General features: G+C 44.6%; 2 protein-coding genes and 1 pseudogene across 6 annotated transcripts in view; 1 reads left to right on the top strand and 2 right to left on the bottom strand.

The window, feature by feature from the left end:
- Positions 1-47,248: 47,248 nt before the first annotated feature.
- Positions 47,249-113,831, bottom strand: LOC143963766 (uncharacterized). 5 transcript variants are annotated; one of them, XM_077473493.1, is made up of 18 exons: positions 113,699-113,831; positions 105,174-105,407; positions 98,558-98,821; positions 97,958-98,224; positions 97,448-97,711; positions 96,800-97,066; positions 89,275-89,508; positions 88,366-88,455; positions 87,910-87,962; positions 82,830-82,941; positions 80,280-80,387; positions 79,047-79,093; positions 74,399-74,552; positions 70,474-70,632; positions 60,342-60,559; positions 57,580-57,729; positions 51,501-51,554; positions 47,249-49,872 (listed from the first exon to the last, which is right to left on the bottom strand). In XM_077473493.1, the coding sequence occupies exons 1-18, from the start codon at positions 113,741-113,743 to the stop codon at positions 49,620-49,622; spliced, it is 2,973 nt and encodes a 990-aa protein (XP_077329619.1). In that variant the 5' UTR covers positions 113,744-113,831; the 3' UTR covers positions 47,249-49,619. The 5 variants fall into 5 exon arrangements, with proteins under 5 accessions (XP_077329619.1, XP_077329620.1, XP_077329621.1 ...); XM_077473494.1 differs by having other exon boundaries at positions 89,275-89,505; XM_077473495.1 differs by having other exon boundaries at positions 96,800-97,063.
- Positions 58,923-59,041, top strand: LOC143964656 (U2 spliceosomal RNA; annotated as a pseudogene).
- Positions 113,832-140,898: 27,067 nt separating the features above from the next.
- Positions 140,899-144,179, bottom strand: part of WDR76 (WD repeat domain 76) — a 21,698-nt gene continuing 18,417 nt past the window's right edge. The window contains exon 9 of the mRNA XM_077473498.1: positions 140,899-143,851. Within this exon, the coding sequence (XP_077329624.1) occupies positions 143,596-143,851 (256 nt within the window). The 3' untranslated portion in view covers positions 140,899-143,595. The remainder of the gene's footprint in view (positions 143,852-144,179) is intronic.

The raw sequence follows: 144,179 nt of genomic DNA, 5'->3' as shown, positions 1-144,179 counted from the left end.
GCCTGCTTTCCATACATGTTGCGGGTCAGTGACTTGCGCGCCTGCTTTCCATACATGTTGCGGGTCAGTGACTTGCGCGCCTGCTTTCCATACATGTTGCGGGTCAGTGACTTGCGCGCCTGCTTTCCATACATGTTGCGGGTCAGTGACTTGCGCGCCTGCTTTCCATACATGTTGCGGGTCAGTGACTTGCGCACCTGCTTTCCATACATGTTGCGGGTCAGTGACTTGCGTACCTGCTTTCCATACATGTTGCGGGTCAGTGACTTGCGCACCTGCTTTCCATACATGTTGCGGGTCAGTGACTTGCGCGCCTGCTTTCCATACATATGCGGGTCAGTGACCTGCGCGCCTGCTTTCCATACATGTTGCGGGTCAGTGACTTGCGCACCTGCTTTCCATACATGTTGCGGTTCAGTGCCTTGCGCTTCTGCTTTTCATACGCGTTGCGGGTCAGCGACTTGCTCTCCTGTTTTTCATACATGTTGGGGGTCAGTGACTTGCCCGCCTGCTTTCCATACATGTTGCGGGTCAGTGACTTGCGCGCCTGCTTTCCATACATGTTGCGGGTCAGTGATTTGCGCGCCTGCTTTCCATACATGTTGCGGGTCAGTGATTTGCGCGCCTGCTTTTCATACGCGTTGCGGGTCAGTGACTTGCGCGCCTGCTTTCCATACATATGCGGGTCAGTGACTTGCGCGCCTGCTTTCCATACATGTTGCGGGTCAGTGACTTGCCCGCCTGCTTTCCATACATGTTGCGGGTCAGTGACTTGCGCGCCTGCTTTCCATACATGTTGCGGGTCAGTGATTTGCGCGCCTGCTTTCCATACATGTTGCGGGTCAGTGATTTGCGCGCCTGCTTTTCATACGCGTTGCGGGTCAGTGACTTGTGCGCCTGCTTTCCATACATATGCGGGTCAGTGACTTGCGCGCCTGCTTTCCATACACGTTGCGGGTCAGTGACTTGCGCGCCTGCTTTCCATACATGTTGCGGGTCAGTGACTTGCGCGCCTGCTTTCCATACATGTTGCGGGTCAGTGACTTGCGCGCCTGCTTTCCATACATGTTGCGGGTCAGTGACTTGCGCACCTGCTTTCCATACATGTTGCGGGTCAGTGACTTGCGTACCTGCTTTCCATACATGTTGCGGGTCAGTGACTTGTGCGCCTGCTTTTCATACATGTTGCGGTTCAGTGCCTTGCTCTTCTGCTTTTCATACATGTTGCGGGTCAGTGACTTGCGCGCCTGCTTTCCATACATGTTGCGGGTCAGTGACTTGTGCGCCTGCTTTTCATACGTGTTGCGGGTCAGCGACTTCCACGCCTGCTTTCCATACGTGTTGTGGGTCAGCGACTTCCACGCCTGCTTTCCATACATGTTGCGGGTCGATGACTTGTGCGCCTGCTTTCCATACGTGTTGCGGGTCAGTGACTTGCGCACCTGCTTTCCATACATGTTGCGGGTCAGTGACTTGCGCGCCTGCTTTCCATACATGTTGCGGTTCAGTGCCTTGCGCTTCTGCTTTTCATACATGTTGCGGGTCAGTGACTTGCTCTCCTGTTTTTCATACATGTTGGGGGTCAGTGACTTGCCCGCCTGCTTTCCATACATGTTGCGGGTCAGTGATTTGCGCGCCTGCTTTCCATACATGTTGCGGGTCAGTGACTTGCGCGCCTGCTTTTCATACGCGTTGCGGGTCAGTGACTTGCGCACCTGCTTTCCATATATGTTGCGGGTCAGTGATTTGCGCGCCTGCTTTTCATACGCGTTGCGGGTCAGTGTCTTGCGCACCTGCTTTCCATACATGTTGCGGGTCAGTGACTTGCGCTTCTGCTTTTCATACATGTTGTGGGTCAGTGACTTGCTCTCCTGTTTTTCATACATGTTGCGGGTCAGTGTCATTACTGCTGCAGCAGCATTGCAGTCGGGCAATTAGCTTTAGCAGCTCACATCTCTCACAACAGGCAACAGGTTTTATTTAATCTGAATAGGAGACACTTATCTTGTACTGCTAAGTGCTTTAACCTCTCATTAGCATCTATCTTACTTTCAACACACTGAAATCAATACATCACATGCACTGGCAGACTGAGCGGGTCGTGGGAGCCCAGCTCACCCTTTGACTGCAAGAGGAGAAAATTGGCATCATTGAGGCACAGTAACTGTACCAAGCCGTGTGCGATCCACCTGAGCGGACTGAAGGATCACACTGACCACCAGGCAGGAAAAGGAGACGATGGAAGCGAGCTCACCGGCCCAGCGCATGCACACTGCTACTTCTAACATTCAGGTGAGGAACAATAAGCACTGTAAAAGTTAACATATTTAATAAATATATATTTTTTTTAATATACAATTTTTCCCACATGAAAAATACATACAAAAGACATAGCAAATCTAATAAAAAAAAAAATCTTGAAAACAGTTAATTTGTCCACAGCTGGAATCACACACACAATATCATTAAAAAATAAAGTTTTTAGATGCCCAAGATATATTGATAGCATTATTACAACTAAATCTTACATAACATGTAAAAAAATAAATAAGGACTGTATGATGGTGCGAAGTTTTGATTATTATCACGATAATCAAAACTTTGCACTTTTATGATCAACTCGCTTTTGCGTGTTGCAGATTTATTTTTCTCCCCTATTCTCCTGAGGAAGCAGGTTTTACCCCAGGAAAAGTGTTGAGGAAACAAAATCCCCTGATGAAATCTTGTGACGATACGCCTGGGGCGGAAACCAGACGACGGCAAAGTCCGAGGACCCGAAATGTGGCGGGAGCGAGTTGTATGTCCCCAGAGATTGTTGCACATTCAGTGCGGTTTTATTACCCTACAATAACATCCCCTGATGAGGTCTCGTCACTAGTGACAACACGGGTGGAGCGGAGCCATTTGAAGCTGAAGTTGGAGGCCCGGAAATGTGGCAAGAGTGAGTGCTATATCCCGAGAGATTGTTGCACAATATGATTTGTTTACCCCATGAAAATCTCCTGATGAAGTACACTATGTTAGCTTCTATGTAGCTCTGAGTTAATCTTACAGACACGCAGCGGAGCAGCCGAGCCCTGAAAAGCACAGTTACCCCTCAATATTAAAGTGGGCAGGTGGAGTATCTGTCAAAACTGAAGGGCAGTCTACAAAATCTCCAGAGTGGGGGCAGCAGATTTAGACCTATATTACAGCTAATAGCTTTATCATCTTGAAATATCATAAAAATCCAAACTTTGCACTATGATCAACTCTTTTGCATGTTGCACATTTATTGTTCTCCTTCATTCTTCTGAGGAAGTGGGTTCTACCCCACAAAAAGTGTTGAGGAAACAAGATCCCCTGATGAAATCTTGTGACTTAGTGACGATACGCGTGGGGCGAAGCCAGACAATGGCGAAGTCCGAGAACCTGAAATGTGGCGGGAGTGAGTCCCCAGAGATTGTTGCACATTCAATGCGGTTTTATTACCCTGCAAAAAGTGTTGAGGAAACAAGATCCCCTGATAAAGTCTCGTAACTAGCGATAAGCGCGGGGCGGAGCCAAGTGACGGTGAAGTCGGAGGACCGTAAATGTGCCGGGAGTGAGTCGTATTTGCCCGAAAGATGGTTGCACAATGCGGTTTTATTACCCTGCGAAAAGTGTCAAGGAAACAAGACCCCTGATGAAGTACACTATGGCAGCTTCTTAATTAGTTACAGTTAATCTTACAGAGACAGGCAGTGGAGCAGCTGAGCCCTTAAAGGCACAGTAACCCCCGAATATTAAAGTAGGCAAGCAGAGTACCTGTCAAAACTGAAGGGCAGGCTACACAATCGCCAGAGTGGGCGCAGCACATTTAGGTCTATATTACAGCCCTGGCCAAAAAGGTTTTGAGAATGACACAAATAGTAATGTTCACAAAGTCTGCTGCCTCAGTTTTATGATGACAGTTTGCATATACTCCAGAATGTTATGAAGAGTGATCAGATGAATTTCAAAGTCCCTCTTTGCCATGAAATTGAACTTAATCCCAAAATAAACATTTCCACTGCATTTTACCCCCTGCCACCAGGCCCGAACTGGGACAAAAAATAGGCCCGGGCAATTTAGACTGAGCAACCAATTTTGCAGCAACCGCCCAATCGCAAGGGCGGTTGGTGACGGGATAATCACAGAGTCGGTCCTCCGCACTGTAATGTAATGGGGCACTGTGATATAAAGGGGACTGCACTGTAAAAGAAACAAATGATTACAGTCCCCCTTTACAGTGCAGTTCCCTTTTCGTCACAATGCCCCTACCAATCACACCCCCCATTACAGTGCCTGTTGCAGTCATGCCCCCTCTTTCTCTCTAATCACAGTGGCCCCTTTTACTCTCTTCCCCCCCTGCACACTCCTACCTTTCGCAGGGCGTTTTTTTTATTCTTCGTGTTCTTTTTTCATTATTTTATATTTTTATTTATATTTTCACACTTTATTTTTTTCTTACTTTTTTTCTTTACTTGTTTTTTTTCAGTTTATTTTCCAACATGTTTCTCAGTTGCACCTTATCCTCTTAATTTGTCTCCTTTTCCCACTCATTTCTTCCTTTTTCCTATTCTTGTTTCTCGATCTTTATCCTTTTTTATTTTTCACTCGTATTTTTATCTTATTTTCCTCTCCTTTGTCTCTTTTTTTTCTGTTTCTTTTTTTTTTTCTCTTTGTTATATATCCCCCTTTTTATCTATCTGTTCTTCTTCCCTCCTTCACTTCTTCTCCCCCCTTCTTTATCTCCTTTTTTCTGCCATTCATCTTTATCCAATTTACACTTTCCTGTGTCTTATATTACTCTTTGGTCTGCCTTTTCTCGTTTACCTGTTTTCCTTCTGTGTCTCCTTTCCCTGTATGCACTCCTGATCTGATGGCTTCACTTCTCTCTATGCACTTGCACTTCTCACGTTTACTGTCGCCTTCACTCCCCTTGGTTTTTTTCAATGAACATAATTTGCCTAGGTGGGCAGGGTCTCCTAACGTCATACTTTTCCATGACATCAGCGGCCCCAGCCCTGGCGGCGCCTCCTCCCCGTTGCCTAGCTATCGCCGGCCACGGACAGCGATTGCTGTTTTAATTGGATCCGACTTGCTGCTTATCAATCACGGATCCCTGCACTCACGCTGTTCACTGTATAGATCTTCGGCTCCTCCTGCCCCTGCTTTGCTGATAGATGACATCGTTGGCAGGACAGGAGAGCCTGGAGAGGGGAGACACAGGTACAGCCACACAGCGGAAGGTGAGCGGCAACCGCGGCCTGTGTTAACCCTCTCCAGGCCGCGGTTGCCGCTTACCTCCCGCTGTGCGGCCTGGTCATCAACAGGCATCAGACTGCGGCCCAGAGGTTGAGCCCGGCAGCCCCAGCCCACCAGGAAAATGCCCGGTGTGCCTATGGCCAGTCCAGATCTGCCTGCCACCAAAGGACCAGCTGACATCAGGTCAGTGATTCTCTCGTTAACACAGGTGTCAATGTTGACGAGGACAAGGCTGGAAATCACTGTAATGATGATTGAGTTAGAATATCAGCTTTAAAAGGAGGGTGGTGCTTGAAATCATTTTTCTTCCTCTGTTAACCATGGTTACCTGCAAGGAAACATGTGCATTCATCATTGCTTTACACAAAAGGGATTCACAGGCAAGGATATTATTGCTACTAAGATTGCACCTAAATCAACCATTTATCGGATCATCAATAACTCCAAGGAGAGAGGCTCTAACATTGCGAAGAAGGCTTTAGGTTGCCCAAGATAGTCCAGCAAGCTCCAGGAGCGTCTCCTACAGTTGAACTGCAGGATCAGGGCATTAACAGTGCAGAGCTGACAGCAGGCAGGTGTGAGTACATCTGCATGCACAGTGAGAAGACGACTTTTGGAGGGTGGCCTGGTGTCAAGAAGGGCAGCAAAGAAACCACTTCTCTCTAGGATAAACATCAGGGACAGACTGATATTCTGCAAAAGGTACAGGAATTGGACTGCTGAGGGCTGAGGTAAAGTCATTTTCTCGGTTGACTTCCCTTTCCGATTGTTTGGGGCACTTGGAAAAAAAAAACCTTGTCCAGAGAAGAAAAGGTGAGAGCTACCATCAGTCCTGTTTCATGCCAACAGTAAAGCATCCTGAAACCATTCATGTATGGGGTTGCTTCTCAGCCAAGGGAGCGAGGACTCGCTAACAATTTTGCCTAAGAACACAACCATGAAGAATGGTACAAAAACATCCTCCGAGAGCAACTTCTCCCAACCATCAAAGAACAGTTTGGTGAGGAACAGCGCCTTTTCCAACAGGATGAAGCACCTTGCCATAAGGCAAAAGTGATAACTAATGCCGCGTACACACAAGCGGACAATCCGATGGACTTTGTAGCTGAGGTCCGCCGAACTTTCAAACGAACGGACTTGGCCACACACGATCACTTCAAAAGTCAGATGTATTCGAACGTGATGACGTAGAATAAGGAAGTTCATAGCCAGTAGCCAATAGCTGCCCTAGCGTCGGTTTTATTCCGTCGGACTAGCACATAGATGACTGGATTGTCCGCTAAAAGCCGAGTCCAGCGGAAAAATTTGAAGCCAGTCTTATTTCTAGGTCCACCGGACTTTTGGGAAGAAAAAAGTCCGCTGGAGCCTACACACGATCGAATTGTCCCATGGACTCTGGTCTGCGGGAAAGTCCAATCATGTGTACGCGGCATAAGTGGCTTGGGGAGAAAAACATGGACATTTGGGGTCCATGGCTAGGAAACACCCCAGACCTTAATCCCATTGAAAACAATCCTCAAGAGGAGGACAAACCCCCCCCTCCCTCCAAATTCTGACAAACTTCTTTGAGGCGCTTTAGGAGCGGTGTATACACCGCTCCTAAAGCGCCCCTGCCCATTGAAATCAATGGGCAGCACCTCCGAATCGCCTGCAAAGCGCTTCGGCAATGATGCTTTGCGGAAACTTTTAACCCTTTATTTGGCCGCTAGCGGGGTTTAAAAGCTCCCCGCTAATGGCCCGAAAAGCGCCTCTAAAATGACAGTAAAGTGGCACTAGTTTAACAGCGCGTTTTACCGCCGACGCCCCCCCCCCCCCCCCCCCCCCGTGCTGTCAGTGTGAAAGGGCTATAAAATTTGTGTTAATTTCAAAACTTTTGGCCACGGCTGTACATCTAAAAGCTTTATCATCTTGAATTATCATAATAATCCAAACTTTGCACTATGATCAACTCTTGGGTTTTGCACATTTATTGTTCTCTATTTATCTGAGAAAGTGGGTTCTACTGCCACAAAAAGCATCAAGGAAACAAGATGCCCACGTGACGATATGGACCCAAGTGACGCCAAAGTCAGAGAACCGGAAATGTGGCAGGAGCGGGTCATATGTCCCGGGAGATTGTTGCACATTCAATGCGGTTTTAGTACCCCGTGAAAAGTGTTGAGGAAGCAAGGATTCCCCCGATGAAGCCTTGTGACTTGTCAACAAGACAAAAATTATTGATAGATTACCGGTGTTCACCAAAATCTCCAACCACGTCCCTTTCAGTGATTCTGCAGCAGCAATAATTGGAGATTTGGAGGAGTTGGCCTTTTTCACAGAACAGCGGTAGCGTGTACAGTACAATACACAAGAAGTTCGCTATTTTGACATAACACAACAGTAAGGAGGAAGAATGTTGTTGCCGTCTTGGAGGCGGCCATCTTGTTGGTTATTAGCGGGCGGACTAACAATTTGCATTAATTTTATAGTGTACCGTAGTGTATGTGCTGCCGGTGTTCTGTGAAAACAACCAACTCGTCTAAACGTCCAATGATTGGTGCTGGAGAGGCACCAGAAGCGATGTGGTTGGAGATTTTGGCAGAACACTGGCAAAGCACGATATACAGTATTTATGCTGCAAGTGTTTGTAAGGAGAGACGTCCGGGAATCTCTAACTAGGAGGGAGTCACACATCCCTTATTGAGTTTTTTTTTTTTAAAACGTTATGTAGTATGTAAACAGTTTTTAATAATGCCATTGATAACATTTGTAAAAATTATTTTATGATAGTTTATGAGATTATTATCTAGGATAGTTTATTAGATATATTTTATGATGGTCTTTGGGCAGCTATAAAGTCCACTTTCAATAGGATTTTGTGTTCTTCAGAAAATGGGAATGTGGTGCCCCTGCAAATAACCCAATGCTCAAGCTTGGTTCACACTGCTGCGACGCCAAAGTCATGCGATTTCTAGTTCCAGACTTTGCACTGCCATTTTGAGGTTTTGTGACTTTGGCAAATCATAATACAGAGTGCGACGCATCACTGAACATTACAAAGCCCTCTGAAGTCACAGCCAAAGTCACAAAGAGAAGACAAAAAACACTTCCTTATGACTTTTGTGATTTATATCATTGCACTCGTGTCACAAGAAAGATGCAGAAAAGCAGTGCAGGAACTTTTTTATTTATTTATTTTTAGAGTTGCCGCAATCAAGATGGCACCCTTTGAAATGAAGGTGCTTAGAACATGTCATGCAACTTTCTGTGTTGCATGTCACATGAGAAGTCTCCGGGAACCGGCTCCTGGATTCATTTCACGACTGGAATCATTCAAGTAATAACTGCAGCAGATTTATCATGAACCTCCAGCTTCCATCGCTGGATTTCAGGACCTCGCAAAGCCTTCTGTATCGGGCGGATTGGTTTCCAGAAAACACGTGTAGCCTCCCGATGCAGATTGTCTAGAGGTGGTTTTTTTAACCCCTTCGATGTCTGTTAAAGTGTGATGTCCAATCCCCACACATGCCTGTGAGATTAGCCCACTGAGACAATGACACAAAACAACAAAGTCTCTCCGAGCAAATCTAATCTTTATTCTTTGGTGTGAATATTTAAAGGGGTCTTTCAGAAAGTACCGCCCTTTGAACGTGTCATACAGATTATCCAAACATATACAAGTACAGCCTACAACAAAAGTGAAACTAGTGTTTCCTTTAAAATCATGTGCTTTCCGAGAAACAAAACTAGATTAGCAAAACTTGAGCATATCTATTTGTGAAGTGAATGTTAGAGAGACACAAAATAGAAACCAAATTTCTTAAAGAATGAAAGCGGTTATGCTAAATATCCCTTCAGTTCCCACCCACTAAGATGCTCCTGGTGGGATGCATGATGTTGATGGCGCACACAGAGTTCAGGTTTACATGGCAGAAACTATCTACGAGGTTCCAGTCTTCATGATAAACCTCAATCTACCGAGGCAGACTCATACTGCCCACCATCAAACAGTCCTCTTGCTTCGGGTCCCACAACGCCTGGGAACGGCATTGACCAAACCAGTAGAGGTTACGCCTGCAATGGAGAGAGAAGATCTCACTCTGTCCTAAAGGGTCAGCAAGTAGATAAAGGGCAGTAATAGACTGGTGACAATACTATAGGGAGGTGGCCAATATCTAGCCCAGCATTTCTCAACAGGTTTTCATTCACAGCACCCTCTATCCACCCATGTTGCTGATGATCACTGCCCTGATTATCAGTGCAGGTGTCCCCTTTCACAATAACCAGTGACCGGCTCTCTCATCACTCTGACAGCACTTGAGGAAAGGAATGGCAATAACTGGCAGGCGTGTTTAAATCATGATCAGCTGTGGCCGGTTGTAAACAAGCACAGTATGTTAGTGTGAAACGCCATCAACAATGGGTCACCATTTGTTCCATTGATGCCAATGATGGGGCACTATTTCTCCCATTGACGCCAACAATAGGTCACTATTCCTCCCACTGACACCAATGATGGGGCACTGTTCCTTCCACTGATACCAATGATGGGGCACTATTTCTCCCACTGACACCAATGATGGAGCACTATTCCTCCCACTGACACCAGTTGTGATGGATTAGAACTATAAATTAGTGGATTAGAACTATAAATTAGTTCTTGGTTATCTGCTGCTATTTCTAATTAAAAAAGTATAAATGTGCAGCACATTAGAAGTAAACACTCTCTGAGATATGTTCAGCTCGGCTACTTCTAACTTCTAATTTATTGGTGGGCGGTGTTGATATTTTATACAGAAAGATACGTCATTGTTATGTCAGTCTAATAGGTACATCTCATTGGTTACAATACAAGAGAAATGAAGAAACTTGATGCTTGAAGTTTGGTTGAAGCTGGTTCCCTTATCACGAATGCATTCTTCTAACGTGTGGGATGTAGGGTATAGACGCCATCTTCCCGCAGAACAGGGTCAATCTGTATGCTACATAATAAGTAAGGAGCATGGGAACATGTATACACATAAGCAAATAGACATTTTCTGATTATCATTATGTACATTGGATTCCTTAACACAATGATGGGGCACTATTTATCCTACTGACACCAATGATGGGGCACTATTTATCCTACTGAAACCAATGATGGGGCACTATTCATGCCCACTGACACCAATGATGGGGCACTATTCCTCCCACTGACACCAATGATGGGGCACTATTTATCCTACTGAAACTAATGATGGGGCACTATTCCTCCCACTGACACCAATGATGGGGGCACCATTTATCCTACTGACAGCAGCATTAGGACACTATTCCTCCTCCTAATACCAAAGATGGATTGTTTAATGCCACTCACACCAGGATAATTTCTACTCCCGATGGCCACAGTCCAGCCCTTTGTTTAGAACGTTTGGAGACTCTGCTGTAATCGATCTGGTCCGGTGACAATAAAGAATCACTACAATCTTTCATCCTACCACGGTGTGCAGCCATTTCTTTCTCCTTTACATAAGCTGTGATTGGACACAGCTGACCATGTGGTAAAGAGCCACGGTGATTGGCTCTTTACCCAGATCATACGATGCCCTCGCGGGGAGCACCAGTTGGTGGCGCAATCCGTTACCAGCTGTGTCCACGAGACACAGCCAATGACCGATCAGAGTACCGGCTCGCTGTCAGTACCATGTGACCGCCGTGACGATTCACAGCAGGTCACATGACAGTTGTACAGAATGGATGACTTCCTTTCATGCCATCCAATGTATACAATTGTGTTGCTAGCTGTGATTGGTCACAGTGAAAATAAATAATACATATTTAAAAATGTCATACGGTCACCAGTGTCCCTGATCACCACCACATCAGTTATACAATGATGTTGTACTGCACTGGTGACAGTAAGGAAAAAAAAAAAAGGGGGGGGGGGTTTCTCTTAATTTTCCAAAAAACTTCAAGAAACTTGCCATGCCTCTTACTAAATACCTTGGACTGTCTGCTTTCCCAAAAAGGAGTCATTTGGGGGCCATTTGTACTGTCCTGGCATTTTAGGGCCTCAAGAATTGAGATTCGCCGTCAGTACTATAGATTGCAACTTTCCAACAGACTAAATAATAGAGATTTTTCTTTTTTTCACCAAAGAAATGTAGCAGAACACAGCGCGGCCTAAATTTAAGAAGAAAGATTTTTTATTTGCAAAATTGTAACAGAAATGAGGAAAAACACATTTTGCTTTTTTAATTTCAAAATGTACTTTATTTTGGTTTATTTAGCAAAAAATAAAAACCCCAATGGTGATTAAAAACCAACAGAAAGCTCTATTTGTTTTAACAAAATGTTAAAACTGTCCTATGCGTACAACCTTACATGGCCGCGCAATTGTTATTCAAAGTGTGACAGCGCTGAAAGCTGAAAATTGACCTGGGCAGGAAGTGCTCGGTATTGAAGCGGTTAAAAGCGGAGTTCCAGACATTTTTGTGTTTATTAAAAGTCAGCAGCTACAAAAAAAAAAAAAATGTAGCTGCTGACTTTTAAATAAAAAACACACTCGCCTGTCCCACGGTTCAGCGATGCGCCTGCCCGAACTCCGCAGCCCCTCCCCAATGGTCGGGCAATCTTCTGGGATCTGTGACGTGTCCCAGAAGATTGCAGGAAGGGAGGGGGAGAGGAGGCGTCGCCCGAGCAGAAGCGGGAGCAAGTACCTGTGAAAACGAGGTACTTGCTCCCCACCCCCAAAAAAAATAATAAAATGTCAGAGGGTAAGGGGTGCTTAAAGCGGAACTTGCACTTTTGGGGTGGAACTCCGCTTTAAAGAGGAAGTAAACCCTGATGGGTTTTACTTCCTCTTTTGTTCCCTGCAAAGTAGAAGCATAATGGGCTAGTATGCCATGCACACTAGCTAACTATGTGGCACTTGCCTCCAAACGAAGCCCGCACTGTCTCCGCATCTATGTTCGCCCCTCTTCCTTCCGGGGGCCGTGGACTCCGGCTGTGTGACTGTCCGTCATTCCCGCGCATGCATGCCTGCCAGAGCCGCCAGTCGCTGCCCGTTTCTTCACAGCTCATTCGTCGATGACATCATCGGCACACTACAAGGTAAATAGCTCCTAAACGGCGCACGTTTAGGAGATATTTCCACTACCTATAGGTAAGTCTTATTATAGGCCTACCTATAGGTACAAGTTCAAAAAAAAGGGGTGTACAACCACTTTAACCAGCCTACAGCTCTTCCACATTTTATACGTAGCTGCCAATGAAAAGCTACTTTACACCAAGACTTTTGAAACACTGCATCTCCTATAAAAGGTATATTTACAAAGCCATAAATATTTAAAGTGACAAGCGGATCCTGTTTATGCTGGAATATATTACGTGATTGAAGTGAGAATTGGAACGATGGAGCTCGGGCTGCTGCTATCGAACACTCTGCAAAAAGAAAATCAATGTCAATGCAAAATAATAATAAAAAAAAAAATTAAAAACAAAAAAAACACCCTCATCATCAGCAGTCATGCGTTGGGTTGTGCTGCCTGACGTTCGCAACAACAACTGCAGCAAATAGATTTTGCAGTAAATATCGAAAAACTGGAAAATGTCATCTTCCGATCAACCGCTTGCCGACCAGCCGCCGTCATTATACTGGGGCAGGACGGCACGATCCCGCGAGCCGCCATAGCTGTACGCCGGCTCCTTTAAGCGTTAGCAGGCGCGTGCACTCGCTGCACTGCGGGGGTGCCTATGCTTGTGACCCGCGGTCACGATGACACGCTTCCCTGTTCTGCCTCTCGTGCTTGCGGTGTGTGTGTAAACACACAAATCCCTGTTCTGTGATGAGAGGAAGATCGTGAGTTCCTAATAGCTAGTAACCATGATCTGTCATCTCTTACAGTCAGTCCCCTCCCCCCCCAGTTAGAACACACAGTGAGGAAACACAGTTAACCCCTTGATCGACCTCTTCCCTGCCAGTGACATTTACACAGTAATCAGTGCATTTTTATAGCACTGATCGCTGTATAATTTGTCAATCATCCCAAAAATAGGTCAAAAGTGTACGATGTGTCCACCATAATGTCGCAGTCCCGAGAAGAGAAAAAAAAAATAAAAAAATCGCAGATCGCCGCCGTTACTAGTAAAAAAAGAAATAAAAATCCTATAACTCTATCCCCTATTTTGTAGACTCTAACTTTTGCGCAAACCAATCAATATATGCTTATTGTGATTTTTATTACCAAAAATATGTAGAAGGATACATATCGGCCTAAACTGAGAAAAAAATTTGCTTTTAAAAATAATAAATTAAATAACGAGGATATTTATTATAGCAAAAAGTACAATAATAAAATAATAATAATAATAATAAATAATTATGTTTTTTTGTTCAAAATTGTCGTTCTTTTTTTTTTTTAATAGAGCAAAAAAAATAAATAAAAAAAAAATGCAGAGATGATCAAATACCACCAAAAGAAAGAATTTGCGGGGAAGAAACGGACGTCGATTTTGTTTGGGTACAGCGTCGCACGGCCGCGCAATTAAAGCGGTGCAGTGCCGCATCGCAAAAAATGGCTCGGTCATTGAGCAGCCAAATCTACCCCGGCTGAAGTGGTTAAAGTCCTGTGACAACACATGTGACGGTCAGCCCTGAGCATACAATGAGGTAACCGCCATTCATTCCCAGGCACAAGAATCTGGCCAATGAGATGTCCTTCTCTATTCCATTAGACTGTCCAGCGGCATTTCAGCTCCTCATCCCTTCCTGAAGTCCATCTGTTCACAGAAGCTTTTCACACTTTCTAATCCAACTCTCCCATCTCTCCTACAAAATTCCTTCCTATCGTCTCAATTCACAACCTTACATCACGCTCTTTATTTAGCCGGCTCTGTACATAGCGCTGTTTTACCTCCACCAGTGTGGACATTTTATTTTTATTTTTTTATTTATTACTGGTACTTATATAACGCCGTCAATTTATAAAGCTCTTTATATATACTGTATAACAGGTTTATTATTTAACCACTTCTATACTTGTAAAAATCATAATTATTTTTTTTGCTAGAAAATGACTCAAACATTATTATGTGTTTATTTAGCAGAGACCCTAGGGAATAAAACGGCGGTTGTTGCAATTTTTTGTGTCACGTGGTATGTGCACAGCAATTTTTCAAAACACAATTTTTTGGCAAAAGAAACATTTTCACTGAAAAAAAAAAAAAAAAACACAACATTAAAATGTTAGCCCAGATTTTTATATAATGTGAAAGATGATGTTACGCTGAGTAAATGGATACCCAACATGTTACACTTCTAAAAATTGCGCATGCCCATGGAACAGCGCCAAACTTCTGTACTTAAAACTCTCCAAAGGCGACGCGGTAAACATTTTTACAGGTTGCCAGTTTAGAGTTACAAAGAAGGTCTTGCGCTAGAATTGTTGCTCTCGCTCTAACTCTCGATGTGTGGTTTGAACGTCGTCGACATATATGTATGCGTTCGCTTCTGCGTGCGAGCGCCTTAAAGCTCCATGCACACTGAACGTTAAAATAACGTTATATAAATGCCAGTAGCTTTGCAGTGAGTCTTTCAACGTTTTTGCTATAGCGTTTTTTTAGCCGTTTTTCCATGTTAGCGTTTTTTTTTTTTTTTCAATGGATCAAAAAAAAACATAAAAAAAAATGCTGGTGGGCCATTTTGAGCATTTATCGGCGTTTATGAGCGTTTGGCATTTTTTTTGTGGTCAGAAAAACGACTCCTGAACGCGATTTTATGGCGTTCAGAAAAACGTATACACCCCAAAACTCTCCATAACCGCTTGCTGCCTGCCCACCGTCAAAATGACGGCAGGGCGGTGCAGCTCTTGTTCTGGACCGCCGTCATATGACGGTGGCACGGAACGGCCGCTCCCGCGGGGATGCTCAGCGTGGCGATCGTGGCCGCACCGTGTTGCTAGGACACTGTGCGACCCCAATCTGTGTAAATAGCCGTGTCAGCCAGTAATTGGCACTCCTCGCCTCACACTGAGGGAGTGTGAGGAGAGGAGAGCCGATCAGCGGCATCTCCCCACAGAGGACAGCTAGGGAAGTAATCAGGGCACTGATCATCAGTGCCCTTATTACATTAATATATATATATATAATAAAAATATAATAAAAAATGCAGTGCCCACCAATGCCAGTGATCAGAGCCCACCAGTGGCAATCAGTGCCCACACTGCCCCAATCAGTTCCCATTACCAATCCCAGTCATTGCCACCTATCAGTGCTGCCCATCAATGCCCATCAGTGTCACCCATCAATGCCGATCAGCGCCCATCTGTACTGCCTATCTGTGCCCACCAGTGCCGCCTATCAGTGCCCGCCACTGCAGTCTATCAGTGCCCACCAGTGCCGACTATCAGTGCCACATATTAGTGGCACCCATCAGTGCGACATATTAGTGCCTCATCAGTGCACATAAGTCCCACCTCATCAGTGCCCACCAGTTCAGCCTATCGGTGCCCACCGGTGCCACCTCATCAGCACACGTCAGTGAAGGTGAAAAATTACTTAGTTACAAAATTTACTGACAGAAAAAAAAGTAAAAAAAAATATTTTTTCCAAAATTTTAGTTTTGGGGGGGGGGGGGGGGGGAATAAAAAAAAAAACAGCAGCGATTAACCACTTAACAACCGCCCATTGCAGATTAACGGCTTCGGGGCGGTTGTTTAACTCTGAGAGGCCGTTAATTAACGGCCACCCAGAATTCTGCTCTCGCGCGTCCCCTGGGGCGCGCACACGAGATCATCCGTGACCGTCGCGGCCGTTTACCACGTGATCGCTCCGTCAAATGACGGAGTGATCACTTGTAAACAAGCCGGCGTCATGTTATGACGCCTGTTCCTCCCTCCCCCTCTCTGTACCGATCGGTACAGCGGAGGGGAAAGAGATCGTTGTTAGCAGCGCTGTGGGCTGCATCTGCAGTGCCCACATCGCTGCTCACCGAATTTAACCCCTCAATTCCCTGCCATTACTCTGCAATACCCTGCAATACTCTGCAGTACCCCGCCATTACTCTGCAGTACCCCGCCATTACTCTGCAGTACCCCGCCATTACTCTGCAGTACCCTGCCATTACTCTGCAATACCCCCCAATACTCTGCAATACCCCGCCAATACCCTGCCATAAATTGCTATACCCAGCCATACTCGGAGATACCCAGCCATAGACGCCCCCCACCCCTCACCGCCCTCCGGTGCTTCTACCAACTCGCCAGTATGATCAAAGCCAGAATCTTTTTTTTTTTTTATTTATTTTTTTTATTTCAGGCTTCCCAGCCTAGAGGTGAGATGTGGGGTCATATTGACCCCCAGATTTCACTGTAAAGAGGACTTGTCCCCCCATATTCCTATTACAAGGGATGTTTACATTCCTTGTAATAGGAATAAAAGTGATCAAAAATTTATTTTTGGGGAAAAAAAATGTCAAACTAAAATAAATAAAGTAAAATGAACAATAAAAAAAAAAAAAAAAAATTATTTAAAGCGCCCCTGTCCCCATGTGCTCGCATGCAGAAGCGAACGCATACGTAAGCCCCGCCCACATATGAAAACGGTGTCCAAACCACACATGTGAGGTATCGCCGCGAACGTTAGAGCGAGAGCAATAATTCTAGCCCTAGACCTCCTCTGTAACTCAAAACATATAACCAGTAAAAAAAAAAATTTAAAGCGTCGCCTTTGGGGATTTTTAAATAGCGACGTTTGGCGCCATTCCACGGGCATGTGCAATTTTGAAGAGTGACATGTTCGATAGCTATTTACTCAGCATAACTTCATCTTTCACTTTATGCAAAAATTGAGCTAACTTTACTGTTTTTTTTAAGCACAAAACTGTTTTTTCCCCAAAAAAAACGCGTTCGAAAAATTGCTGCGCAAATACCGTGTGAGATAAAAATTTGCAACGACCACCATTGTATTCTCCAGGGTCTTTGCTAAAAAAAAATATATAATGTTTTGGGGTTCTCTGTAATTTTCTAGCAAATAAATGATGATTTTTACATGTAGGAGAGAAATGTCAGAATTGTCCTGGTTGCTCCAGAACACCTGATGGCGCTCCCTACATGTTGGGCCTCTGTATGTGGCCACGCTGTGTAAAAGTCTCACACATGTGGTATCGCCGTACTCGGGAGTAATAGCAGAATGTGTTTTGGGGTGTAATTTGTGGTATGCATATGCTGTGTGTGAGAAATAACCTGATAATATGACAATTTTGTGAAAAAAGGAAAAAAAAATCTTGATTTTGCAAAGAATTGTGGGAAAAAATGACAACTTCAAAAAACTCATCATGCCTCTTACTAAATACCTTGGAATGTCTTCTTTCCAAAAAGGGGTCATTTGGGGGGTATTTGTACTTTTCTGGCATGTTAGGGTCTCAAGAATTGAAATAGGCCGTCAGTCCTTCAGGTGTGATCAATTTTCAGATATTGGCACCATAGCTTGTGGACTCTATAACTTTCACAAAGACCAAATAATATCCACCAATTTGTACTTATTTTTACCAAAGATATGTAGTAGTATACATTTTGGCCAAAATTTATGAAGAAAAAATTACTAATCTGCAAAATTTTATAACAGAAACGAAGAAAAATTAATTTTTTCGCAGAATTTTCGGTCTTTTTTCTTTTATAGCACAAAAAATAAAAAACTGAGAGGTGATTAAATACCACCAAAAGAAAGCTCTATTTGTGTGAAAAAAAGGACAACAATTTCATATAGGTCCAGTGTTGCATGACTGAGTAATTGTCATTCAAAATGTGAGAGCACCAAAAGCTGAAAATTGGTCTGGTTATTAAGGGTGTTTAAGTGCCCAGTGGTCAAGTGGTTAAACCACCAAAAGAAAGCTCTATTTGTGTGAAGAAAAGGATAAAAAATGTGTTTGGGTACAGTGTAGCACGACTGCACAATTGTCATTCAAAGTGCGACAGCGCTGAAAGCTGAAAAATAGCCTGGGCAGGAAGGGGGTGTAAGTGCCCGGTAGGCAAGTGGATAAAGAGGACCAGTCATCCATATTTCTATTACAAGAGATGTTTACATTCCCAATAATAGGAATAAAAATGATTTTAAAAACATTTAAGGGGAAAGTGTAAAATAAATAAATAAAAAAAAAAAAAAAAGATTTAGGCTCCATGCACACTGAAGCTCATAAAAACGGACGTCTTATGGAGTTTGGCCATTTATTTATTTTTTTAACCCCATAAACTCCACTGCTGATAAACATCCAAAAACCTCCATGTGTGGACACATAGGATAACAGAGGGGAGTTTATGGAATGCTAAACCCCCCCTCCCCCCCCAAAAAAAAACGCCCAAACTCTGAAAAATGGCCGTTTATGAGCTTCAGTGTGCACGGAACCTTTTTTATTTTTTTTGCTTTGCTCTTAAATTTTTATTTTTTTTATAATTTCTATTCCTATTATTAGGAATGTAAACATCCCTTGTAATAGAAATATGGATGACAGGTCCTCTTTATGTAGAGTTTTGGGGACTATAAGTCCTTCTAGGCTGGAAAGACCTGATAGATTTATATATATATCTATATATCTATATATAAAAAGGCGATCTCAGGCTTTTTTCAGTTAAAAACCCAAAAAAAAAAAAAAAAAAAAAAAAAAAACGGCAGTGCTTACACCTGCCGGCTCCACATGACGTCGCTCCCAGCCCCAGAAGGTCAGAGATGGCCGGGTACCACCTGGCCCTCAGTCATCTCTATGGTAAATGACCTCGGCTGGCCGATTCATTCTCCAGCTCGGCAGAAGCACCGGAGGGCAGAGGGAGGGGGGAGCACGTCTCTCCTGCCGCCTGTAAAAACAAACAATCAAGCGGCCACAGGCGTGCGCACAGGGTGTGCTGAGGGTGCCTAGGTACACCCTAAGCAAAACAGATTCCCCCTGCGGAACCCACCCGTGGCAGCTGAGGCTACAGAGAAAGGGCCTGGGGAATCCCTCAATGGGGCTCCTAACAAATTGTAAAAAAATATATATATATATATTATATATAATAATATTGTAAAAAAAAATAAAAAAAAAATTATAAAAACAAACTACTGACACCAATCTCGTCCCTACTGACACCATCCTCTGCTCTACTGTGCATGTGTGTTTGAACTTTGGGGTGCACACTCTAATGCAATAGGCTGCGCACATCTATGTTAGCGGCTAAACAGCCACTAGGATTCTTTTTTACATTGCAGAGAATGTCCCGCAGAAAAAAAAAAAAAAAAAAAACAATATCTGAATGATGCCTGCAGCTGCAACTATCATCATCACTTGAAGCCCAGGACGTCATAACAGCCTAAGGACGGAAGGTGGTTAAAAATAAAATAAAAAAATCCCTAAAAAAAAAAAAAAAAACATTATAATCACTTTATTATAGACATGTATTACACTTCAGCTTTAATTTTACAAAAATAAAACATTTGTTACCGTAGGCGATCGTCAGCGCAGGTGGTGAGGACACGATTGCCGGTGACGGGGGAGAAGTATGCAGAGGACACATTTTTCGTGTGTCCAGGTAAGGAGACCACGGGGTGAAGCTTCTTACTGGAGATCTGTCTGACGTCATAAATACAGACATCTCTGCAAGGAGAGAAAAACCCACAAAAATTAAAAGATTGTTGCAGTTTCCTCGTCTCTCATAAAGGCATGGTCAAATTTTGGCTGAAGTGTGATGAAGATTATTTAAAAAGGTAACTTTCCACAGATGTGGCCGAGCACGTTACCCGTCTCTAGTGACAGCAGACTGGAATCGCTGCACAGGGCACATCTCCAAATACTTCCTCACATGAATGTCTTCCCTCTGCTGACTCCGCGCTGCAAGCTTCTCTTACACAGGAGGTATTGATAGCTCCGGCACTATTCCTATACCATGCAGGCTGCTCGGGTTACTGGCAGACCATTTCCATACATTTCACACATGTATTAGGAACTCTATAAATCTGCATTTACACACCAGTTCTAAATAGCGCTCTGCATGTTCCTAAAGTGTAACTAAACCCACTTCATAAAGAAACGATCAATAAATAGTGTATTCCATGCTGTTCATACTCAGTCACTATGAGATTCCTTTTCCGTATTTTGCAAAAAAAAAAAAAAAAAACACCTGGTTGATCCTGCTGCCCTCCATCTCCCCCTTCTGTCCGTGTCCCCAAATCAGATAGGGATTTTGCAGTGTGAAGTACATGCTCAGTTTTCGGCGAGTTTCTATGCTGAGCATTTCCTCCCCATCACATCTGAGCGGCCCATGCAACTATAGAGTCACACATGATGGCATATACACAGTGGAAAATATTCCCTATATATATATATATATATATATATATATATATATATATATATATATATATATATATATATTATATAATTGTTTCTATTTTGGTAGCACAATGTATAAAGCAGCCAGCATCAACAATGATACAATTGCATAGAAAACAAAAAAAAAAAAAAAAAAAAAAATGCAGCGCTAAAAGTGAAAAAAAATCACCTACTTGTGTACTTGTGAAAAAGGTGAAAACATTTTTTGCACAGTGGCATAGCATAAGCCAAGCATAATAAAAATAACACAAATGCAATTTGTATAGATGAACAATACAGAGATCCACATGAACAACGTGTAAAGATCCCCACAAAATATGTGGATAAATAATAAAGAGATCCTCGTGAACCGTACCACGTAGATCAAACAAATAATGTGAAAAACAAAAAAATTATCCTATGACACGTAAGAAAATAATCGTCCCCTTAACCACTAGAGATACGCGCTATAGCCAAATGACGGCTACAGTGCGGACCTCCCTTGCCGGGACGACGTCAATAGTGCACGAGCGGCCTGCGCGCCCCCCTGAGGGGCGCGCTGTGTGATCGGCGAGTCTATGAGACTCGCCTGATCACGGATCCGAGCAAGGGGTCGATCCCGACCCCTTACCACGTGATCAGCTGTCAGCCAATGACAGCTGATCATGTGACACAACGGAGCCGGTAATCGGCTATTTTTCCTCCTCGCGCTGACAGCACGAGGAGAAAAAAAGAAAGAGCCGATCACCGGCGGCCGTGATCAGTCCTGATCACGGCCAGCTTACCAGTGCCCACCTGCCCCCTCAGTAATAAAAAAGTGCCCCCCGTCGGTGCCACCCATCAATGCCCATAGTGCCACCCAGCAGTGCCCACAGTGCCACACATCAGTGCCCACAATCTGCCTCAAAGGTGCTGCACCCCAGTGCCACATATCCGTGGCCATCAGTGTCATCTACCAGTGCCCATCAGTGCCACCTATCAGTGCCCATCAGTCCCATCTATCAGTGGTACCTATCAGTGCCCCTTAATGCCACCCATCCATGCCATCTTATCTGTGCCCATCGGTGCCGCCTTATCTGTGCCTATCGGTGCCACCTTATCTGTGCCTATCGGTGCCACCTTATCTGTGCCTATCAATGCCCACCAGTGCCCACAAGTGCAGCCTATCAGTGCCCACCAATGCCGCCTCATCAGCGCACTTCAATGAAGGAGAAAAATGACCTGTTTGCAAAATTTTATAACAAACTATTAAACATGATTATTTTTCTTTTTTTTTTGCATCTTTTTTTTTTTGTTTAGCAAAAAATAAAACTCCCAGCTGTGATTAAATACCACCAAAAGAAAGCTCCATTTGTGGGGAAAAAAATGATAAAAATTTCATTTGGGTACAGTGTTGTATGCCCGCGCAATTGTCATTCAAAGTGCATCAGCGCTGAAAGCTGAAAATCGGTCTGGGCAGGAGGGGGGTTTAAGTGGCCAATAAGCAAGTGGTTAAGCAACAAATAGTTCCTCTTCAGTAAGGAGTGATCCAAATTGACAGGAGTGCCCAACCTTAAGTAAATGTAAAATGGAACACTGAAGGTACCATCATAGCGACACCCTTCCAAAGCTCCTCATGCAGGTAATACAGGGTACTGGATAAACAGAGATGAGTAATGGGTACTCTTACCCGAAGGTGTGGACCTTAGTGGTGAGTCAGTCAGGCGTCAAGCTGTAATGAACAGCAATCCTCTCAAAGGGATGGTGTGAACCTCCACTTCGCCAAGCCGTCTTCCGTACTCTGTATAAAACGGGGTGTCCAATGTAGGCTATCCTCAGCTTAAACTCCAACGTAGGAAGTACTCACATCGTAGTAGGTGTATCAAAAATAAGAAAGGGGAAAAGAAAAAGGCCTCCTCATAGAGTAGATTAAATCCAGTAAAAAAAAAAATACGTGTATTAAAAAATATATAAAATTAGAAATACATGCATGTAGAAGCCCACAGTGAAGAGGAGTACGAAAATAGAAAAAAAACAAACAAACAACAAAGCTGTCCTCTGGAATGCGTGGAAAATCTCGCCAGCAGGCTAAGTACCCGACATGTTTTGCAATAACTTGCTTCAACTGGGGCAAATGACAGCCCACTCCCTCCCTCCACCATGCTAGGGTGGCCACCTGTCTGGGATTCACCCGGACAATCCGGGTTTTGAGTCATGTGTCCTGGTTTCAGTCCACCTGAAATAAAAATATTCATACAGGAATGTGGCTCAGAACGGGGGCCTGGTAGGAGGGTGAGGGGGCACTATGCAAGCCGCATTACTGTTGTCTTTGGAGCGCCCAAAGGTGCCCCAGCTGTTATATCTTATAAATGTATGCTTAAAAAAAATACATTTTTGCTGTCTGCCACTAAAGTGTTAGGGTTTGGCTTGAAGAAAAAGTGGCAACACTGCTCCACGCCCACTATCCAGCTTAACACAATGGGGACGGGATGTTACATGTAGATTGATGGAGGCTTCACCTCCCTCTTACTTTAAAGCAGACCTTCAGTCATTTTTTTCATCTTTCCATCTTTTAAATCTTCTGCTCTTGTTGTTTTAACTCTGGATAGTAAAACGTTTTTATTCTGCCAGTAAATCCCTTATACAGCCCACTTCCTGTTTGTCTGGTCATTAGCCTAGGTTTATGACATCATGCACAGCTCTCTCTGAGATTGCCAGGAAGGGATGGGGGGTGAGTCATAAGAGGGCCAATGAGAGCTGGAGGTGTGCTTCTGTGTAAATCCAGGAAGCGAACAGGCAGCAGCTTCAGCTGCCCACAGTTAAAATGGCTGCAGCCAGACTCAGTGGAGGGAGATTTCTGCACCATATATGGCAAGTACAGAATCACAGTATATATAAAATAATATGCAAAGTGGTTGGGAGGGAAGCTTCGGAATGGCAAAGATGTTTTTATTACAAATGATGTGAGCAGACTGCAGTTCCTCTTTAAGACACAGGCTGGAGGGGGCGTGACACAGCCTGTGACTGGCAGAAATCCACCTATGCCATGCTATTGCCAAAAAATAATAAAAGATTTGATTTCAAATATATATATTTGTATGGACAATTTAAAACAGTTTATTGATATTATTTAATATTTATTCTGCATCCCAAATACTGATTTTTTTTTTTTTTAAACATGTGACCAGCCGCAGAAGACTAGAAGCTCCTCCTGCTTATGTTTCGCTGCAGGCAGGCTGGGAGAGAGCCGGGTCATGTGACAGCTGGATATCCATTAGGAAAATGGTACAGTGCCGTCATCCATATACAGAAATAGAACGGATAATGTCAATTAAACAGTGTGTGTGTTTAGTTCACTTTAAGTGTTACTAGTTAATTCAACCCCACAATGAAATATACAGTTGTGCTCATAAGTTTACATACCCTGGGAGAATTTACGATTTCTTGGCCATTTTTCAGAGAACATGAATGATAACACAAAAAATTTTCTTTCACTCATGGTTAGTGTTTAGCTGAAGCCATTTATTTTGAAATCATCTGTGTTTACTCTTTTTTTTTTCATGAATGATTTATTGAGAAAAGAGGAGAGACAGAACAAAAATTTAAGGATACAGAACAAAAAAAAAAAAGGGGGGATAGGGGGGAACACAAAAAGAGAAATAATGTCCATTGTTACATAGCATAAGAATTGAGGACAAAGGACATAAGAGATACATCTTGTACAGGCTTATATTTCCATGTTCAGTAGCATGGTATCTAAACAAACATGTTCAGGGAACAACAAAACAAAGAATAATAAAAAAGAAAAAAAATGAATTGCATCAACATTAAGTATAACAGGAACAATATAACCGAACCCTTCCAGCCTGTCTTACACTTGACTTATTGTACTTGGCTTGTAGTCTATAAGCACATAAGATGTGGGCGACGTAGCCCTAAAATTGTGAGTTGGAGCGCTAATGAAAAGTAAATGGAGGCAATAGGCTATCCCCCTGTTGGCCAGGTCCTTACAAAGTATGACGGGTTGGGGATTTCACTAAGACTCTTCGGTGCACTCTTTTATAGACAAAAAATGTCTATACTCAGGGAGAGGACAGAGGAAAAAAAAAAAGGGGGGGGGGGGGGAGGGGTGGAAAAGGGTAGGGAGACTAGTGCTGAGGTAGTGGGGGGAGCTACCCTGATTGGGTCAGCGACCCAGGCATAAATAGCGGCCTATTTTCTGGGTTTTAGGACCTTCAGTCCGGGGTAGGGGGTGAGAACTTCACCATCTACCCTATCCCCTACCTGAAGGCCCTGCCCCACCTGCTTGCTAAGGTTGGACTACCAATAGATTTTTAGGGGTTCAGAGAGCTGTTAATTTCTGCTTGTATGGCTTCCCTGTATTGTGCAGAGTTTCTAAAGGATAACCAAGGTCCCCAAATATGTGCAAATTTATCTGCTCTGTCCGCGGAAATATGAATCAACTCCTCCATTTTCGCTATGCGGTCAATCCTCCGTAACCATTCCTTCACTGAAGGTGGCCGTGACGACCTCCAGTGTACAGGTACACACATGCTCGCTGCATTCACCATGTGCATCGCAACTGATTTGAAGTAGCGTTTCTTGGGGAGAGTAGACAAGTGCAATAAGTATTGTGCCGGTGAGAAATCCAGTTGGAGCGTAGAAACCTCCACTATTAGCTTGTGCACGCTCGTCCAGAATGCCCGCATGTCCCGACAGTACCACCATATTTGGGCTATTGAGCCCCTTTCCCTGCCACATCTCCAGCACTTCTCCGACACCTCCGGGTGAAATTTGTGTAGGAGATCGGGAGTCCTGTACCATCTTGTGCAAATTTTGTAGCCACTCTCTTGCACTGAAACGTTCAGCGACCCTTTGTGGTTGTATAAATGCACTCTTTCCCATGCCTCCTCCTCCACGTCTATTCCCAGGGCAGAACTCCAGTAAGTACGATCTGTCTGGGCTGTTTCCATAGTAGTCCCAAATAGAGAGGCATACAGAAATGAGAGGACCTGGGTCTGCGGCTCCGTCCGGGCGCAGAGGGCCTCCAAAGTAGTATCTGGTCTGGCAAACTTACGTCTCCTCCCGGGGTCATCAAGAAAATGTTTGAGCTGCATGTATGACCAGAATGGGAAGGATCCCGTTTCCGAGATCTCTGCCAGCTCCCTTTGCTTAAGAAATTGGCCTCTGCGGAAGAATTGTTTGGCCCTCATCTCCCCTGTGGGCCACTCGGCTCGGGCGAAGGCCCTGATAGACCCGGTGGAAAGTCTGGATTACCCCTTATAGGAGTACAGGGGCTTAGTGTGTCAGAGACCAAGTGAACTGCACACGTTCTTTCGAATGCCTTTAGAGTAGCACTTACCAGGGGGTGAGATAAAACCCGATCGGGCCTCTTAGTCCTCGCTATCCATGGCGCATCCCTCAAATTATAGTTTGTTATACGATTCTCCAAGGAAACCCATCCCTTGCTGGCACCATGAACATTCCAATCTACCACCCGTGCAAGATGGACAGCCCAGTAATATCGCTGTATATCGGGCAGACCAATGCCTCCTTTAAGCTTCGGCAAGACAAGTTTTGCCCATTTTATTCTAGCCGTTTTATTTCCCCAGAGAAATTCCCTGCATATAGCCCTGTATTGTGTAAAAAATTCAGATGGGAGTTTGATAGGTAGTGTTTGCAATTTGTATAAGGCGGCGCGGGAGAATTGACATCTTAAGGATGGCCGCCCTTCCAAACCATGAGATAGAGGCTCTATCCCACCGCTGGAGGTCTTGGCGTATAGCATTTAACTCAGTTTGGAAGTTTCTAGCATATAGTTCGGAAAGTTTAGTTTAGTTTTAGAATTTGAATTCCCAGGTATGTAAGCGCCTCATCTTTCCACTTGAATGGAAATTTTTCCTGGCACTGATGGACCATGTCTGCAGGAAGGGAAATGTTCATAGCAAAAGACTTAGTGTAATTCATTTGGAGATTCGACAACTTTTTGAACTGTTCCAAGACTTGCAGGAGGTTAGGCAAAGTCGTACGGGGCTCAGTCAGAATAACACGTCATCTGCAAACGCTGCTGTTTTGTATTCTCTCTCCTGTACCAGAATTCCCTTGATATTGGGGTTCATACGAATATTTCGTAAGAGGGGTTCTAGGGTGAGGATATAGAGTAGAGGGGAAAGGGGGCACCCCTGCCTTGTCCCATTATGGATGGAGAAGGTGTCCGACAGGTGTCCGTTAACACTGACTTTGGCAGTGGGATTGGCATACAAGGCCATAATGCATTTCCGCATGCGTGGTCCAAGCCCCAAGTGCCCAAGAACCGCCCCCATGTAATCCCATGCCACCCTGTCGAACGCCTTCTCCGCGTCCATTGACAAGAAAAACCCCTCTTGTTGGGACGTGGTTAGCCAGTGGTATAAGTTGAGAGCCTTAATCATGTTATCGCTGGCTTCTCGGCCAGGGACAAACCCCACCTGGTCTAGACCTACCCAAAAGGGCACGTGGAAAGCTAATCGCGATGCCAAGATTTTTGCGAACAGCTTCACGTCCACATTAAGTAATGAAATCGGGCGATAGCTGGTTACGTTCGAGGGATCTTTCCCCTTCTTCGGGATCACTGAGATATACACCTCCAGAAATCGCCCTGGTTCGTTGGGTTCTGAGGCCAGTTGATTAAAGGCTTTTAGAAATCGGGGCACCAGAAGGTCTGCAAAGCTTTTGTAATACTGGCCGGAGAAACCATCCGGCCCCGGGCATTTACCTGGCTTCATAGCTTTCAGAGCTGCTGTGAATTCCTCTAGCGTCAATGGGTCTTCTAGAAGTTGGGCATCCACCTCAGGTAAGGCTGGAGGGCCATATAGGGCTAAAAAGTCGGAGATCCGTACGTCCTGCAATGTGGGATCAGCAGGCTCCCCCTCCCCCCTTCGTAGGTTGTATAATTTTTTATAATAATTCTGGAATTGATGAGCTATACTTTCGTTGTTCTCGTGGACGTTGCCTAGAGCATCAGTCACGTGATGGACAGTAGAGCTTAGCACTCGCTGCTGGGTTGCCCTAGCCAACAGTCTGCCTGGTTTGTTACCCTGTTCATAAAATACGTTCTGAGAAAGGGTATTCCTTCGCGTGGCTGTTTTAAACATTTCTTCCGATAGTTGTAGCCATAGTTCCTGCAAGTCTTGGGAGGTCTCTACAGCTAATGAGCGTTTATGTTGAGTCTCTAAGTCACGGATTTTAGCGAAAAGGGAGATAATCAGTTTTTGTTGTTCTCTTTTCCTTCCCGCAGACATGGCCAGCAACTTGCCTCTGATGAAGCATTTATGTGCTTCCCACTTTAACATGGGCGAGACCTCTGGGGTATCATTAATCTGAAAGTACTCCTCAAGATCCTGAGCCAGGCTCGCGCGATTCCCTGGGTCTGTCAGGAGAGACGCGTCTAGTCTCCAGATCTTGGTGGAGGTAATCTGTATTGGGAAAGCTAGTGTGGCCGTAATCGGGTAGTGATCTGAGAGGACCATGTTTTCTATCGCTGCATTTTGGAGATGGTGCAAATCCGGCTGAGAAATAAAGATATAGTCAATTCGAGTATAGCGGGCACGTGGGGAAGAATAAAAAGGTATAATCCCTATCGCGGGGATGTAGCGTTCTCCATGAGTCATGTAGGGTAAGAGAAGCTAGCTGTAGTTTAATCTGGCGCAGTGCAGAGTAAGGCATGGAAGACGTCCCGGAGGAAGTATCCAGTAGCGGGTCAAGAGGCAAGTTTAGGTCTCCACCTAGAATTAAGAGTCCTGACTGAAACAGTGTGAGCTTCGTGACTATGTCTCTCAAAAAGGGTACCTGTTTAATATTGGGGCAATATATGTTCGCTAAAGTGATGGGTTTGTTACCTTTTAGGAAAATATATCTCCCTGCCGGGTCGGTCAATTGATCCGTAATTTCAAGGCCTACATTTTTTGCAAATAGAATTGAGACGCCTTTTGTTTTAGCGCCCGGACAGGTGGCATGGTAGCCCGTTGGGTAGCGGGCATTCTGGAATCGTGGGTGCGCACCGGTTTTAAAATGTGTTTCTTGAAAGAACAATATTTGAGCTCTTTGCCTATGTGCTTCCATCAAAACGCTGCTCCGTTTCTCCGGGACGTTCAGGCCCCTTGTATTCAATGAGTAAATTTTTAGGGACAGAGGGGAAGAGCGTGGAGTAACCTGCGACATTGTCGGGTTCTTGGCTACAAACCGAGAGGTAAAGAATTCTACAAGTGATGCACAGGTCGTTAGTTGATGATGTGCTTCTTACAGTCTTCCTAACCTCCTAGCTGTAGGATCTATTATAGGGAAGAGTAATTGCGCACCAGACAACAATACAAACCCAATATAGGGAGACAAGGAGGGGGGGGGGGGGGGAAGAGGACTATGAGAGGTGACGGAAGGAGAGAGAAAGGGGGCAAAAAAAAAATAAAAAATAAAAAAGGGGGGGGGCTGCCTAAAGCTCTCTATGCCCCAGATAGTGTGTGGGTAAGGCAAGCTATTAGGGTAGAGATCAGAAAACCGAAGATGAGCCTAGACCCGCTGACTCACCTAATATATAGGGTAGTGCGGGGAGAAAAAAGGGGTGCCGGAAATATTCCAGAGGGGACCCGCCTCTCTAGTGTGGGAACGGAGTAGAGCGGACGAACCAATAAGAAAAAAGGGGGAAAAAAAAAAACCTCTATGTGTCCGGACCAGGACCGCTGTCAGAATTACCATGAGGGCAGAGGTTAAGGAAACCGGTGGTGTAGACAGGTGCCTGGTACTGCCCCTGCCTTAATCGTGCAAGGTGCATACGGCACCCCACACCACCTGGAGATCATGGGTGTGGGAGTTATATATTTAAACTACATCTAGGACCCTGAGAGGCCTCAGGTCCTCCTCCCTCTAGTGGTGGAGTGGTAACTTGTTCAGGCTTCTCCAGCGGCTGGTGTGTGCCAGGCCGCGTATTTTAACCCAGTATATAAGTCAACACACTTGTTATTTAGCCAAAATTTCACATTGTTTTAAACTAAACAAAAACCAAAAAGCAAACATTAGCCTCAGCTAAACCATAACCAAGTCAAAAAGAGTTTGGAGATCCTCCCCCTCAGCAGACCTCCAAACCTTTTCGCCAACACTCTACAATCTCATAAAACTATGAAATATCTAACAAAAACCCAAGGCTTGCAGCTGCATGGCCTAATAAACTGATAGAACTTTAGGTAAGAGAGTTCGGTCGAGGCCTGGAGATCTACCGTGGGGTCCCCCCTATAACGGTAAACATAGCAGTCCTGACACAGTGTAGATACCTTCTTTCCATGGTACCGCTAGACCTGTAGGAAAAGGCCCCTTACCAAGGTAGCCAGCTGCAGAAGTCCGCTATCTTAGAAGTCACAGCAAAAGGTGGTACTTATCTGGTAGAGTTCCTGTGTCAGTCCCCTGTGCGAGATCCAGGCGCTTGGAGCCCCAGCAAATTGCGTCTTTTGCAAACGGAAACCCAGCCTAAGGTAGTAGATCAGAATTGGGTAAAGCACAAGGTCCCCAATACAGTCTTGGGCAGTTTCCATCCAATCGGGGGGACTGTGGGCCCTCGTCAGGGGGTAGTGTACTCAAGAGAGGGGCACGTCTCCTAGTTCAACGAGTGCCCACCTCGGACTGACAACAGATCATAGGAAAAGGTAGCTCAGTAGAATGGTCTCTATCAGGTTGAATTTGACACCCCTCCTAACGGTAGGGAGTCATACTGTGGAAGGTTCCAAGTTTAGGGGGAAATAGCGAAGCCGTCTGATGGTCTAGGGGCATGAAAAGTAAGGGGATGGGAGGACCGGTGGTCCTTCTGTTGAGTACGTGGGCTTCGCATGTAGCGTGGAGAAATCCTTTCTGGGGTGAGTTGTGGGATAATTGTCCTGCTGTGGTGGTCAGGTAGTTTACAGCCAGCTCGAGCTATCTAGGTATCGGTTTTACGCCGTGAGGCATTAGGTGAAGACCTCGGCCCTGGTTCATTGCATCAGGGCCTCTCTGTGAGGAATCAGATGAGGAACGACGTCTGCGTTGTCTGTGTCTCCTGGAGCGTGGGGTAACATCCTGGTGCACAGGTACCCATGATTCTGACATCATGAAGGGGCTAAACCAGTCCGGTACCCGAACAAAGGGGATACCCAGGGTGTCACAAAATTCTGGTAGGTCAGCCGGTAGCCGCAGGGAGGCTGTGCGGTTGCCTATGGTAGCCATCAAACAGAAAGGGAACTTCCAGCGGTACATTATACGCCTATCCCTGAGGACAGTAAGTAGCGGGCGAAGCGCCCTTCTGTGTTTCAACGTGATGGCGGAAAGGTTCTGGTATATCTGGACAGAGTGGCCATTGTGTTGTAGCTGCCCGTGGGTGTGTGCTTGGCGCAGGATGTCCTCTTTGTGTAAAGCTGACCAGGCAGCAAACTACATCCCTGGGGGGCTCTGTGTCCCTTCCCCTAGGTCTCAGGGCTCTGTGACATAGTTCCATTTTGACCGGTGCATCTGGAGGCCTGCCCAGCAATGTGTTGCAAAGGGCCCAGACAACCTGCTGTAGCTGGGGGCCTTCCACCGACTCAGGGATTCCTCTGAATCTCAGATTCCTCCTCCTCCCCCTATTATCTAAATCTTCGATATGCCGCTGCATGTCAATTAGATGTTGGTTATGGGTATCAGAGACTTGCTGAATTCGTTCAATCGCCCTGCTGTGTGTCATGGCGGAGGCCTCCACCTGCTCTAAGCGGGAAACCACTGCTTTGATATCGGATCTGACATCTGCTATTGCTGCAGCTAGGGCACTTTTAATGTCAATGGCTACTGCCTGCAGGTCTGCAAGGCTGAGAAAGGGGGCTGTCACAGTACCTGGGCACGCCGGGCTCATCTGTTCTGGACGGCCTGTAGGCCGATTTCCTGCATCTCCACCACGTGGGTTCCTTGGAGGCCTGTGCATCTGCCTGCTGGGAGCGGAACAGCTCCGGGATCGTGCAGCCGAGTTGCGATGCCGGATCCGCTGGCGAGCTGGTGAGAGAGGAGTTCCTGGAAGCCCTCCCAGCTGCGTGTGCTGTATCTGCCCGCTGATTATAGCTATAATGCAGTCCTAGTCACCGGAGTGCTCCTTCTATGCGTCCATCTTGGTCCGCCGCTAGGCCACGCCCCCTCATGTTTACTCTTTTTATATCATAATGACAGCCTTAACTACCAAAATGACCCTGATCAAAAGTTTACATACCCCTGGTGATTTTGGCCCGATAACATGCACACAAGTTGACACAAAGAGGTTTGAATGGATCTGTGATCTGTTCGCTTTTAATTAGTGTGTGTATAAAAAGTCATTGAGTTTCTGGACGCCTGACAGACCCTTGCATCTTTCATCCAGTGCTGCACTGACGTTTCTGGATTCTGAGTCATGGGGAAAGCAAAAGAATTGTCAAAGGATCAGTGGGAAAAGGTAGTTGGACTGTATCAAACAGGAAAGGGATATAAAAAGATATCTAAGGAATTAGTAATGCCAATCAGCAGTGTTCAAACTCTAATCAAGAAGTGGAAAATGAGGCGTTCTGTTGAAACCAAACCACGGTCAGGTAGACTAACTAAAATTTCAGCCACAACTGCCATGAAAATTGTTCGGGATGCAAAGAAAAACCCACAAATAACTTCAGGTGAAATACAGGACTCTCTGAAAACATGTGGTGTGGCTGTTTCAAGATGCACAATAAGGAGGCACTTGAAGAAAGCCATTACTACGCAAATGCCACAAAGTATCCCGCTTACAATACACAAAACAGGACAGAGACAAGCCTCACACTTTCTGGCACAAAGTCACTTGGACTGATGAGACCAAAATTGATCTTTTTTGGCCACAACCATAAATGCTACATTTGGAAAGGAGTCAACAAGGCCTATGATGAAAGGTCCACCATCCCTACTGTGAACAAAATTGATGGCAAGAGGAAAGAAGCATATTATCAAAAAAAATACTGGAGGAACATTTGTATTCCTCAGCCAGGAAGCTGAACATGGGAGGTACTTGGACATTCCAACATGACAATGATCCAAAACACAAGGCCAAGTCCACCTGTCATTGGCTACAGCAGAATAAAGTGAAGGTTCTGCAGAGGAAATCTCCGTCTCCTGACCTCAATATCATCATTGAGCCACTCTGGGGAGATCTCAAAACATGCCGTTCATGCAAGACAGCCCAAGAATTTACAGGAACTGGAGGCTTTTTGCCAAGAATGACCACAAAAGACTTCAAGCTGTCATTGATGTTAAAGGGGGCAATACACGGCATGAAAAACTGGGGTATGTAAACTTTTGATCAGGGTCATTTGGGTAGTTTCTGTTGCGATTATGATATAAAAAGCGTAAAGACAGATGATTGATAATAAATGGCTTCAGCCAAACACTAACCGTGAGTGAAAGAAAAGTTTTTGTGTTATTCATATTCTCTGAAAAACGGCCAAGAAATCGTAAATTCTGCCAGGGTATGTAAACTTATGAGCACAACTGTACAGTGCCTTGACAAAGTATTCATACCAATTGACATTTTCCACATTTTGTCACGTTACAACCAAAAACATAAAATTTACTTTATTGGGATTTTATGTGATAGACCAACACAAAGTGGCACATAATTGTGACGTGGAAGGAAAATGATAAACGGTTCAACATTGTTGTGCTGCCCCAACGGGGCATAGAATCGATATAGATTGTTTTCCTAACCATTTTCTATGGACGTTTAGATTAAGTTCACATGCTGCCATCTAATGACCTTTTGTGGTAATGCACTTGTTTTATTATGTTATTTTCCCCTTATGCTTCCTTTATATGTAATGCTCCACCCTTCTTCCTGTTATTGTACTTCCTGTGTCATGGATGCAGCTACAAGTCACATGTAGCAGGGCACATGTATTCTGCATTGTAAGCTACAGACAATATCTTTTGACCACAAATACTACAACCTATTCATCTGTTTGTATCCTGTCATCTGCTGTAACCCGATGTTCAGAATAAAAGCACCTCTGTGGATGGAATTGGTATTTTTAGCGAGTTCTCAGTGATTATATTTTATACAGGCCAGGCAGAGGTCTCACAAGGTATAAATTCACAACAAATTGGAAGCAGAATAGTTTACAAATAAATCTGTGAAAAGTGTGTGTGTGTGTGTGTGTCATTTGTGTTCAGTCCCCTTTACTCTGATACCCCTAACTAAAATCTAGTGGAACCAATTGCCTTCAGAAGTCACCTAATTAGTGAATAGAGTCCACCTGTGTGTAATTTAATCTCAGTATAAATACAGCTGTTCTGTGAAGCCCTTTAGAGGTTTGTTAGATAATCTTAAGCCTCATACACAAGGATTTTCCGCAGACAAAACCTCTGACTTTTGTCCGAAGGCATGTGCCTGGGATTTTGTCTTGCATGCAAAAACGGCAAGGAATTTTCAGCAAACAAACACGAACGTAGTGATGTACTACGTGTTTTTTTCAGCTCTTTAGCGCCACCCTTTGGGCTCATTCTGCTAATTTTGTGTTAGTAGAAGTTTGGCGAGTGTTGATTTGCGCTTTTCAGTTAGTTTCTGAGCGGTCGTTAGTCAACCAGACATGAGAGAACGTGTTATTTATTATTGCTTTGACCCAAGTCCAGTCCAGGAATAGGAGGAGGAGGATTTCTTGAACCAAAAATTGGTTGCTTTATTAATCCTGACCAAGTAGGTCATATGCCTTTGCTGCGGGAGCTCCAGGAGAATAATCCAGATGATTTTTGGAATCCTCTCCGGATGAGTGACCCCTGCTTTCACCAACTCTGGGCATTGCTGACCCCTTATATTAAGAAGCAGGACACGTGCAAGAGGCTTTTATTTTATTTTTTGATTGAATAATAATGATTGAATTTGTTATATTTTTGGATGCATAGAATGCACTTTTTGGTTAAGTTCGGTTTTGTTTTCTTTTTTTAATGCACAATAAAAATATTGCGTAGAATAATACTTGGCTATGTGTTTTACTTCAAAATGACAGTTTGGGAGTAGGCAGTTACATTTAACAAAATACAACGTCAAATTAACAAGGGACACCAACATAGTTGTATCTTTGATCTTAAAAACTACGGGATAATGGTGGTGTGGTAACCAAAAAATAAAACAAGCATAATATTATTCTTGATATCACTAGGGAAAAAAAAAAAAAAATCCTTTAAAAAGTTGTTTGCTATTTCTCATTAAAAAATACTTGCGCTCCTTGGTTCATAGAGACCAGGTAGGCTTCGTGCCTGGCCGTCAGGCGGGGGGCCAATGTCCGGAAAGTTGTCCACTTGATCACCTTACTTGCAGCAACGCAAAATCCCTGGTTTTCTCCTTTCGCTTGAGATATTTTTTTTATATATATTCCCTTCTGTTATGCTTTTTAAGGACAGTTTTCCTGCACAGTATTTATAATTAACCGCTTCCCGACCGGCGCACGGCGATGTACGTCGGCAGAATGGCACGGGCAGGCAAATTGGCGTACAGGTACATCCATTTGCAATTGCCGCCGTGCCATCGGGACCCCCGTGAGTCCGGTCGTGGGTCCCGCGGACTCGATCGCCACGGGGATACCCGTGATCATCCCAGGGGGAGGCTGAACAGGGAGATGCGGAAGTAAACAGCATCTCCCCGTTCTGCCTAGCAACAAATTACACTGATCTCTGCTCCCTGTGATTGGAGCAGAGATCAGTGTTCACTAACACACAGCCACAACCCCCACAGTTAGTAACACGCCCCTAGGACAAACTTAACCCCAACACTGCCACCCCTGGTTAACCCCTTCACTGCCAGTGTCATTTACACAGGAATCACTGCATTTACATAGCACCGATAGCTGTATAAAATGACAATGGTCCCAAAAATGTGTCAAAAACGTCCGATGTGTCCGCCATAATTTTGCAGTCACAATTAAAAAAAAAAAAAAAAAAAAAAAAAAAAAAACGCTGATCGCCACCTTTACTAAATTAATAAAAATGCCATAAAACTATCCCCTATGTTGTAAACGCTATAAATTTTGCGCAAACCAAACAATAAATCGCTTATTGTGATTTTTTTTACCAAAAATATGTAGAATACGTATCGGCCTAAACTGAGGAAAAAACGTTTTTTTTTTTAAATATATTTTTGGGGGATATTTATTATAGCGAAAAAGTAAAAAAATAATGCATTTTTTTCAAAATTGTCTCTCTTTTTGTTTATAGCGCAAAAAATAAAAACCGCAGAGGTGATCAAATACCACCAAAAGAAAGCTCTATTTGTGGGACAAAAAAAAAAAAAAAAAAAAGGATGTCAGTTTTGTTTGGGAGCCATGTCGCACGACAGCGCAATTGTCAGTTAAAGCGACGCAGTGCCGAATCGCAAAAAGTGGTCTGGTCATTGGCCTGCAAAATGGTCCGGTCTGAAAGTGGTTAAGTAATTTTTTTAACGAGGGATATTTTTAAGATACAAAATCAATCTATATGACACAGTCTATACATATGGAACTTATTCACGGAGACATGTGATCATACAAAATAGTTCATGAAATTAAAATATCGATTGCATCACATGAACATCTTGAAATTAATGGAAACACTGGCAAAAATAAGATTTTTGTACTCACCGTAAAATCCTTTTCTCTGTAATTCACCGACCGACACAGCTCCTCTCTGTAACTAAATGGGTTGTATAACCTGCCACTAGGAGAACTAGGCAAAATTGTTACACAATACACAGAACTTTTAATCCTGCCCCAGGGGGCGGACCCTGTGCCATCAACCCTCCTCACTTCTCCCAGCAGCTTCAGTACGTCAACAAGCAGTAGAACGTAGAAAAAAAAGGAGGGGTGGGTGCTGTGTCGGTCGGTGAATTACAGAGAAAAGGATTTTACGGTGAGTACAAAAATCCTATTTTCTCTTATATTCACCGACCGACACAGCTCCTTTTTAACTTAATGGGACGTCCCCAAGCAGTGCCAAACGAGGAGTGGGGTAAAAAATAAAAAAAAAAAAAAAAAAAAAGCATAAAAATTCCATCCTCCATGGCAAGTGGGAACTAGTGAAACTAAACCCACAAAAAAACAGCAGCGTGTGGAAAAAAATGCCACCATATAATCCTCAACAGGAGCGATCCCCAAGACCGCAACATTGCAGAGGTAATGCAACAGTGAATTAACAAAACAGTACTGCGTTTTTAACTAAAAACCAGGGAAAAAAACTCAATTGCAACTACACGGCCGCCTGCAAAACTTTGCGGCCAAACCCAGCATCAGCCGATGCACTGACGTCTACCTTGTAGAACTTGGTAAACGTATGGACAGACGACTAGGTCGCTGCCTTACACACCTGAGCGACAGACACTTGGTGTCGGAAGGCTCAAGACGTTCCGATTGCTCTTGTAGAGTGGGCCGTGACTGGAAAGGGGGGCACCTGCCCCTTCAAGGCGTAGGCTTGGACTACAATCTGTCTGATCCACCTGGAAATGGTGGCCGACGAGACTGCCATGCCTTTCTTAGGACCAGCCACCAAAACAAACAGCGAGTCTGACTTCCGAAAGGGGCCTGTGGCAGACAAGTACACCTTCAGAGCCCTAACCACATCGAGAGCGTGAAGGGCCACCTCCTTGGGGTGCTTCAGGTTTTGGACACAACGATGGTAATACAATGTACTCGTTGATATGAAAATCCAAAACCACCTTCGGTAGAAAGGACGGTTGCGGACGCAACACCACCTTATCCCTGTGAAAGACCAGATAAGGCGACTTGCAGGACAAGGCCGCCAATTACAAAACCCTCCTGGCCGATGTGATGGCCACTAGAAAGACCACCTTCTGTGAAAGGGTGAACAGAGGAATCTCCCCGATATTCTCAAACGGCAGCTTCTGAAGCGCCGTCAACACCAGGTTCAAATCCCACAGAGTTAACGGGGGACGCACCGGAGGGACTACATGTCGCACCCCCTGAACAAAAAGGTACTCACTAATGAGTGAGACGCCAGGGGTCGCTGGAAAAAAAAAAAAAAAAAAAAAAAAAGACAGTCAGAGCTGAAATTTGCCCCTTGATGGTGCTCAACGCCAACTTCTGGTCTACACCTTGCTGAAGAAACAGCAGGATCCTGGATATAGAGAAAGAGCGCAGATGCCACCCTTTGTCCTCACACATGGAGATATAGGCCTTCCAAGTACGATGGTATATTTTCCTGGAAGAAGATTTCCACGCCCTCAACATAATTGGAATCACGGAGTCCGACAGACCCCGGTTCCTCAATACCTGGCTTTCAACAGCCATGCCTTTAAAGCCAGCGATGGTAAAGCAGGGTGAAAGATTGGACCTTGAGACAGGAGGTCCTCCCGCAGGGGCAGTGGCCAGGGAGCGTCTGCCACCAGATCTGCATACCAGGGCCGCTAAGGCCACCTGGGGCCACCAAGATCATTGGGATCCCCTCGGCTTCCACTCTTCGCAGCAGGCATGGCAACAGTTTTTGTGGAGGAAAGGCGTAGATCAGCTGGTACTGATCCCACGGAGCCACCAGCTCGTCTGACGCGTCTGCCCACGGATCCCTGATCCTGGACACGAATCTTGGTACCATCCAATTGAGACGGGAGGCCAATAGATCCACATCTGGTGTGCCCCACCTCAGGCGCAGCAGCCTGAATATCTCCGGATGCAATGCCCATTCTCCTGGGTCCAGCATCTGTCGACTCAGATAGTCCGCCTGCCAATTTTCCACCCCTGGGATGTAAATGGCCGACAGGGTCAGTACGTGTCGCTCTGCCCACCGAAGTATGTGAGCGACCTCCCGAGCAGCAGCTGAGCTTCTTGTTCCCCCTTGGTGATTTATGTACGCCACAGCCGTGCGGTTGTCTGACTGTATCCTGATCGGACGCTCTTGAAGACTCATCGACCATGTGTGGAGGCACAGCCTGATCGCTCTCAATTCGAGCAGATTGATCGGCAACTTGGATTCCTCCGCCGACTGAATCCCCATCACTCCACCCCAGCCAGACAGACTGGCGTCAGTAGTGATCACCGTCCATGTCAGAGGAAGGAACGATTTTCCGGACCGAATCACCGGGGACCTCACCCACCAGATTTGGGAGTCCCTGAATGGTTGGCTCACCTGGATCTGCCGATCCAGGGACAAGGGAGATTTGTCCCACATTGTCAAAATTCTCCTTCTGCGGGACTCTGGTGTGGAACTGGGCATAAGGTACCGCCTCGAAGGAGGCTTGCATGAGCCCCAGCAATCGCATGCAAAAGCAGAGCGGCGACCACTTGCGGCTCATCAGCAGATTGACCGCCGATCTGAGAGTCATCAATTTGTCTGAGGGGAGAAAAACCCTCGCTTCCCTGAAGTCCAATAATAACCGCAGGTACTCCAGACGCTGAGTCGGTACAACCACCGACTTCTTTAGGTTCAACAGCCACCCAAATTCATGCAGGCTCTGCAAGGTGATCACCACATCCTCCTCTAATTCTGAGGCGGAAGATGCTTTTAGGAGGAGATCGTCTAGGTAACCCGTGATTGCGATCCCGCGTTGCCTCAGCAATGCCAATACTGGAGCCAGTACTTTGGTAAAGACTCAGGGGGCTGATGCCAGGCCAAAAGGAAGAGCCACAAACTGGTAGTGGGCTTCCCCGACTGCCAAACGCAGGAATTTATGATGCCGAAGGCAAATGGGTATGTGCAGGTAAGCATCCTGGATGTCCAAGGACGCCAGGAAGTCCCCTTGATGGAGTGCAGCGACTACTGAGCAAACCGATTCCATTCTGAACCTCTGCACTTTTACAAAGTGATAGAGGGCTTTCAAGTCCAAGATTGGACGTACCCCTTCCTTCTTGGGAACCACAAACAGATTTGAGTAGAACCCCTGGAAGCGTTCCGATTCTGGAACCGGTACAATCACCCCCTGATGCAGCAAGTCCCTTACCGCCCCCAACAGGGCCTCCCGGCGAACCGGGGACACGGGTATGCTAGAGAGGAAGAATCGGTTTGGCGGCCAAGAGAAACTCCATCTTGTAGCCTGTGGAAATCAGATCGCAGACCCATTGGTTGGATAACTGGGAGGTCCACCGGGCTGCAAACTCCCGAAGATGACCCCCCACCCGAAAAGTGGATGGGGGCAAACATTCATGCGGTAGCCCTTTTGTTCGCAGGCTTGCGGTTCAAGGGATGCTTCTGACCGTCCGTGGGCATCCTGTTGGGCTGGGAGCGTTTTGCCGAAGCACCGGGCAGATGAAAAAGCCACATGTGAGTGGAAAAAAAGAGGGCCCTTGCCTGCGGCGAGGCTCCTTAGCCTTCCTGGCCTGTGGGAGTAGTGTACTCTTACCACCTGTGGCAGTCTTAATAATGTCATCCAACGAGGCTCCAAAGAGCCGCTTGCCAATGAGGGGGAAGATCCGTCAGGGCTTTTTTGGATGCCTGGTCAGCAGACCAGCATTTCAGCCAAATAAGGCGCCTCAGCACCACAGATGACACTGAAGCCTTGGATAACAGAGGGAGAGTATCCAGGGCCACGTCACAAATGTACTTAAGGCCTTGGACTAGTTGGTCTGCTAGCTCCACGCAGACAGGGGAGGCGTTCTGTCCCCCTAATTTGCGGTGCAAAAGTTTTGCCCACTCAGTGTCTGCGACACCAGTGCGGATGCCAGTACAGGCCGCACGGCTGACCCCACAACCGTAAACAAGGAACGAGCCACTGCCTCGGCCTTCCTGTCTGTGGGATCCTTGAATGCAGGAGTCGCCTCAACTGGGATCGTGGTTACTTTATTTAACCTGGATACTGGAGGGTCCACGATGGAGGAGCCACCACTTTTTGAGAAGGCTTTCCTCAAAGGGGTAAGGCACCGCCAAAGTTTTGGGGACCGAAAAGGTCTGTTGCGGGCGACCCCATTCCCTGTAGATGAATTTGTCAAAATAAGTCAAAAACGAGAACACCTTAGGTGAATGTGCTGGCTTGCGGGACCCAAAAGGGACCAGTACATCAGCAGAGGGGTCCGCTGGCTCCTGAATCTTCAGGGTATCACGCACAGCTGTGATAAGTGCTCCAACAAGTGCTTTGTCACGCCCGGACCCTGACAGAGAATCATTCTCACTGTCCGAACGGTCCTGGTCAGTCACGTCTGATAAGTCAGAGCAGGGGTCACCAGCCGCAGCAGGGCCCGAGTCTGCCTCAGAGCTCTTCCCAGAGGACGGGACGGGATGGGGGGGGGGGGGGGGGGGGGGGGCAGGGGCCTCTTACGTGCACCTTTCCTTCCACGTACCGCCTCTATCTTAGCAACATAGGAGTCAAGGTCCGCCGTCAGGGTGTCCATGCGCACAGCGCTAACCGCAGGTGACCTGGTTGCTATAGCCTGGATTTCGGGGAAGAAACACCAGTTTGTGCAGCCATGCTGACCCTAGCCTGTCTGCCACCTGTGAGGGGACTTAGGACAGTGAAAGTCCCACCCTCCTGCCACTGCGTGGGGGGGGGGGTGGGTACTTAAAACTAGACTCGCCACCCTGGGGCGTTCTGTGAATGCCACTAGCAGTGCCTGTAGTCCCTAGGAGGTTCCCAGCTGCAGAGAGGAGAAAAATGTCAGCAGCAGCTGCTATAAACAGCTGTGAAACGTTCCGCAGAGCTAGCTTCAGCGCTCAGCAAAGATCCATCCAGCGTCCTGTACACACAGTGGACACAGGAACAGCAAGTGAGCGCACATGTAATGCTGCCACAAGAGAACAGCAGCGAAAAAAGCGCTCAGGCTTCAAGAAAATGTCCGCCAATGCAACTAATATGAGATCCTAAAGAAGATGGCTGCTGAAGCTCACCAGGGGAATACAGGCTTTCCCACAACCAAGATGGCCACCGGACAGCGCCATGCGGTGGTAGAACAAAAAAATAGAAAACGTGCTACCTGCCTACAGCCAGAACAACCTCCCCAAACACTTTTGGGACCCCCCAGACCGGGACTAGGACCAACACCAGCCGCACAGAGCCCCCACAGGTGAGAAAACCGCGAACCCACACACACACCGCCACCCTCCTCAGAGGGGGGGAAGGAGGGGTGATAGGGACTTGGGAGAGAAGATAAGGAGGTGTGGTGGCCCCCTAATCGACCCCCCAGGGAATGCCCAGACGCTCACCCCACTGAGGCAGGGAGAGCCATACTTACCAGTCCTGAAGAGCTGGGAGACATTCCATCACAGACCTACTCCTGCGCAGTTACAGGGTAGCTGTTGGCCCAGTATACTGTGATCCAGACAGCAGTAGCCCGGTCATATGTATACCCCAGAGCATTGAAGCTCACCGAACACCTCTGGAGCTGAGGCATGTCGTGGCCTGCCGAGCCTTAGCTGCGGCCTGCTCACGCTGGATGGCCGGACTGGGGAGACTACAAGGATATCATTAACCAGCCTGTCATCCAGCCGCCAGTTAATGAAAGATCCTGGGATCTTCTATCTTGCGCAAAAAGCATCAAACCTGCAGCAAAAACATGGACCAAAAGGGCCCGTAGGGTTCCTAGGTCATTCTCCTTACTAGGCAAAATAAAAACTGAAGCTGCTGGGAGCAGTGGGAGGGTTGATAGCACAGGGTCTGCCCCCCTGGGGCGGGATTAAAAGTTCTGTGTATTGTGTAACAATTTTGCCTAGTTCTCCTAGTGGTAGGCTATACAACCCATTTAGTTACAGAGAGGAGCTGTGTCAGTTGGTGAATATAAGAGAAATGGGCGTAGTACCTGGACATAATACCACCAAGATAACTTCTCGGTAGAATCAATAACCTTGTGAAAATGACAATTAAACAGAAAGTCTATTTTACACGTCCAACCTTTACTATACTGCAGGTAAGTAAGTGGTTAACAAATTTGAAATAAATTAGATGTTTGTTTTGTCAATAAAAGTGGCAACTATGCAAAAAAGAAAAATATAATGAAAAATTGAATCTTTAGAGAAAAAAAATCTAAAAGGCGGTTATTGATTTGGGAGAACGGATTATCAATAGTGGAATATTCAATACATCAATAATTGAGAGAACATACAAGATAAAATCAACATGACATAATTACCCATTCCAAAACAGCTACTAGTCTGGATTGCTGGTTACCAGGATTTTTAAGATGGCTGCCGTGGCTTTCAAAATGGATACTCTTAAAGAGGAATTCTTGCGACCTCCGATTTCCAGTGATCAGGGTTCAGGAATCTTCATGAATGTAAAAATATGTATTCATGCATGGTGCACGAGTGCCAGTTTGTCTGAGTGTGTGCATCTCCCAGTATCCCCCCTCAGGGTGTGTCCCTGAGCCTCCTCCTTTCATGGCATCTTACTTGTTTCTAAATACCCTCTTAGACAATAAGATCATAAAACTTATAATACGCTCAGCCCAAAAGGTATATGTTCCTTTTTCATTGGTAGGCAAGATTTAATAATTAACCTTTTCCAGGAGCCCAATGATTTTAAGGTAATAGCACCTTCAACCACCAGGTGTCTCACATGTGTCTGGAGTTCATCTCTTTAAGTTAATATATTCAATTATTATAACGAATATAATCTATGTACCGTATTTTTCGGACCATAAAAGACACAGTTTTTCCCCACAGAAATATGGGGGAAAATATCCCTTATGGTGCGAATATACCAAAGGCACTGCCCCTCCTCCGTTCGCATCGCCTCTCGCCGCCTCCCCAACGGAAGAGAGAGCGGGGACAGACTTCCAAACCCCCGTGGGTGCCTGGAGCCGGACGACACAGAAAACAGGCCACTATGGGCCTGATGGAAGAGGGAGAAGTGCCAGCTGTCCCTTGGGGAGCCTAGGAACGATGGCCGGGGAGGAGGAGGAGAGCGGACCAAGGATAGGAGGAATAGGCAGGCCACTGGGATAACATCAGGTAAGGCAATGGTCACTCTGCATTTCTACGGTAATGGTGTCACGGCACTGGAAAATATTTTAGTACACCATTCAGTTCAGAATATTTTATTTCATTTTTTCAACCTCAAACCTAGGTGAGTCTTATGGTCCAAAAAATATGGTATATCTATAAAAACTGGTATATGAAACAACATGTGTCTTTCATAGATAATCATTCGGTGTGATATTGATTGATCTATCTATATGGACACATGTATAATTCTGGTATATCCGATTAATATTTGTTTATCTAGGTTAAATTCTTATATAGTTATAATCACAATTATATGTTTTTCATAATGCGGATTAGTGTCTTAAAACATTTCTACTTACAAAATCACACTTTTATATATATTTTCTTTATAACAAAGTTCTGAGATCATCAGATACTAAAATTATACTCATCTTTTGTGACCTACAAATATAGATAATCTAAATGCTTTATCGAAGATATGGATGACTCTGGTATACCTTCCTTGATTCTTATAACATTCATTGCAACATTGTAACATATTATGTGTCCATATCATATATAGGTACATGTATTTGCAATTTCACTTTGGTTTGTGTGTCATCCTGGCGTATAATTAACTGGAGTCTCCCGCCATTGTTTTGGTGAACAAGCCTGAGTCAACATCGTGTTTTGACTAGGAAAGCAATATATCATCCGCTGATACAATAGGACATATTTACACAAATTCTCCTTGAATTAAAAGGTTTTGCCGTATTTAACCCCCCCCCCCCCCCTGACAGATAGGTACCCATCATCTTTGTTTTGTGAAATGGGACCTTATTGTTCCCACAAGTCTTTCAACATGAGTTCTTGTTTCTTGCATCCCAGCTTTTCAATGGGTCGTATAAATTAGTCACCTAATTCTGATGTCCTTTTGGGAGAAAACTATTATTTCTTCATAAATTCACAATGATTTGATACCCTCTCGTCGGACTAGCTGCGTTACGTACTACAGAGTTGGGGTTTTGGAGACCCGATTCTGTCATGGTTGTTGGCCCTTTACTCAACCCCCTCTGCCTCAGTCTGCTATGCTGCCTGCCTCTTGCCCTCCTTTCCTATCTCCAGGGGAACGAGGCATCTCCAATCCCCCTTCCCTTACCGTTGGGCAAACTCCTCACTGGACTACTTGGGCATCAAGTTGACCCCCTTCTTGTGCTTCCCTTTTCTCAGTCAACTACTTCCCACTCTTGCACACTATCACGGCTCTCATGGCGCCTTATCGATTCCCCACTTTATCCTGGATCGGCCGTATTCCTGCGGTCAAGATGACCATTCGCCCAAAGATTCTCTACTTTTTTTGAACTCTCCCTGTCCGGGTCCCTGCCTTCTATCTGCGGCTACTTCAGAACAGAATCATCACCTATATCTGGGTACATAAGGGCCCCAGGGTTTCACGCTTTACTCTTTATGCTCATAGGTTACAGGGCAGGTTGGGCGTTTCCGGACATCACTAAGTACTACCAGGCAGCTCAGATATCCCAACTCTCCACGTCCATGTAACGTCTGACATCCCCCTATGGGTTCTTCTAGAGGTACCCAACTGCACGATGGTACCTATCTCAGCCTTATTGTAGCTACCCCCTAAAATGCGAGCTCCTTCTGCTAGCCCCCTCATGATACACAGCCTGAAATTATGGGACTCGATACGATACTCAGGCAAACTTATGTCCCCATTCCTGCCGCTGCTGTCCCTCTTGAAAAACCATTTGTTCCCACCTGGCTCGGAACCACCCCACATTTTTTTGTGGTGGCCTGCCCATGGGTTTTCATTGGTTCTCCACTTTAATACCCGATACTTAATGCCTTTCGCCTTGTTACAGCTACTAATGCCCTTGAGTGGCCCAGCCAGAGCCCAGACTTGAACCTGATTGAATAATCTCTGGAGAGATCTGAAAATGTCTGTGCAACAACGCTCCCCATCCAACCTGATGGAGCTTGAGAGGTTCCTAAACAGAAGGTGTGCCAAGCTTGTAGCATCATATTCAAAAAGGCTTGAGGCTGTAAACGTTGCCAAAGATGCTTCAAAGTATTGAGCAAAGGCTGCGATACTTATGTACATGTGATTTTTTTCATTTTTTAATAAATTTGCAAAGATTTCAAAAAACTTTTCTCGTTGTCATTATGGGAGATTATTTGTAGACTGTCAAGGAAAATGATGAATTTAATCCATTTTGGAATAAGGCTGTAACATAACAAAACATGGAAAAAGTGAAGCACTGTGAATACTTTCTGGATGCACTGTACATGTTGTGTGTCAGTGACTTGCACTCGTGCTCTTCATACATGTTGTGGGTCAGAGGCTTGATCTCCTACTCTACATACATGTTGCAGGTCAGAGGCTCGATCTCCTGCTCTACATACACATTACAGATCAGTGGCTTGCGCTGCTGCTCTGCATACATGTTCCGGGTCAGACTGGAGTGCCTGCTCTGCATACATGTGTGTCAGAGGCTCGATCTCCTGCTCTACATACATGTTGCGGGTCAGAGGCTTGATCTGTTCTACATAAATGTTGCAGATCAGTGACTTGCGCTCCTGCTCTGCATACATGTTGCGGGTCAGAGGCTTGATCTGTTCTACATACAGGTTGCAGATCAGTAACTTGCGCTCCTGCTCTGCATACATGTTGCGGGTCAGAGGCTTGTTTTCCTGCTCTACATCCATGTTGCGGGTCAGCGACTGGAGCTCCTGCTCTGCATACATGTGAGTCAGAGGCTCGATCTCCTGCTCTACATACATGTTGCGGGTCAGAGGCTCGATCTGTTCTACATACATGTTGCAGATCAGTGACTTGCGCTCCTGCTCTCCATACATGTTGCGGGTCAGAGGCTTGATCTCTTGCTCTACATACATGTTGCGGGTCAGAGGTTTGATCTCCTGCTCTACATACATGTTGGGGGTAGACGTGCACACTGCCAAAAAATTTGTTAGTTTTTGTTTAATTTCAGGTTTTTTGGGGGGATTTCTGTGCATTTGTTAGGATCGCAATTCGAAAATCCAAAAAGAACGAAAATCCAAAAATTCTAAATAACTAATTATAGGTATTGACATTTCCTTTAAAATTTGGCTGTATGTGAACGCAAGGAATACAAATTTATCCAAAGTTACAAATTATCCGAAACAAAATGCTGCATCCAAACAAATGGAACTAATAATAAAAAAATATGTTTCATCATTATTTTATTTATTATTAATTCATTACGTTCCATTCATTTAGATACGGCAGTCAATATTTTGGATAATTCGTATTCGTTACATTCACCAACAGCCAGATTTGAAAAGAAATTCCAATACCTATAAATTTAAATAGTGATTTTTTAAAATTTTCGAATATTCTGAAAAATATGTAAAATGAGTTTGTTAATTCGGATGTTTCCGAATTTGTTGAAATTCATTAAACTGATTTTAAAGTAAATGATTTGCACAGGTCTAGTTGTCGGTCAGAGACCGGAGCTCCTGCTCTACATTCATACTGTTCATTACTGCTGCAGTAGCTGGCAGACTGAGCGGGTCGTGGGAGCCCTGACTGCAAGAGGAGAAAATTGTCATGATTGAGGCACAGTAACTTCACCAAGCCGTGTGCGATCCACCGAAGCGGACTGAAGGATCACACCGACCACCAGGCAGGAAGAGGAGACGATGAAAGTGCGCACACCGGAACAACGCATGCACACTGCTACTTCTAACATTCAGGTGAGGAACAATAAGCACTGTAAAAGTTAACATATTTAATATATACATTTTTTTATACAAAAAAAAATTGTTGCACATGAAAAATACATACAAAAAGACAAAAAATATACAAAGTGAATCTAATAAAATAAAATTTATTTTGAAAACAGTTAAAATTTGCCCACAACTGGAAACACACACACCTATTAAAAATTTACTTTTTTTTTTTTCAGATACCCAAGATATATATTGATAGCATTATTACAACTGCATATTACATGTTAAAAAACCCAATAAGGACTGTATGACGATGCAACATTTTGATCATCTTGAAACATCACGATAATCAAAAAAAACTTTGCACTTTCTGATCAACTCTTTTGCGTGTTGCAGATTTATTGTTCTCCCCCATTCTCCTGAGGAAGCGGGTTTTACCCTGCGAAAAAAAAAGTGTTGAAGAAACAAGACCCCTGATGAAGTCTCATGACTAGCGACTATACGCACGGGGCGGATCTAGGTGACGGTGAAGTCAGAGGACTGGAAATGTGCCGGGAGTGAGTCGCATGTCCCGAGAGATCGTTGCACAATGTGTTTTTATTACCCCGCGAAAAGGGACAAGGAAACAAGGCACCCTGATGAAGTACACTATGGCAGCTTCTATGTGGTTCTGAGTTAATCTTACAGAGACGCGCAGGGGAGCAGCTGAGCCCTTAAAGGCACAGTAACCCCCAAATATTAAAATGGATAAGTGGAGTACCTGTCAAAACTGAAGGGCAGGCTACACAATCCCCAGAGTGGGGTAGTACATTTAGACCTCTATTACAGCTAAAAGCTGTATCATCTTGAATTATCATAATAGTTCAAACTTTGCACTATGATCAACTCTTGTGTGTTGCACACTTATTGTCCCCCCCCCCCCATTCTTCTGAGGAAGCGGGTTCTACTCTGCGAAAAGTGTTGAGGAAACAAGATCTCCTGATGAAGTCTCGTGACTAGGGACAATATGCATGGGGTGGAGTCAGGTGAAGGCGAAATCAGAGGACCGGAAACGTGGTGGGAGCGAGTTGCATGTCTCAAGAGTTTGTCTCACATTAATGCGGTTTTATTAACCTGCAAATTGTTGAGGAAACCAGATACCCTGATGAAGTCCTGTGACTAGTGATGACACGCGTGGGGCAGAGCCATGTGACGCCAAAGTCGGGAGGACCAGAAATGTGGCAGGAGTAAATCGTATGTCCCGAGAGATTGTTGCACAATGCAGTTTTATTACCCTGCAAAAAGTGGCAAACAAACAAGATTCCCTTTAGTCTCGTGACCAGTAACACACGTAGGGAGGACCCAGGTGACAGCGAAGTCGGAGGAACGGAAATGTGGTGGAAGTGAGTCGTATGTACTGAGAGATTGTTAGCCATTCAATGCAGGTTTTATTATCCCCCGAAAAAAGTGTTGAGGAAACAAGATTCTCTGATGAAGCATTGGTTGAACTACATGGACTTCTGTCTTTTTTGAACCTATGTGCCATGTAAGTCTTGTGACGATACGTGCGGGGCGGAGCCAGGTGACGCCAAAGTCAGATGATCGGAATTGTGGCGGGAGTGAGTCATACGTCCCGAAAGATTTTCGCACATTGAAAGCGGTTTTATTACCCCGGTGTTGTGGAAACAAGATTCCCTGATGAAGCCTTGTAAATAGTGACGATACGCGCCAACAAGACAAATTATTGATATTACCGGTAAGGATTGCTCAGATCTAATGATATTTGTATGCTGCAAGTGTTTGTAAAGAGAGACGTCCAGGGATCCCTAAATAGGAGGGAGTCACATATCCCTTATAGTTTTTTTTTCCATTTACATGTTGTTATGCAATATGTAAAGTTTTAATGCGATCAATAAATGTCTAAAAATGATTTTATGATCGTTTAGGAGATCATCATCTACGATCGTTTATTAGATATTTTATGATGGTCTTTGGGCTCCTATAAAGTAAATTTTCAATAGGATTTTGTGTAGTGCTTCAGAAAACGGGGATGTGGAACCCCTGCAAATAACCCAATACTCAAGCTTGATTCACACTGCTGCGACTCCAGAGTCGTGCGATTTCCAGTACCAGAATTTGCACTGCGACATGCTTACGCCTTGATGCTTTGCGACTTTGGCAAATCATAACAATACAGAGTTACAGAGTGTGACGCATTACTGAACTTACAAAACCCCTGGCAGTTCGCAGCCCAAGTCGCAAAAAAGCGACATCCTTGCAATCACAAAGAAGACAGAAAAGTAACGCAAAAAATATTTTTTTTGTCGCAGCAGTGAAGATGGAACCCATTGAAACAAATGCGATTTGCCAGGTCATGCAACTTTTGGCGTTGCACGAGAAGTCGCAGTGGTGTGAACAGGCTCCTGGATTCATTCCACAACTGGAATCCTTCAACAACAACTGCAGATTTATCAAGAACCTCCAGCTTCCATGACTGCGATTTAAGTCTGACTTCGCAGAGCCTTCTGTATCAGGTGCATTGGTTTCGGAACAAGTATAGCTTCCCGCGGCAGCTCCCACCCACTAGGATGCTCCTGGTGGGATGCATGATGCTGATGGTGCATGCAGAGTTCAGGTTTTCATCCCGGAAATAATCAACGAGGTTCCCGTTTTCATGATAAACCTCAATCTGCAAAAACCGACTGCCCACCACGAAACAGTCCTCTTGCTTCGGGTCCCACAACGCCTGGGAACGGTATTGACTAAACATGTAGAGTTGACGCCTGCAATGGAGAGAGAAGATCTCACTCTGTCCTAAAGGGTCAGCAAGTAGATCAATGCCAGTAATAGACCAGCGACAATACTATAGGGAGGTGGCCAATATCTAGCCCAGCATTTCTCAACAGATTTTCATTCACAGCACCCTCTAACCACCCATGTTGCTGATGATCACTGCCCTGATTATCAGTGCAGGTGTCCCCTTTCACAATAACTGCCTCTCTCATCACGCTGTGACAGCACTTGAGGAAAGGAATGGCAATAACCGGCAGGCGTGTTTAAATCGTGATCAGCTGTGAACAAGCACAGTATGTTAAGTGTGAAACGCATTACTCCTGTTCCTGTAATCCAGGGGTCACCAAACTGCAGCCCGGGGGCCAGATGTGGCCCTTTACTTGCCTTTATTTCCTTCTACCAAATACAAGACACTATTCCTTCCACTGACAACAATGGGGCACCATTTCTCCCATTGACACCAACGATGGGGCACCATTTCTCCCATTGACGCCAACGATGGGGCACCATTTCTCCCATTGACGCCAACGATGGGGCACCATTTCTCCCATTGACGCCAACGATGGGGCACCATTTCTCCCACTGACGCCAACGATGGGGCACTATTCCTCAAACTGACACTAGCAATGGGGCCCTACTATTCCCACTGACCCCAACAATGGAGCACCAATTCTCCAACTGACCCCAACAATGGGACAATATTCCTCCCACTGACACCAATGATGGGGCACTATTTTTCAAACTGACATCAATGACGGGGCACTATTCCTCCCACCGATACCAATGATGGGGCACTATTCCTCCCCTTGACACTAATAAAGGGGCACTATTCTTCAAACTGACATCAATGATGGGGCACTATTCCTCCCCTTGACACCAATGATGGGGCACTATTTATCCTACTGACAGCAGCATTAGGACATTATTCCTCCCCCTAATACCAAAGATTGCATTGTTTAATCCCACTGACACCAGAATCATTTCTACTCCCAATGGCCACAGTCCGACCCCTGTAAAGTCTGGAGGACAGTAAACTGGCCCTTTGTCTAGAACGTTTGGAGACCCCTGCTGTAATCAATAAGTCTAGCCCTAGACCTCCCCTATGGAGATTTTTAAGGGTAAAAGTTTCTCTCCATTCCACGAGCGGGCGCAATTTTGTAGCATGACATGTTGGGCATCAATACTCGGCGTAAGATTAATTTTCACAATATAAAAAAAATAAAAAAAATAATTGGGACTAACTTTACTGTTACCTTATTTTTTAATTCAAGAAAGTGTATTTTTTCCCCAAAAAGTGCGCTTGTAAGACCGCTGCACAAATACGGTGTGGCATAAAGTATTGCAACGGCCAACATTTTATTCTATAGGGTGTTAGAGTAGAGAGAAAAAAAAAAAAAAAGTTTGGGGGTTCTAAGTAATTTTCAAGCAAAAAAAAGTTTTTAAACAAATCTCAGAAAGAGGCTCGGTCATTAGGTGGTTAAGCAGCCTATAGCTTTTGCACATTTTACACATATCAGCCAATTGACAGTCTACATCAGCACTTTTGAATAACTGCATCTTCTAAAAGGTGCATTTACAAGGCCGATCAATGGATGCAGTATATGCTGGAAGTTATTACCTTAGTGAAGTGAGAAGTGGAAAGGTGGAGCTCGGGCTGCTGCTATCGAACACTCTGCAAAAGAAAATCAATGTCAATGCAAAAAAAAAAAAAAAAAAAAAAAAAAAGAGAACCTCTTGCCGCCCCCCACACTATACCCGAAAAATGGCTACAGTGGGGCCTAAATTGACGGGAGGGCATCCAAGTATGTCCTCCTGTGCATGCGATGCCTGCATGTCCCCTGTTGGGCGCACACGGCTCGCTCTGATCAGAGAGTTCACGAGACTTGGCCCCATATCATGTGATCAGCTGTCAGCCAATGACAGCTGATCATGTGATGTAAACAGAGCCAGTAATTACATAGTTAGGTTGAAAAAAAAAAAAATAAAAAAAAAAAAAAAGTCACGTCAAGTCCATCTATTTCAACCATAAAAAAAAAAAAATAATATCTTTCCTCATAGCTGCTCCATGCCTCTTATCAGTTTGGTTGCCCTTCTCTGCACTTTCTCCAGTTCCCCGATCTCCTTTTTGAGAACTGGATCTCAAAACGGAACTTCATACTCCAGATGAGGTCTTACTAATGATTTGTATAGATGATATCTCTCTCTCGGGAGTCCATATCTCTCTTAATACAAGAAATGACTTTGCTCGCTTTGGAAACTGCAGCTTGGAATTGCATGTTATTATTGATCTACCAAAACCCCCAGACCCTTCACCATTGATTCCCAAGGTGTACTCCCCCTAGTATGTACGATTCATATTCTTAGCCCCCAAGTGCATAACTTTACATTTATCAACATTAAACCTCATCTGCCACATAGTCGCCCAATTAGACAGAGCATTGAGGTCGGCTTGTAAATTGGAGACATCCTGTAAGGAAGTTATTCCACTGCATAGCTTGGTGTCATCTGCAAAGACGGAAATGTTACCTTTGATCCCAGACCCAATATCATTTATAAAAGGATAAAAAGTAAGGGTCTTTTTCCCTTACACTGACAGGTTACCGTCTGAAGTAAACAGGACATCGGCCCCGCACACTCCAGACCCACTGCTAAGCAGTGCCCACCAGTGCCACCTATCAATGCAGCCTTATTAGGGCCAGTCAGTAGTGATTAAATACCACTAAAAGAAAGCTCCATTTGTGCGAAAAAAAAAAAAAAAATTATTAAAATGTCATGAGGGTACAGTGTAGCATGACCACGCAACTGTCATGCAATCGAGTGACATTTTTAACGGAGCAAAATGTCACCTAACCGACGTAAGTCCGCATAATTTGCCTAAGCATGAAGGCCTAGGGGCAAACTGAGGAGCTGATCACCAAAGAAGAGGAGGGGAAAAAGAAGAGCAGAGAGAAAAAAAAAAAATTAAAAAAAAAAAAAAGGGGGGGGGGGGGGGGGTAGAGGGAGTAGCGCTCAAAGAGGGAAGGTGGGAATTAAAGGAAAGTATAGGGAGAGGGGGTCCTGCAGGCTTGGGTGGTATTATCATGCATTATATACCTGGACTTGTTGGATTCAGGGTAGGGAGGGTATACGGCCACCAGGGAGCCCAGACTTTCAGAAATTTTGCATTGGAAGGATGCAAGATACTGGACATTTTTTTCATTAATCATCATGGTGGTCAGGTTGCTCTTCACAATGCCAACGATACAGAAAGAGTCTTCCGGGCTTTACGGTTTTGGTTTTGTTTTTCCGTTCCGTTTCTGCCCTCCCTCCCATCTTCTGTCATTTGCCTAGGTGAACAACATCAGTGCCCATCAGCACTTCTTGGGATAGGCAACGTTCATATCCCAGGAGTCACTGGGAGTGCCGCACGTCACCCCATTTAATAACGGAGGAGTGGGGCGGGCCTAGTGGTGCATCAAGAGCAGAGTGCGCCAGAACCTGGAAGAGCCGGCTCAGCCTACCGATGACGTCACCGATGAACATGGTGGTGTCTGAGAGAGGGGGGTTTCAGCAGGACAACAATGGATCCTGTGTGAGGGTGGGTATTCTTGCTGTGGCAATCTCAGCAAAGTAAAAAAAAATAATACATAAATAATAAATTAGGGAAAGAGGGTGAAACTCCTCTAAGTCTGCAGTATTCAGTGTACAGCAGGGATTTAAAAAAAAAAAAAAAAAAGGATGTATGGGGATGTATTATTTCAAGTAATGCTCCAGGCAGAGTGGGGAGATATTTACAAGAGCCTGAAAACCTCCTCTCATAACATTCAATCTTGCTGCGGAGTAAAAGTCAGCAGACTGACCCTGTGATGAGGTCCCTTGGTTCTAGGGCCCCTTTCACACTGGGATGTTTTTCAGGTATTTTAGCTCTAAAATTAGCACCTGTAAAGTGCTTCTCACGCCACCCCAGTGTGAAAGACCGACTGCTTTCACACTGGGGCGGTGCGCTTGCAGGACGCCAAAAAAAAAAAAAAAAAATCCTGCAAGCAGCATTTTTGGAGGCGGTGGGGGAGTGGTGTATACACTGCCCCTTGAAATGAATGGGCAGCACTGCCAAAGGGCCTGCAAAGCGACCTGGTAGCACCGCAACAAGGGAGCTATGAACCCTTTACTCGGGCGCTAGAGGGGGTTAAAAGCGCCCCACTAGTGGCTGAAAAGTGCCACCATAACAGTGGTAAAGCGCTGCTAAAACTAGTGGCGCTTTACTGCCAACGCCTGAACTGCCCCCAGCGTAAAAGGGCTCTTAACCACTTAAGCCCCAGACAAATTTTGCTGGCTTAAGACCAGACCACTTTTTGTGATTCGGCACTGCGTCGCTTTGACTGACAATTGCGCAGTTGTGCAACGTGGCTCCCAAACAAAAGCATCATCCTTTTTTCCCCCCACAAATAGATCTTTCTTTTGGTGGTATTTGATCACCCCTGCGGTTTTTATTTTTTGCGCTATAAACAAAAATAGAGCCACAATTTTGGAAAAAACAACGCATATTTTACTTTTTGTTATAATAAAATATCCCCCCAAAACATATAAAAACATTTTTTTTCCTCAGTTTAGGCCGATACGTATTCTTCTACATATTTTTGTTAAAAAAAATAAATAAAATAAAAAAAATAGCAATTATTGATTGGTTTCCGCAAAAGTTATAGCGTTTACAAAATAGGGGATAGTTTTATGGCATTTTTATTAATACATTTTTTTTTTACTAGTAATGGTGGCGATCAGCGATTTTTATTGTGACTGCAACATTATGGCGGACACAGCGGACATTTTTGACACATTTCTGGGACCATTGTCATTTATACAGCAATCGCTGCTATACAAATGCAGTGATTCCTGTGTTAATCACACTCGCAGTGAAGGGGTTAATCAGTGGGTAGCAGTGTAGGGGTTAAGTGTTCCTAGGAGTGTGTTACTAACTGTGGGGGCTGGGCATTCATTTAGTGAACACTGCTCTCTGCTCCAATCACATGGAGCAGAGATCAGCGTCACTTGTTGCTAGGCAGAACGGGGAGATGCTGTTTACAACTGCATCTCTCCGTTCAGCTGCCCCGTGAGACGATCGCGGGTATGCCCGCGGCGATAGAGTCCGCCGCACCCGCGACTGGACTCATGGGCATCCCGACCGGCACGCTAGCGCGCCGCGCTCGCGATGGCAGGGCGCCAAATTTAAAGAGACTTAAATGTACCCCTATTTGCCTGCCCGTGCCATTCTGCCGACGTACATCGGCGTGCGCCGGTCGGGAAGTGGTTAAAGAGGCATTTCTTGAAAACAAAAATGTAACTGAAAAAACACTTTAGTTGCAGGTTGATGTTATTACAGGTAGACATGTGTACTGACAAAAAATGTGTTAGTTTTCGTTTCATTCATTTTTTTTTGCCTTTTCCCCTCGGAAATCTGAATTTTCGAATTTCGAAATTCAAAAAAAAAAAAAAATATAAATCTGTAAAATTCGAAATAACCAATAACTACTATTAAATTATAGCTATTGGAATTTCCTTTCAAATGTGGCCCTTTGTGAACGCAACGAATACAAAATTTATCTGAAGTTATGAATTATCCGAAAGAACGAATGCTGCATCTAAACAATAAGAAAGGAACAAATTAATAATAAATAATAATAAGGTTTTATTATTACATTGTTACGTTCCATTCTTATAGATGCAGCAGTCGTTATTTCAGATAATTTGAACTTCGGATAAATTCGTACCTCGTTACATTCACCAACAGATTAATTTGAAAGGAAATTCAAATACCTTATAATTCAATAGTTGTTAAAAAAAAAAAAAAATCCTATTTTTTCATTAAAATTGAAGCCGACGTTATATCAGATTTTCATTCTTATTTTCAAATTTCCAAATTATAGAATTTTCAAATTTCTGAAATTTCGAATTCCCCAAGTTTTCCAAAATTAAGATTTTCTGAAAATTCTGAAATGCGAACATTCTGAAATTTCGGAATTAAACTAAACTAATTTGTCAAATTTGTTAAAAAACGAATTTGGAACTAAACGAATTGCAAATGCCCAATTACAGGCATACACTACACGTCAGCTTCAATTTTAATGAAAATAGTTTTTTTAAAACCGCTTACCTGTAAAATCCTTTTCTTGGAGTACATCATAGGACACAGAGCCTCAAGTAATTACAAGTAGGTGTTGACACTGGTATAACCAATACAAGAAGTTGACTCCCCTATATAACCCCTCCTCCTTCCAGTAGCCAATCAATATAAGTAATATAATCTCGCCCCCACAAAAACAGAGAAAAAGGGGGAATCTTTCCCTTTAAATCATAAGTTTGAATTATAACTTGCCGAATACACTTAGCAACAGTGTATTGCGATGCCGCCTGTCCCTTCTTAGGACCCCTGGCAGAATAAATAAGACGTCAGTCTTACGAATCTGAGCAGTTTTCTTCAAATAGATCTTCACTGCTCTCGCTACATCAAGACAATGTAGTGACTTTTCTTCCCTGGAACATGGTCTTGGGAAAAACAAAGGCAGGACAAGATCTTCATTCACATGCCTGAAACCACTTTTGGCAAAAAGCCTGGACGAGGGCTTAACACCACTCTGTCCTCATGAATAACCAAATATGGCTCTTAACAAGAAAGAGCAGCCAATTCTGACACCCTCCTTGCTGAGGATATAGCAACCAAAAATACCAGCTTCCTTGTCAAGAGGACTAAAGGAATATGCTGCCACGTTTCAAATGGCTGTTTTTGTAACAGAGACAAAACTAAATTTAAAGTTCCCAGGGCTTAAGGGTGATCTAACTGGTGGATTAATCCGCAGTACTCCTTGCATGAAACCTCGGACTAAAGAATGCGTAGCAAGCGGCCTTTGAAACAAAATTGATAAGGCTGAGACTTGGCGCTTATTAGTACTCAGGACCAACTTCATCTCTACGCCTAACTGTAGAAAGGCAATAATTCTGCCTATGATATATCTGCAAGGGTGCCAACCCTTGGATTCATACCAGAAAACATAAGCTTTCCATATAATATATAGCTCTAGAAGCTGGCTTCCTAGCATTAATCAAAGTAGAGATAACTGACCTGGAAAGCCCACGCTTCTTCAGAATGTGGGTCTCAATAGCCAAGCCGTTAAATTTAGCGTTCGTAAAGTAGGATGGAATATCGGCCCCTGAGATAGCAGGTCTGGCCTTAGTGGGAGGGGACTCTCCACTGTCATCTTTACGATCTCCCTTCTGGACCATGCTGGTGCTATCGGTATTACCGACTTTCTTTCCAGCTTGATCCTGCAAAGAAGCTGAGGCAGCAACCGGATCGGGGGAAAAGCATAGATCAGTGAGAACTGATCCCACAGGGTCACCAACGCATCTGTTCCGTATGCGAGTGGGTCCCTTGTCCTGGGCACAAAGTTGACTAGCTTTATGTTGAATCTGGACGATAGAAGGTCTACGTCCGGCGTCCCCCATCTTTTACAAACAGCTTGAATACCTTAGACACTGTCGAAAAAACCGAGGTACTCCTGGAAGGAGGAGGGGTTATATAGGGGAGTCAACTTCCTGTATTGGTTATACCAGTGTCAACACTGGAAGGTAGGCCCATAACCCACCAAGTAATTACTTGACGCTCTGTGTCCTATGATGTACAATAAAGAAATTATATTTTAATAACAAAAACAAACATTTGTTACCTTAGGCGATCGGTGCAGGTGGTGAGGACACGATTGCCGGTGACGGGGGAGAAGAATGCAGAGGACACATATTTCGAGTGTCCAGGTAAGGAGACCACGGGGCGAAGCTTCTTACTGGAGATCTGTCTGACATCGTAAATACAGACATCTCTGCAAGGAGAGAAACCCACAAAAATTAAAGATGGATGCGGTTTCCTCGTCTCTCACAAAGGCACGGACACTTTTTGGCTGAAGTGTGATAAAGATTATTTAAAAAGGTAATTTTCCACAGATGTGGCCGAGCACTTTACCCGTCTCTAGTGACAGCAGACTGGAATCGCTGCACAGGGCACATCTCCAAATACTTCCGCACATGAATGTCTTCCCTCTGCTGACTCCGCACTGCAAGCTTCTCTTACACAGGAGGTATTGATAGCTCCGGCACTATTCCTATACCATGCAGGCTGCTCGGGTTACTGGCAGACCATTTCCATGTATTTCACACATGTATTAGAAACTCTATAAATCTGCATTTACACAACCAGTTCTAAATAGCGCTCTGCATGTTCGTAAAGTGTAACTAAACCCACTTCATAAAAAAAAGATCAATAAATGGTGTATTCCATGCTGTTCATACTCAGTCATTATGAGATTCCTTTTCTGCAAAAAAACTGTTTGATCCTGCTGCTCACTATCTCCCCCTTCTGTCCGTGTCCCCAATTCAGCTAGGGATTTTGCAGAGCAGTGTTGGCAGCTCTGCACATGCTCAGTTTTAAGCGAGTTTCTATGCTGAGCATTTCCTCCCTAACACATCTGAGCAGCCCAATGCGAATATAGAGCAGAAGGTCTCAAACTGGCGGCCCTCCAGCTGTTGGAAAACTACAAGTCCCATCATGACTCTGCTTGAGGGGGCCATGCTTGTAACTGTCAGCCTTGCAATGCCTCATGTGACTTCGCAACAGCTGGAGGGCCGCCAGTTTGAGACCCCTGCTATAGAGTCAAACATGTGGGAGTATAACACTATAAAAGGCCACGCCTTCCCCCCCTCCTCCACGCCCACTAACCAGCTAAATAAAGCAAAGATGGGTTTTCTTAATACATTAAGGTAAAAAAAAAAATCATGAGACTTTGCAACTCCTTTAAGCTTTGGCAATAAAACCTGGAAGCCATTGGTATCTATGTAGAGCTGTACTAGAATTTGCACACTCCAGTTTTAGCAAGCCCCCCCCCCCACACACTTTGTGTGTGCCCAGCCATGATCGCCGCAGGTAACTGGTTGGCTATGGGAATGGTCACAAATAGCTGCAGTCCCCAACAGCCTCTCACTGCAGTGTATGGCTTGAGTGGGTGCAACATCTGCATGCTCTCTGCCTTTTGGCTAAGATCAAGTGTAGTATCTGTTCTTATCAGTTGCCAAAGGAGGCGCTGTTCCATCCCTATTTGAGAGGGTTTGGGCGGCGCTCTCTGATGGTGTAATTTGCATCCGGAAGGACGGTTTCGGTAGGGGCCACGTCGTGCCGCCCGACAGTAAACTGGGGGCCGATGCATGGTCGAGTCTGAGCCGTCTGGAAGGATGCTCCTGGTGAGGATGGGTGCTGCCTGGTCTGATCCAGAGGGTCGAGTACCTGGCCTTCTGGTCTGGATTGGGGTAGTTCTAGCCCCGGGCAGTTTTTCGGGAGGGAAAACCGGCTGCTCCCTATGCAGGGGGTGAGGAGCGGTTAGTACTTCCCGAATGTAATTAGGAAGGAGTGACGGGAGCGACGGTGGAGCCTGATGGTAAAGGGCTCTCACCAAGCTTCCTGATCTCCATGCCTTCCTGTCCGGGGTGGGGGCTGCTGTGGTCTGGACCGTGGGTCAGGGCGGTCTTGAAAGCCTATGGAGTATGTGCCCCTGGAGTGGCAGTCCGGGGGTGCCTAAGAATCACTGTGAGTGAGGGTCACTTTGATTTTGGGCACCAAGGTCACTGCACCATAACACGCTTTTTTAGCACCTGCCTCTTGGGCCGGGCCTTTTGGCTGGGACCAGAGGAATTTTTTATTCCCGGCCGGAGGGCCTGGTCGTTGTTTCACGCAATGACCACCTTTTCACTCTCCTCTCCACTATCCCTTCCCGACTTTTAATTTATTTTCAGTGTGTGTTTTTGTCACGTCTTGTTTTGTCACTTTTCACGTTTGCTGTGATGAGTAGGGTCACAGGTTCTAGGGCCTGTCCTGAAAGTCTGGTGAGGGGGTGGACATGGCCTTCTGGCTTAGTTCACCCTCTTCCTTAGGGTTGGGGGTCTTCCTTTGGGGGAGCCTCACCTAGTAATTGGGTGGGTCTGTTTCGGCAGACCTTCCAAAGAACGGGGTCTGACTGGTTTCGGCCAGGAAGACCAAGTTTTAAGTGTCCATGTCCCTGTCAGGAGCCTAACGCCCCGGGGGATTCAGGACAAGGTCCTCTGATTTTAGAGGACTTGTGTACCCACTGCACTTTTTTGTGTCACTCTTTATGTGTGTGCACATTTTTTATGCACCGGGTGAAGTTTTTTGGAGTGTGTTTTGCACGCCACTGGCTTTAAAAAAAAAAAAAAAAAAAAAAAATCTGCATGCCCCTGTCAATCCCAGCAGCAGGAATCAGATTGTTGCCGCTGGGATTTGCGGTGTGGCAGTGTGCAAGGAGCCTAATCAAGCTTTACCATAAATCTTCAGCACTGTGAATTCCCAGAGGATTTAAACCTAATAGACTATTGCAGCATGCAACAAAACCAAAAAATAAGAAAGAAAAATGTGTGGTTGGAGGCTTACCCAGCTCCTGCTACAACGCACAGCTCTCTCTGCAATGGATGAACACTAACAGTGCGGGGGTTCAATAAGTCTACAGGCGATCGTACTTCATAGGTTGTTCCAGGGGTTCTGCGATCCATCAGCGATATCGTTGAATCCCAGTGACTGACTACTAGGACAGAACCATCAGCTGAATAGAAACTGAAGAAGGAGAAGCTTTCTTCCTCATCACGATAGATCTATAGAGAAAAGCAGGACAAGCCTTACATCAAAACTGTACCAGGAAACTGACAAGTCCATGCTCAAGGAACATTTAGATAATTTAAAATCTCTCTCTATAATGAAACCTTAATTCCACCCTTTACATTGGATACCATGTAAAAAAAAAGTTCATATGCATCTCCCATGGGACTTTTTTGCAGCCAAAATTATACAGACGAGTACAAACAAGTATAGTAAAAAAAGTTTTTAATAAACAAGGTTAAAATTCCTCTCGGTCACAAATCATGTCCTCATTCTTAGAATTTTTAAAGATAATTTAAACATTATTTTGTAAAAAGATTTATTAAGTAGCTTAAAAAAAAAAAAAATCTTTGTCCAAAAACAATACATAATTTCTCAAAAAGAAAATTCAACAAATGTCATGACATATAACAAAAGTACTTTTCAACAAGATTATACTTTCACACATGTTAAATACTATTAAATTCCTCTAGTCTAGACAGCATGACTTCACATCTAATGATTATATCTCCTAATCAGGAGTGAGATTACCATGTATCATATGTAATATTATTTGGATGACCACCAAATATTACCAACTTGTTTCAACCGTAAACAGTCTTTTTCAGGGGGCATAAAGTGGAATATGTATAGATGAATAGACCAGATATAGAGCTTTAAACTGTTGCGGCACATCTAATGGGGGGGTCCCCAGAAGATTAGGTGAGGTCATGCAACCAGCAAGGGGTCCAGGACAGACAGGCAGGGCCAAAAACTACTACAGGTCAACCACTCAGATTGTCAGGGCTGGGCTCAGCCCTTCCTTCTCTGAGCTGGCCGCTCAGCTTGTTGGCTAATTGCCAGCTCCTATCTCTCTCCACAGTGACTCACCTGTTGATAGCCTGCTGGCCAGTCCTGCCTACTTAAAGCGGAGGTCCACCCTAAAGTGGACCTTGCGCTCATTGGAATCCTCCCCCCCTCCGGCGCCACAATTGGCACCTTTCAGGGGGGAGGGGGGTGCAGGTACCTGTACAGTACAGGTATCTGCACCCACTTCCGGCATAGCTCTCTGCGGAAAGGGGCGTAGATCTACGCCCCTTTCCGAAAGTCCCCCGCTGCCTGCTGGGAAACACACAGATCCCAGAGGCAGCGGGTCCATCCTTATTGAGCAGCGCGACTGGCGCATGCGCAGTAGGGAATCGGAAAATGAAGCCGAAAGGCTCCACTTCCTGATTCCCATACCCAAGATGGCGGCGGCAGCACCCGAGAGACGATCGAGAGATCGGCTTCGGGTGCCGACATCGCGGGCGCGCTGGGCGGGTATGTGTCCTTATTTTAAAAGTCAGCAGCTGCTGTATTTGTAGCTGCTGGATTTAAAAAAAAAAACAAAAACAAAAAAACGGCGGAACTCCCGGCGGACTCCCGCTTTAAGCAGTCCAGGAGATCTCTGCTTTCTCCTTGGTCAACATCACAAAGATGATCTCCTGCGTTCCCGTTTAAAGACTTGCTTTGCGGTCATCCCTTCTCGTTCCAGATCCTGCTTGCCATTTCACCAAGTTGCTCCCTGACTTCTGGCTTGGCCGACTATCCCCATTCCGGTTACTGAACTTTGGCTATGTTTTGACTATGCCTGTTCTTTTCACTTTTATTATTAAACAAGTGTGATTTAACTGTACTTCTGTCTCGGTCTGATTTCATGGTTTCTGACAAAAGATCCAACCAAACATAGACAAGCATATAGGGGCATGTAGTATATCAGCCAGAAAAAAAAAAATAGGTGTATAAAAAGGAGATGGAATACATTTTAGGACTAAGCCAGCCCCACAGGGATCTGCATAGGAATAGGAACCATATCCTAAGTGACCCGGACAGCCAGCCAATTTACTTGTTTGTGCGATTGGCCATTTTTTGTTTGTAAAATCTAAAATGTTGATGTTACGCTGAGTAATACACTTGGGGAGAGACAGAGACGGAATCAAAGAAACAGGAGGCCAGAGAACTCATACTGCAGCCTGCAGTGTATGCTGTGCCCAAAGGCAATATCCTCATGACCTTCAATATCGATTTGATAAAAGGCTTTGTCCTTTCTAAGTAACACAACAGAGTCCTCCTGACGTCCAACATGTGGAAAAGGGTCTCCTCTCCTTCTGGGTTAACACAGAAAGTTGGAAGTACTATGTCCCCAGTACTTTTCTGTACTGAAGCTACCTTCGGTAAGAATTTAGCATCTGTTCTAAGCCCTTGTACACACGGTCGGACATTCTGCCAACCAAATCCGTCGAATTTTGTCCGTCTGATTTTTCCTGTTGGATCTTGTCTGAAACTGTTGCATACACACGGTCGGACTAAGTTGTCGAAAAATCCGATCAGTCAGAACGTGATGACGGAATTTTGTTACGATGGGACTAGTAGCCAATAGCTTTGATGTAGGAATTTGATCTGAGCATGCGTGGCACTTGGTCCGATCAAAATTCTCTACACATGATCGGAGTATGTCCGATTGAACCAGTTGGTTGGAAAATATTTCCAACATGAGAGACATCTGACATCTTAATTGCCTCGACTGAGGCATCTGCAGTATAAGCAACTGCCGTAATCAGGGTAGGAAAGGAATCTAAGATTTCCTGTTTAGGGGAATCTGCCGCTATATGTGATTTTAGCTGGTTAATTCCAAAAATTGCTGGCTACACATGTTGTGGCCATTGCTGGCTTAAAATTGCTCATAACTGATTGCCATGATCTCTTGAGCAAAAGATCCATGCGTTTGTCCATTGGATCTTTCAAAACCCCCATGTCTTCAAAAGACAGGTCAGTGGACCTTGAGACCTGGAAGAAGGTGGCATCCAGCCTGGGCACCTTGTTCTAAACCACAGCAGGGTCCTCCTTGAAAGGAAAATGCCTCTTGTGGGCTTTGGAAAAAAAAGGGCTCTCTCTCTGGATCTTGCCATTCTTTGTTAATGGCCTCAGAGATGACCGAATCAACTGGGAACATTCGCCCCTTAGGCTCATCTAACCCAGCAAACATGCATACATTCCTTTCTTTCCTCACTTAAGCCAAGTGTAGCATGAATAGCCTTAAGGAGCCAATCTACCTCTTAAAAGGGACAGTCTGAATCTAGAGGGGACTGCCTCAGACTCCTCAATCTCCTCTTCCGAATCTTTAATGGAATGAGCAGGGGACTGCTTTTCCCGATCTGAAGGGGCTTCAGGCAGAGATTCTCTATCCCAGTATTGGAAAGACCCCTGGAAGGCTTCCTAGCAGCTGGGTTCACTAATGAGTCACGAAAAGTTTGAATCGTGGCGTATAGCTCCTTCCTTTACAGAGGCAACCAGACCCTCACATACAGAGGCTGATTCCTCTTTAACTAATGTATTTTCCAAGTAACGCAGGCACTGCATAGGGTTTTTAGAGAGACTTTAACCGCTGCCTCCTACCTGGTGCCTGTCCCCACTGCTGTAGACGCTGACTCTTCCATAGTAGGTGTGCAGTATTCCACCTGTGGCTTCGCATGCCGCCTCCGGACTCCCATAGTGCCTCTGCACTGGACCGGAAGCGGAAATAGGCACTAGGTCCTGCCCTCCCTCCTCCCCCCTGAGTCCACGCCAGAAACTATGTTTTCGCCGACCCAGTGACCCACTTTGTCGCTTCCGACGCGACCGCCGACAAACATGGTGGCAGCTCCTACGATCGTGCAGGCCAACTAATCTTCTGCTCTCTCCGAGCACTAGGAGGGGAAGAGGCCAATGGCTACCGCTGCCGAGGCCTGGGTAGGTCGGGAAGACAGCGGGTCCCTAAAATGAGGAAAACAAAAAGGGAAGGAAGCCTTGTCCCTCAGGAGCACACAAGAGACCTTGACTCCCTCCCAAAAAGATGTTCCCTCCGGGCTGGAGGAAACAATAACTGAGGTGTGGTAGGGAGGTGCCTCCCTTTAAAGTTTGGAGGAAGAAGGTGTTTCCTAAGGACGAGGGAGGAGTCACCATCTCTCAGGTGCTGTCCTGGCCTTGGGAAAAATAATTTAATATTTCAAACCGCAGAAATTTCTGGTAAGCGGGAAACTTTGGCACATGGAGATATGCAACTCCCCTCCTTGCAGGATGGACACAGCCGATCAAATTATGAAAGGATCAGATGTTTGAGTGCCGATTCAGATCTCCGAGATCAAGAATGGGTCTAGAATGGGTCTTACCTCTCTGTAAGGCTCTGAGACCTTAAAAGATTTGCACCAAAAAAAAAAAAACCCCCGTTCCACTAAGGGAATCTCTGATATCACCGACTGGGATAACCGCTAATCCAGAAGCCAGAAAGAGAGACTTCTTTCCTTTTTTTTTGGAACCTTTTAGGAGCATTCTTTGAGGAGACACTCTTGCATAAAGACTGCCATGTCAGCAGCCCCAAGGACTCCACAGGTAGCACCCAAACAGGACCCGAACCCCAGACCCTCAGATCAAAAGCCGACTGGGCCATCCGGGCTCTTGAAACTCTAGATGTAACTTAAAGAAAATTGCAGAAATCCCTCTGCTCTTAACATTGTTAACATTGTTTCTGCCAGACTGAGAATTGCAGGACCTTTCCCCTCACCCAAACAAGTGGGGGTGCTCCTTCATGAGAAGGCTTTGGCATTCTGTTTTATGGAATTTCTGCCCTCAAGATCCTGGTGCTGCCCCAGGGAACTAAGGCATAAGAGGCTGCGCGATTAAAGGAGAACGGTTTGAACCTCCTTTTACTTGTAAAGAGAGCTTTACCCCTTTTGGATGTATTCATCCATTCTAATAGTCATAACCCCAGGAAGGGACACATACTGGCTAAGGGTTTTCACCTGGTGCTTCGGCTGATTAATATTTCAGCCCCGGACCTCTGCAAAAATGCACTAGTCCAAGTATAAGCCATAGCATCTGTGAGACACAGTGCGTCAAATACACCAGCCTCTTGCCGGGCCTGCTAATCAGGCAGAACTTTCAGGTATCTCACACCTGTTCCTTAACCCCTTGGAGTCCATATTCCAATGCATTGGCATGACTCAAAAATGTGCGCCACCAAAATAGTGGTGCAGACGTTAAAGGGTTAATGGACTGAGCTACTCCAATTGCAGCCAGAACTTCAAAATACACATTGTCTTTAAAAGGAAAATCCAACCTTAACTTGCTGGATCCTTTAACATCAGTGCATTATCCACTGGACATGCAAGACTCTGCTCACTGAGATGATTGCAGCATTAATATCTGGAACCTCCCCAATTTCTTCATAGAAATGTTCCCATTCAGAATACATAGCTGAATAGGAAAAACCATCCCCAGGTAGGGGGGGGGGGGGGGGGGTTTCAAATGAACCCTATTAGGAGGTAGATGCCTAGAGCCTGTTTTGCAGGCAACAAAAGGGCTAAGTAAGAGAGTAGACAGTCACCTGCTCCCCCCCCCCCCCCCCGGGTTAGGATCCTTCGAAGAGGAAAAATAAGTATCTTCCAATATTTGGGAAGATCTACCTGATCCCCGACCTCCTGCACCTCAACAAAAGGGCCCAGAGGACTAGATGGGAATCTGCTATGTTTAGTCCTACTATGGAGAGACATAGCAATAATCTTTTAACCACTGGGCACTTAAACACCCTTAACTTTTGGTGCTCTCACAATTTGAATGACAATTACTCAGTCATGCAACACTATACCCGTATGAAATTTTTGTCCTTTTTTCCCCCCACAAAAATAGAGCTTTATTTTGGTGGTATTTAATCACCACTGGGTTTTTTATTTTTTGTGCTATAAAAGAAAAAAAAAAAAAAAAAAAAAAAAAAAGACAGAAAATTCTGTAAAAAAATGAATTTTTCTTTGTTTCTGTTATAAAATTTAGCAGATTAGTAATTTTTCTTTATAAATTTTGGCCAAAATTTATACTACTGAATATCTTTGGTAAAAATAAGTACAAATTGGTGGATATTATTTGGTCTTTGTGAAAGTTAGAGAGTCCACAAGCTATACTGACGGGCCATTTCAATTCTTGAGACCCTAACATGCCAGAAAAGTACAAATACCCCCCAAATGACCCCTTTTTGGAAAGAAAACATTCCAAGGTATATAGTAAGAGGCATGATGAGTTAAGTCATTTTTTCCCACAATTCTTTGCAAAAATCAAGATTTTTTTTTCATTTTTTTCACAAAAAATTGTCATATCAGTTTATTTCTCACACACAGCATATGCATACTACAAATTACACCCCAAAACACATTCTGCTATTACTCCCGAGTACGGTGATACCACATGTGTGAGACTTTTACACAGCGTGGCCACATACAGAGCACCAACATGCAGGGAGCGCCATCAGGCGTTCTGGAGCACCCAGGACAATTCTGACATTTCTCTCCTACATGTAAAAATCATAATTTATTTGCTAGAAAAATTACATAGAATCCCAAAACATTATATACAATTTTTTTTTTAGCAAAGACCCTAGAGAATACAATGGTGGTCTTTGCAACTTTTTATCTCGCATGGTATTTGCGCAGCAATTTTTCGAACGCGTTTTTTTTGGGGCGAGAAAAACAGTTTTGTGCTAAAAAAACAAACAAAAAAACAGTAAAGTTAGCCCAATGTTTTTACATAATGTGAATGATGAAGTTACGCTGAGTAAATACCTAACATGTCACTCTTCAAAATTGCACATGCTCGTGGAATGGCGCCAAACGTCGCTACTTAAAAATCCCCATAGGCAATGTTTTACATTTTTTTTACTGGTTACATGTTTTGAGTTAGAGGAGGTCTGGGGCTAGAATTATTGCTCTCGCTCTAACATTCACAGCGATACCTCATATGTGTGGTTTGAACAGAGTTTTCATATGTAGGCGGGACTTATGTATATGCATTCACTTCCGTATGCAAGCACATGGGGACAGGGGCGCTTTAAAAAAAAAAAAAAAAAATGTTATTGTTCATTTTACTTTATTTTAATTTGACATTTTTTTCCACAAAAATAAAATTTTTGATCACTTTTATTCCTATTACAAGGAATGTAAACATCCCTTGTAATAGGAATATGGCATGACAGGTCCTCTTTACAGTGAGATGTGGGGTCAATAAGACCCCACATCTCATCTCTAGGTTGGGAAGCCTGAAAAAAAAAAAAAAAAAAAAAAAAAAAGGATTTTGGCTTTGATCGTATTGGCGAGTCGGTAGAAGCACCGGAGGACAGCGGGGGGGTTGGCGCGTCCCCTCTAAGAACGATCAAGCAGCGGAACAGCCTGTAGCTACACCCAACGTTCAGATATCCCGGCACAAAGTCAAGGACATCATATGACAGCTGGCTGGGTATTGCAGGATATCTCCGACCATGGCTGGGGATGGCAATTTATGGCAGGGTATTGCAGGCTATTGCAGAGTATTGGCAGGGTATTGTAGGCTATTGAAGAGTATTGGCAGGGGATTGCAGAGTATTGGCAGGGAATTGAGTGTTACATTTTCGGTGAGCAGCACTGGGCACTGCAGATGCAGCCCACAGCGCTGCTGACACCGATCTCTTTCCCCTCCGCTGTACCGATTGGTACAGAGAGGGGAGGGAGGAACCAGCGTCATAACTTGACGCCGATTTGTTTACAAGTGATCACTCCGTCATTTGACGGAGCGATCACGTGGTAAACGGACGCTTACCATGATCCGCTGGGTACACGGATGCTCTCGAGTGCGCGCCCAAGGGGGCGCACAAGAGCGGAATTCTGGGAGGACGTCATGACGGCCTCTCAGAGTTAAGCAACCGCCTGTAGCCGTCATTTGGCTATGGGGCAGTTGTTAAGTGGTTAAATGGTAGAAGAAAAACCCTGTTTGTATGAAATACACAGGGACAGAAGTGTTCTACCCTTGACGGCTCACCTGACTGGCCGTATTTTTCTTTTTACTTCTCAGGGAAGAAGACATTCTTTTGGAAGGGTTTTTAGTTTGTTGTATACCATTAACCCCTTAGAACCCTTAGAGAAGTTCCTGGTCCCTTTGTCACTCATACCTTACAGTACAAAGCAGAGGCAGTACCAGCAAAAAAATGTTTCACTTGCTAGGCTATAGTACAGTACAATAACTGCTATTAATCCTAGCTATACAGTACAATGTTGTCAAAAAGGGAAATGCCTGTGCCACCAAACCTGACCAGCAACCACTCTGCTCTGTCCCTCCACCACCAGGCAGCAGCTTCTGTTGCAGAGCTCTAAACTGCTTCCTCCATGTGTGGCCGACATCTGACGCCATTTAGCCACGCCCCCCTGTGCGAAAGAAGCCCCACCTCTCCTCTTTCAACAGGGAAGTGTGTGAGCGCTGGCTTCATGGCAGGCAGCTGGCCCTCAAAGGATTACTGCCCATGGAGCTCAGTACACACATCCTTACACGTGCCTAACACCTTAGACACTGGCGAAAAAAAAACTGAGGACTCCCTGTAATGGGAGGGGTTATATGGGGGAAGTTCACAACTTATGGTGATAAATAGAATCCACCTGTGTGTAATCAAGTCTCTGTATAAATGCACCTGCTCTGTGATAGTCTCAGGGTTCTGTTGAAAGCGCAGAGAGCATCATGAAGACCAAGGAACACACCAGGCAGGTTCGTAATACTGTTGTGGAGAAGTTTAAAGCCGGATTTGGATACAAAAAGATTTCCCAAGCTTTAAACATCCCAAGGAGCACTGTGCAAGCAATCATTTTGAAATGGGAGTATCAGACCACTGCAAATCTACCAAGACCTGGCCATCCCTCTAAACTTTCAGCTCAGACAAGGAGAAGACTGATCAGAGATGCAGCCAAGAGGCCCATGATCACTCTGGATGAACTGCAGAGAACTACAGCTGAGGTGGGAGAGTCTGTCCATAGGACAACAATCAGTCGTACACTGCACAAATCTGCCCTTTATGGAAGAGTGGCAAGAAGAAAGCGATTTCTCAAAGATATCCATAAAAAGTCTTGTCTAAAGTTTGCCACAAGCCACCTGGGAGACACACCAAACATGTGGAAGAAGGTGCTCTGGTCAGATGAAACCAAAATCCAACTTTTTGCCCACAATGCAAAACGATATGTTTGGCGTAAAAGCAACACAGCTCATCACCCTCAACACACCATCCCCACTGTCACACATGGTGGTGGCAGCATCATGGTTTGGGCCTGCTTTTCTTCAGCAGGGACAGGGAAGATGGTTAAAATTGAGGGGAAGATGGATGCAGCCAAATACAGGACCATTCTGGATGAAAACCTGTTGGAGTCTGCAAAAGACCTGAAACTGGGACGGAGATTTATCTTCCAACAAGACAATGATCCCAAACATACAGCAAAATCTACAAAGGAATGGTTCACAAATAAACGTATCCAGGTGTTAGAATGGCCAAGTCAAAGTCCAGACCTATATATCAGTCCCAGGATTTCCAATTTCCAGAAAAAAGAAAAAAAAAAAAAGCCAGCGTTTACATCTGCCAGAGCCGGAAGCATTGTCATGACGTCGCTGCCATCTCCGACCCTCAGAGGCTGGACAGGGCCCATCTGTTCCACGGCCAGCTCTGTGGTAAACCGGTGCCGCTGCCAGATCCATTCTCCGGCTCCCCGATCGGGAGGGAAGGGGACATCCCCCTCCCCTCCCGCTGCCTCTAAAACCATAAAAAGTGGCTAAGTACATAACAGCGTGGCTTCACCGCAACTTGCATACCACTTCTTTAACGGAAGTCAATGCAAGTCGTAGCGAAGTTGCACCAAAAGTAGTGCAGGAACCCTTTTCTAGGTTGGAGCGGCTTGAGTCGCACCAATTAGAATATGCAGTTAATGGGGTGTGACTTGTCATGTGACTTTGAACTCTCAAGTCGCATGACAAGTCGTGGCAATGTGAACCAGGACTTCTAATAAACAAGCAAAACAACTGTATTACAATGTAAGTTTAACAGAAAATGCAAGATTTAAGTAAAAAAAAAAGGAACACTGACCTCATCAAAGACAGAGCGAGTGACATCTCCACAGCGCATAGTGCCATCGTAGCTGATTGACAGCAAATGAGCCGGATTCCATGGACAGAAAGACAGGTAGCCAACGCTACGTGAATGGAGGTCAAACACATACATTTCCTTTTCACCCAAACTGTCACCCTACAAAAAAAAAAAAAAAAAAAAAGGAGGAAGAGGATTAACACCATTCAGCAGATCTGTGAATTTCTCACCACAGTGCTGCAAAGTCAGGGCTACCACCCCCCCATAAAATCTGGCTGGCAAACCTGATCTATACATGTCTGGCCATACAAGCCTCGTACAGCCCACTGGAATTTGTGGTGGTTTCTGAAGGTCCGGCAATGCACAGTACAATGGCTCATCAAATTTCAGGGAGATAAAGCAGAAATCGCTGGCGGGGCCAGTACTGAACATCCTTAACCTCTTGCAGACCGTATACTATATATATATATATATATATATATATATATATATATATATATATATATATATATATATATATATTACACACACACACACAAGCAAGCAAAGCAGCTCCTCTGAGCAGGATCGCATACCTGTACTTCCAGGTCTGGGGCATGCACACAAACCGCCTGTGACCCACTCCCGCTGTGATTGGACACAGAAGGAGCCAATCAGTGGGTCTGGTGGACGTGATGTCCGCTAGGACCCGCCGATCGTTCCCGAGAGAGACAGAAGGCAGGTAAACAAGGCAGATCGTTGTTCTGTGAAAAGGGGAGGTAGTGATCCTGTGTTTCTGCCAAGCAGGAACACAGATCTCTGCCTTCCCACAGTGCAAGCATCTCCCCCACAGTTAGCAAGCACTCCCTAGGAACACAGTTAACCTTTTGACCGCCTCCGATGTTAAAGTGATTGAAAAGTCACTTTTTTTCCCTCAATAAAAATAACAGACAGACATGTTATACTTACCTGCTCTGTTGCAGTGGATTGCACAGAGCAGCCCGGATCCTCCTCTTCTCGGGCCCTTCCCTCCTGTTTAGTGTCCCCACAGCAAGCAGCTTGCTATGGGGGCACCCAAGCCAAGTCACTGCTCTCTGTGTCCATTCAGACACAAAGTTTTGGCCTGGCCCCGCCCCCTCTGATTGGAAGGCTGACCGATTGACAGCAGCAGGAGCCAATGTCGGCGCTGCTGTGTCTCAGCCAATCAGGAGGGACGGCCAACTCGTCGACAGCGCTGGGGCTCAGGTAAGTATTAGCCCTTGTACACACGGTCGGACATTCTGCCAACCAAATCCGTCGTACTTTGTCCGTTGGATTGTGTCCGAAGCTGTTGCATACACACGGTCAGACAAAGTTGTCAAAAAATCTGATCTTTCAGAACGTGATGACGTAGTTTCGTTAGGATGGGACTACGTTCAGGCTAGTAGCCAATAGCTTTGATGTAGGAATTTGATCTGAGCATGCGTGGCACTTTGTCCGATCGGAATTCTCTACACATGATCGGAGTATGTCCTATCGGACCACTTTGTCGGAAAATATTCCCAACAAGTTGGAAAATTTGGTCCGACGGAAACAGTCCGATGCATACCACACAGTCGGATTATCCAACAACACGGTCCGATAAGACACATTCCCACGGATTCTTCGACCGTGTGTACGGGGGCTTAGGGGGGCTGCTACACACAGAAGGCATTTTATCTTAATGCATAGAATGCATCAAGATAAAAAAAACCTGACTACCACTCCTTTAACCTGTTCCCAGCCAGTGTCATTAGTAGTGACAGTGCATATTTTTAACACTAATCACTGTATTAGTATCACTGGTACCCCAAAAAGTGTGCGATTTGTCCACCCCAATGTCACAGTCCCACTTTAAGTTACTGATCGCCGCAATTACTAATAACTTTTCAACCTTTTGCCACATTTCAGGCTTCAAACATAAAGATATAACATTTTTATTTTTTGTGAAGAATCACCAACAAGTGGGACACAATTGTGAAGTGGAACGAAATCTATTGGATATTTGAAACTTTTTTAACTAATAAAAAAATGAAAAGTGAGGCGTGCAAAATGATTGGGCCCCCTTGCGTTAATACTTTGTAGAGCCACCTTTTGCTGCGATTACAGCTGCAAGTCGCTTGGGGTGTCTATCAGTTTTGCACATCGAGAGACTGAAATTCTTGCCCATTCTTCCTTGCAAAACAGCTGGAGCTCAGTGAGGTTGGATGGAGAGCGTTTGTGAACAGCAGTTTTCAGCTCTTTCCACAGATTCTCAATTGGATTCAGGTCTGGACTTTGACTTGGCCATTCTAACACCTGGATACGTTTATTTGTGAACCATTCCTTTGTAGATTTTGCTGTATGTTTGGGATCATTGTCTTGTTGGAAGATAAATCTCCGTCCCAGTTTCAGGTCTTTTGCAGACTCCAACAGGTTTTCATCCAGAATGGTCCTGCATTTGGCTGCATCCATCTTCCCCTCAATTTTAACCATCTTCCTTGTCCCTGCTGAAGAAAAGCAGGCCCAAACCATGATGCTGCCACCACCATGTGTGACAGTGGGGATGGTGTGTTGAGGGTGATGAGCTGTGCTGCTTTTACGCGAAACATATCGTTTTGCATTATGGGCAATAAGTTGGATTTTGGTTTCATCTGACCAGAGCACCTTCTTTCACATGTTTGGTGTGTCTCCCAGGTGGCTTGTGGCAAACTTTAGATGAGACTTTTTATGGATATATTTGAGAAATGGCTTTCTTCTTGCCACTCTTCCATAAAGGGCAGATTTGTGCAGTGTACGACTGATTGTTGTCCTATGGACAGACTCTCCCACCTCAGCTGTAGTTCTCTGCAGTTCATCCAGAGTGATCATGGGCCTCTTGGCTGCATCTCTGATCAGTCTTCTTGTCTGAGCTGAAAGTTTAGAGGGACGGCCAGGTCTTGGTAGATTTGCAGTGGTCTGACACTCCTTTCATTTCAAAATGATCGCTTGCACAGTGCTCCTTGGGATGTTTAAACATTGGGAAATCTTTTTGTATCCAAATCCGGCTTTAAACTTCTCCACAACAGTATTACGGACCTGCCTGGTGTGTTCCTTGGTCTTCATGATGCTCTCTGCGCTTTCAACAGAACCCTGAGACTATCACAGAGCAGGTGCATTTATACAGAGACTTGATTACACACAGGTGGATTCTATTTATCACCATCAGTCATTTAGGACAACATTGGATCATTCAGAGATCCTCGCTGAACTTCTGGAGTGAGTTTGCTGCACTGAAAGTAAAGGGGCCGAATAATTTTGCACGCACCACTTTTCAGTTTTTTATTTGCTAAAAAAGTTTAAAATATCCAATAGATTTCGTTCCACTTCACAATTGTGTCCTACTTGTTGGTGATTCTTGACAAAAAAATTAAAATTTTATATCTTTACATTTGAAGCCTGAAATGTGGAAAAAGGTTGAAACGTTCAAGGGGGCCGAATACTTTCGCAAGGCACTGTATGTTTTTTTTTTTTTTTCTCCCTCATTTTGCCTTGACATACTTTAACCCACAGACATTTACCGCGGGTGGGCGGGCCTGGCATGGCAGGCTGGATCACGTATATGTGTACTTCATCCAGCTTGTTCTGGTGTAAAGGGCGGGCAACACGCCACTCCGATGACCTCTGCAAGGGGATGATGTGATCACATGGTCAACAAAGTGGTTATGAATTAATTTCATTCATAACAGCTGTTTCCTCTATGCTGCAATTGGCCCAGGTAGGTATTATGTGATAGCTGTGGGCCAATCACAGCACCCTGTACCATGAGATTAGCTGTAGCCAGTCACAGATCACTAGTAATCCTGGCACCCCTTCTTGACAGGTCAAAACATTGCTTTTACAATGATCATCACATGAAAAAAAAAGGTCCTCAGATAACTGACAGATACTATAAGTGTCCATCACTTACCACATTCCAGAGTCCAACATTCCCGTAATGATCTCCGCATGCCACAAGTGTCCGCCTTTCAGAGGGATGGATGGCTACAGAACGTACTAAACCAGGAACAATTTTGGCAACATCTTCCGCTCTCAGTTTCATTTTTTTCAGACTTTTTTCATAGCTGACAAGTGACATGGAACAGAAAATCTTCACACAGATCTTTGAAAGGAACTCAGAATAGATGTGAAACTTAACCATTTAAAGGACTGGGCCTATTCTTCTTTTTTTTTTTTTTACAAGTTATAATCATTTTTTATTTTTTTTTTGCAAGAAAATTACTTAGAACTCCCACGTTATATATATATTTTTTTCAGACACCCTAGAAAACAAAAAAGGCGGTCACTGCAATACTTTGTCACACTGTATTTGCGCAGCGGTCTTACAAAACAGAATTTTTTGGGAAAAAAATAAAAAAAAAAATAAATAAAAAAAAAATTAACAGTAAAGCTAGTCCATTTTTTTTTTTTTTTTTTTATATTGTGAAAGATAATGTTACTGAGTTAAATTGATACCCAAAATGTCACACTTCAAATTGAGCTCGCTCGTGGAATGTCGACAAACTTTGCCAAAATTTCTACAGGTTACCAGTTTTGAGTTACAGAGGAGGTCTAGTGCTAGAATTATTGTTCTCGCTCCAAAGATCGTGGAGATACCTAGCATGAGTGGTTTGAACAGCGTTTACGTATGCGGGCGCAAGCTTAAATATGCGTTCGCATGAGCACAGCGGGACAGGGCGTTTTACTTTTTTTCCTTTATTCGTATTACAAGGAATGTAAACATCCCTTATAATATAAAAAAAAAAAAAAAAAAAAATGCAAGACAGGTCCACTTTAATGCGAGATCTGGGGTCAAAAAGACCTCAGATCTCTCTCACACACACACAAAAAAACAAAAAACACAACATTCCTGCAATGGTACCTATTAAAACTGCACAATTATGAATAAAATAAGAATCGCTATTTTTTTCTTAGAATAAGAGTCGGTTCACACAGGGGCAACACGACTTGCAGAGCGACTCACAGAGGCGACCTGCACACGACTTCAGCAGCAGCTTGCAAAATTACTTCTGTATAGAAGTCAATCCAAGTCCCCTGAAGTCGCCCCACAAAAATAGTACAGGAACCTTTTTCTAAGTTGGAGCGACATGAGTCGCTCCTATTAGAAGGGTTCCATAGTACAGAACGGAGCGCGACTTGTCAGGCAGCTAAGTAGCCTGACAAGTCGCCCCTGTGTGAACCGGGTCTAAAGATCACGATTGTCATTGCAGTATTTTATATTGTTTGGTGTTTCAAAGTAATTTTCTTGCTAAAAATACTGCTTTTAACCACTTGCCGACCGCCGCACGACGATATACGTCGGCAGAATGGCACGGGCAGGCATATGGGCGTATATGCAAGTCCTTGCCTTCCCGCGGGTGGGGGGCCCGATCGGGGCCCCCCCCCCCCGGTGCCTGCGGCGGTCGGCATTCGTTCGGGAGCGATCCGGGATGAGGGGGCAGCCATTCATTCATGGCCACCCCCTCGCGATCGCTCCCGACGAATAGAAATGCTCCACGACATCACTTCCTCTCCTCACAGGAGAGGAAGTGATGTAATCTCTCCTCCGTGTCGGTATTTTTCGTTCCGGCACCGAGGAGAGAGGATCGGTGAGTTGCACAAACACTACACAATACAGTAGAACATGCCAGGCACACTCACACCCCCCCTTTACCCCCCGATCACCCCCCCCAATTACCCCCTGCCCCCCCCCAGTCACAGTGACACCAATTGCATTTTTTTTTTTTTTTTTTGCATTGGTGTCATTTGTGACTGTAATAACTGTTAGGGCAGTTAGGGTTAGCCCCCTTTAGTTCTAATGTGCCCCCCTAACCCCCCCAATAAAGGTTTAACCCCGTGATCACCCCCCGTCGCCAGTGTCACTAAGGCTGGGTTCACATTGCAGCGGTTTATGAGAACGAATGTGATTCGCACCGCACTGCAGTGCAAATCACATCCGATCTCTGTGCGATTCGAGTTCAGCCATACAGATAGTATGGCTGAATTCGCGCCGCACCCGCCGCAAATTCGCACGGGACCCTATTTTTGGTCCGCAGCAGAATCGGATCGCATGGGTGTTCACACCATGCGATCCGAGTTTGCAGATCTCACTGCGATATGCAAACTGATCTGGTGGTGTCATTAACATTTCACTGACACTCCCAGCAGTTCGCATAGGGCAGTGTGAACTGCCGCCGGGAGGCATGCGATGCGGGAACCCGCTGAGGATTCGTGGCGTTCCCGCATCGTTCCAGTGTGAACCCAGCCTAATAAGCGATCGTTTTTCTGATCGCTGTATTAGTGTCACAGGTGACGCTAGTTAGGCAGGTAGGTATTTAGGTTCGCCGCAGCTTTTTATAGCGCCAGGGACCCCCATATACTACCGCATAAAGCCCCCTGATTGCCCCCTAGTTAACCCTTTCACCAGTGATCACCATATAACTGTTACAGGTGACGCTGGTTGGTTAGTTATTTTTTTATAGTTTCAGGGCACCCGCCATTTATTACCTAGTCTCACTAGTGTACCCCTAAATTTAGGGGTGTCTACTTTACAAAATGGGGTCATTTGGGGGGGGTTTGTGCCATCTTGGCATTTTATGGCCTTCAAAACTGTAACGCCCTTAGAAAGCCTGAAGGCGGTGCTTGGTTTTCGGGGCCCGATACGCGGCTAGGCTCCCAAAAAGTCCCACATATGTGGTATCCCTGTACTCAGGAGAAGCAGCAGAATTTATTTTGGGGTGTCATTTCACATATGCCCATGGCATGCGTGAGCAATATATCATTTAGTGACAACTTTGTGAAAAAAAAAAAAAAAAAAAAAAAAGTTTGTAATTTTCCCGCAACTTGTGGCAAAATATAAAATATTCCATGGACTCAACATGCCTCTCAGCAAATAGCTTGGGGTGTTTACTTTCTAAAATGGGGTCATTTGTGGGGGTTTTGTGCCATCTTGGCATTTTATGGCCTTCAAAACTGTAATAGGTAGTGAGGAGTGAAGTCAAATATTTACGCCCTTAGAAAACCTGAAGGCGGTGCTTGGCTTTCGGGGCCCCGTACGCGGCTAGGCTCCCAAAAAATCCCACACATGTGGTATCCCCGTACTCAGGAGAAGCAGCAGAATTTATTTTGGGGTGTCATTTCACATATGCCCATAGCATGTGTGAGCAATATATCATTTAGTGATATCAATCGCTTGAGGCAAAAAAATAAAATTCAATGGGCTCAACATGCCACTTATCAATTTCCTTAGGGGGTCTACTTTCCAAAATGGGGTCATTTGGGGGGGTTTTGTACTGCCCTGCCATTTTAGCACCTCAAGAAATGAGATAGGCAGTCGTAAACTAAAAGCTGCGTAAATTCCAGAAAACGTACCTTAGTTTGTAGATGTGACAACTTTTGCGCAAACCAATAAATATACAGTTATTGACTTTTTTTTTTACCAAAGACATGTGGCTGAATACATTTTGGCCTAAATGTATGACTAAAATTGAGTTTATTGGATTTTTCTAATAACAAAAAGTAGAAAATATCATTTTTTTTCAAAATTTGCGGTCTTTTTATGTTTATATCGCAAAAAATAAAAAATCGCAGAGTCAGTCAAATACCTTTAAAAGAAAGCTCTATTTGTGGGAAGAAAAGGACGCAAATTTTGTTTGGGTACAACATTGCATGACCGCGCAATTACCAGTTAAAGCAGCGCAGTGCCAAAGTGTAAAAAGACCTCTGGTCATTGACCAGCAAAATGGTCCGGTCTGAAAGTGGTTAAAGAGGAAGTAAACCCTGATGAGTTTACTTCCTCTTCGATTCCCTGCAAAAAGGTAAAGCATAATGGACTACTATGCATCGCATAGTAGTCCATTATGTGTCACTTACCTGACACAGGAGCCAGCGAAGTTACCGCTGTCCCCTGTAGTACGGAGCATCCATCTTCTCGGTGGGTCTCGCTGCTCCGCCGCTGTCATTCGACAAAGCCGCAATGACATCACTCCCACGCATGGGAGCTGCCACTCGTGGCATATTGCCGTTGACAGCTGCGCGCTCAGTACGCCTGCGCGCCACTGTCTACGGCGCATGCGCCGTAGACAACGGTGCCTGTCTTTCGGCAAATATCTCCTAAACCGTGTAGGTTTAGGAGATATTTCTTGGACCTACAGGTAAACCTTAATCTAGGCTTACCTGTAGGTCAAAGTGGTTTGTAAGGGTTTACAACCACTTTAACTTGTAAAGCAACAAGTGTCAGAAAAAGGCTTAGTCTTTAAGCGGTTAAACTGACCTAAATTTGCAGACCAAGTTCATCCCTTTGATCAGTAAATAAACAGAAGGATACAAAGTTTTTTTACCTCTCTTTCAGTGCTGAGCAATGTTGTTGATAAACATGGCCAGCTGCTTTTAGTTTTTTTTTTGACAGCTGCGAGCAGGGAAGGGTTCTGCGCTTGTGGAAATGCTGGATTAAGGTCATGAGGGGGGGTTGAATAGAGATTGCGATTTTTTAACAATTGTGCAGCTCTAGTACCTATACATTTTTAAAAAAGGAACTGTTCAGACAAAGTCCGTTGCTGAGATGCTCAACCCCTGCTTACCTCTCTAGGTCTTTCACAGTCTTATTTGTTGGGGTTTTAATAGTCTCCTGTATCAAGAAAAAAAAAAAAAGAAAAGAAAAGAAAAGAGAAAGTTACTTAACCCCTTCAATACCAGGCACTTTCTCCCCCTTCCTGCCCAGGCCAATTTTCAGCTTTCAGCGCTGTCACATTTTAAATGACAATTGCGCAGTCATGCAACGCTGTAATAAAATACAATTTTTATAATTTTTTCACACAAAGAGAGCTTTCTTTTGGTGGCAAACACAAGGTTTTCTTCGTTTGATATAACATTTTGCAAATAATCTTTCTTCATGAATTTAGGCCAAAATGTATTCTGCTACATTTCTTTGGTGAAAATAATCCATGTATATTATTTAGTCTGTAGGAAAGTTAGAGCGTGCACAAACTATGGGATATGAAAATTGATCAATCCTGATGTACTGGCAGCAAATCAAATTTCTTGAGACCCGAAAATGCCAGGATAGTATAAATACCCCTGAAATTACCCCTTTTTGGAAAGTAGACAGTCCAAGGTGTTTAGTAAGAGACAATGCAAATTTTTGGAAGTTGTAATTTTTCGTAAGAAAAAAAAAAAAAATAATTACATACGGTGCAGTACAGAATCATTATATATATTACACAATTTTTTTTAAACATACTGACTTCAGCAATACAGTGTTACCATACTAAGTGATCAGGATTTTTTTTTTTTTTTTTTTTTTTTTTTTAATACACATTACGATAGCTTATACCAGAGAATTTCACTGTTTTAATACACATTATGATTGCCTATAACAGTGAAATTCTCTGGTATAAGCTACCATGTTTACGGAATAAAACTGACTTATTCAACGTTTACCATAGTTATTAGCTGCGATCGGCCACAGCCAATCACATGGTATAGATGGACTGTGATTAGCCCTGTCTGTACCATGTGATCACTGTGACCAATCACAGCTAGCAACACAATTGTATGAAAAAAGCCATCCACTGATTACAACCATCCCATGATCTGCTGTGATTGTCACAGCGATCACATGGTAGAGACAGTGGGCCGGTATAGTGATCAGTCGTGGACGCAGCCAGTGACAGCTTGCGCCCACTCCGTTGCAAAATGATAGCTGGGCGGGACTTTCTTTGTTCTGGGTGGACGTCATATGCTTAAATCATTCAATATTTATTTAAAAGATGAGGAAAAAAGACGAGCAAAATAAAAACTTCCTAATATCAGACCTGGCTGATTGAAGTCCACATTCTCATGAATTGGTCCATTGCCTTATCGTCAGCCTGTTGGTTCACTGGAATCATCTCAATGGGATCTGGAGGTTTCATAAGCCGCACCTTATATAACAAACAAACACACAGGAACTTGTAAAATATACACGATGAAAGATACCGAATGATTTAAATAAAAAAAAATTTTTTGAAAAAATTTACAACCTTGCCACACATTGGAAATCTTATTGTTGGACACAAGCGTGACTATTCGAATGATAAAAATCCCAAGTCAAGTACACACTATAGAGGGATGTGCTTTGTTCATACTTCATGTATGGAGGTTTACAACCACTTTAACCCCTTCAATACCAGACACTTTTACCCTCTTCTGCTCAGGCCAATTTTCAGCTTTCAGCACTCTCACACTTTCGCAGTAATGCAAAACTGTATGCAAATTACATTTTTATCATTTTTCTGAGACAGGTTTTTTTTTTTTGTAGCATTTAATCACTTTTTTTTTGTTTTTGCTAAATGAAAAAAAAACAAAAACAAAACAAAAACCACAAACACACAATTTTTCTTAGTTGGTTATAAAATTTTTGCAAATAAGTAATGTTTTTTTTCCCCTTCACTGATGTGCACCAATTAGGCTGCACTGGTGTGGACCGATGAGGTGCCACCAATAAGCTGTAATCAAGCCAACATTTTAAAAATGTCACCAGAACAAAAAGTGAAGGGAAATCTGTTTTGGTGTCAAAGAAATTCTTCTCCGTCTGTAGAGATTTACTTTCGCTTCATGTTGCGTCTTTGGGACGGGAAGTGAACAGAAATCTCCCCAACAGGCCAGACACCAATAGTTTGACAGTCTTTGACCCTTCCCTACTCAAAACCAACAGAAGTTTTTTTGTTTTTTTTTTGCCCAACTGCATCTACTGTACATACTAATTCCCTGCGTTATTCTGCCCCTTACATTCTCTTCCACAGCCGGGGATTCCTCTTCCAGTTTAAACTTAAGAAGGAACTAAGTTCTGCAGCCGCATGGAACAACTGTTTTCCCGGTGTTCTTTTTCATCCAAAAATACACAACATTCAATTACATCTTAGTCTTTTCATGCATTTTGTCATTTCTAATCCCCTTCCATCCCGATCGGTTATCCTCATTTCCTTTCTACTTCAGCCCAATTCAGTCATTCCCTGCGAATATTTCTCTGACGTTTTGAAAACACTCCATTTCTCCCAGGTTGCACTATAACTTTCGGCCCGTCCCTGCTCTCCGCTGCATAGGTACTCCATGTTACAAATATGGTCTACTCTTTGTAGCCACTCTTTTATACTTGGTTTCCTTGTATACAGCTATTTTTTTTTTTTTGAAAGAGTCCTTTTGCTGCATTGAGCAGAAACAGAACCAAAAGTTTTCTTATATGGTTTTTTTTTTTTTTTTTTTTTTTATTTGTCCCATGAAACATACAATTCCAGGGGTCTTGTGGGATCTTCTCCCCCCGGTTATCGCCTCAATATATTCTAAAATTCCCTGCGAATAATCTTTTATCTTTGGGATCTCCCACCATATGTGTATTGTTGTTCTTTTTTGTTTGCAGTTACTCCAACACGGAGAGGGCTTGTTTGGCTGAAATTTATTGGATTCTCTCTGGCGTCAGGTGCCAGCGCACCATACACTTATAATTTGCCCATATCGTAGTTATATCAGATCCATAATTATGCACCGCTCCCATCATTTGTGTATCATCTACTTTTATGCCCAAGTCTTGTTCCCATTTTTCTATGAATAGATTTTTGATGATGGTAGATTTTGGTGTCCTAATTCTGATAATATTTGAGATATTCCATGTTTTACAGGTGTTTTTGTGTTACAGAGCTTTTCAATTGGGGTTAACGCATTCTCATCTCTGATTGGTTGGGGGATTGTGCCTACCCAGTGTTTTATTTGCAAATATTCCCTGTCATTAACCTGATGCCACCCGTGTGTCATTATTAAATCCTGCTTTTCTCCCAATTTTACCGTGCATAATATCCTTTAACTGCGCGGTTCCCATTTGCTTTCCCAACCGTGTCCCATTTCCTGTGGTAAAAAAATTTGTGCCCGTTAATGAAATTAGGGGAGAGTTATATTCCAATTTTAAATTTTCGATATAGTGTATCGAATACTTTAAATATATTTTTAGTTAACTCATGTGTATCTCTACTGCATGTTCTCAATTTCGGTGGAATCCAAATAATTTTTGAAATTGTGTCGCGTATAATGTGTCTTCCATTCTCACCCATCTCTTTTTAGTGTTTACGTTTGCCCATTCTGTTAATCTTGCCAATATGATCGCCTTATAATACCCTTTTACATCTGGAAGTGCCATCCTTCCTTTTATTTTTTTTTCCTAGTTAGCAGATTATTTACCCTGGCTTTTTTATTTTGCCATATGAATTTCAAGAGAATTTTTTTTTGTAATAAAAACAAACACTTAGTGGTATTTCTAATCGGGAGCATTTGAAATGTATATATTATTTTTGGTAAAATCACATACAAACTGCCAGCGTTATTCTGCCTCTTACATTCTCTTCCACGACCCGGGTTCGCACTTTCAGTTTAAGCTGAGAAGGAGCTATGTTCTGCAGCCGCAGGGAACACCGAACGACTGTATTCCCCGTGTTCTGAGGCTTCTCTCTAAAAAGAAAAAGAGCCCGCCAAAAAATAGAAGTCTATAATAAATAGGTCAATAACGCGAATATACAAAATGTTACACTTATGTGATATATAGAGCAAAATAGCAAAAATCTATTTTACAGTGCACAACTTCTAACCAGTTCCCACCCAGGACAAATTCTGACACTCCTCTCCTACATGTAAAAATCCAAATTTTTTTTTTTTTTTGATAGAAAATTACTCAGAACCCCCAAATATTTTTTTTTTTAGCAGGGACCCTAGAGAATAAAAAAAAAAGTTGCACTTTTTTTGTCATATGGTTTTTGCGCAGCAATTTTTATACCTGTGTAATGTACCTGTATAAATGTGCGGTGCAAACACTGTTTACATACGTGTTCGCTTCTACGCTTGAGCACGGAGGGATGAGGGTACTTTAATTTCCCCCACCCCCCTTATCTTTTATTTTTACAATGTCCCTTTATTTAAAAAAAAAATAAAATAAAAAAATTGAAACACCTTTATTCCTATTACAAGAAATTAGGGCTGAAACAACTAATCGATTATGAAATCAATCGATTACTATTTTCATAATCGATTAATTGCCAGGAACATATTGGAGTTAAAAAAAAACTAAAATTAGCCCTTTATAGTATAAAAAGAGCAAATAATCGCTACTGTAAATATTACTGTCACTGTTCTACAGTAAAAAAGTGAACCCCTTACAGTAGTGATTATCTGCTTTTTTTCTACTATAAAAAGGGCTAATTTTAGGTTTTTTAACCCCATTATGTTACTAAACGTCTTAGACCTGGTTCACATCTATCTGTTTATTGGTGCGTTTTGCAGAAATGCACTACAGTTCATTTACATGGTTTCTTATGGGACACGTTCACATCTGAAAGGGTCAGGGACTTTTAAACGCAAAATGGTGCTTTATTGGTTCAATATACTTCAATGGAGAAGCTGCAGAAAAGCATGTAATGCGTTTTTGCAGAAATTTGTGTTTTTTAATCTGCCCCAAAAAAAATGCAAAAATGCAAATTGCAGTAAAATCACGTGTGGAAAAATCAAGACGTACAGCAAAAAGCACTGCAGAAAACAGATCAAAAGCAAACTGCATAGGTGTGTACCGAGCCTTATGCTGGCCACACCAATCAATTTTCAGGTGAGAAAATTCAGACGAAAAATCTTTGTACATTCGCTGAATGAAATAATTTTGTTTGAAATTTTTACTTGTTTTTAACATTCCGTTTTCCAAATGAATGTGATTTCTGAACGAAAACCACATCCACTGTCTGAAAATTCCTTCGACTAAGAAGTTTTCCATTATTTCCAAATTTTCCCATCATTGTGGTTGAAAGTGAACATCAATTTGACCCACTTTTTTTTTTTAAAGGTTATTAACTGATTAAATCGAAACAATAATCAGCCAACTAATCGATTATGAAAATAATCGTTAGTTGCAGCCCTACAAGAAATTAAGAAATGTGAACATCCCTTGTAATAGAAATAAGGGATGACAGGTCCTCTTTATGGAGAGATCTGGGATCTATAAAGACCTAAAATCTCTCCTCTACCTTTGAAAGATAAAAAAAAAAAAAAACAAAAAAAAAAACAAATTTTTTTTGATATTATATTGATGCTTTAACCACTAGCCAACCAGCTGCTGTTATACGGTGGCAAGTTGGCTCTCCTGTGGAAATCGCCGTAGCTGCATGTCGGCTGGTGGCGTACTCTCGCTGCAGGAGCATGCCCACGTGTCGTGGGAGTGCTAAAAAAAAAAAAATATATATATATATATGCACTGTCAATGTACTAATGACAGTGGCTGGGAAGGGGTTAACATCAGGGACAATTAAAGGGTTACCCTGTGTGCCTAGCTTTTTTTTTTTTTACACTGTAGTTGGGGGGGAGACGCTTGTACTAGGCTTTGATCCTAGTGCCTGCTTTGCAGAAAACACAGGATTCATGCCTTCTGAACTGACAGAACAGCGATCTGCCTTGTTCACATAGACAGACCGCCATTCTGCCTGTGTACCGAACGATTAGCAGGTGCCGGTGGACATCAGGTCCGCAGGACCCACTGGATCAGCTCCCGCTGTGTAGAATTACACACAGCAGGAGCTAGCCTCCGGTGGCGTATATTCACACCCAATACCCAGAAATGCAGGATCATTTTATATATAAATGCTTTAGGGCGGTCGGCAACTGGTTAAAATCAGGGGAACACCAGGACGAGCCAACAAAAGCAGCGGACTGTGTGTCATTATACACACACAGTGTGGTGCTCACTCACAATTGTCCACCTGGAAGGTCGCCACCTGCTGGAGACTTATCAATATGCTTTTTAATATCTGGTAAACGTGAGTGCCTATTTATTGATTTTCATGTCATAAATATGTTTTTATAAATGTTACATTTAAGTAGTGTTGCTTTTCTCTCTTTTTTTGTTTTTACATAATCCCTGCAAGTACTGCATTCTTCCTCCCACAACCCCCCCCCCCCTCCACTTTTAAAATGTACATAAGTTATATTATAATACTCCTGATCAATACTGCCTGAGCTCTGTATCCTGCATTCACATCTAGCGCTTACTAGACATGTTGTTTTTTCTGCAGTTTTTATTCTGCCATGTTTTTTTTGCGTAACATGCATAGGGCAGCGGATTTAGATCAATGGGTTGCTCTAAATGCGACAATGTAGGCCATGTGCCTTTTTGCCACATTCTTTTCTTTTGCTCTATTTTTTTTTGCAGGGTTTTTCTGCATGTGTTGCGTGCGGCAACATGTGCGCTTGCTTGCCACCTTTTGGGCTGCCATTAACAACTAAACGAAAGTCACTGAAAACGCAACACGCATTTTTTTGCCACATTTCGTGAACAGGCGCAAAAACATGAAATCTTGTGTGCGTTTACAAATTGCAAAGTAGTGCATGGAGTCTAAGGAGGCAATCGAAATCTTGTATAAAACACCGTTACAACAGGGTAAACCATGTAAAAAACGATGGGAGACCGTATCAGCTTCCTTAAGTGGACAGATGAGCGATTTTGCACCAGAAATTGGTTCGATTTCCTCACAAAAAGGAGGAACACCTGGCACTTAATGAACAAAGCCTTTTGAAAATCATGGATATGTGACTGAAATGTTCAAAAATGAAAGTGAATTCTGCGTTTTCCAATGGGTTACCATTGACTATAATGCATATTTTTTTAAAAACTATAGAAAAGATGCAGCAAGCAGGACTTTTCAGAAATGCACTTTATCAAGACTGAGCACACTAATATAAAAAGCGTTAGGCCCCTTTCATAAGGAGCCGTCCGTTTTAGTACTCTGCTCAGAGGGGGATCGCTCCGTTGTTCCCCGCAGAGCCGGCGGATGAATGACAAGTTAGTCTCTGCACTCTGTGCAGGGACGACCTGTCAGAGAGTCCACTCTCCCCTGGGGGGGGGGGGGGGTTGGGAAATCAGATGATTACGGACCGCCTGTCCATTTTCATCCAATCCACGGATGGAAAATAAGACATCCATCCGTCTGGATTTTGCAGGGCGGATCGGATGTTAGCGGACACGTCACTGCTGACATCCGACGCTCCATAGAGCTGTATTGAGCGACTGTTCAGATCCTCCTGAAAAAAAACCTGACAGGCGGATCTGAACGGTCCGCACATGTGAAAGGGGCCTTATAAAAGGAGAATGGAAACAATTCCATTGCAGCTTCGGGGTTCTGTGGAATCATTTTAGAGCAGTTGCAGATTGGGTCCTAACTGCTTTGTTCTAGTTTGATAGCTGAGCCGGTCATGGAAAATTACATTAAAATCATTAAAGTGGTTGTAAACCCTTACAAACCACTTTGACCTACAGGTAAGCCTAGATTAAGGCTTATCTGTAGGTCCAAGGAATATCTCCCAAACCTATACGGTTTAGGAGATATTTGCCCGAAGACGGGACGGCGCATGGGCGGTAGACAGCAGCGCGCAGGCGCCCTGAGCGTGGCATCCTCGATAACGAAGATGCCTCGCAATGCAGCGCGTCTCGGCTCCCGTGCGCATGCGCGGGAGTGACATCATCGCGGCTTCGCCGAATGACAGCAGCGGAGCTGCGAGACCCACCGAGAAGATGGATGCGGCGGACTACAGGGGACAGCGGTGACTTCTCTGGCTCCTGTGTCAGGTAAGTGACACATAATGGGCTACTATGCGATGCATAGTAGTCCATTATGCTTTGCCTTTGCAGGGAATGAAAGAGGAAGTAAACTCATCAGGGTTTACTTCCTCTAACTCCTTCCCGTCTCCTTTGACCACATCAGTACTGGGCACTTTAACCCCCCCTCCTGCCCAGTCACATTTGCAGTTTTCAGCGCTGTCACACTTTGAAATGACAATTGAGCAGTCATGCAACACTGTATCCATATGAAAAATTATAACATTTTGCCAAGAAATTCTTCTTCTGCACTGATGGGACCTGATGAGCCCTTCCCCGATTATCAGTGTAAACATCCCCTTGTCACACTTGCCAGCTCTCCTTCCCTCATGCTGTGAAAGTGCGTGAGGAAAGGAATTAGCGATAACTGGCAAGCTCGTTTACATGTGGGCAGCTGCGATTGGCTTTTTACCTTGATCCGCAATCAGCTATGTTCCGAGAGGACGTCCATGGATGCCCTCCCAGAATAACAGAGCCGCACTGTAGCCGTCTTTCGGCTATAGCGCGGTCCTGAAGCGATTAAGTGGGTTGAAATGCCAGCATTCGGACTACAAATATGCATGCTCTTAGGGGGAAAGGAGGAAAAAGGAATCCACTCTGCATTAAAGCCCACCCACTGAGGAGGTCGCATATATGCGGGAAGGGGTTAGGAGAATAGTGGAAGAGAATAGCGCAGCAGACAATTTTAAGATTTTTTCTTTACAAAGTAAAAGAGTCAAACCCGACACAAATACTCAAACCACAGTTTAGTGCACACCTCTGAATTAAACCTTCATGTATGAATAGATTACCTTTTGACACGATTTGGATTCTTCTTTTTAGGTGAATGAAGGCTTGCTACAGTCTTTAGTAGAGAAAAAATAAAAATAAAATGTAAAACATTTGTTCCAATGGTCAGTCTTTATTTGTAGTGTACAAAAGGGACACCACGAAATATCAGCAACCTCTGGTACTAGGGATATTGGTGGGGAAAAAAAAACAAATACCAAAAAAAACAACAACATTCTAGATCAGCAAATGAAGAACAAAATAGCTCATCACAGGGTTTACAGCACTCTGCAACAGGAGGTACATTTTTAGTGAGATGCTTTTAAAGAGTTGTAATAATAAAAGGGATCCTGAGAGTATGACATTCATATCAAGAGGCGAGTAAGAACTTGTAATAAAGTTTACAAATGTATAGAGCTCGCTTGAAGGGGGATAACTCTACAGGCCATAATAAGAGATCATATTTAACACAAACTAACCTCCAGTAATTTTATGGCGTTTAGGAATTTTGCATTCTCCTTTATATTTTTCAGTCTTTCACGCTCGTATGCAGAGAGTTCCATCTGTTCCTGAAAAGCAAAAATACACAGTGAAACTAAAAACGTGGCAAAAAAAAAAAGACTTTTCGATTGCTGATAAGTCTAAAAGCCCTGTACACGGGGGTATTAGCAGGGGAACTTTATTGTATGTCATTTACAATTTAACGGGGACCAGTGACACCAATACAGTGATCAGTGCTTAAAATATGCACCGTCACTGTACTAATGACACTGGCTGGGAAGGGGTTATCATTAGGGGTGATCAAAGGGTTAAATAATGTGTTCCTAGGGAGTGCTTTCTAACTGTGGGGGGAGAGGTGCTTGTACTATGGGAAGGTAAAGATCCGTGTTCCTCCTCTTCTCACAGAACGATGACCTGCCTTGTTTACATAGGCAGACTGCTGTTCTGCCTGCGTCCTGAACGATGTCCAATTATAGCAGGAGCATTATTTTTTTAATTTAATAAAATGTTTAAAAGATTTTACACCATGTGGAGCCTTTTATCTCTTGGGTGTACCGTTTATCCAATCCAATAAGCGACGACACGAATACAGGGGGAGCCGTGTAGGTGCAGGAGAAAGGCCTGGGCTGGGTTTAATGCCAACATACATTGAAGGATCCCTTGTAATGAGGAATCATTTGGAGCTGGTAAGCAACCAATTCTACTGTTGGTGGCGGCCCTGTTGCACGAGGTGGTGGATGGTGGAATCTATTAGTAACTTTCAAGATTCACTACTGGTGGATTGATTTACGGACTTTTGTTTTTATGTGATTAATTAGTGCGATTCTGTTTTATACAAAACATCAATTCACACTCGCCGCCAATAAAAGCAATGCAGAAGACATTACCTCATCGGACTTTTCCTCACTATCAGATTCATCCGTGGATGGTTTCTCTTCTACAATTTTAGGGTTATCAGTCACGTTGGCCAGCAGACTGTCTTCATCGTCTGTCTCTAAGGATAACTTCTCCTCCTCCAGGGTGTCATACTGAAGCTTCTTGTTCCTAACACTTCTCCTTACACCGTTTGTAGGTGCAGTGCTGTATGTGCTGGGAACAGAGACACCGGATCCGCTTTCCTGCTGGGATCAGAACCAGATTGCTTCACATAACAGACAGCAGAGATTTCACATACACAGCAAATAATGCAATACAAACACTTTAAGACCATTGATTTTCAATGCCTCTACTGGCCCTCTTCTGATAATACTAGTTGCCTGGCTGTTTCTATCTGAAAATGGAAAAACTTCCATCGAATCTTTGTACCTATAGGCAAGCCTATAAGGCCTACTTATTATTAGGTACTGTAAATCTTTCCGAAACATGCACCATTTAGGAGATATTTACCATCTATGCACTCGATGACGACATCGGCGCAGGCGCTCTGAAAGAATGGCCACCCATGCCGTTTCTTCAGAGCCCTGTGCCGTGACAGACATCTACCAAAGCAGCTCCGGACAGTCACACAGCCTGAGTCCATGGACCCAGAAAGAAAGACGGGCAAAGATGGATGCAGCCTCCAGCAGTGACAACGAGGGCTTCATTTGCAGGTAAGTTTCACATAATGTACTAGTATGCGATGCAAAAAAAAAAAAAAAAAAAAAAAAAAGGAAGGTAGAGGCAGCGGTTTATTTCCTCTTTAAATACTTTTGAGCGCCACCCCCCCCCAAAAAATAAATAAAGATAAAAATCAGTTGATATGGACCTGAACAGCTGGCTGCCAAATGTGCATGCACAAGCTGAATTGCAATTTGTGAATGGGCCTGCAGTTTAATAGGACCTGTGATATGTCCCAAAAGGTTGCCTAGGAACCAAAAGCTACAAATTATATTATAATATATATCTCACAGAATACACACACACACACACACACACACACACACAAAATAAAAAAAAACACACCCTGCAAAAAAGTGGGAGTGGAGGGGGAGAAGGAGGTGTTAACCGCTTCCCGCCCGCCCTATAGCCCAATGACGGCTATAGAGCAGGCACTTTCGTCCAGGATGTCCAGGGATGGCCTCCCGTTTACTTCTGCAATGCGCACCGCCGCGGGCGCGAATCGGGAAAGTTCTGTGTTTGCCGTGTCCCCCGGAGACAGGCAAACACAGCGGCTGTTTACAGCGCGATCGGCGTGTCCAATGTGAGATGATCTCATATGTAAACATATGAGATCATCTCTCAGTGCCACTCTCCCTCCTCACACAGACAGCGTATGAGAGGGGAGAGATGGCTGCAGCGGCCGTAAGTGTAAGTTAAAAAAAGTGCCATCTGCCCCAGTGCCATCTGTTGTCAGTGCCATTTGTCCCCAGTGCCATATATTAGTGCCATCTGTCAGTGCCACCTGTCAGTGTCACGTGTCATCAATGCCACTTATCAGTGCCATCTGTCATCAGTGTCACACATCGGTGCCACGTATTAGTGCCATCTGTCATCAGTGCCACGTATTAGTGCCATCTGTCATCAGTGCCACGTATAAGTGTCATCATTGCCATGTATCAGTGCCAGGTGTCATTGTCCTGGTGCTCCAGGGCCTTCAAAAGTGTAATAGGTAGTCAACAAGTTAGATGTGTAATTTATGCTCCTAGAACACGTGATGGCGCTCCCTGCATGTTGGGCCTCTATGTGGCTAGGCTGTGAAAAAGTCCCACACATGTGGTATTGTAATACTCAGGAGGAGTAGCAGAATTTTTTTGGGGGTGTCATTTGTGGTATACACATGCCATTTGAGAGAAGTAACCTATTACAATGACAGTTTTGTGGAAAAAAAAATTAAAAAAAAAATGAAAAATCTTAATTTTGCAAAGAATTGTGGGGAAAAAAAAAAAATGACAACATCAAAAAGCTCACCATGCCTCTTACTAAATACCTTGGAATGTCTACTTTCCAAAAAGGGGGTCATTTGGGGGGTATTTGTACTTTCCTGACTTGTTTGGGTCACAAGAAGTGAGATAGGCCACCAGTACATCAGATGTGATCAATTTTGTGCGATTCGCACCACAGCTTGTAGACTCTCTAACTTTCACAAAGACCGAATAATATCCACTAATTTTGGTTATTTTTACCAAAGATATGTAGCAGTATAAATTGTGGCCAAAATTTATGAAGAAAAATTAAAATTTGCATAATTCTGTCACAGAAACAAAGAAATATGCGTTTTTTTTTTTCAAAATTTTCGGTCTTTTTTCATTTATAGCGCAAAAAATAAAAACCCCAGGAGGTGATCAAATACCACCAAAAGAAAGCTCTATTTGTGGGAAAAAAGGACAAAAAATTAATTCGGGTACAGTGTTGCATGACTGAGTAATTGTCAAAGTGTGAGAGCACCGAAAGCTGAAAATTGGTCTGGGCAGGAAGGGTGTTTAAGTGCCCAGTAAGCAAGTGGTTAAAGCTGAACTTCCCCTTTATTATTATTATAATACAGGATTTATATAGTGCCAACAGTTTGTGCAGCACTTTATAACATGAGGGCAGACAGTACAGTTACACCTCAAATCAATAAAGGAGGAATCGGAGAGTCCTGCTCGTTAGAGCCAACAATCTAGAAGGGAGGGTCAAGTGGGAACAAAAAAAAAAAAAATGATAATAGCTGTGGGGGGTGAGCTGATGGAGAAAATGAAAATAAAGTTGTTAGGTGTGTGGTCAGTCTCTACGCGGACGATATGCTTCTTTACTTAGCGGACGCTGGCCCCTCATTGCAGGCGGCTCTGCGAACCATCACGGCCTTTGGAGCCTTTTCTGGGCTCCAGATCAATTGGACCAAGTCCCAAATTTTGCCGCTCGACCTGGGGCCTCCCACCGCCGAACAGGCGGCCCTCCCGCTTGCTAGGGCAAGCACCATTAAATATCTTGGAGTGCACGTCTCCAGGTCCCTCTTAGGATTACCTTGCCCTTAATGTCGAGCCCCTATTTGACACTATAAAATCCAAAACGCAAGTATGGTCCCGTCTCCCCCTGGGGGTGATGGGCCGAATAAATTTAGTTAAGATGATACTCCTCCCCAAGCTTTTATACGTTTTTTGGCAGGCACCAATACGCATCCCCCTTCGCATATTTAAATCTCTAGAATCGATCCTCAACACGTTTGTCTGGGGCTCGTCTAGACACAAGCTGCCGTGGCGGGTCTTAAAATGCCCTCCAGATTCTGGCGGGACTGCCCTGCCGGACCTTTTCCTTTATTATCTCGCGTCACAGCTTTCCCACTTTTTTCACTTCCATCACTCAGACAGGTCCCGATACACCGCCCTGGTATGTTCACAGATCCCTGGCCCGCTGACTCACCCTTTTCAACTTATGTTTTGCGGCTCCCCCCTCCCCCTCACTTCAAGGCACGGGCACCCTATGCTTTTGCACCATTGTAAAGTCTGGCATCTCGCAACACGGTTGGGTCAGGCCCCCTCCCCCCACTCTCACACGCCCCTCTGGAACAATTCTGATATGCCTGAACTTGCCCTTATCCCGGATTCGGGGCTGTGGGCAAGTAGGGGGGTCATCTATCTTTCACAGGTAGTATCCAACGGGATGGTTAAATTGTTCCAGGCCCTTAAGGACGAATTCGATCTCCCCAATTATATGCTATTCCGCTATCTACAACTCCGACACGCGCTCCACACCCAGTTCGCCAACAATATCCCGAGACTTGGAACTCCGGCTTTGGTCGATATAGTGCTGGGTCCTGAACATGCAGTTAATTTCACGGCTGTATACTTACCTGTTGGCTCCCATTGCCTTGACTGTTGCCTCTCAGGTCCGTTCTCAGTGGGAGGGTGATATTGGAGCGGTGTCGGTTGAGGACTGGGACGAGGCTTTGGCGAACCACAAAATTGTGTCGCCTAGGCTCTCGGACCGCCTCACCCACCTCTATGTCCTACACAGGTCCTATCTTACACCCCATCGTATAGCCAAATACAGGCCTGATTATGACCCCCGCTGCACTTCCTCGGACGCCTCCTTTTACCATTTAATTTGGGCATGCCCGATCATACAGGGATACTGGGCGCAGGTTTTCCAGTTCCTTCACGACCGCATGGGTTCCCCATTGCATCTATGCCCTAGACAATGCCTTCTGGGGCTCCTCTCCCTATCTGACAGCGACAAGTAGCTTAATATTTTTCTACAAGAAACCTTATTTCAGGCCAGAATGCAGATAGCCAGAACATGGTTGAGAGGAAATCCCCCTACTATGCAACAATGGATCAGAGCGATTAATGTTACTCTCCCCCATAAGAAAATGCTATACTCTCACAGAGGATGCCCCCATAAATATAATAAAATTTGGGACAGGTGGTTGGAAGACTCCTCCACTTGTAGCGTCGAGGGCTAGCTGATCTCAGTCTGATGCGCCATCGGATCTCCCACAGGGACTGTATCCCCCTTCTTAATGTCTACCTCTGTCGAAAAAGCCTTCTCACTGCTTTGTGTCCCATGAGTTACTCTTGCAACTACCTATATGTTTCCAACACTTGTGTGTGAAATGCACCTGTTTGTGTTAGTAGCGCCTGTTGCGCCAGGCAATGTTGTCATTAATCTGTTTACTATGCTCAATAAAGCTGCATTTTGAAGTAAAAAAAAAAAGTTGTTGTTAGGTGTGGGTAGCATAGGCTTCTCTGAAGAGAAGGGTTTTCAGGGATCGTCTAAAAGCTAATAGAGTAGGAGATAATCAGATTGGGGTAAGGAGTTCCATAGGATTGGAGAGGCTCTGGAAAAGTCTTGGAGGCAAGCATGGGAGGAGATGAGAGAGCTAGAGAGCAGGAGGTCTTGAGGAACGAAGAGAATGAGTTTTAGCGTAACGTCACAGAAAAACCAGCTTTCAAATCATAGCTCATTGGTGGCCCCTTAACTGGTTACAGCAAATACTACAAAACAACCCCCCACCAGAGGCGCACTAAGTAGCGGGCGGGGGGGTGCCTCCGCGATTATAGCGGTGGCAGCAGCGCAGTGATAGGCATCAGTGTTGCCAACCGCCCGTATTTCGATGGGCAGCCTGTAAAAACAGGCACTTTTTTCCCCCTTCCATAAATGCCCGTGATAGCAGGAAAGTGCCAGTAAAAAATTGCCGTGACCGGTCTGGAGCATGCACAGTTCCGGAGCTTGCCGTACCGATCCTGTATTCGGCCGGCGGAGGGAGCGGATTTCACAGAGGCTGTGCGGCGTGCTGGTGAGGCGAGTGATGTAATAGCACATCCCACCAGGCGCGCCAGCATTTAAAAGCTGCAACCAGGTCTAGGAAGCACTGGAGCAGGAGGCTGAGCAGCATGCAGCAGCGGAAAGGAGGAGCCCTGCATCCAGGCAATCCAGATTGCAGAGTCCACGGGGACGAAGTGACAGACAGCCCATAGCCCAACTGATGGTGACAGCAGGTAGGTGATGGTCGCAGGCTGCAAGGGGTGATGGTGACAGAGGTGGATGGAGACAGGGGGTGATGGAAGCAGAGGGGGAACTGTGTAATGTAAAGGGATCCAGATGTGCAGGGTGCTGAGTAAAGTAAAGGGCCCAGAGATGCAGGGCGCTGTGTAATGTAAAGGGGCCCAGAGATGCAGGGCGCTGTGTAATGTAAAGGGGCCCAGAGATGCAGGGCGCTGTGTAATGTAAAGGGGCCCAGAGGTGCAGTTGTGGAGAGGGGGTATGCAGTAGTGACAAAGAGAAATGGAAGGATGCAGGGGGCACAGTGGGGTATTTTTACATTTTAATTGGGGGGGGGGGGGTTGCCAGATATAGGATCCGCCCTGGGTGCCAAAATGCTTTAGGTACGCCCCCCCCCCCCCCCCCATCTATACTTCTGATGAATGGACTACCTTGACTTTTGGTATCACAGTTGCTCCTTTTCTATTCTCATACTTCTGTTTTCTTGTCTTTATTACCTTATTACCCCCTACTTGGTCAGGCACCAATTAGGCCATCCCTAATTGGGAGACAAATTTCCCTCTGAACTACAAAGTTTAATCCATAATCTGCACAATTCTGTAAGAGATAACCAATTATTTGTCACCTTGGGCATAATTACTGTATTTTCTGAAATATACCAATACTGACAAGGTCTGCCTGCAAGGCTGACAATATAAAGAATTTGGGGGGGGGGGGGAAATAAATAAATAAAAAAAGCACTGACACTTTTTATAGCATTCTCTATATTTATTTTGGGTCAAAGATTTCAAAATAAATTAAGCCAAGATAACAAACTCCATATTCTTTTATGACAATTAAGCATGATCTCCTCTTCTGAAACTTTTTCTTTGACTGGGAAAGGGGGGGGTTGACAGGTAACCACTTCCACTTCTGCTCTCCCTGTCTGTAACCTTCTGGAACACACTGCAGGTCCCAGGAGGCTGCAGGACCAGTCACAAAAGTGCAGCGAGGGAAGCCGACTGAAGCTGCAAGGAGTCATAGCTGGCTGCCCAGTAAATATGGAGGTGCCAGGATCCCAAAGACCAGCAAGAACTTTTTTTACATAGTGAAAATACTCTTTAAAAAAGGGCATGAAATCGTCCCTCCCGCTGACCATTGACCTCTGGCTTCGTAAAGTGGAGGACATTAGGAAAATGGAGGATCTCATCCTCACAGCGCAAAATAGAGAGGAGATTTTCACTAAAACCTGGCAGGGCTGGAATACTCGGCTGAGGACCAGGCCCTGGGACGGGTGGACACAGACAGGTGATACCGTATGCAGCATCCAGGATACGTTGAGCCTGGGGGCCGTAGAGATGGGCCCTGCATATGCAATTCAGAATGGTCATATGCGCACTCCATGATTGGGTAGCATACCTTGCTTCCCCCCCTTCTTACATTCCGCCCCCCCCCCCCCTTTATACCCCATACTTGAATTACCCCCCTTTCTTTTCTTCGCCCCCTCTGTTTTTCCTTCTCCATTGCTTCACCTATCCCCCCCCTGTACAATGGAAGTGGTATCGATAGGGATACCTAGTTAGTTAAAAAGAAACTGGGAAGTGAGACCACAAGATGATGTGAAGCCCCAACTCCACATACTGCTGTTTATTCTTTTTGGCGATAATGCTAGCAGGGTATCGATGTTGTATTTCATGTACTGCCTCGCTAACTGTAAATTATGTGGGCAGTTTGTATTCTGTTGGTCTGTGTGGACCCATTTCCTGATATATAAAAAAAAAAAAAAAAAAAAAAAAAAAAAAAAAAGGGGGGGGGGGGGGCATGGATGAGCGATTTCGCAACCAAGCATTGGCACCTATGAAACGAAGACCTTTTTATTGAATTTTTTCAAACAGGGTGAAGGAACTCTTTAAAGGGACTTCTATTTATTATTTATAATATAAATTTGTGGATTACATTAAAGCTAAAAGATAAGAAAGTCAATCTTTTACCAAGCCACCAAGTAAACAGGTAAGCCAGCAGGTAAGGTCTCACCTGATCTGTGCCATTCTCACTGTTAGATTTCCCTTTGAAAACATTGTCCTTCAGATTTTCAGATTCTTCTCTCAAGCGTACGAGCTCAACCACAAGACGCTTATTTCCCCGCCTCATCTCTGGAGGAAGGTCACACTTCTTCTCAGAGGGGTCTTCCTGAAGATTTCCAACCGGAGTGTTTTTACTGGAGATGTGGAGTATATGGGGTGTGGGTGTAGACTGAAGTGGGGTTTTGTCCTGGGCTTTTCTTATACCAGCTGAGCTCTTCTAATAAAAAAATAAAATATTATATATATATATATAATTTAAAGAGGAAGAAAGGAGGAAGAAAGGAGGGAGGAAGAAAGGAGGGAGGAAGAAAGGAGGGAGGAAGAAAGGAGGGAGGAAGAAAGGAGGGAGGAAGAAAGGAGGGAGGAAGAAAGGAGGGAGGAAGAAAGGAGGGAGGAAGAAAGGAGGGAGGAAGAAAGGAGGGAGGAAGAAAGGAGGGAGGAAGAAAGGAGGGAGGAAGAAAGGAGGGAGGAAGAAAGGAGGGAGGAAGAGGAGGAGGAGGTGAAAGGAGGATAGAGGAGGAAGAAAGGAGGAGGTGAAAGGAAGAAGGAAAGAGAGGAGGGTGAACCAAAAACTAAACAACAACAGGTAAGGTCTCACCTGATCTGTGCCATTCTCACTGTTAGATTTCTCTTTGAAAACGTCCTTCAGATTTTCAGATTCTTCTCTCAAGCGTAGGAGTTCAACCACAAGACACTTATTTTCCCGCCTCGTCTCTGGAGGAAGGTCACACTTCTTCTCAGAGGGGTCTTCCTGAAGATTTCCAACCGGAGTGTTTTTACTGGAGATGTGGAGTATATGGGGTGTGGGTGTAGACTGAAGTGGGGTTTTGTCCTGGGCTTTTCTTATACCAGCTGAGCTCTTCTAATTTAAAAAAAAAAAAAACATTTAAAAGAGAAGGAGGGCAAAAAGGAAGAGAGGAAGAGGAGGGCAAAAAGGAAGAGAGGAGGAGGAGGGCAAAAAGGAATAGAGGAGGAGGAGGGCAAAAAGGAATAGAGGAGGAGGAGGGCAAAAAGGAAGAAAGAAGGAGGGGAAAAGGAAGGAGGGGAAAGGAAGAAGGAAAGAGAGAAATGAGGGTAAACAAAAAAAAAAAAACAGGTAAGGTCTCACCAGATCTGTTCCATTCTCACTGTTAGATTTCCCTTTGAAAACATTGTCCTTCAGATTTTCAGATTCTTCTCTCAAGCGTACGAGTTCAACCACAAGACGCTTATTTTCCCACCTCGTCTCTGGAGGAAGGTCACACTTCTTCTCAGAGGGGTCTTCCTGAAGACTTCCAACCGGAGTATTTTTACTGGAGATGTGGAGTATATGGGGTGTGGGTGTAGACTGAAGTGGGGTTTTGTCCTGGGCTTTTCTTATACCAGCTGAGCTCTTCTAATTTAAAAAAAAAAAAAATAATAATTTAAAAAGGGAAGGAGGGGAAAGGAAGGAGGGGAAAGGAAGGAGGGGAAAGGAAGGAGGGGAAAGGAAGGAGGGGAAAGGAAGGAGGGGAAAGGAAGGAGGGGAAAGGAAGGAGGGGAAAGGAAGGAGGGGAAAGGAAGGAGGGGAAAGGAAGGAGGGGAAAGGAAGGAGGGGAAAGGAAGGAGGGGAAAGGAAGGAGGGGAAAGGAAGGAGGGGAAAGGAAGGAGGGGAAAGGAAGGAGGGGAAAGGAAGGAGGGTGAAAAAAAAAAAAAAAAAAAAAAAAAACAACAACAGGTAAGGTCTCACCTGATCTGTGCCATTCTCACTGTTAGATTTCCCTTTGAAAACATTGTCCTTCAGATTTTCAGATTCTTCTCTCAAGCGTACGAGCTCAACCACAAGACACTTATTTTCCCGCCTCGTCTCTGGAGGAAGGTCACACTTCTTCTCAGAGGGGTCTTCCTGAAGACTTCCAACCGGAGTGTTTTTACTGGAGATGTGGAGTATATGAGGTGTGGATGTAGACTGAAGCGGGGTTATGTCCTGGGCTTTTCTTATACCAGCCAAGCTCTGAAAGAAAGAAAAGAAAAGAAAAGAAAAAAGAAAAGAAAAAAGAAAAGAAAAAAGAAAAGAAAAAAGAAAAGAAAAAAGAAAAGAAAAAGAAAGGAGGAGAGTAAACAAAGAAGGGTAAACATTAAAGCCGACCTGCCTTTATTGCCAAAAAATATATAAAAATCCATTCAGATTAAGCCTAGGTTCACATATATATGATGCAGGAAATGCAGCGAATCCTGTGCATTTCCTAAACTGGATTGAAATTGCACAGAATCCAAGTGTTCTGCTGTGGGTGTCAATTAATAACACTCCAAAACAGCGTGCAATTTATGTGAATCTGATCACATTGGAGTGGACAAAAAAAAAAAAAGGGTCCAGCATTTTGGTGTGGACAGAATGGCCCAGATCGCACCGCACAGACATCACATGCGATTTGCACAGAAATATAGTGCAAGTGCAAACCCCAGCTAAAACAAAACAATTTACATGGAGAATAGAGGTCGACCGATATATATCGGCCGGCCGATATTTGCCGTTTTTTAAATAATCGGCATCGGCCGATTGTTCTGATAAAAAGCCGATTCTACAGCGGGACTTGGAAATGACTTCTGTAAGAAGTCAGTGTGAGTTGCCTGAGTCGTCATAGCAACCCTTTCCTCCTCTCTGGGCAGACTGCCAAGAAAAGAACTAAATGATACAATGTTTACACTTCAATGAATGAAATCATCTCTGTGTGTAGAAGTTCTCAGTTTAACCATTTAAAGACTAAGGGTCCTTTCACACGGGGCGGATCAGTTCTGATCCGCCCCGTGGATGTCCGTTTGCTCAGCGGGGATCACTCCACCGATCCCCGCTGAGCAGGGAGATGACAGGTCCGTCTCTGCACACTGCGCAGGGACGGATCTGTCACAGCGCCGCTCTCCCCTATGGGAGATCAGATGACGACGGACCGCAGTGCCCGTCGTCACCCGATCCGATCCGCAGACGGATGGAAAAATAGCTTTTTCCTCCGTTACACTTTTTCGGATCGGAGCGGGTCGGATGTCAGCGGACATGTCACCGCTGACATCCGACGCTCCATAGACCTCTATGGAGCACCCGTTCAGGTCCACCTAAAAAACTGACAGGCGGACCTGAACGGGACGTCGGTGTGAAAGGGGCCTTAATCTTTTCTGACACTTGTTGCTTACAAGTAAAAATCCTGTATTTTCTGCCAGAAAATCACTTAGACCCCCCAAAAATTATATATATATTTTTTTAGCAGAGATCCTAGGGAATAAAATAGCGGTTGTTGCAATATTTTATGTCACACGGCATTTGCACAGAGGTCTTTCAAATGCATTTTTTGGGAAAAAAATACACTATTTAAAAATAAAATAAAAACAGTAAAGTTAGCCCATTTTTTTTTTTTTTCGTCCAAAAGTTTTGACTACCTGTTTTTATTTAATACATAGGTTATTTTTTTTTTTTATCTAAATCATACATACAAGTAAACTGATTGGAGGTTTGTTTTGTTTAATAAATGTTTAAGTGCCCGTTCACACAGGGGCGACGCAACTTGCAGCGCGACTCACAGACGCGACCTGCACACGACTTCAGCGCCGACTTGCAAAATGACTTCTGTATAGAAGTCAATGCAAGTCGCCTGAAGTCGCCCCAAAAATAGTACAGGAACCTTTTTCTAAGTCGGAGCGACTTGAGTCGCTCCTATTAGAACGATTCCATAGTACAGAACGGAGCGCGACTTGTCAGGCGGCTAAGTCGCCTGACAAGTCGCGGTAGTGTGAACGGGCACTAAATGTAAGACATTTTCTGTATCACTTATGAAGGCTGCTCTCACACTGGAGCGGGCAGGCGTTGATGGTAAAACGCAAGTTTTAGCGGCTCTTTACCATCATTTTAGCGGTGCTATTTGGCTGCTAGTGGGGTGCATATAACCCAGCTAGCGGCCAAGGAAGAGGTTAAATGTGCCCATGAAGCACTGCTGCCAAATCGCATTGCATGCGCTTCGGCAGTGGTGCCCATTCATATCAATGGGCAGGAGTGGTGGAGGAGCGGTATGCACCACTCCAAACGTGCTGCTTGCAGGACTTTTTTTTAAGATCCTGCCAGCGCATCGCCTCCGTGTGAAAGCGCTCTGTCTTTCACACAGACTGCAGGGGAGCCGTTTTGCAGGCACTTTAGAGGTGCTATTTTTAGCCCAAAAGCGCCTGAAAAACGCCCCAGTGGGAAAGGTGTGTTAGATCAAGGGGGATTAAAAAAAATAAAAATAAAAAATAAAGGAAAAAAATAAATAAATAAAATATAATCGGCCTAACATATCGGCCCAAAAAAAAATCGGCATCATATATCGGCTATCGGCCACCATGATTTCGAAATATCGGCATCGGCCAGAGAAAAACCCATATCGGTCGACCTCTAATGGAGAATGTATTTTCCAAGACAATCCTAAAGCGGTATTAAACCCAAACCATAAATTTCACATATTACAGCTTATAACCATTAGATGTGACGGCTGCATTCATTCTCTTTTTTAGGCTTTTTTATTTTTCCTGGTGATCTGACCAGTGACACACCTCCTGTATTAGAGCACCCCCTCTCACTCTGGATGAGGGAGCACAGTGGCCAGTAACACGCCTCCTGTATTTGAGCCCCACTCTGGATGAAGGAGCACGGCAGCCAGTAACACCTCCTGTATTAGAGCGCCCCCAATCTGGATGAAGGGTCACCGGGGGCACCTTTGGACAGTAGCACTGTCAGTCGAGGGAGTGGATGTTAGACGGACTGGCAAATTTAAATACACTAACATATTAAAGCCAAAACTCCGGCTCACACTTTATAAATCAGTTACAGCAAACAGTTTTTTTTTTTTCTTGGAATAAAGGTTTTACACAAATAAAAGATTATCGCTGTGAGCACCCCTGTCAGTGTTAAATGGTTTGTCTCATCAATGCAACTTAATACAATCTGCAAGGGAGCTTGTTCTTTTGAAAAAAAAAAACAAACAAACAAACAAGGAGGCATGCTTGTAGGATTACCAGATGAAAATAGAAGAAAGAAATCCTAAGAAAAGAAAAAATGAATGCAGTCATCACTTCAAAGAATTGGTAAGCTGCAATAGAATACATTTTTGCTTTTGGGTTTAATACGGCTTTAACCGGTTCCCGACCAGCGCACGCCGATGTACGTCGGCAGAATGGCACGGGCAGGCATAATGGCGTACAGGTACGTCCAATCTCTAATGCCGCCCTGCCATCGCGAGCATGCTGGTCGGGAACCCCCGTGAGTCCGGTGACTCGATCGCCGCTGGCATACCCGCAATCGTCTCATGGGGCGGTTGAACGGAGAGATGCCGTTGTAAACAGCATCTCACCGTTCTGCCTAGCAACTAGTGACGCTGATCTCTGCTCCATGTGATTGGAGCAGTGTTCACTAAATGAAAGCCCAGGCCCCAACAGTTAGTAACACACCCCTAGGAACACTTAACCCCTACACTGCCACCCACTGGTTAACCCCTTCACTGCCAGTGTCATTTACACAGGAATCACTGCATTTATATAGCACTGATTGCTGTATAAATGACAATGGTCCCAAAAATGTGTCAAAAATGTCCGATGTGTCCGCCATAATGTCGCAGTCACAATAAAAATCGCTGATCGCCACCATTACTAGTAAAAAAAAAAAATTATTAATAAAAATGCCATAAAACTATCTCCTATTTTGTAAACGCTATAACTTTTGCGCAAACCAATCAATAATCACTTATTGTGAATTTTTTAACAAACATATGTAGAAGAATACGTATCGGCCTAAACTGAGGGGAAAAAAAAATGTTTTTTTTTTATATATTTTTGGGGGATATTTATTATAACGAAAAGTAAAAAATAATGCATTTTTTTCAAAATTGGCGCTCTATTTTTGTTTATAGCGCAAAAAATAAAAACCGCAGGGGTGATCAAATACCACCAAAAGAAAGCTCTATTTGTGGGAAAAAAAGGACGTCAATTTTGTTTGGGAGCCACGTCGCACGACCGCGCAATTGTCAGTTAAAGCGACGCAGTGCCGAATCGCAAAAAGTGGTCTGGTCTTTGACCAGCAAAATGGTCCGGGGGCTGAAGTGGTTAAATGTTAAATATTAGGGTCTTTCACATGGCAGCAGATCAAGACCCGTATTGGATCTATTAGGCTGCCATCTCCGATCCATCAAGGAAAAAAAAAAAAAAGACGCAGTCCTTTTTTTTTTCCCCAGATCTGGACAAATTTTGGAGATAGGCAGATGTAATTAGACCCAATTCAGTTTACATCATCCTGTCCATAGACCTGCATAGAACTTCCAATCAGACAGGCTGACTTAATCAGAAAGTTTGCATGAAAGGAGTTTTAGTAATAAAATGTCAGACACCAGAGCCGGGGCTTCTGCTCACAGGTAACCTCTGCTGGGTCCCCCGAATCTAATCGTAAACCGATCCATTCACATATATGAAGGGGGGGGGCTAGAAAAGGCATCACAACTACACAACTATGCAGCAGGCCTTAAAAAAGAAAGTCCACCTAAGCCCTCATTCACATTAACTGCAGCTTTAAATTTGTGCAACTTTCATCTGAAATTACAGGATTTCAAAGCTGCATGTCAGTGCGACTTCGAAGACACCTGTACGGCTTCATGCACAGAGGTCTATTCAAGTTGCACTCAAAAATCGTCAAAAAAGTAGCGCAGGAACTACTTTTGCAACAATTAGTGCAGCACTGTGCAAAGTCGAATTCGCGCGCGTTTTGAACAGTGCCATTGCCGGCAATAGGCTGCGACTTGCCATGCGGGGGGGGGGGCTTAAACCTAATTTAAAAAAAAAAATTTAAACCCGATGCATAGCAACAATTACCCTGGGGGACATTTGTAAAAAGGTAAGAGGTTATAAAAAATAAATTTTTTCTATCTTACAAATAGTAAACTGCATTTCATTACTTAGACTGCAGTCACACCTGAGCGTAGCGTCTTTGAGCGCTTTTCTGGCATGCTTTTGTGCGCTTATGGCACGTGTTTTTTTTTTTTTTTTTTTAATTAGTCAATAGAGAAAACAAATTATCTATTGCACCTTTTTTTTGCTAGGTAGTTCAGCTTTTCCATTAGCTTTTGTTTCTTTTTTAAATTCTTATTCTTTTACTATCATTTATTTTTATTTTTTTTCGTTAAGGTAAGGGGTTAGGATTATAGGTTTTATTTTATTTTTAAATAATAAAATTTATAAATAAAATGTAAAATAAATAAAAATCATAAAATTAAATAATAACAATAATTAACCCTTGCCCTTTAAAAATATAATAGAACAATAACTAAACACCCTAACCAAAATAAATAAATACATTATTATTATCATCATCGTGTATTTTTTTTGTCGTGATCCCCCTCCCCCCGAGTTTGGCTGTTTATTGTAATATTATTAATAAATAATATCTTTAGGGTTTGAGGTTAAATTACATTTTAAGATACATATTAAATTTTACTTATTTATGATGATTTTTATTTGTCTACTTATTTTACATTTATTCATACATTGCCACCTTTTAAAAAATTTTAATTTGAGCAAAAAATCTCGCGAATGGCACGTTGCCATTCATTTCTACTGAAATGGATAAGAACTACAAATTAGTTCTTGGTTATCTGCTGCTATTTCCAATTAAAAAGTATAAATGTGCATGCACATTAGAAGTAAACACTCTCTGAGATACGTTCAGCTCAGGCTACTTCTAACTTCTGATTTATTCGTGGGCGGTGTTGATATTTTATACAGAAAAAGATACGTCATTGCTATGTCACTCTAATTAGTACATCTTATTGGTTAAAATACAAGAGAAATGAAGAAACTTGATGCTTGGTTGATTGAAGCTGGTTCCCTTATCTCAAATGCATTCTTCTAATGCGTGGGATGTAGGGTGTAGACGCCATCTTTAAACTCCTAACAGAGAGTCAAACTGTATACTACATAATAAGTAAGGAACATGTATACACATAAGCAAATAGACATTTTCTGATTATCATTATGTACATTAGATTCCTTAACACATAAAAAAAGTGTGAAAAATGCTTAAATCTGCCTGATTTGAGCTACAAACAAAGCTCCAGAACTTGTTGAGCTTCAGGTGACTTGGAGTGGAGATGTGAACTGTCTCCTTAGAGAATCATTATTTTTATTTTTTTTCCTCCTACAGCATTTTGGACCTGCAAGCTACAAAACGCTCCAGGAATGAATCCCCCCCCATCCCTCATGCACAGAAAAAGTCTTTGCAAATACTTATCATAAATACCCACATTTATATCCCCTCCATGTGCAAAAGCATCTCTGCAAAACAAACATTTCCGAGCCCTCACCTGATCAGATTCACCTTTCAGGTGAGACAGCAGGACGCTGAGCGTTCTCCTCACACAGCTCTTCTCTAATGATGGGGAGGTTCTCTTTCCTGCCCCGCCTTCTATAGACGGCTCTTCCTCTATCATGTGCTTCCTCTTCTGAGCCCTCTTGCTGGGTGTGGACATCACATCGTATTCCAGGGAGGAAAGTGCAGGCACTCCATCAGTGGTCTTCCCCATATTTGGTGTACTTTCCTGTTTAAGGCAAAAATGCAAATCTGAGCAACTATATGGTGTATTTATAACCTAGGGGCGCTCAACACTATGAGACTATGACGGGAGGGGGGAATTTATCATTGATGGCACAGTCGGAATGGTGCTGGGTAGGTGAATTTGATGCAAAAGTTTGCAGAAAATGTGTTGAATTTTATGAATTTGGTGCAAATTGCTGTAATATACTTGAAGTGTAATGGAGGTGCAAGTGTGGCCGTCCCGTTTCCTTCACAATGGGTAATGCAGGCAGAGGGGGGCCAGGTGTGCAGGAGTGACATGTGCTGAGTAAGGATGAGCTCCGGCGTGTTCCCATACTCCATGCGCAGAGCCCGCCAGGAAGTCGGCGCAGCGATGCGCTAATCACAGACAGTGAGACATTGCCCCGATGCGTGGCTGCAGAGATCGGGCAATGTCTCACTACCGACTTCCTGGCGGGCTCTGCACGTGGCGTATGCCGGAGCACGTGCCTATTGCTGAGCAAAGACAGCGGTGTTTGTGCCCCTGGTGTGTGGCAGTCCAGAGATGCCAGAACAATTCACATTTTACACCTGTCTCCTGGGCTGGATCTTCTTGGCTGAGACAGAAGGAACTTTTATACCTGCCCAGTGGCAGATGGTGTGTTTTTGTTTTTTATTTGTTTGGTTTTTTTGTTGTGTGTGTGTGTTGTGTGTTTTTTTTTTTTTTTTTTTTATTATATATAAAAAAAATGTTTTTTTTTTTTATTAATTTCTGGGGGGGGGGGGGGGGTGAATGGTGGCAGATGGATGTTTTTGATGCTTCCCACCCACCAGCTGCCACTGGGCAGGCATAAAAGTTCTTTCTGTCTCAGCCTAGAACAGTGATGGCGAACCTTGGCACCCCAGATGTTTTGGAACTACATTTCCCATGATGCTCAGCCACACTGAGGAGTGCATGAGCATCATGGGAAATATAGTTTGAAAACATCTGGGGTGCCAAGGTTCGGCATCACCGGCCTAGAAGATCCAGCCCAGGAGGCAGGTGAGGGGGGGGAAAAAAAAAACAAATAAAAAAAAAAAAACGGATGGCTTCCACTACCCCTCCGACCCCCACAGTAGTATTTGGGTGGACCCTTCCTTGGCAGCTTTGCTGAAGGATGGGGGTCAACTTGGTTTTGTCTGGTTGGACTACAAGTACCCCCAGTTCCCATCAGGAGACTTATACCCCCAAGGAATCACTTTTTAATTAAAAAAACAAAAAAACTAAAACAATTTAAACTCCTTTTTTTTTTCTCTATAAGGGATGAATCCCTTGCGATAGCATGGGACATGACCGGTCCTCTTTATTGTCTATTAGACCTCAGATCTCTCCCCCTGCCCTTCGAAGCATCAGAGCAAACCAAGATCAATTTGATCAGATTCTTCATAAGCCAGCAGTGGTTTGTTTAACCACTTGCTTACTGGGCACTTATACCCCCCTCCTGCCCAGACCAATTTTCAGCTTTCAGCGCTGATGCACTTTGAATGACAATTGCGCGGTCATACAACACTGTACCCAAATGAAATTTTTATCATTTTTTTTCCCCACAAATAGAGCTTTCTTTCGGTGGTATTTAATTACAGCTGGGAGTTTTATTTTTTGCAAAACAAACAAAAAAAGATGCAAAATAAAAATAAAATAAAAAAATCACGTTTCATAGTTTGTTATAAAATTTTGCAAACAGGTAATTTTTCTCCTTCATTGAAATGCGCTGATCAGGCGGCACTGGTGGGCACTGATAGGCACAGTTAAGGCGGCACTAATAGGCACAGATAAGGTGGCACAGATAAGGCAGTACTGATGGGCAAAGATGGCATTGATGGGTGGCACTAAGGTACCACTGATAGATGGGACTGATGGGCACTGATAGGTGGCACTTTTTTATTATCTAGGTGGCACTGGCAGGGGGCAGGTGGTTGATAAGCTGTGAGTCCCGATCACGGGACAAGCTGGCAGTGCCGATCACGGCTGCCAGTGATCGGCTTTTTTTTTCTCCTCGCGCTGTCAGCGTAAGGAGGAAAAATAGCCAATTACGGCTGTTCTGTCACATGATCAGCTATCATTGGCTGACAGCTGATCACGTGGTAAGGGGTCGGGATCGACCCCTTGCTCCGATCCGTGATCAGGTGAGTCTCAGACTCGCTGATCACACAGAGCGAGCCGCGTGCACCCCTCAGGGGGTGTGCACAGGCCGCTCATGCACGGGTCGACGTCAATAGACGTCGTCCTGGCAAAGCAGGTCTGCGCTGTAGCCGTCATTCGGCTATAGCGCGGATCTCTAGTGGTTAAATCCTGGCTAAACAGGATGTAAAAAAAAAACCCCGCTTCCAGTTGCTTGGTTTGAACAGCGTTTTCATATGCGGGCGCAAATTACCTATGCGTTCGCTTCTGCGCGCGAGTTCGGCGGGACGGGGCGCGTATTAAAAAAAAAAAGTATTGTTTGTTTTACCTTTTTATTTTAGATTTTTACACTGTTCTTTAAAAAAATAAAAATAAATTGGGTGACTTTTATTCCTATTACAAGGAATATAAACATCCCTTGTAATAGAAAAAAAAAAAGCATGACAGGTCCTCTTAAATATGAGATCTGGGGGGTCAAAAAGACCTCACATCTCATATTTACACTAAAATGCAATAAAATAAAAAAAGTTGTCATTTACAAAAAAAAAAAAAAAAGTCCCTTTTAAGAGCTATGGGCGGAAGTGACATTTTGACGTTGCTTCCGCCCTGCAGTGGTATGGAGACGGGTGGGGGGCCCATCTTCCCCTCACTCCTCTCCATACCCAGGAAGGAGAAGGATCTGATCACCTCCGCCGCTGCCGGTGGCTCCGGTAAGCGGCGGAGGCCCTCTCCAGCCACCGATAAAAGTGATCTTGCGGCGAATCCACTGCAGAGACCACTTTTAACTTAAAGCGGACCGCCTGCTGAAGAAGAGGATGCCAGGGTTATGGTAGCTAGCTGCTGCCATGACGATATTCCTCCTCAAACAGCCGACATAAAACTACGGCGGGCAGTCCGTAAGTGGTTAAGAAAAGAGGGGGAGGGGAGCACTGGACTAACTGGAATGCGTCAAAACATGCGCATGCAGAAAAGAATCTGAAAAACGCAACCGGACTGTGTTTCCCTAAGCCCTTGTACACACGGTCGGACATTCTGACGGAAAATGTCCGATCGGACCGTGTTTCGGATAATCCGACCGTGTGTGGGCTCCATCGGACTGTTTCTGTCGGAATATCCGACGGACAAAGTTTTAGAGCTGGGCTATAAAACTTCCCAACAACATGATCCGATCGGACTTTGTCCGATTGTGTGTAGAGAATTCCGATCGGACAAAGTGCCATACATGTTCACACCAAAGCTATTGGCTACTAGCCTGAACATAGTCCCGTCGTATCGTAATAACGTCGTCACGTTACGTACGATCGGATTTTCCGACAACTTTGTCCGACCGTGTGTATGCAACACAAGTTTCGGACAAAATCCGATGGATTTTGTTGTCGGAATGCCCAACCGTGTGTACAAGGGCTAAGGGCCGGTTCACACCCGAATGTTGGATATCTGCGGTCGGATCTGTGCACCTGCTCACATGCCAGATTTTAACCACCTGCCGACTGCAAAAATTATATGTACACACACGCGTTGCGGTTAGCAAGTGGTTTAGTGGGGTTATGGATGAAGCTATCGGCAATAACCCTGGTCACAGAGGTGAAAACAGACCAGACTGTCTCTGATCCACCTCTATGGCCTTGGAGGACTGGAGTGACACCATGACGTCACTTCCGGGCCAGGGGTGGAAGTAAACAATTTTTTTTTTTTTTTTTTTGGATCTTTTGCTTTCAAAGGTAAAGAAGAGATTTGGGGTCCTTTTGAGTCTGGCATTCTGTGCCTATAGACGCAAATGCTGGAATCGGGAGCACAGCCGCAAGGGAACCCCTTCCCCCCCCCGCCCCCGGGAGAGCACTTCTCCAAGGGGAGTTATCAGATGTGGGGAGGAGCCGCGTGACTGCCGGGGGACCCCAGAAGAGGATGTTCGGGGCCACTCTGTGCAAAACGAGCTGCACATTGGAGGTGACTATGATATGTTTGTTATTTAACTGCTTAAGGACCGCCTCCTGCACATATGTCGGCAGAATGGCGCGGCTGGGCACAAGCACGTACCTGTACGTTGCTCTTTAAGTGCCCAGCCATGGGTCGGGAGCACGCCGCCTCCATGACCGTGGCCACGGGACCCGCAGACCCGATTGCCACTGGTGTCCCGCGATCAGGTCACATAGCTGAAGAACGAGGGGGGGGGGGGGGGAGGTCTGTGTAAACAAACCTCTCCCCGTGCTTCCCTGTGTGGCTGTCACCGATCGTCTGTTCCCTTTTATAGGGAAAGACGATCAGTGATGTCACATGCCAGGCCACGCCCCCCTACAATAAATAAAAAAAAATAAAAAACACATAACGTCACACCTAACCCCTCCTTGCCCCCTGATGGTTAACTCCTTCACTGCCAGTGTCATTTACATAGGAATCGGTGCATATAAATAGCACTGATTGCTGTATAAATGACAATGGTCCCAAAAATGTCCGATGTGTCCGCCATAATGTCGCAGTCACAATAAAAATCACTGATCACCGCCATTACTAGTAAAAAAAAAATATATATATATATATATATATATACTATCCCCTATTTTGTAAACGCTATAACTTTTGCACAAACCAATCAATAATTGCGATATTTTTGGGGGAAAAAAAATGTAGAAGAATACGTATCGGCCTAAACTGAGGAAAAAAAAATTTTTTTAATATATTTTTTGGGGATATTTATTATAACAAAAAGCAAAAAATTTAATTTTTTTTCAAAATTGTCGCTCTATTTTTGTTTATAGCGCAAAAAAAAAAAACCGATGAGGTGATCAAATACCACCAAAAAAAAAAATCTCTATTTGTGGGGAAAAAAAAAGGACGCCAATTTTGTTTGGAAGCCACGTCTTACGTCCGCGCAATTGTCAGTTAAATCGACACAGTGTCGAATCACAAAAAGGGGCCTGGTCCTTTTGGCTGCAAATTGGTCCGGGGCTTAAGTGGTTTAAAAAAAAAAAAAAAAAGAGCGGGGCACTTTTAACCCCTGCTAGTGGCCGAAATAGGGTTAAAACCACCCGGCGTAGGTACAGCCGCACTGCCCCATTGATTTCAATGGGCAGGAGCAGTGGAGGAGTGGGGTATACACCCTGCTCCTTCACCGCCTCAAAGATGCTGCTAGCAGGACTTTTCTTAGCGTCCTGCCAGTGCACCGCTCCAGTGTGAAAGCCCCCGGGGGCTTTCACATTGGAGAGACAGGAGCGGCTGTTTCAGGGCGCTTTGGAGGCACAATTTTTAGCGCTGTAGCTCCTGCAAAGCGCCCCAGTGTGAAAGGGGTCTAACAATCACTTTAATGCTTTAATGTTTGGGGGTTGTAAGTAATTTTTCCAGCAAAAAAGAAATACAGATTTGATTGCTTAGTGAACACCCCCCCCCCCCCCGTAAATTTACTGCGGCAGGGCGGCCGCTCTGTGCCAGATCACGTACCCAGTCTCAGCCCAGTCAAAGCACCTCCCTCCACAGTTAGTAAGCACAACCTAGGCACACATTTAACCCTTTGATTGCCCCTCATGTTAACCCCCTTCCCAGCCAGTGTCATTAGTACAGTGACAGTGCACGTTTTTTTTTTTTAGCACTGATCACTGTATTGGAGTCACTGTCTCCCCACAAAGTGTCAGATGCGTCTGCTGTAATATTGCAGTCAGGCTAGAGGTCGCTGATTTCTGGCATTACTAGTAAAAAGATAAAAATAAAAAAAAGTAAATAAGTCTATCCTATAATGTGTAGATAATATAACTATTGTGCAAACCAATCAATATACACTTATTGGGTTTTTTTTTTTTAATACCAAAAATATGTAGCAGAATACATATTGGCCTAAATTTATGAAGAAGTTTGATATTATTTATTTATTTTTTATTGGACGTTATATAGTAGGAAGTAAAAAAAAAAAAATTTGATCAAAAAAAAATGATCAAATACCACCAAAGGAAATCTCTATTTGTGGGGGGGAAAAAAAGGACATCAATTTTGGTTGGGTACAACATCGCAACGACTGCGCAATTGTCAGTTAAAATAACGCAGTGCCATATGGCAAAAAATGGCCTGTTCATGGGGGGGGGGGGTAAATCTTTCCGGAGCTGAAGTGGTTAAACTTGTAAAACAAAAAGTGTCAGGAAAGGACCGGGTCTTCCAGTGATTTCCATACAGCCGCTGCATCCGCACCGTCCTCTATGTGCATCCTGAACACGGCTCCGAAACAAACAGAAGACTGAGGCTGGTGTGTTTGCAGGAATGTGTGCAAAATTGCATGCAAAAAAAGTCTTGCTCTTTTGCAGATGCATGGTGGGGCTTAATACCACCCCCCCCCCCCCCAATCTTCCTGGGCATGCGTTAGTGCCACGCACGTTTCTTGGAAGGATTCTGTGTTTTTTTTTTTTTTTTTTTGCACCAAGTGTATAGAGAAATAGAGAAGCCCCTGATATGTGTTCACTCCGTCATACCGACATAGGAGTGTATGGAGCCTGAATACAGGAGAAAGGGGAGGGGTGAGTGCAGACCGAGCTGTCCACCCCAAGACACACAGACCCCCCGTGTATAGAATATAATACAGAGACCCCCCCCTGTATAGAATAGAATACAGAGACCCCCCCCCCCTGTATAGAATAGAATACAGAGATCCTCCTATATAGAATACAGGGACCCCCATATTAAGAATACAATACACAGACCCCCCCCCATATAGAATATAGAGGATACACAAAATCTGTATATAGAATAGAATAGAGACCCCCTGTATACAGAATAGAATACAGAGACCCCCTATATAGAATAGAATACAGAGTCTCCCGTATATAGAATACAGGGACCCCCATATTAAGAATACAATACACAGACCCCCCCCCCCATATAGAATATAGAGGATACACAAAATCTGTATATAGAATAGAATAGAGACCCCCTGTATACAGAATAGAATACAGAGACCCCCATATATAAAATAGAGACCCCGTGAATAGAAAAGAGACCCCTGTATATAGAATACAGCGACCCCCTGTATATTGCATAGAGCAACCCACTGTATATAGAATAGAATACACATACCTCAGTATATAGTATACAGAGACCCCTCAGCTCCCTGTATATAGAATAGAATACACATACCTCAGTATATAGTATACAGAGACCCCTCAGCTCCCTGTATATAGAATAGAATACACATACCTCAGTATATAGTATACAGAGACCCCTCAGCTCCCTGTATATAGAATAGAATACACATACCTCAGTATATAGTATACAGAGACCCCTCAGCTCCCTGTATATAGAATAGAATACACATACCTCAGTATATAGAATACAGAGACCCCTCAGCTCCCTGTATATAGAATAGAATACACATACCTCAGTATATAGTATACAGAGACCCCTCAGCTCCCTGTATATAGAATAGAATACACATACCTCAGTATATAGAATACAGAGACCCCTCAGCTCCCTGTATATAGAATAGAATACACATACCTCAGTATATAGTATACAGAGACCCCTCAGCTCCCTGTATATAGAATAGAATACACATACCTCAGTATATAGAATAAAGAGACCCCTCAGCTCCCTGTATATAGAATAGAATACACATACCTCAGTATATAGTATACAGAGACCCCTCAGCTCCCTGTATATAGAATAGAATACACATACCTCAGTATATAGTATACAGAGACCCCTCAGCTCCCTGTATATAGAATAGAATACACATACCTCAGTATATAGTATACAGAGACCCCTCAGCTCCCTGTATATAGAATAGAATACACATACCTCAGTATATAGTATACAGAGACCCCTCAGCTCCCTGTATATAGAATAGAATACACATACCTCAGTATATAGAATACAGAGACCCCTCAGCTCCCTGTATATAGAATAGAATACACATACCTCAGTATATAGTATACAGAGACCCCTCAGCTCCCTGTATATAGAATAGAATACACATACCTCAGTATATAGAATACAGAGACCCCTCAGCTCCCTGTATATAGAATAGAATACACATACCTCAGTATATAGTATACAGAGACCCCTCAGCTCCCTGTATATAGAATAGAATACACATACCTCAGTATATAGAATAAAGAGACCCCTCAGCTCCCTGTATATAGAATATAGAGACCCCCTATGAGAGTCTCGGTATACATTACCTGCGCTTTGTCTCTCAGTGACAGATCTCTGTGGTGTCCGGACATGCGTGTCTATGGAGGAGGAGGAAGATTCCCCTCACAGACTGTATAACACACAGCTGACTCTTCCCGCCACTACAGTTGTGTTACTAGAAGAAGGAGGGCGGATGTGATGTCATGGTCCCTCCTGAGAGCACAGAGCTGTTCCTGAGTAGATTATAGAATGTACAGTGCGATGTGTCATCACCCCAATATTATACAGTCCACAGAACTGAGGAGAGAATAGTGTGTACAGAGCACCCCATTATATCACAGCACTGAGGGGAGAATAGTGTGTACAGAGCACCCCATTATATCACAGCACAGAGGGGAGAATGGTGTGTACAGAGCTGCACCCCATTATATCAGCTCTGAGGAGAGAATAGTGTGTACAGTGCACCCCATTATATCATCACAGCACTGAGGGGAGAATAGTGTGTACAGAGCACCCCATTATATCATCACATCACTGAGGGGAGAATAGTGTGTACAGAGCACCCCATTATATCATCACAGCACTGAGGGGAGAATAGTGTGTACAGAGCACCCCATTATATCACAGCACTGAGGGGAGAATGGTGTGTACAGAGCTGCACCCCATTATATCAGCTCTGAGGAGAGAATAGTGTGTACAGTGCACCCCATTATATCATCACAGCACTGAGGGGAGAATAGTGTGTACAGAGCACCCCATTATATCATCACATCACTGAGGGGAGAATAGTGTGTACAGAGCACCCCATTATATCATCAGCACTGAGGAGAGAATAGTGTGTACAGAGCACCCCATTATATCATCACAGCACTGAGGGGAGAATAGTGTGTACAGAGCACCCCATTATATCATCACATCACTGAGGGGAGAATAGTGTGTACAGAGCACCCCATTATATCATCACAGCACTGAGGGGAGAATAGTGTGTACAGAGCACCCCATTATATCATCACAGCACTGAGGGGAGAATAGTGTGTACACAGCACCCCATTATATCATCAGCACTGAGGGGAGAATAGTGTGTACAGAGCACCCCATTATATCATCAGCACTGAAGGGAGAATAGTGTGTACAGTGCACCCATTATATCATCAGCACTGAGTGGGGAATAGTGTGTACAGTGCACCCCATTATATCAGCACTGAGGAGAGAATTGTGTGTACAGTGCACCCCATTATATCATCACAGCACTGAGGGGAGAATAGTGTGTACAGTGCACCCCATTATATCATCACAGCACTGAGGAGAGAATAGTGTGTACAGTGCACCCCATTATATCATCAGCACTGAGGAGAGAATAGTGTGTACAGAGCAGGGTGTGATGATGGTCACCCCTTTATACTGTACAATATTACCCCCCCCCCCAGTCCCTCAGCGCGTGGGGGGTATGATAGTCTCTCCATTAATATACTGTACAGTATTACCTCCCCCAATACACAGTGGGGAGGGGGGCTATGAAGGTCACCCATTTATACTGTACAGTTTTAAACCCTTCTCCCCCCAGTACCTTAGAATGTTGGGGGTATGATAGTCACCCCTATAATATGCTGTACAGTATTACCTCCCAGTACTCTGTGTGGGGGGGTATGAAGGTCACTCCTTTGTTATTTATACTGCACAGTATTACCCCCAGTACCTGAGAGAGCACGAGTGTGTCCTATATTATACCGTACAGTAGGAATGAGCTTGGTGTTCGAGTCAAACGCATGTTCGACACGAACACTGTTTGTTCGGCCGTTCGGTGAAGCCAGAACTCTGTGGGCCGTTCGCGCCAAATTCATGTGGCGCTCACAGCCCACAATGCACTGCGCCATCGCAGTGCATTGCTGGCTCATGATTGGCCAAGCATGCACTGTGACCCCGAATGTTTGGCCAATCACACAGCGCCGGCAGCGAGCCGTGGCCAATTATAGCTCAGGGGGTTTAGTACACGCCCCACACTATATAAGGCCACCAGCGTGGTGGCCTTGTGTAGTGTGTTCCGTTGTGCAGGAAAAAAGCTAGATAGGCAGGGGCAGTGTGTTCTTTTCTCAGACATCTGCAGGAGTTGGTGGGTGTTGTGTGCCTCCAGCGCAGTGTACACCTGTATCTACCCTTTATTGCTGGTGCTCTCTAATATAGCCATCTGCAGGAGTTAGTGGGTGTTGTGTGCCTCCAGCGCAGTATACACCTGTATCTACCCTTTATTGCTGGTGTTCTCTAATACAGCCGTCTACAGGACTCAGTGGGTGTTGTGTGCCTTCAGTACATCACAATATACACCTGTATCTACCCTTTATTGCTTTTATTCTCTAATACAGCCATCTGCAGGAGTTAGTGGATGTTATGTGCCTCCAGCGCAGTATACACCTGTATCTACTCTTTATTGCTGCTGTTCTCTAATACAGCCATCTGCAGGAGTTAGTGGGTGTTGTGTGCCTCCAGCACAGCACAATATACACCTGTATGTACCGTTTATTGCTGGTGTTCTCTAATACAACCATCTGCAGGAGTTAGTGGGTGTTGTGTGCCTCCAGCACAGCACAATATACACCTGTATCTACACTTTATTGCTGGTGTTCTCTAATACAGCCATCTGCAGGAGTTAGTGGATGTTATGTGCCTCCAGCGCAGTATACACCTGTATCTACTCTTTATTGCTGCTGTTCTCTAATACAGCCATCTGCAGGAGTTAGTGGGTGTTGTGTGCCTCCAGCACAGCACAATATACACCTGTATGTACCGTTTATTGCTGGTGTTCTCTAATACAACCATCTGCAGGAGTTAGTGGGTGTTGTGTGCCTCCAGCACAGCACAATATACACCTGTATTTACACTTTATTGCTGGTGTTCTCTAATACAGCCATCTGCAGGAGTTAGTGGGTGTTGTGTGCCTCCAGCGCAGTATACACCTGTATCTACCCTTTATTGCTGGTGTTCTCTAATACAGCCATCTGCAGGAGTTAGTGGGTGTTGTGTGCCTCCAGCACAGCACAGTATACACCTGTATCTACCCTTTATTGCTGTTTTCTAATACAGCCATCTGCAGGAGTTAGTGGGTGTTGTGTGCCTCCAGCGCAGTATACACCTGTATCTACACTTTATTGCTGGTGTTCTCTAATACAGTCATCTGCAGGAGTTGGTGGGTGTTGTGTGCCTCCAGTGCAGTATACACCTGTATCTACCCTTTATTGCTGTTGTTCTCTAATACAGCCATCTGCAGGAGTTAGTGGGTGTTGTGTGCCTCCAGCACAGCACAATATACACCTGTATCTACCGTTTATTGCTGGTGTTCTCTAATTGTCAGGGCTGGCTTAGTCCTTCCTCCTCTGGGTTGGCCGCTCAGCTGTCGGCTAATTGCCAGCTCTCTTCTCTTTCCACAGTTACCAGTTGTTCCTGATGATGCTCGCCTGACCTGCCTATTTAAAGCCTTCCTGCTCACTTTTTAATTTGCCTTTGCATTGGTCACATCACAGTGAACCATCTCCTGCTGTTTCAAGACTGGCTTGCTGACATCCCACCTGGTTTCTTATCCTGCTTGCGGTTGCTCTCCTTGGATCCCTGACTTCCGGCCCGACTGATTACCCGATCTGGTTAATGAACTTTGGACTGGCTGACTACCTGATCTGGCTACAGGACTCTGGCTATGCTTGACTACGCTTTTTCTATTTACCTTTTTTATATTTATTAATAAACAAGTGTGATTTGATTGTACTTCTGTCTCAGTCTGTTTCATGGTTTCTGACAATAATACAGCCATCTGCAGGAGTTAGTGGGTGTTGTGTGCCTCCAGCAAAGCACAATATACACCTGTATCTACCCTTTATTGCTGGTGTTCTCTAATACAGCCATCTGCAGGAGTCAGTGGGTGTTGTGTGCCTCCAGCGCAGTATAAACCTCTATCTACCCTTTATTGCTGTTGTTCTCTAATACATCCATCTGCAGGAGTTAGTGGGTGTTGTGTGCCTCCAGCACAGTACAATATACACCTGTATCTACCGTTTATTGCTGTTTTTCTCTAATACAGCCATCTGCAGGAGTCAGTGGGTGTTGTGTGCCTCCAGCGCAGTATACACCTGTATCTACCCTTTATTGCTGGTGTTCTCTAATACAGCCATCTACAGGAGTCAGTGGGTGTTGTGTGCCTCCAGCACAGCACAATATACACCTGTATCTACCCTTTATTGCTGTTGCTCTCTAATACAGCCATCTGCAGGAGTTAGTGGGTGTTGTGTGCCTCCAGCGCAGTATACACATGTATCTAGCCTTTATTGCTGGTGTTCTTTAATACAGCCATCTGCAGGAGTTAGTGGGTGTTGTGTGCCTCCAGCACAGTACAATATACACCTGTATCTACCGTTTATTGCTGTAGTTCTCTAATACAGCCATCTGCAGGAGTTAGTGGGTGTTGTGTGCCTCAAGCGCAGTATACACCTGTATCTACCCTTTATTGCTGTTATTCTCTAATAGAGCCATCTGCAGGAGTTAGTGGGTGTTGTGTGCCTCCAGCGCAGTATACACCTGGATCTACCCTTTACTGCTTGTGTTCTCTATTGCAGCCATCTACAGGAGTCAGTGGGTGTTGTGTGCCTCCAGCATAGCACAATATACACCTGTATCTACCCTTTATTGCTGGTGTTCTCTAATTGTCAAGGCTGGCTTAGGCCTTCCTCCTCTGGGCTGGCCACTCAGCTGTCGGCTAATTGCCAGCTCTCCTCTCTTTCTACAGTTACCAGCTGTTCCCGATGATGCTCGTCTGACCTGCCTAATTAAAGTCTTCCTGCTCACTTTTTCATTTGCTTTTGCATTGGTCAATTGGTCACATCACAGGGAACCATCTCCTGCTGTTTGTTTCAAGACTGGCTTGCTGACATCCCACCTGGTTTCTTATCCTGCTTGCGGTTGCTCTCCTTGAATCCCTGACTTCCGGCTCGGCTGATTAGCCGATCTGGTTAATGAACTTTGGACTGGCTGACTACCCGATATGGCTACAGGACTCTGGCTATGCTTGACTACGATTTTTCTATTTACCTTTTTCTATTTATTAATAAACAAGTGTGATTTGATTGTACTTCTGTCTCAGTCTGTTTCATGGTTTCTGACACTAATACAGCCATCTGCAGGAGTTAGTGGGTGTTGTGTGCCTCCAGCACAGCACAATATACACCTGTATCTACCCTTTATTGCTGGTGTTCTCTAATACAGCCATCTCCTCCAGCACAGTATGGCCCTGCAGGCCATTACTATGTCTGGAAGGCCAACAAGGAGAGGCAGACAGTCATGAGCAAATAAGAGGGCAAGCAGGCACTGTGTCTAGAGACAACAGTGCTGGTCGTGGAAGCGATGCATCATCATCAGCACGTGGCCATGGGACAAGCTTGTCCTTATTTTCGGCAGCTGGACGTGTTGAGCCGCATCATGCCGAAGACTTGGTAGAGTGGATAGCCAAGCCCTCTTCATCCTCTCTCAACCAGGCTCAAGGTACTAGCAAAGCAGCTGCCAACGCATCCTCTTCCCTCGTCTCAATGTCATCATCAGTCACTCCTTCCCTACACCCACCATGTCCTTCTGAGGAGTCCCCCAAACTGTTTGAGCACAGTGTTGGGTACTTGCTCGAGGAGGATGCCCAGTGTTTTGTAGGCTCTGATGATGATACCCAGCTAGAGGAAGGCAGTAGCCAGGTTTGCTCCAGTGATGAAGAGGGAGGGGATGATGAGGTCACTGACTCCACGTGGGTGCCTGATAGGAGAGGGGAGGAGGAGGCACATCTCCGAGGCAGGATGCCCTCCGGGAGCCAGCTTAGGGGCAGCATACCGACTGAATCACACCGCAGAGCTCCGCCTGTGCAGGGCGATGCCTCTACGCATTATTCCAAAAGATCTTTGGTATGTGCCTTTTTGGGGACGTGTGCATCAGATCGCACCGCTGCTATTTGCAACATATGTCTCAAGCGTATCTCACATGGCCAAAACATCAGCCGCTTGGGCACCACATGCTTGACCAGACATATGTTGACCTGCCATGCAGCTCGTTGGCAAGCGTACCTTTAAAAAACCACACCAAAGAACAAAAGCGGACCTCTCCTTGCTCCTCCACAGCTGGGCTCTCCAACCCCACTAGACCTTCAGTCCTCTGAAGGAATGAGGGTGTAGAATTAGGTGTGTCACAGCCAAGTACTTGCGGGCACTCTGCTAGCAGTACACCCACATCCGATTGTAGCAGACAAATTTCTCTGCCCCAGCTGCTGGACCATCGAAAGAAGTTCACTCCCAGCCATCCACATGCCCAGTGTTTGAATGCTAGCTTGGCTAAATTGCTAGCACTTCAACTGCTGCCTTTTCAGTTGGTAGACTCTGCCCCCTTCCATGAGTTTGTGCAATGTGCGGTTCCTCAGTGGCAGGTCCCCAAACGCCACTTTTTCTCATGGAAGGTGATTCCGGTTCTCTACCGGCATGTGGAAGGCAATGTCCTTGCCTCACTGGACAGGGCGGTCAGCGGTAAGGTGCATATTACTGCTGATTCATGGTCCAGCAGACAGGGACATTACCTATCTTTCACTGCCCATTGGGTCACTCTTCTGACAGCTGGGAAGGATGCAGGACAAGGTGCAGTAGTGTTGAAGGTTGTTCCGCCACCACGCCTCCAAAATGCTACTACTGGTTGTTACACACCTCTCTCCTCCACCCCCTCCTCTTCTTCTTCCAGTGCTCTGTCCTCTGGAATCAGCAGTGCTCCGTAGGCGTTCATGGGGCTATGCAAGTATGCAGGCAAATAGATGCCATGCCGCCAGGGCAGGACTTACCATTGGGCTTGACTGGGCTCAAGCCCATGGGCCCCTTCCAATAGGGGGCCCCATGGGCCCCACCGAGATACATAGCTGAGTGTACTCTGCTCCGCTCCGCTCACAGTCACGCCCCATCCCACCCTATGATGGACATAACACAGGGACTGGGTGTGACTGTGAGCCAAACCGAGTACACTCGACTACTCTCAGTTTCGCTCGGGACTGCGAGAGGACCCAAGACCAGCTGTAAGGACATATTCTGTGACCCGTCACAGTTTGCTACGGAAGTGACATTCCGTCACCGCCATCTTGCTATACCCCACACTCGTCCACAGTAAGGATACACTAAGAAGGGGTAAAGCGGACATGTTGTTACACCCAGCAGAGTTTTGCATTTTAGACATATTTATAACATTAAAGTTAGAATATAGTGAAATATAGTACTTACAACTCCGTCTGACTACTTAGATGTTGAATTTTAAAAGCAGCAAACTTCTGTCAGATTAGCAAACCTGTGAGATGAGCAGGGTTGCCGCTGCTTTTAAAATTTAAGATCTAAGTAGTCAGTATTATTTCACTATATAAACTGACTTTGCTGTTATAAATACGTGCAAAATGCAAAACTCCGGTGGGTGTAACAAGATGTCCGCTTTACCCCTTCAAAGTGTATCCTTACTGTGGAAGAGTGTGGTGTAGCAAGATGGTGGTGACGGAACGTCACTTCCATAGCAAACTGCGACGAGTCACTGAATATATTGTTACACCGCCGAGAGGACCCGAGAGCCATCGAGATACACAGGACTCTGTATCTTGGCAGACCATTTTTAAACTTCAAGACTGCAATGACAAGGCTGCACATGACACTGGGGCAAGGCTGCAAATGACACTGGACAAGGCTGCAGATGGATGGGCAAGGCTGCAGGTGGACACTGATAAGGCTGCATTGATGGGCATTTAAATGTTAAAAGTTTTTTCCTTAAACTTCCCTCCTAAAAGTTTTTTTTCCTTAAAATTCGCTCCTAAACTTGGGGTGCGTGTTATACGCCGGTGCGTGTTATACGCTGATAAATACGGTAATGTATAGAAGGTAGGGCCCAAAAGTGACTCAAGCCCAGGGGCCCCCACCACCCTAAGTCCTGCCCTGCATGCCGCACTTGCGCTGGTTTGTTAGGGGGACAGGAGCCACACTGGGGCAGATATTTTGTCAGCTCTGCAGGGGCAGGCCGAGAGGTGGTTGGCGCCACTCCAGCTTAAGCCAGAAATGGTGGATGGCAACAATGGCACCAACCTCCTCTCTGCCCTCCGACGGGGACAACTGACCCATGTGCCCTGTGTGGCTCACATCCTTAACCTGGTGGTGCAGCGGTTCTTGGGCAGGTACCTGGGCTTACAGGATGTCCTGAGGCAGGCCAGGAAAGTCTGTGTGCATTTCCGCTGATCATTAAATGACAGTGCTCGGCTGGCTGAGCTCCAAAAGGAGTTGAACCTGCCCAAGAACCTCCTTTTATGTGACATGCCCACCAGGTGGAACTCAACGTTGGCCATGCTGCAGTGGCTGCACACGCAGCAGAGGGCCATCAATGAGTACCTGTGTGACTACGGCACCAGGACAGGGTCAGGGGAGCTTGTGTTTTCTCACCACGCCAGTGGGACATGATCAGGGATGCATGCACTGTTCTGTCACAGTTTGAGGAGGCCACAAGGATGGTGTGTAGTGACAGTGCATGTATCAGTGGCACTGGACCTCTTGTCCACCTGTTGGAGCATGAGCTGCGTGGAATAATGGACAGGGCACTTGAGGCAGAACAGAGGCAGGAAGAGGAGGACTTCCTTGCCTCTCAAGGCCCCCTTTATCCAGACAGTGTTCCTGCTGTCCCACCCATCACACAGGAAGAGGACGAGGAGGAGGATTGTGTCAGCATGGAGGTGGAGCCTAGCACTCAGCATCAGCAGTCTTTTAGGGATGATTTACAGTCCCAAGAAACCTGTAAACTTCTACATGGCTGGGAGGAGGTGGCTGCAGATCATGTTGTCCTTAGTGACCCAGAGGACTCCGGACTGAATGCCTCAGCTAACCTACGCTGCATGGCCTCTCTGATCCTGCAAAGCCTGCGGAAGGATCCTTGTATTCTTCGGATCAAGGAGAGGGACCATTACTGGCTGACCACTCTGCTTGATCCATGGTACAAGGGTAAGGTTGCGGTCTTGCTGTCGCAGAGGGAGCAGAGGATGAGTCATCTCTGGGAGGCCTTGCAGAAAGATCTGTGAAATGCGTTCCCAGAGACTGGGAGATTACAAACTCCTGGTCCTGGACAACGTGTTGCTGAGGCTTTCGGTCAGTCACAGTAGGAGCGGTGGAGAAGGTGGCCGCCTGACCAATGCATTCAGACAATCTTTTGGTCCGCAGCCCCAAGGTATGATCGATTCCAGCAACCATCGCCAGCGTCTGATTTACATGGTGCAGGAATACCTAGGGAGGAGCTACTGGCCTGTCCTGCATCCAGCGTTCTTTCAGAACACACCTTCAGTGCTGCTGGTGGCTTTGTAACCGATCACAGGGTGCGCCTGTCCACGGACTCGGTTGATCGACTGACCTTCATAAAGATGAATCAGTCTTGGATCACCACCAGCTACCAAGCACCTAAAGCTGATGTAACCAAATAATTTTTTTTTGAAATGTCACATCCCTTCAAGACTGCCTATGCTGATGCTGAGTGACTGTCCTATAATGTCGACTGACTATCCTCTTCCCCCTGAATGATCCCGCTGATATCTTGGAAGAACATTTTTGGTTCTGGGTGATGCCACCAGACCATTTTTTCAGCCGCTGTGTAATTACAATTTTTAATGCAATGCTTTGCAGCACGGCTCATTCCTGCACTCCAAATAGAGTATATGGGAGAGGTTGCAGCAGTGTCGTGGCACCAGCAAGCAGTGCCTAAGGCCCAATTTTTCAGCCCCTGTTTAACAGGGGCATGTAATTACCATTCTTGATATAATATTTCACAGCAGGGCCTGTTCCTGCGCCCACCGTGAGTAACTGTGAGGACTTATAGTGTTGTGGCACCACCACCACAACCACCAAAGGCCCAATTTTTCTACCACTCTTCAACAATGGCATGTAATTACAATTCTTGATATAATCTTTCACAGCAGGGCGCTCCAGCGCCCACCAATAGTCACTTTGAGGGCTTACAGTGTTGTGGCAACACCAACACCTTAGGCCCCCATTTCTGCAGAGCATATAGGGCAGGCCCCTACTTTTAAACATCCAACTTACAAATGTCTCCTACTTGCAAACGGAAGGAGACCACAGGACGTGAGATGAAAAAAGATGGATGGAAAAAAATTATACAGGGGTGATAACCCTTCCCATGTTTTCCAAAAAGCTTAAAAATTGATTTTTTGACTGGAGCTACATTTTCAAAATGTACCAGTTCAAAATTACAAACAGATTCTACTTAACACAACAAACCTGAACAGTCCCTGTCTTGTTTGCACCGCCTGTATACTGCTGTTCTGAGTATATAGGGCCTGGGTTCCTCTTAATATACGTACAAGACCCAAAGGGGCTGGTAATGGGCAGGGGGGGCTACCCATGCCATTTTTCTCAATGATTTTCATCCATATTGCCAGAACCAGATATTACATTAAAACCGCAAGCACTTTTAAATGACTTTTTTTCCATTAAATGTCATTTTGTGCAGGGACTGTTCTAAACACGGGAAACACATGCCACTTCACAGGCATACTATAGACACGCCAGGCACGATATTTAAAGGAATATTGCACTTTTTTTTCCCACTTTAATCGTCATTAAAATCAGTGCTCCCGAAAAAACAATTTTGGCATTGACCCATGTCCCCTGGGGCAGGAGCCAGATCCCCAAACCCTTTTTAGGACAATATCTTGCATATTAGCCATTAAAATTAGCACTTTTTTTTCCAAACGTTCGAGTCCCATAGACTTCAATGAAAATTACCCCTTATTTATACTGTGCAGTATTACCAGTATTGTGTGTGTGTGTGTCATGATGGTCGCTCCCTTTATACTGCACAATATTACCCCCACTACCTCAGAGGGTGGGGGGGTTATGATGGTCACCCCTATCTTATACTGTACAGTATTACCCCTCCCCCAGTACATCAGTGTGTGGGGGGGGGGGGGTATGAGTAACTTGCAGCCTGTCCTCCTGAACACAGTTGGAGGCAATTGGCGCTTCATGTTTTTGTACAGGGACTACATGAAATAGTGATTAGGAAAGGGAAGCCTGTGAGGAAAAGGTTAAAGCTGAATTCGAAGGAAAAATGTATAGTTTATTTTGTTCTCCCTTTGGAATGAGTAAGAAAGGGTTACAACCCCGGTCAGTTTTTTGTCATCTGTGTCTCCTTGGGGAGATTACCCTTCACTTCCTGTCCCATAACCCCATAACCAAAGCAGGAAGTGAGAGGAAATCCCTCCAAAGTGAGGGAAACCCTTGTTGTCACCAGAATAAGCATCCCTATTGGAAGGTTTTCCTTCTATTTCTGTTCTGGGGACACACACAATTTGGCATTCATTTTCAACGATAATAGTAACCAGGATGAACAGAGAGGTGGAATATTCCTAACAGGGACACGGCAATAAAAAATCACAGGGGTTCTAATACAGTGCCTTTAAAAATTATTCATACCCTTTAAAATTCTCCACATTTTGTCACGTTACAACCAAAAACGTAAATATATTTTATTGGGATTTTATGCGATAGACCAACACAAAGTGGCACATAATTGTGAAGTGGAAGGAAAATGATAAATGATACAAATAAATATGTGAAAAGTGTGTGGGGTACATTTGTATGGCGCCCCCTGGAGTCAATACTTTGTAGAACCCCTTTCCCCTGCAATTACAGCTGCAAGTCTTTTTGGGGATGTATCTACCAGCTTTGCACATCTAGAGAGGACATTTCTGCCCATTCTTCTTCTCTGCAAAATATCTCAAGCTCTGTCAGATTGGATGGAGAGTGTCTGTGATCAGCAATTTTCATGTCTTGCCACAGATTCTCAATGGGATTTTGGTCTGGACTGTGACTGGGCCATTCTAACACATGAATATACTTTGATCTAAACCATTCCATTGTAGCTCTGGCTGTATGTTTCGGGTCGTTGTTCTGCTGGAAGGTGAACCTCCGCCCCAGACTCTAATGCCGCGTACACGAAATTCGGCCAGCAAAAGACCGATGAGAGCTTTTGGGCGGAAAATGGGACTTTTGCTGGCCAACAAAAGATTGAGAGCATGTTCTCAATTTTTCCATCGGAAATTCCGATCGTCTGTAGCAATTTCGACAGGCAAAATTCTTATGCATGCTCGGAAGCATTGAACTTCATTTTTTCGGCTTGTCGTAGTGTTGTATGTCACAGCGTTCTTGACGGTCGAAAGTTCTGCAAACTTTTGTGTGACCGTGTGTATGCAAGCCAAACTTCCGTCCGAATTCCGTCTGAAAAAACATCCAAATTTTTCTGACGGAAAATCCGCTTGTGTGTACGGTGGATAACAGGTTTTTCTAAGATTGCCCTGTATTTGGCTCCTTTCATCTTCCCATCAACTCTGACCAGCTTCCCTGTCCCTGCTGAAGAAAATCATCCTCACAACATGATGCTACCACCACCATGTTTCACGGTGGGGATGGTGTATACTCTCATCTGACCAGAGCACCTTGTTCCACATGTTTGCTGTGTCCCCCACATGGCTTCTCACAAACTTCTTATGGCTTTCTTTCAACAATGGTTTTCTTATTGTCACTCTTCCATAAAGGGCAGATTTGTGGAGTGCACGGCTTATGCCGCAGATACACAACCGGACTTTGACAGACTAGGTCCGACGGTCTTTCCAACAGACTTTTGGCGGAGTTCCAATGGACTTTCCGAATGACCGGACTTGGCTACACACAATCACACCAAAGTCTGACGGATTTGAACGTAATGACGTACGACCGGACTAGAATAAGGAAGTTCATAGCCAGTAGTCAATACCTGCCCTAGCGTTGGTTTTTGTCAGTCGGACTAGCACACACATGAGCGGATTTCTCGATAGGAACTGGGTCCGGCGGAGTTCCGGAGAAAAAATGTGAAACATGTTCTATTTCTAAAGTCCACCAGATTTTTGGACAGCAAAGGTCCTATGGAGCCCACACAGGATCGAATTGTCCGAAGGATTCGTTCTGTCGGACCCTTGCTGTCAAAGTCTGTGTGTACGCGGCATAATAGTTGTCCTGTGGACAGATTCTCCCACCTGAGCTGTGGATCTCTGCAGCTCCTCCAGAGTTACCATGGACCTCTTGGCTGCTTCTCTGATGAATGCTCTCCTTGCCCGGCCTGGTCAGTTTAGGTGGACGGTGGTGTCTTGGTAGGTTTGCAGTTGTGCCCATACTCACATTATCGGATGATGATTTCAGAGCTCCGTGAGATCTTCAAAGCTTGGGATTTTTTTTATACCCTAATCCTGCTTTATGGCAAAAAGTTTAAAAAAAAAAAAAGTTTTTTATCAAAATTGTCAATATATTTTTGTTTATAGCGCAAAAAATAAAAACCACAGAGGTGATGAAATACCACCAAAAGAAAGCTCTATTTGTGGGGAAAAAGGACTTTTGACCTGTATATCTAATCGATTGAGGCCTTATGTATCCTTGATATATTTCTTTCCTCAGTGCATATATATTTTATATATTACATATATATATATATATATATATATATATATATATATATATATATATATATATATATATATCCCCTTTTTATTTTGACATTTCTAGTATTTCCACCGGCCCCCATTGTGCTCCTTCTGCCGGCAATTGCCACCGCTGTTGTTGGCTCCTCTTCTTACATCAATTTTGTACCCTTTAGTAGTGTGCATTAGCTTAATTACATTCTATATACATGGTGAGTTTTATGTTCATGTTGTGTTCCCCTCTGTATAGTGCTCAGACCCTCATGGATATTCATTGAACATATTATTTATGTTGTTATATATTTTTGATACACATTTTACTTTGATAACAGAAATGTTTATTTACAGTCATGCATACTTACTAATAATTCTTTATGCAAATTTTTGGAATTGTTGTTGTTTATTTTTTCTTTTGATTGTATTTGTCTGTTTGTAGCTACATATTGCTTTATAAGCTCCTGAAGAAGCTGAAAAGTGAAACATGTCGAGCACCAATCATCACGCTGGTTACAGTAGCTACTTTATGTGTATAATGTTCATGTGCACTGAATTGTTTTTATGAAATGTGGACAACATTCATTGCCTGCCCACCCCCCCCCCCCCCCGTTTCTTTTAAAACTCTGGACTCCAATAAAGATGTTTTTATAACAAAATATATTTTTGTGTGTTTTGGCACCATTAAAGAAGATCCTGTTCCTTTTAAAGCCTGTTATAGAGCAATGCTTGTGCTTTGTATGAAATGGCTGGCTGATCCTACCAGTTTCTACCCTTCCTGCGCTGACTCCCATGTATCAGGGCTACAGAATCCTGACACCGGAGTCCTGACAGAGGCTTCTTGCCATGTAATCATCGTGTGAACCAGAGGCATTCCTCGGTTCGTGCTGACAGGGAGAGCCAATCAGCGTCTCTCCCTGTCAGAGGGGGGTCTATGCTGATAATCAGCACATTATCAGTGCAGCCCCATGAGAGGTACCCATCAGATGTGCCAATCAGTGACCAACAGCTGCCAGCAGTGCCCCCTCAAAGTCTCTCAGTGCCCACCACAGTGCCAATCAGTGCCCAGCAGTAACACCTGTCAGTACATCATCAGTGCTGCCCATCAATGCCATCTATTAGTATCCATCAGTGCCATCTGTCAGTGCCCATCAGTGCTGCATATCAGTGTCAACTTATCAGTGCCCGTCAGTGAAGGCGAAAACAACATTTTATGACAAAGAAAACCTTTTTTTTCAAAAATGTACTGTATTTGCTGGCGTATAAGACTACATTTTACACTTAAAAAAAATGCCCAAAAATCGGGGGTCGTCTTATATGCCGGGTATACATGTATACAATGCTGACCGATGTCAGCCCCCAAATGTCTGCTAATACTGTATGTGGCTTCAGCTACAAACAGTATATGCCGTTGAGCCAATCCCGGCGAGCAATGTATTCTATTAATGAATACAGAGCCTGCTTGGATTGGAGTAACAACTTCTGCCAATCCGAGCAGTTTACATAGAGTAGCCTGCTCGGATTGGCTTTGAGAGAGAGAGAGAGAGAGAGGCAAGGGCTGATGATGCTACAGCCTCTGCCAATCCAAGCAGGCGTTGTATTCATTAAAATAATACACCGTTCACCATACTTCCCTGGGTAAATCCATTCACTGATCTCCTACTACTATACATCCTGCTATTTGCCTTTGAGGTCCCAGGCACCCAAGAGGGACAGGAAAATCTGGGACATATGACAGGGGGTTATTAAATGCATTTTGGTGAACAATTCCCATAGAATGTAACCCAAAAGTGGTATAGGTTTGGTTAGTGAAAAATTCTACTTTCCAGAGTTGTGGCATTCAATAGATCTCTGTTTGTGTTATTATTGTTTGATTTACTTTATGACATAACACAGCATGGCGGATGAGTAGTTGGCATTCTTGCTTTTTAATTTTTAATCGTTCTAATGTTTTTTTTAAATGGTGTTGCCTCAGAAGGGGGGTAGTCTTATACCGCGAGTATTGCCCAAAACCTATGTTTTCACTTGAAAAATAGGGGGTCGTCTTATACGCCCAGTCGTCTTATACGCCGGCAAATACGGTATGTCTTTTTTTAGTTTGTTTAGCAAAAAATAAAAACCGCAGAGGTGATCCAATACCACCAAAAGAAAGCTCTATTTGTGGGAAAAATAGTATTTTTGTACTCACTGTAAAATCCTTTTCTCTGAAGTTCACAGCTCCAGTAATCTTGACCGTAGGGTTATTACGTCACCTTTAGGAGAGGACTAGGCAGAACATGTAATACATGTGAAAAAAACAGAACTTTAAAGTTCCACCCAGGGGGCGGTCCCTCTGGTAACAACCCCTCACCCTGCTTCCTGCAGCTCAGTAAGTCAACAAGCAGTATAACGTAAATCAATAGGAGGGGAGGGTGCTGTGTCCGTCAATGAACTTCAGAGAAAAGGATTTTACGGTGAGTACAAAAATCCTATTTTCTCTTTCGTTCATTGACGGACACAGCTCCAGTAATCTTGACCGCAGGGACATCCCCAAGCAGGGTCATAACGAGGGGTGGGAACAGCAATAAAAACTTCACCCACAACCAACGGTGCTCCCTAACAGGTGAGTTACCATCTTAACTAACCGCATGTGAACTTGCTGTCAACAAATGCAACAGTGCATTTCTACTCCAAAATTAACGGTTTCTTTAAAACAGAAGTAAGTGTGCAGAATTGCAACATTACACGGCCGCCTGCAAAACTTTGCGGCCACAGCATGCATCCGAAGATGCGGTTACATTCACTTTATAGAATTTGGTAAAGGTGTGAATGGATGACCAAGTCGCCGCCTTACACACTTGAGCGACTGACGCTTGATGTCGGAAAGCCCAAGAGGTTCCAATTGCCCTGGTGGAATGGGCCGTGATAGGAAAGGGGGGCACCTTCAAGGCGAAGGCATGTACCACAATCTGTCTGATCCACCTGGAAATAGTGGCCGACCATACCTTTTTTTGGACCAGCTATAGAAATGAACAGAGAGTCTAACTTCGGCCATTATCGGCGGCTTTTGGCCGCCTTCGGCCATTCTCGGCAGCTTTCGGCCGCCTTCGGCCATTCTCGGCAGCTTTCGGCCGCCTTCGGCCTTTCTCGGCAGCTTTCGGCCGCCTTCGGCTCTTCTCGGCAGCTTTCGGCCGCCTTCGGCTCTTCTCGGCGGCCGAAAGCTGCCGAGAATGGCCGAAAGCTGGCGAGAAGAGCCGAAGGTGCCGGAGGCCCGCCGAGAACTACCGCACGCCGCCGAGATACACATCCGGCTCTGCATCTCGGCGTCGGCATTTTTAAAAAATAAAAAACAAAAAGCAAATAAAATAGACAAGGCTGCAATGGTGGACAAGGCTGCAGATGACACTGATGGGCATATAAATGTAAGGTTTTTTTTCCCCCCTTAAACTTCCCTCCTAAAAGTTTTTTTCCTTAAAATTCCCTCCTAAACTTGGGGTGCGTGTTATACGCCGATAAATACGGTAATTGAAATCACAGACAGGCCCCGGTTCCTTAGCACCTGGTTCTCAACAGCCATGCCTTTAAAACCAGCGATGGTAAAGCAGGATGGAGAATTGGACCTTGAGACAAAAGTTCTTATCGCAATGGTAGTCGCCAGGGAGCGTCGGCGTACTAGGGACACCGAGGCTAATCTGGGGCAATCAGTATCACTGGAATCCCCTCAGCCTCCACACTGCGGAGCAGACGTGGTAACAGTTTTAGTGGAGGAAAGGCGTAGATCAGTCGGTACTGACCCCATGGAGTCACCAGCGCATCTGACGCGTCTGCCCATGGATCTCTTGTCCTGGATATGAATCTTGGCACTTTCCGATTGAGACGAGAGGCCAGGAGATCCACGTCTGGTGTGCCCCACCTCCGGATGCAATGCCCATTCTCCTGGGTCCAGCATCTGGCGACTTAGATAGTCCACCTGCCAGTTTTATACTCCTGGGATGTAACTGGCCGACAAGGCTGGTACATGTCGCTCTGCCCACTGAAGGATGTGAGCGACCTCCCGTGCTGCAGTCGAGCTTCTTGTAACCTACGATTGCGATCCCGCATTGTCGCAACAAAGCAAAAGTTGGAGCCAATACCTTGGTAAAGACTCGGGGTGCTGATGCCAAGCCAAAAGGGAGAGCCACAAACTGGTAGTGGGCTTCCCCTACTGCAAATCGGAGAAGCGTCTGATGCCTGAGGCACATGGGTATGTGCAGGTACGCATCCTGGATGTCCAAAGATGCCAGGGAGTCCCCTTGATGGAGTGCAGCGACCACTGAGCGAACTGATTCCATTCGGAACCTCTGTACTTTTACAATGCAATTCCAGGGACGCTTTTGTCCCTCAGAGGTTGTCCTGTCAGACTGGGAGTGTTTAGCTGAAGTCCCGGACGGACGAAAAAGCCTCTTTTGAGTGGAAAATGAGGGCCCTTGCCTGCGTTGTGGCTCCTTAGTTTTCCTGGTCTGTGGGAGCAAGGTACTCTTCCCACCTGCGACATTCTTAATAATGTTATCCAAAGAGGCTCCAAAGAACCGCTCACCAAGGAAGGGTAGATCCATCAAGGCTTTTTTAGATGCCTGGTCCGCAGACCAGCATTATAGCCAAATCAGGCGCTGCAGCACCACTGCCGACACTGAAGCCCTGGACAGCAAGGGAATCGTATCCAGGGCTGCATCACAAACGTACTTAAGGCCGTGCACTAACTGGTCTGCTAGTTCCACGCAAATGGGAGTAGCCATCTGCTTCTCCAATTCACGGTGCAAAAGTTTTACCCATTTAGTAGGTGTCTGCGACACAGTGCTGTGGCCAGTACTGGTCGTATTGCTGACCCCACAACCGTAAACAAGGAACGGGCCACTGCCTCGGCCTTCCTGTCAGTAGGGTCCTTAAATGCAGGAGTCCCCTCTACCGGGATCATGGTTACTTTGTTTAACCTGGATACTGGGGGGGTCCACGACCAGAGTAGCTGACCGTTTTTTAAGAGGGCTCTCCTCAAAGGGGTAGCGCCCTGCCATTCTTTTAGGGACCGAGAAGGTCCGTTGCGGGCTTCCCCATTCCTTGTATATGAACTTATCGAAATAAGTCAGATACGGAAACACCTTAGGTGTTCGGGTTGGCTTACGGGACCCAAAAGGGACCGCTACTTCAGCAGAGGAACCTGCTGTATCCTGAATTTTCAGGGTATCACACACAACTGTGATAAGTGCTCCAACTAGCGCTTTGTCTTGCATGGACCCGGACAGGGACTCATCCTCACTGTCCAATCAGTACTGGTCAGCGTCATTTGAAGCAACAGAGTAGGGGCCGCCAGTCCCAGTGGGGCCAGAGTCTGCATCAGAGCTCTCCCTGGAGGACGGGGGGGGGGGGGGGGGTAGGGGCCGCTTTCTACCACCTTTGCGCCCGCACGCAGCCTCCACCCTGTCCGAGTCCAAAGGCTTGTTTGCACTGTTTGCGGACGAGCCGGTTTCTGAACCCATGCTGTGCCACCCTTGGGGACTTAGGACAGGTGCACAATCCCATCCTCCTAGCAGCTGCAGACTGAGGGGCCCCCACCTCAGGATTCACCACCCCGACTGAGTGCTGAGCCGTTCAGTTACAGGTGTCTGCGTCCAGTATCAGCTCCCAAGGTGTCCTGAGAAAAAAACTGCACCGTTCTAAGCAGCAGGGACCAGCGCTGAGGATAAAAACCTTGCTGGGCTACAACAAAATGGCTGCCTGTATAAAGGACATAATCACAAGGAAAATGGCCCCTGACCATGCTTTCCACCGAGGCACACCAAACATGGCTGACAAACAACTGTACACAGTAAAAGGACAGAGAAAATGACGGCAGAAGAGCGATATGGCAATCAGCACATGCAAACCTCCAGTCACCCAGCGGGGAGACCACAGACACCCAGGGACACAGACACCCAGCTATATAAGGTGAAAGCCCCCCAGGGGACCCCTGGCTGCAGGTACACACACCGCTCAGCAGCCCATCATGCAGCATCCCAAACAGGAGGGGGGGAGGGAAAATGGGGACAGGGAGAGAAGAGAGGAAGGAGAGGGACCCCCTAATCGACCTCCCAGGGAATGCCCAACTGCTCAATCCCGCGCAGGCAGGGAGAGCTGTACTTACCATCCGAACGAGCTGGGGACATCCCATCACAGACTCACTCTCCGAGCAGTACGGGGTGGCTGCAGGCCACGGCACACTGTGACAAGGACATTGGTAGTCCGGTCATATGTGTGCCCCGGAGTGTTGCGCTCACCGGCCGCCCCTGGAGCCTGAGGGGCATGTCGTGGCCGACCCAGCGCGTAGTTGGGTCTGCACATGCTCGATGGCCATGCTGGGGAGACTACAAGGATCTAGAACTGTGATGGCGAACCTTGGCACTCCAGATGTTTTGGAACTACATTTCCCATAATGCTCCGCTACACTGCAGAGTGCATGAGCATCATGGGAAATGTAGTTCCAAAACATCTGGGGTGCCAAGGTTCGCCATCACTGATCTAGAATATCCAACCTGTCACCCAGCCGGATGTTGATAGCAGATCACAGGATCTTAAAATGTTGTGCAAAAGGCAAACATTCAGCAAAAAAAATAAAAATAAATCCCAGGACCAATGGTCCCGCAGGGAGCCTAGGTCCATCTCCTTCACTAGGCAGAAAAAAAACTGAGCTGCAGGAAGCAGGCTGAGGGGTTATTACCAGAGGGACCGCCCCCTGGGCGGAACTGTATAGTTCTGTTTTTTCACAAGTATTATATGTTCTGCCTAGTCCTCCTTTTCCTTACATGCCTCTTCCCTCTCGATATAACCCCAGCTCCCGTCAAGTGAACATGTTGCTTTTTCTCCGTTTACTTATTAGTATAACAGAATTCAGGCTATTGCCTATATGCACATAGCATTTCCCCATAGACCCACTTGCCGTAGTGTCACTTGATAGGTTTCCCCCTCCCCTTCTCTATAATCATGCCGTACATCTCCTCTTCTTTCGTCCCTTCCCCTCTCTTAACCCATCACATCTATCCTTTCCTCACACTCCGCTGTGGCCACGCCCCATCACTCGTCCTAGTCCGCCTTTAGCCACGCCTGATGTTTTTAACCTGCCCCTATTTAAATTCCTGGCTCCCTCCATTCTATTCTGATTTGCCTGATGAAAGAGCGCGGTCGTCTGACAATCTCGACCCGCGCGCTCAAGAAACGCGTCGCATGTCTATGACGTCACAGCTCCGCGCCCTGGCCATCTCTGCTTCCCAAGCCTCGTTTTAAACCTACATACTTTGCGTCCACCATAAGCCGGCTTTCTCCTAAACACCAGTAGTGGACCATACTGAGAGGAATAGGAATGACAGGATGACAGATGTGGACCGGATCACTGGCTGACGTTTGAATCAGATACACCAGATGACCCCTCTTTTGTTCAATGCCTATTTTTGCCTACTAAATGTGAGTGCAAATTCTACTACTATTACAACTTAACAACCGGGGTAACTGGCGCTACCTATTTAACAAAAAAGAATAATAGTTCTCAATACTTAAAAAAGAAATGTATTTTAGAGGAAAAAATCTCAAAAAGTGCCAGCAGGTCCAATAAAACCAACGACCTATTTTACAACTAATAGTCTCATATATCCAATTACTACCACATGAAGATAATTGCTCTTTATCCAATGGAAGCCACAATGCAATCCTTTAGAACCCACTAACTTCAGTTCCCTACAAGAAAAAACACGCAACCTCTACCAAAAATCGTATACAGTCTCATAGGTTAACCTATTGCGACTCGGACACGATTATGGCAAGTGTAATTATTATCTAATATATTTATAACCGTATTCGGAAACTCTATATAATTTACCAAAAAACAAACAAAATTTTTTTTACATAAATCCTGTGAAAAAAACTGAATGGCACAGACAGTGATACTTAATGCGACTGTCACCTTAAAATCGCATGAGTATTAGGATGTGATTATATCCAACAATTTACAGCTAGAGTAGTAGATAAATCTAATATGAAAATACAAAAACTCTTGAGAAAATATATAAAGTGCAATGAAAGTGTACGTGAAAAATCAAGAAATTGAATTACAAAATATATAACACGACCAGTACCCAAAGTGAATCACAAAACCTAAAAAGTATATAATAAAAAATATATATAAATAAAAAATATATATATAAATCAAAAATTATTTTTATTCATTTTTGATTTATATATATATTTTTTATTTATATATATTTTTTATTATATACTTTTTAGGTTTTGTGATTCACTTTGGGTACTGGTCGTGTTATATATTTTGTAATTCAATTTCTTGATTTTTCACGTACACTTTCATTGCACTTTATAGTAAATGATTCTGGAAGCCGGCTTCCTGGCATTAATCAATGTAGACACTACTGAAGGAGACAACCCACGATCTTTTAGAATGTGGGTCTCTATAGCCAAACCATTAAATTTAGCGTCTGTAAGGTAGGATGGAATACCAGACCTTGTGCGAGAAGGTCTGGCCATAATGGCAGAGTCCAAGGGACACCTACTGCCATCTTTATGATCTCGGCAAACCAAGATCTTCTGGGCCATGCTGGGGACACCAGAATCACCTCCTTTCATTCCTGCGAAGAAGACGGTAAGTAGCAGAACTCGAGGAAATGCATAGATCAGTGAAAACTGATCCCATAGAAAGACTAATTCCGCAAGCTAGCGGGTCCCTTGTTCTCGACACAAAGTTGTCGACCGTGTTGTTGAATCTGGACGCAAACAGGTCCACGTCTGGAGTACTCCACCTCTGACATATTGCTAGGAAGATGTCGGGGTGAAGAGACCATTCCCCGGGAAATTGTTGATGACTCAAGTAGTCTGCCTGCCAATTTTCTATTCCCGGAATGAATATTGCTGATAGGCAAGGAATGTTGTGTTCTGCCCAAGCTAGAACATGATTCACCTCTTTGGGCTGCACGACTTCGTGCCCCCCTGGCGATTGATGTAAGAAACAGCCGTGGCATTGTCGAACTGAATCCTGACAGGACAATCCCTTAGTCTGACCATCCAAGACTTTAGAGCCAGACGAACTGCCCGAATCTCTAAAATGTTGATAGGCAAGGTCCTCTCCAACGTGGACCATCTCCCCTGGATGGAATCTTCTTCCAGGACCACTCCCCAGCCTAGAAGGCTGGCATCTGTTGTCACCACTTTCCAGGAGACTGGTAGAAACGATTTTCCCTTTTGGAGGTCGCTGGATATCAACCACCAATTTAGGCTCTGACGCACGTCGGGAGCCAGGTGCATTGGAAAATCCAAGGCCTGAACCTTTTTGTTCCAGGCCGCCAGGATTGTGTTTTGTAGCAGTCTTGAATGAAACTGCCCATAACGGACAGCCTTGTAGGAGGCCATCATTTTCCCAAACAATCTCATGCATAAACAAATGGAAGGATTTTTCTTTGCTGTGATGAGTTGAATTATTTCTGTAATGGAACGGATTTATGTCTGGGGTAGGAATACCATTTTCTGTATGGTATGTATGACCAGACCCAAGTACTGCAATCTCCTTGATGGTATTAAAGGAGGATTTTTCTAGGTTGAGAATCCAACCCAGAGATTCCAGGTAGTGTACAGCTGTGACCAGACTCTGGTTTAGACCTGAAACTGAATGATCTATTAAAATCAGATCGTCTAAATAGGCTAAGACAGTTATGCCTTGAGCCCTTAATCTGGCTAAAGGAGGTGCCAGAAAATATCCGTGGTGCTGTGGCTAGACCGAATGGCAGGGCCACAAACTGAAAACAATGATTTTCTATTTCGAAGCACAGAAATTTCTGGTGAGCGGGAAATATTGGCACGTGGAGATATGCATCTTTGATATCGATAGAAGCCAAAAACTCTCCTCCTTGCAGGATGGCAACAAACGATCGGATTGACTCCATGCAAAAGGATTGGATGTTCAAGTGCCAATTCAGATCTTTGAGAACTAGAATAGGTCTTACTTATCAGTTTGGTTTTGGAACCGTGAAAAGGTTTGAATAAAAACCTGTGCCCTGTTCCACTAAGGGGACCTCTGATATCACCGACTGGGATAATAGACGATCCAGTGCTAGATGGAGAGACTTCTTTTTCTCTGGGTCCTTGGGAACATTTGAAGACACAGCGAAAGCCACCCATCTGTCTTGACATTGTTCCTGCCAGAACCGCGAGAATTACAGGAGCCTTCCCCCCCACCCGAATGAGTGGGGGCATCCCCCTTCATAAGGAGGCTTTAGCATTGTTTTGTGGGCTTTCTGCCCCAAGATCTCTTCTGACCCTGGTGCTGCGCTTGGGGTCTTCCCCTTGAACCTGACGGTTGAAGCCATTGAGCAGGGATATGCAATTAGCGGACCTCCAGCTGTTGCAAAACTACAAGTCCCATCATGCCTCTGACTCTAGGTGTCATGCTTGTGGCTGTCAGAGTATTGCTATGCCTCATGGGACTTGTAGTGCTTCAACAGCTGGAGGTCCGCTAATTGCATATGCCTGGCCTAGAGGCTGATGCCCCTGGCACAGGTGAGGAAGCATGTTTAAAGGAGAAATGTTTGAACCTCTTCTTTACTGGTAAAAAAAAGCTTTTCCCACTAGAGATCTTTTGGAGGTATTTATCCAAATCGTCTCCAAATAGCCAGTTTCCCTTTTCATGGGGAACAGCTAAGAGCTTTTCAGCCATAGAACTCTGCGAGAATGCACTAGTCCAAGCATACGCTATGAGGCTTGAATGATAGAATCTGTCATATCATCTACTGTGAAACACAGTGCGTCTGATAAACCAGCCCATTGCTGGGCCTGCTCATCAGGCAGAATTTTAAGTATGGCCTCTAACTGTTCCTTAATGGATTGGGAAACACCAATTGCGGCAAGAACCAACTGCGTTACTGAGCTTATGGCTTTTAGAAAGAAATTCCAACTTTTTATCTGTTGGATCCTTTAACATTAGCGCATTATCCACCAGATATGTGAGATTCTTGTTCACTGAGGCAATTGCAGCATCAATTGCTGGAACCCCCCCATTTTTTATAGAAATGCTCTTCCATAGGATAAAGTGTGGAGAATCTCTTAGGAGGATAATACGGTTTATCCAGATGTTCCCATTCAGCATACATAAGCTTCCTTAGCCATGCATGAGTAGGGAAGGCATCCCCAGATGTAGGTTTTAATGATCCCAAATTAGAGGTGGGTTCATCAAGAGCCTGCGCTGCAGGCAGCAAAAAAGTTTGAACAAACCAATTTAGTAAGAGCGCACAAGCAACCTGTCTTGTGACTCCTTCTACATTAGGATCCTCAGAAGAGGATAAACAAGTATCTTCAAAATCTGAACCTCAATAAGAGGGTCCTGAGCACTAGATGGGGGATCTGCTACATTTGACCCCACTATGGAGAGATAACATAGCATCAATCTTCTTTTCCAAGCTAGAAATGGTAGAAGAAAAAAAAAAAAACCTCTCGTGTGATATACTCAGGGGCTGAAGTGCCTTGCATAGCCGCAACTACAGATTTCCCCGACGGTTCAATCTGACCAGCCGCATTCACTCTCAGAGGAGGATGACATTCTTTTGGATATGGTTTTAGTTTGTTGTGCAACCATTGACCCTTTTGAACCCTTAGAGGAGTTCCTGGTCCCTTTGCCACTCACAGCCTAAAGCACAAAGCAGAGGTGCTACCAGCAAAAGAATGCACACTGCTAGGCTATAGGCCAGCGCAATAGCTGCTATTAATCCTAGCCTGTTAAAGTACAATGTGTCAAAGGGAATGCCTGTGTCACCAAACCTGTATCCAGCCAACCTCCTGCTCTGTCCCTCCACAGCCAGTAGCAGCTAAACACACACAGCGCTTAAATCAACTTCCTGCACATGTGGCCAGCATCTGACGCCGTTAGCCACGCCCCCCTGCTACGCCAAAAAAAGGAAACTACTTTGGCATACCTATCCCCCGAAGGGGAAAAATACAACATTATGGCACAGGAGGAGAACCAGACCCCCCTTTCTTACCAGAGGATCTGTTGTGGCTGGAGGAGAGGAGAAACAAAGGCTTCTTTGCCGTTTCCAGCATCAGGTCAGTGAGTGTTCAATACAGCCCCCAGTGGTGACACATAGGCAGGACAACATTATACATAGGAGAAATTCCTGAGAAAATCTCCCTTACCTTTTCCTTGCAGCAGGTTATCCGAGATAAGAACCCAATCTTCACCCTTCACGGTGGGCTCCGAGACCTTTAGGAAACCTTGAGGAACAGGGAAACCTTGGGTTACCCACAATCCTGGACCTGCGACAGCACCCTGCCAGTAAAAACTTTATGGCCTTACTACCAAAAAGTACAGGATCCCAGGGCCCAGCTCTCTAAGAGAAGCGTTCGGAAGCAAAACCTAGTTTCTTCGGACACGAGGCCCGGGCACCATCCATTTAGCCCATGAAAGGACATCAGAACGGCCGGTCAGCATGGCTAGCCCCAGCAGGGAAGCTTCCAGTGGAGCTCAGCACAGCACATCTTTACTTGTGACCAACACCTTAGACACTGGCGAAAAAAAACTGAGGACTCCCAGTAGTGGGAGGGGTTATATAGGGAGTACACTTCTGGCCTTAGGGTGTGCCAGTGTCCATCAGTGGCCCCTATAACCCACATAGTACTATGGCTCTGTGTCCCCTGATGTAAGAAAAGAAAGTGAAGCACTGTGAATATTTTCCAGATGCACTGTACATGTTGTGGGTCAGTGACTTGCACTTGTGCTCTTCATATATGTTGCGGGTCACAGGCTCGATCTCCTACTCTACATACATGTTGCGGGTCAGAGGCTCGAGCTCCTGCTCTACATACATGTTGTGGGTAGACGTGCACTGGCAAAAAAATTGTTAGTTTTCGAAAAACCCAAAAATTCTAAATAACTATTAAATTATAGGTATTGAATTTTTTTTTCAAATTTGGCTTTTAGTGAATGTAACAAATACATCCAAAAAGTTGTGAATTATCCATAACAAATGCTGCATCTAAATAAATGGAACAAATAATAAAAATTATTTTTATTATTATTAATAATTTGTTACGTTCCATTAGTTTAGATACGGCAGTTGATATTTCGGGTTTATTTTAAACTTCGGGTAAATTTGTATTCGTTACGTTCACGAACACCCAGATTTGAAAAGAAATTCCAATACCTATAAAACGGGTTTTCATTAATTTGCATGTTTCTGAATGAACGAATTTGTAAAACGAATTCGTAAGGAAACGATTTGCACAGGTCTAGTTGTGGGTTAGAGACCGGAGATCCTGCTCTACATACATATGGCAGGTTAGCGACGCCAACTGAAAGGGGTCATTACTGCTGCAGCAGCATCGCAGTCAGGCAATTGGCTTTAGCAGCTCACATCTCTTACAACAAGTTTTATTTAATCTGAATAGGAGACACTTACCTTAACCTCCCAGCATCTATCTCACTTTCAACAAACTGAAATCAAATCATATGCACTGGCAGACTGAGCGGGTCGTAGGAGCCCAGCTCACCCCCTGACTGCAAGAGGAGAAAATTGGCATTGAGGCACAGTAACTGTACCAAACCGCGTGCGATCCACTGGAGCGGACTGAAGAAGGATCACACCGACCACCAGGCAGGAAGGAGGAGGAGACAATGGAAGTGCTCACACTGGCCCAACGCATGCGCACTACTACTTCGAACATTCAGGTGAGGAACAACAAGCACTGTAAAAGTTAACATATTTAATATACTTTTTTTAATACAAACAATTCTTGCACATGAAAAATGCATACAAAGACAAACTATACAAAGTGAATCTAATAAATTTAATTTGAAAAACAGTTAATTCGTCCACTTTTTTTTTTTTTTTTTAAAGATATCCAAGATAGAGAATGAATATATATTTTTTAATAGCATTATTACAACTACATATTACAGGTTTAAAACCCCAATAAGGACTGTAACAAGAACAAGAAAAAAAAATCCCCTGTGTGGTGGACTTTTAAAGGCACTATATTGTTGCAAAGGATTTTGGTAAAGTGTGTTAATGGTTTCAAAAGCGTTTATTTAGAAAATATAACAAAAACAATATTTATGCATAAAAACAAAGGAATGTTTGAACATATCTAAGAATTTATACACTGTCAATATAATATATATATATATATTATACAATACAGTTCAATAAGGCCTGTATGACTGTGCGACACTTTGATTATCATCTTGAAACATCACGATAATCAAAACTTTGCACTTTATGATCAACTCTTTTGCGTGTTGCAGATTTATTGCTCTCCCCCCATTCTCCTGAGGAAGTGGGTTTTACCCTGCGAAAAGTGTTGAGGAAACAAGGCACCCTGATGAAGTTCACTATGGCAGCTTCTATGTGGCACTGAGTTAATCTTACAGAGACACGCAGGGGAGAAGCTGAGCCCTTAAAGGCACAGTATCCCCTGAATATTAATGTGGGCAAGTGGAGTACCTGTCAAAACTGAAGGGCAGTCTACACAATCCCCAGAGTGGGGGGTAGCACATTTAGACCTATATTACAGCTAAAAGCTTTATCATCTTTAATTATCATAATAGTTCAAATGTTGCACTATGATCAACTTGTGTGTTGCACATTTATTGCCCCCCCCCCATTCTTCTGAGGAAGCTGGTTCTACCCTGCAAAAAGTAATGAGGAAACAAGATCCCCTGATGAAGTCTCGTGACTAGCGACGATATGCGTGCAGCAGGGCCAGGTCATGGCAAAGTCAGAGGACCAGAAATGTAGCGGGTGTGAGTTGTATGTCCCGAGAGTTTGTTGCACATTCAATGCGGTTTTATTACCCTGCAAAGTGTAGAGGAAACAAGATCCCCGATGAAGTCCTGTGACTAACGACCACACACATGGGGCAGAGCTACGCAATACCGAAGTCAGGAGGACTAGAAATGTGACGGGAGCAAGTCGTATGTCCCGAGAGATTGTTGCACAATGCAGTTTTATTACCCCATGAAAAGTGTTAAAGTGTAAGTAAACCCCCCTATCGTTTTCAGCCAAGGAAGCTTCCATGTTTGCCTCTGTTTAATCCACAACTGCCATGATGCTGCACATGTGATCAGTTATGATACCAGTCATTGGATGGTTTAACAGTTTGGTTGAGAGCACAGCCAATGAGAGTGTTACATTTCCGGCACGTGCCACAGAAATGAAACTGTTTTATGGATGGGTTTACTTCCACTTTAAGCAAACAAGAGTCTCTGATGAAGTCTCGTAACTAGTAACACACGTAGGGCGGAGCCAGGTGACAGTGAAGTCGGAGGACCGGAAATGTGGTGCAAGCGAGTCGTATGTACAAAGAGATTATTAGCCATTCAATGCAGGTTTTATTATCCCACGAAAAGTGTAGAGGAAACAAAATTCCCTGATGAAGTATTGGTTGAACTAGATGGACTTCTGTCTTTTTTCACCCTGACTATGTGTCATGCAAGTCTTGTGATGATATGTGCGGGGCAGAGCCAGGTGACGCCAAAGTCGGAGGAGTAGAATTGTGGCAGGAGTGAGTCCTATGTCCCGAAAGATTGTTGCACATTCAACGCGGTTTTATTTCCCCGGTGTGGAGGAAACCGGATTCCCTGATGAAGCCTTGTAAATAGTGGCGATACGCGCCAACAAGACAAATTATTGATATTAACGGTAAGGATTGCTCAAATCTAACGATATTTGTATGCTGCAAGTGTTTGTAAAGAGATGTCCAGGGATCCCTAAATAGGAGGGAGTCACACATCCCTTATAGGTTTTTTTAAAAAATTTTATTAACATGTTATGCAATATGTAAACTTTTAATGCCATCAATAAATGTCTAAAAATTATTTTAGGATCGTTTAGGAGATCATCATCTATGATAGTTTATTAGATATTTTATGATGGTCTTTGGGCTCCTATAAAGTCAATTTTCAATAGGATTTTGTATAGCGCTTCAGAAAACGGGGATGTGGTGCCCCTGCAAATAACCCAATGCTCAAGCTTGGTTCACACTGCTGCGACTCCAAAGTCATGTGATTTCCAGTTTCAGACATTGCACTGTGACATGCTTGCTCCTTGATGCTTTGCGACTTTGGCAAATCATAACAATATAGAGAGCGTGCGACACATTACTGAACTTACAAAACCCTCGGAAGTTGCAGCCCAAGTCGCAAAGAAACTACTTCCCTGTGACTTTTGTCATTGCAGTCACAAAGAAGAAAAGTTGAAATTAATGAGATTTGCCTGGTCATGCAACTTTCAGTTTGCACGTCACAAAAGTCACAAGAGAAGTTCCAGTGGTGTGAACCGGCTCCTGGAATCATTCAAGTAACAACAACTGCAGCAGATTTATCCTGAACCTCCAGCTTCCATGACTGGATTTAAGTCTGAACTCGCAGAGCCTCCTACATCAGGCTCATTGGTCCCGGAACACATGTAGCCTCCCGCTGCTGTTCCCACCCACCAAGATGCTCCTGGTGGGATGCATGATGTTGATGGAGCACACAGAGTTCAGGTTTTCATCCCAGAATTGATCTACGAGGTTCCCATCTTCATGATAAACCTCAATCTGCCGAGGCCGACTCATACTGCCCACCATGAAACAGTCCTCTTGCTTCGGGTCCCACAACGCTTGGAAACGGCTTAACCAGCGGCCCGTGAAGTTGTTATGCCTACAATGGAGAAGGAACATCTTACTCTGTGTCCTAAAGGGGGCAGCAATTTTTCAAATGCAATTTTTGGGGAAAAAAATAAATACCTTGATCAATTTATAAAAAAAATAAATAAAAAAAAAAAAAAAAAAAAAAAAACACACACACAAACACAATTTTTGGTAAAAATATGAAAGATGAAGTTAAACCAAGTAAATAGATACCCAACATATTGTGCTTTAAAATTCTGCACACTCATGGAATGGTGCTAAATACAGTACTTAAAAAAAAATCTCCATAGACGACACTTTAGAAATGTTTACAGGTTAGAGTTAGAGGAGGCATAGCG

This window comes from Lithobates pipiens, unplaced genomic scaffold, assembly GCF_037356315.1.
Source record: "Lithobates pipiens isolate NorthernLeopardFrog02 unplaced genomic scaffold, aLitPip1_a1.2 Scaffold_8, whole genome shotgun sequence".
Classification (NCBI taxonomy): Eukaryota; Metazoa; Chordata; class Amphibia; order Anura; family Ranidae; genus Lithobates; species Lithobates pipiens.
Note: the sequence above shows the minus strand (reverse complement) of the source record. Positions and strands in the feature narration are given on the sequence as shown.

Coding starts and splice junctions, on each gene's coding strand:
- LOC143963766 (XM_077473493.1), bottom strand. CDS start 113,743: ATGTCCGGACACCACAGAGATCTGTCACTGAGAGACAAAGCGCAG. Junction 105,408..113,698: donor CACTGAGAGACAAAGCGCAG/GTAATGTATACC, acceptor TGCCTTAAACAG/GAAAGTACACCAAATATGGG. Junction 97,712..97,957: donor GTGAGAATGGAACAGATCTG/GTGAGACCTTAC, acceptor TTTTTAAATTAG/AAGAGCTCAGCTGGTATAAG.